The sequence below is a fragment of the Adiantum capillus-veneris genome, chromosome 18, assembly GCF_014529385.1.
Source record: "Adiantum capillus-veneris isolate H3 chromosome 18, ASM1452938v2, whole genome shotgun sequence".
Lineage (NCBI taxonomy): Eukaryota > Viridiplantae > Streptophyta > Polypodiopsida > Polypodiales > Pteridaceae > Adiantum > Adiantum capillus-veneris.
Genome location: NC_140948.1, coordinates 129,325,342 through 129,469,520, shown reverse-complemented (window position 1 = coordinate 129,469,520; position 144,179 = coordinate 129,325,342). Strand labels below are relative to the sequence as shown.

The window sequence follows — 144,179 nt, the reverse complement described above, 5'->3', positions numbered from 1 at the left end:
CCCAAATCCTTCATATTGAGTATGGAAATCAATTACATGTTCCGCCCTTAGCACTTGTTTGAAGATTGAAGCATGGGCATATGGATCTCCGGTCCATTATACTTTTTGGGAACGTATTTTCCCACCTGAGATGGTCGCATACGTCTGGCCTTTGCAACCATTCTAACAACACCTGGTCCACTTGGTGTGGCTTCTCTAGGTTCGTAATCTCCTCTTGGTACTACCAGTGGTATCCTATCCACTATATGTTTGACAAGTTGATCCCGTGTAATAGTCAGAGGGATTCTAGTGGTGCAAGTGACATCAGGAACAATACTGCCCCTTTGTGTGTTCATGGATTACCTAGACGCCGTTGATCCTAAAGGCCCTATGTTTGGGACTCGTTCATGTCCAAAAGATTCTTCCACCCTGGTTTTCAAAGGGTTCACATGTACAGTCTCAGGTCTGGTGTGAGTAGTCATGGTTTTTACCTCTTTTGGATTTACATAGTATTGGTGGAGTGGTCCTACAAAATATGTATATCTCTCTAATTCCTTAGGATCCATTGGAGAGGACTTTTGGCCATGCTTGTCTATTATGACCACCTGAATACTTCTCCCCTCCGTGTACGTGTAAACATACAAGTTTTTTTGGTCCGTCAATTCCTTGATGCGGGACTCGACACATCTGTAATAGAGTGTTTGTTCTCCGTTATTCAACTTATAAAGCCCCACATATGTGTTGTCTGTATTAAGGCACTCTGTCTCATTGGTGCGTTTGAGTACCGCGTTTTGTTTCCCCATTTTGGGTGGTTCATTGGCCAGCTCATTATCTACCTCGTCCTTGGTGCCAGTCATTCCCCATTTATCCACAATAAAAGGGTTATGAACCACCAGGTACATTATTCCCTCTCGGTCAAAATATCCATCTCCTTCATAATCGACATCTACAAGGTCTCTGAACTCGCTCAGCTTATTTTCCAACTTAACACAGTAGCGGTCCATTCCATCCTCATAGATTTTGGCTTTAAGCACGTTTTCAAATTGAAACTTCAAATACAACAATTTTACATCAGATGCAGGTTGAGAAGGACCTGCACCCATCGAAGTTGTTCCCTTAGGGTTTGACTTGTTAGAATCTTTAATCATGAGGTTATATGATCTCTCAGGAAAAGTGTCGGAGAAACTCTCCTCTAAAATGGGTTCCAAAGGCGGCAGTGGTCTCTGATTCACACTTTCTTCCGTTGAGTGATTACTCCCCTGATCAAAGATGTTGGGATTCCTATTCTGGTACAATCTTCCTAATCGCAAATTCATGAAGAATTGGTAATACGAAATCCAAACCAAGTTACCTCATTAACTAGTTTGAATCTCCCGTTTGATCTTGCTTGCTAGGTAGTGTCCTCTAGTACTTGCACTTTCTCAGAAATTTGCTTGATAGCTGTGAGCTTACAACCTTCTTGTTAGTTCTTGCTTTTAATCGACAAAATTTAGCTAGGTTTTTCAGTATCACACATTTCCTCACACAACATCAACAACTTAGGTCCATTTTCAATTTTGAAGAACCACCAGGTTACAGTGGACTAGCTCTTTGTGTGGTAAAATTCTATTTATGTTTTGACTCCGAGGTACATGGATCACGATCCATGTTGGGAATCCAAATGAACTTTTGTTGATACCATCAGGTTCAGCATGATTAATAGGTCTTATGGTATCAAAAATTCTAGAAATGAACCTCTGGATTGGAAGCTAGGTTGATTCTGCCACTTTGCCTGAGCTTTTGCCAGTTCTGCGCTTTTGGGATGGTTTTTTTACATCCAAATTCAACTTCGGAAGGACCACTACACTCTCTATGATGCCCTCTAGCTATGGTGCCAGTTTGGTGTCGAAATGTGTCAGAGGAACATGGATCGCGATCCATGTTCCTTTGTGTCTGTATGCATTGAAACTTGACCCACAGCTAGTTCTTGGCCTAGTGCTGCTGGCTATATGGTTTTTGAATGTTTTGGAGTTTTATAGGTCATACAAAAGTCAGTTTTAGGGTTTGTTTTGATGGTTTCCCCTTTGATCTGATTTTTGCCCCTTTTTGCCCTCTTTTTGAAATTTTCTGATAAGGGTCCTTTGGGAGAAGGTGTTTCAATTACTATCACCCTTCTATCTGCCCATTATCAGCTCAAAATTCCAAAAAGGTACATGGATTGCGATCCATGTTTGTCAAGATTTTGAACTAATACTTTGTGAGCTGGTCACACAAGGTAATGCTATTCCCCAAATCTTTCTGGATTTGATCAATTTTCTCCAAGTGAAAAGCAAGATTTTGTGTCTGTTTTGCGGTTTTTTGCAAACAACTTCATTTTTGGTATTTTGATCAAATTTTTTCACTTTTTGTCTATGACTCCTTTTGGAAAAGTTGTTCAACTAGTTATCAGGAGTACACTATTCAAATCTTACTGTCAGATGTCTACCTGGAACATGGATTGCGATCCATGTTGGGAAACATTTGGACATGAAATTTGGTTCTGTTGGTTCCCTGCTTTTAGTTGATCCCAATTCTCATCCCTTTTTGAATTTAGACAAGTAAAAGTTTAGTTTTTCCCTGTTTTTCCAAATTTACAAGGTTTTGCTCTGCTCACCCCAATCTTTTGATTTTAATGATCTTCTAGCACTCTACTTTTGACCAAACTCAAGGTTCTGATGCCTGAGAGCCTGTTCTAAGCAAAGGAAACATTTTTTGCACATTTTGCCAAAAAGCTATATGGATCACGATCCATGTTGGATAGGCAAAATGGAAGTTTTCTGCACAGTCTGTTTTTAGCAAGTGTTTTTATCCCCTTTTTGAAGGTTTTGTTGGGTTTGGTTCAGTTTTGAAGCTCTGACTATCAGTTCTTCAACTTTTCAGAGTTATGGTCTTCAACACCAAAATAAGGTTTTTGACAATTTTTTCCACAATCAGTTCTTCAACTTTTCAAAGTTATGGTCTTCGACACCAAAATAAGGTTTTTGACAATTTTTTCCTCGATCCTTTTGGCCCAAATGATGGTGTAATTTGTCTCCTAACCTACTCCTATAAACTGAACTGAATATGCAAACATAAATGAACTTAACAGTACAAAAATAACAGCTAAGTGTGTGGTGGAACAGTCCTTTCCAAGCATGGGAAAATCAAAGAACAAAATACTATCTTGTACTTCACTCACAGCTTTATTTGCCCTTAAGGATTAACACTCGCTAGTCTCCAACTCCAATCTCTACCAAGCACTAAACCTACGTCTAGCTGCTTCACTGTCTATGTGCAAGCGAAACGGGTATCAAAAGCTTTGAATCAAGATTTTTTTGTTTTATTTTTTACACTGAGTCACTCACCACCTAAGAATCGGTTTCTCCGACAACTGTGCCAATGTTAGCGGTTCGTCGTGACGAACGTCTGTAGCATAGCTCTTTTGTACTAAGATAATGTCAATATGCAAGGAAGCGACTCGGGATGGGGCACGGAGACTTAATGAGAGTGTCAATCTCACCAAAGTGAACTAAGAGGGCTACTCAATCTACTACAAAAGCAAATTAACCACTTTCTAGTCAGACAATCAGTATGCATTCAAATTAACCACTTTATCACGCCATTTCGGTATCCGAACGAATTCAGAATGCAACGAAACTTAAGGAGAGGTATCACAACACCTAAGGGCTCAATCCTACCAAGTTCTGTCACCATCTGGGAAGGTACATAAATCAAGATCCATCACAAAAAATGTGCAGAAAACTGAAACAAAAGTATTCGGAAAGGTCCTCCTTAAGCATAGAAACACTTATCCATAGTCAAAACATCAAAAAACAACCATTTTAACCTTCAAATCAATGCATTTAGCTCACAAACAAAGTGTCGTGAACCACAACAGAATTGAAAATGATTACACTTAGATTGTAGACCAAGAGACAAGGAACGCAGTGTGCTATTCAGAAGTGAGCTCTAATTACCAGTCCAAGAGAAAAGAGGATTACAATTTGTAGCAGTAAGAGGCTCCCACAGTGCATGTTTTTTGAATCTTCAAGCTAATGGTATCTCCTTCATTCAAACTAAGGGTTTTGACTTAAAAGTTAAGGGAGCTTTTCCACAACCATCTGGCCACTTAGAAGGGTGTAGACTCAAAGAGGTTGAGATGGTATTGTCAGATTACATCTTAATTACAAATCATCATAGGCTGAATTACATGGCTTTCTTTGAAAAATTGAGTAGTGTTTACAGGGTTTGGTGTGCATACGCTTGTATCCAACATATCCACCAAACAAAGTGCATCATATTCTGATTGCATGGTAGCCATCCAACCTTTTGAATTTTGTGCTTCATCAAAAGACAGAGGTTCCTCAACATCATGTAAGCTAGACACAGCCAAAGCATAACAATCTAATGCATAAGATGCATGGTGAGAACCTGAACGAGTACGATTAGACAAAGGTGCATCCAATTTACTGTCACGCAAATTATGCACGAGCCATTTAGGCAAACCTGTAACCTGCTCATTCTCAACCCTTTCCTCATCAAGTACATCATGTATAGCTGCATCAGTAATAGACTGATCTATAACATTTTCAGAAACCCCCATAGGCTGTACATTTGCCTCATTGGAATTTACATTCGTACTTCCACCACTAAAAAGAGGCAAGAAAGTGTCATAAATGTCTTGTGAGCTTACATTACTGTCTCTAGTACATGACACCAAGGGCTGAACAGAATCTTTCACAAACACAACATCCCGTGCAACCAAAATATGCTTTGTGGATGATACAACCTATAACCTTTGATTTCACCACCATAACCAACAAAAATACATTTGACAGCCTTATCATCCAATCTTTTGCATTGTGTTTGTGGCACCAAAGCATATGTTAAACAGTCAAAAACACGCATGTGCTCAATAGAAGGCTTTCTATCATGCCATGCTTCATATGGAGTAATAAACTCCAAAGCTTTTGTAAGATATTTTTTTAGTATATAAGTGGCACACATGATGGCCTCAAGCCAAAATGAATGTGGCAAAGCTTGACTTTTGACCATACATTGTGCCATTTCCGTAAGTGAGCAACACCATTTTGTTGAGGTGTATAAGGCACTTTACATTGGTGTTTTATCCCATGACTAGCCAAAAATGCATTAAATTCATGAGACATATAATCCCCCCCTCGATCAGAACGGAGGGTGTCCATAGTACGTTTTGAGACATTTTCAGCCATAGCCTAAAATTGTTTGAAGCACATACATACTTCGTGTTAGGCCAAGGGTAGGACCGGGCAGCAGGCCAAGGACCAGGGACTAAGTGGCTCAGTGCGTCTAGGAGCCGAGGATCAGGCATAAGTTAAGGGGTCCTACTTGCAAGGGCCAAGGGCTATAAGTAGGGAGGTTGGGAGGAGAACATTATGCCAGTCCATCCTATGGCCTTTCACTGGTATCACAGCTCAGGGGAGGGGAGAGCCATGGAGGAGGGGAAAGGACTCTCTCTCTCTCTTTAGGTCTCTCTCTGCAATTCAATATGAGGCATGGCCTCTCTCTTGCATCGGAGTCTTCTCTCTCTTCATCGTTTTCAGAAGCAGAACATGCATGGTCTTGCATGTGAGTGCAAGCCGTGGTGATCAAGGCGGCTAAGCAAGAGGTCGGGGTCGAGGCACACTAGTGTGCAGACGCTCTTGCTAGGCAAGAAGGCCGAAGACACAAGGGGAGATCATAGGCACGCGGGGAGGCCCGCTTAGCAAGAGCAGGAGCAGACAGTTGACTACGTCAGAAGTGTCAAAAGGTGGGCTCGTTAGGGTCGCGCGGGAGCAAGGAGAAACTCTTGTTTCATTTGCGCTCGAATATAACCTTTGTATCGGGAGTTGCATCACCTTATGCAGTCTGCGCAGGTTCGTTATCACCATGGCTCATTTGGAGGTATTTTCATACCTTAGGCGCCCAAGGCCAGTTGCTTTGACTCCAATTTCCTAGATTTCGTGTACGTATTGGGTGGTTCCCACCCTACCATGCAACAAGGTTGTGGGCTTCGATGTATTGCGAGCATGAGCACCAAGGGGTTCAAGCTGCATGCAAGGCATGCGGGCAGCATAGCAGCACCCATTAGTTCGGAAAAAATGATCAAATATTTGTGAGGTATGCAAGGTGCCTCATCGCAAAGTCATGTACGGACAGGGGCATCCGTAGTTACTCACAACGAGTAGCTCGAAGTACGCCAACAATTTATACCGTTATAGAATGTTCACGGTTAGGCACGATTTTTCTCATGCATGGCATGTGGATTCTCTTATGAAGAAAGGCTCTCTTTTTGAGTTCCCCAAAGGAGCACGGCTCCATACACTTACTTGGTAATCAATTTTGATTCACAAGTAAGCAGAAGGAGGACGGGGGAAGCAGAAGCAAAAGCAAAAGCAAAAGCGAAAAGCAGAAGCAACAGCAGAAACAAGGCTTCAGTTTTCTAGGGCATGTCTCCTACGTAGTTTGCCTAACATTAATGGCCTCCGGGTACATGCAAGGCATGTGGCTTGTAAAGAAACTAAGGTAGTCGGCAATGGTCATGATCCAACGGACTTGCAAGGTCTCTCTCTCATTGGTATGGTGCATAAAATTTATGGGGTCCACAAGGATCTTTTCTTCATTGCACTTCATTACGTTTTACGAAAATATGGCTCATGTGTACGACTCACTCATCAGCTTGAGAAGCCGATAGGGGTTTCTCTATGTCGTATTTTGGATTTGCATTTTTTCTAGGACATGGTTCCTAGGCAAAGTTTTACAACAGTTGCGTCACTCGTGACAAATGTACATGGTCAAGGACAACTGTAATCAAGCCAAGCATAGATCGGATTAAACCAAGCCAAGAAGGCATGTGCAGGACATACAACAGCTCTCAAATTAGTCGCATATATGGCTTCGTGTCGGATTTGAGCGCCCTACCAAAAATCTTCCCACACGTGTTAGTCAATTTTAAGTTATGATTGTTTATGTTTTACTTTTCATTTTGAGAAAAATCTCTCTGTTGTGCAAAGCGAACTGCTTGGGCAGACTCCATAAGAAGCCATTGTACAAATCACAGTGCTTTGATGGTCTTCATGTGAAGCAGGGCTTCTCTTATGTGCCCAATTGACTTTAGATCACTACTACTAGCACACATCTTTGGCACTGTATGGATATAAGCTCACAGTTTACGCAACGATGCATTGTGATGTATCCATGCCAGTGTAATCGTGCACAACACGTATACCACGGGCTCACATGGTTGAGACTATCATTAAAGCCGAGTCTTATTATTCTATTTTTGGTTTGGTATGCATGGCATACTAGTACAATTGCCGTACAATATCCATCATTGCATACGCTTCCGCTATAACTCTACATACTCTGTCAAGGACAAGGTAAGTAACTGATCCCTTCAAATATTTTTTTATGTTATTCACAGGCAACGTGTCATGTTTAAAGTTACCCTAGTATGGTCATGCTCAAATACAAGGTCAGTGGGTCACCATGTGACTTTTGATACCTCTCTCTACGCGGGCGTGGTACAAGTACACAGGTGTATGCTTATAGGATACACTACACCTCTCTCTACGAGAGCATGTAGTTGTATGCTTATAGGATAAGCTATGGCACAACCATGGTCTGCACGGGATCATATGCAAAGGGCATACAACACAATCACCTCAAGGGATTTCCTCAGCCTAGCTCTCTCTCTCTCTCTCTCTCTCTCTCTCTCTCTCTCTCTCTCTCTCTCTCTCTCTCTCTCTCTCTCTCTCTCCAACTTCTATGCGGGAAAGATGAAATTAGGCATGATTTTTCTAAAATCTTTCTATGTCGATATGGTAACAGGCGGGGCTAAGAGCCATCTGTTTTTGAAGGGCAAAGAGCCACCTATTTTGAAATGGCTAAGAGCCATCTGTTTGTAATCCATCAGTGATTGCTTTCAAGATCGAACGAATCTCTTCAATTGAGTACCCATTGATTTCAATGGACAAAAAAGCATCTTGCCATTACTAATTTTTTGGGTGTTATTTTAGCACTACACACTTTGAGGGTGAAGATCAAGTTGAGCTTTTGAAAGTCTCAAACTCAAAAATGTGTCTCTCTACCAAGGTGTATAGATGAAGCAAGCAATTCAGACAGTATGGTTGCTCACAAAACTACTCAATTATAGATTTTTATTCTAGACAAGATCCGGTTGTGAATATGATTCCAACTTGAGTGGATCTTCTATTTTATCTGCAACACTAAGAGTGTTTGTAGGACTCCAATTTTGGGGTAAGGCCCAACTCGTGATTATTAAATCACTTATTAAGTGTGATGGTCAATTATTGGAATCTTCACACCTGTACTTCCGAGGACAGAAATCCATAAGCTGCCAAGGGCTCGTGGATAATTTTAGCTTCCAGAGTTGACTTAAGATACTATCGGCGGCTACTAGTTGAGCAGTTTTCCTGCAGCGATTAACCAAGGGGTTTAACAATGCTGATTTTATCCAAGAATCTGGTTTGCAAAGGCAACACCCAGGGTTCCATGTGCAATACTACTTGCCTTTCACTAATTTTCCATTAGTGTTCCTAGGCCTTTGCCGACGGGAAATTTGGGTAGGTGTTTTTCACTCCGCTATAGGTACGCATCTGTTTTGGTTTTGTTTCTTTTGGTTTGCTTTTTCTACGTAGAATGCATATCCACTTTTTCTCTTCAAAGAGATGACAAGGTCATGTAAATGCCAACGACATTTGGGCTATAGTGTCCAAAATAAGTTTCTGCATAATGCAGTAATAAACCCACTTGTAGGGTTTATTTGGCACATGTTGTCACATGGGATACAACATGGCTTAGGAACTCAAGGAGTCTGGTTTAGCCAGTGTGGAGCAAGGCTAATGAAGTGTTCTCTTGCTGAAGGATATGCAAAGTGCGTACATTAGCACCAAGCAATCCAATTAGCAAGAATGTATCGCTCTAGTTGGTGTTGTTTACAATAAGGTAAAGCATGTCAGTTTAGTCCCTTCATGTTTAAGTCATGTTCTCAACCTTGAACACTAGTTATGGTGGGGTTGTTTACTGATGAAATTTGAAAACAAGTCAGGGACTTAACCTTTGCTGATGAGTTATGTTAGCAAGTTACTTTCATGGAAAGTGAAAAAAGGTACTCTTTCGGGTACATCTTTGTTGTGATAACTTGTTTCGCATCATTAGGAAAAGTTTGGACTCCCCATTGGCCTTGTAAGGATCCCTAATCTCAAGGGATTGAATCCTAAGCTGCTAGTACTTTAGGGGACATCCAAACCCACTAGTAGGCTATATGGTGGTTTTGGGGCTCATAAATGAGGGAATTGACTTGCCAAACTTGAGTTTAAAAATCTGAAAACTCGAACAAGAACTTTGTCTTTTGCACTTCCAAAAAAAAAACGACATCAAAATTGTGGGTTTATGGGAAATGAAAATTGAAGCATACGCTTGGCCAATGCAAGTTTTAAAGGGAATTTGTTCAATTTCTAAAGGTGGAATTGTCTTGAATGAGTCTGCAACAAAATCGGGCCCACGTCGGTACATTGAAATGGAGGATCGAAGGAGAATTTTCATATGCTGTTGTATCAACGTTGGCGGAGCATAACTGTGGGGCAATGTGCAGGTTGGGCTACACCCATTCGAGGAAAAACAAGTGCCTTGAATTTCTGGAGCAAGTGGCACATAGACCTGCCAGCATACGATGCAAGACCTACAAGCATTCGGCGCACACAGGTGCCAGCCTTTTCTGCGAGCGGATCTCCTTTTTTATTCAGATTTGAAATAGTCGAATAAGCATATGCCAAGTGGCTTTTATGCCCCCTTCTTATTAACTCAGACTTACTCGATTGTTTCAAAAACCATACCCTCTTTAAAGCTTTGATGCACCTTCACCTTTTTGTGGACCTCACTCTTGGCTCACGGCCAACAACAAGCTGTTTTGTACACACAAGAAACCATTTTAGCTTGTAAATTGGTGGGTTTGCTCTCACCAAACCACTAGACTCGGAGGGGACAGCATGACACACCTATGCATCTCTAGGCACTAGGTGATATCCCAACCCTCTCATTGGCCAGGTTTTAATCACCCCTTAATCAAAGAGGCCCATCTAGAGTCCAAACTTTTCCTAATGTACTCATGTGCATTCTAAATGGAGTCTACACACTATGATTGGATAGGACCCGGTAACAATGGATAGTTGTAAGTGGACAACAATGTGAAAAATCAAGATGTTGCTCTTGGTTTCATTGACCCTCCTACTGAACAGTGTTCCAGTCAAGCAAACAGCTAGATCCGTGAAGGACGCCACTGTGGAAAACATAAGTGTATCATCACTCTTGTTTTTGAGGACAAAAACGCTTCTCCAAGGGGGGATTAATGTCTGGCCAAGGGTAGGATTGGGCAACAGGCCAAGGGCCAGGGACTAAGTGGCTCATTGCGGCTAGGACCCGAGGGCCAGGCATAAGTTAAGTGGTCCTACTTGCAAGGGCCAAGGGCTATAAGTAGGGAGGTTGGGAGGAGAATATTATGACAGTCCATCATGTGGCCTTGCTCTGGTATCAAGCTTAGTGTGGCTAGGAGCCGAGGGCCAGGCATAAGTTAAGGGGTCCTACTTTGCAAGGGCCAAGGCTATAAGTAGGGAGACTGGGAGGAGAACATTATGCCAGTCCATCCTATGGTCTTTCACTTTGGACGCTTTAAGTGGAAATACCCATGCATGCCTGGAGTAATCATCAATGGAAGGCACGAAGTAAAGGTAATTGCCCAAGAGTTTGTATGGGCCCACAAACATCACTATGCACATGTTGCAACCTGCATGTGACCCTAACTGAACCATCCTTTGGAAACTTTGAATGTTGCATCTTACCCAAAATACAACCTTCACAAACATGTTTGATAGGTGCTTCAAGAGACGGCAAAGAAGCAACCATATCAATTTTTTGCAAACGCAGCAAACTGGCAAAATTCAGATGACCAAAACGTGCATGCCAAAGTTTTGCATCTGAAATAGCCTTTGAATCCACAACTGCATTTGCAAAATTCTACCCACACTTGTCATACAAAGTGAGCTTATATAGCCCACGGCATAAAATGCCAGATACAATAATTTCATCACCAATATTGAGATCATGTATTGTACATATGTCTTTTACTACAAGACCAAGTCTAGCAAGTGAAGATACAGACAAAAGATTCTTCTTGATCCCAGGTACATAATGTGCATCAACAAGTGTGAAAGAACTACCATTTGTAGCAGTAAGCACAATCTTTCCAACTCCCTGTAGAGGATAAAGAGGCATCGTTGCCGCAAGTAACTGCATTCTCGTGAGGGACAGACTCAAGAGGTGAGAAAATCATGATGTGAGGTAATGTGCTTTGTAGCACCACTGTCAAAATACCACACATGTGAATCTGCAACAACTGACATGCATGCATCATGGACAGCGGGATTATAGGTACACTCTGCACTAAAATCCCATTTTACATCAACATTAGCATCACAGTCTCCTTTCACAAAGACTCGACAATAGCTGCATTTGTAGTGGATCCAGCATTTGTAGTGAAACTACCCTCTTTCTTCTTAGCCTCTTTGGCCTTCAACTAAGGACACTTCTTGATCAAGTGATCTTTAGCTTTACAATAATGGCAATGCATCTTCTTTTTTTCCTTATCACCAAAATATTCAAACGAATTGCCGCCAACAAAAGCATTACTTGGACTCTGTCAGAGTCTGAGAATTAACGCTCTTTTCAAACCAAAAAACAAAGAAAAACCAATGTTGGTGGACACTTTCCACTACCTTTTTCTCATTTGATTAGGAGTAGGATAAGTAGACGTCTAGAAAGATTTTTGACCCATCTCACACCCTAAATTTTCATAAGTGAAGTGTTTTGCAAAATTTTAGAGTTTATAGGTATGAGACTCATGAGGTGAGCTCAAAAGATCAAAAACAACATTTTTGGTCATCATGGAACTTGAACAAGTTGTAGCAAGCCATTGGGAAGGCAAAAATAAGCTTTTAAACTTTGTCTAAAATATAGATTAATATCTCCTCGGTGGTTAATGCTTGTGAGTTCAAATTTTTTTGATCAAAAGTTCTTGTAATAGGATGCATAAGACTTGAATGACATCAAAAGTTCAGAAAAGTCCATTTGTAGGCCATAAGCTATTAATCACAATTAGTAGCTAGGACCTCAAAAATTGACCTTAGTTTCACCAAACCCCTACCTTTCTTGCAAGGAATATCAAGGAGTGGAATTCAATTGTGTGTGAAATTCTATATTGACAGTAGTTTTGCTTCTTCAGCAGAAAATTAGCAGGTTATAGCTTCAATTTGAATCCAAATTGGTCAAAACATTGAGACATGCTTTATAATACTATGTTTTGAATTCTATCACAAAAAGTTGGAAAACGTGTGAATTTGGTCAAAAGACTACTAATCATGATTAATACTTAATGACTTGGAAATGTAAAATTTTCACACTATGACCATACCACAAGCTAGAACATAGCACAATAAGACCTTAATTCAAGTTTGGTGTCATTTGGACCTGTAAGTTAACATTTAGGCCTAGATTTCACTGAAGCCTAGAAACAAACTCAAAACTTGGCTTGGAGACTTGAAAACTCACCCAAACCTCAAGAAACTTGACAAGTGACATGTTTAAAGGGTAAACATCTAGTACAAGTCCAAAAAGTGGGGCAAATCCTTGATTTTGACCTCAGAGTCATTAATCACAATTATTAGCTCCCACTCTAAAAATCCATTTTTTGAATTTTTTTCAGAAGGGATTGGATCTAAGGTAGTAATAAAGTGCATGTGTGAAGTTGCAATTGATTTGGAAAAGTCTTGACTTGAAAAGTCATTGAAATTGTATCAGAAATTTCCAAACACAAAAACTGCTGAGTAAATTGAGCTAAACTTGTCCAAATTTGTTAAGTACAGATTTAGAGCTCATTGAACACGCACTAGACTAGTGGGAACCATCAAAAGTTGAAAGTCTTGAATTTTTGGACCAATAGCTATTAATCGTGATTTTTATCATGGTCTTAAAACTTGAAAAATTTTCAAATATTGAGCATACCACTTGATAAACCATATGTGTATTGAGCTTATGTTTCAAATCTGGTGTCATTTGGAGCTATTAAGTGTCATTTGTGCCAAATCTCACTGAAGATCTTTAGCAGCTACAAAAACTAAGATAGAAATGAAAATTGATCCAAATCTTACGAAACCCTTCAAGTGATCTATTTATAGTGTGTACCACTAGTGTGGTTCAAGAAACTTGCAAAAAATCTTCATTTTGGGTCAAAAGCTATTAATCGCTTTTTTGTAAGCTATTAATCGCGATTTTTTTAGTGATCAAAATCTTGTGAAACTTGTCAAGTGACCTATTCATAGTGTATACAACTAGTGTATGACAAGAAAATCGGAAAAAAAGAACCTTCGTTTTGGGTCAAAAGATAATAGTTGCTATTATTATCTCCTATTCCAAAACACAAGATCTTTGAACTTTTTCTCAAGGGATCTTGATCTATGATAGTAATAGAGTGCATGTGCCAAATTTCAAGTGATTTGGATTGGGTTTGGCTGATATTGACAACTATTTTGTATCAAAGTACTGAACACTGAAACTGATAACAATTTGTGTTGAACTTGTCCAAATTTGTTGAAAATTGATTCGGAGCTTATTGGGGGGTACACACTCAACAAGGGGTAATCACCAACGTTAGCAGACCTATCACACAGATAGCCTAAAAATTTGGAGTCATTTGGACACTGTTTACTACTAGAAATTGGGTTTTTAGAAATTGAAGGTTACAGATTGGTATTTTGGCTACTTTTGCAAAAGTGATACTGGCAATTGGGAAACCTTCAAAGTTGGATTATAATCTCTTCAGCTAGCAAGAATATCCTTATTCTAGCCCCATTCGGAAGTTGTGCCACAATTTACACAAAGGACACCAGATGAGCTAAGAGTGATCACACGAGCTAAACTTTTTAAGTACAACCACTGCATGTTGGAGCTTAATGCATTGTGATTTGGATCTAGTATCTAAAGACCAAGGGCACATGTGATTGTAGATCAAGCTATTTAGAGCCCTAGTTTTTCATCATTTCCGAATTGCAGTCAATCCTAATGCATTCAAACTAGAGTTTCCCAACTCTTGTGAGTTTCGAAAGCAATCAACTACCAAAATTGCTTTGGCATAAGCAATCAACTACCAGAATTGCTTTGGCATAAGCAATCTTTTCAACCTGAAAGGGAGGAATTTTATTAGGCAACAATAGAATCTTCTAGGAGATAGTTTTACATACCAAACACAACATGGATTCAATCCAAGCAAAAATTTCATGTGTACGAGAGCCAATGAGTAGTAGTGGCACCATAAACACAAGTGCAACAGAGCAAGCTTTACAGGTCTATGGCTACAGCAAAGATAAAGTTTTGTATGCAAATTCAAAAGTCCATAGATACCTTATGAGTAACAAAAGCATCACATGAGCCAAGACCTTACTGATCAGAGTGAAGACAAATCCAAAAAACTCCCAGATGTTTACAGATTTTAGTGGATCTAGGTATTGCAAGCTGAAAGGTGAAGTACAAATAAAAGTTCAAAAAAATGATCCAAGTGTTTATCCAGAAATCTGCACAAGCTAGCAAACCATCCAATTGGTGTATATGCAAATAGGCTCATTGAACATGGATTACAGTGGTAAAATCTATAGTCAAGAGCCACAAATGGAAGATCCAATAGATCATCCAATAGAAGCAAGTCTAATCGAAGAACCAGGTCAAAGACACTATAAAGGTTAAGATGGAGTAATCTACAGCTCGATGCTCGGTGTTCTAAAAGAAGACGTCGACAACTTGGCAAACTCAAAAGCAGAGACTTCTCAGCAAGCACTTGAGATGGACGAGCCGAATGAAATACCAACAGTCATGGTATATTGCTCAAATTGTGGAAGAAAAGGTGGACATTTTCCAGAGGATTGTCCAAGAAATCCAGACAATAGGGACAAAGGAACTGCAAAGCAAAACATAGAGCAAAGTGGAAATGTGGATTGCGTTGTACGTGCATGTAAATCCTCATTTTTTATGCAACCAAATGCTCCAGCATCACCATTAGAAGCACCAGTAAAAACACAACAAAAAAATAATTTGCATGAAGATGCACAAGCACCTGAAAAGCTTTAATTGGAACCTCTAAACAACAAATTCTTGGGTGAATTTGGTTAGAGCATCAAATTATCCACCAAAGGTCAACAAGAGAGTTAGGTTTGCAAGTGATTTTGCATCCACAGCCACTAGTGCGCAATCATTCACGAGACTAAGGGACACATCAAAGCGAATGCTATTAGCATTGTATGGCACAAGGGAAATTGTACAAAATTGATCGACCAATGTCTAAAAGGCCCACATACTTGCTCATAGATTTATGCCTAGTGATAGATCAGGAAGGATGGTTCATTTCATAAGAAAGAATCTATTATAGTCCATCCTTTCTAGAGCTGACTGACATAACTCAATTAAACCCAAAAATTTATCCAAAGCCAAACTCTCACCAATCAGAAGTCAAGCTTCAGCATTATGATTTGACAAGCACATATTATGACCGAAATGGATGTAGATATAGACAAAAATATAAAATCTATAATTCCTTGGGTCTTGAAACCACAGAAGTTCATATCATAGGAGACCCACGAGATAGAAAATATTAGGGCAAAGATAATGCCATTTATAGCTTGACTTGGGGAAACCTATCTCATGTTTCACAAAGGTAAATAGGAAACTATACAAAAGCTTTGCAGATGACAAACATTGAGAGTGCTACACACAGTGTGTCTTCATAATCTCAAAAGGTGAGATCAAACCAGAGCCAAATAGTTTTGAGCCCAACTCATAGAGAAGGCTTTATTGATTGTCCTAGGAAGGGGGGAGTTTCAAATCTAGTAAGCTTAGCTCTTGTACCAACTGCAATGTCAGTTAGAAGCCCTAGAACTTCTAACCAATAGGCCCCTTCAATATAGAATCCATTGAAAGACCACATGGTTGTTGGAAGTTTCCAGCTGACCCAGATTCCATCAAAATCTGTAGACAAATGCTTCTATGAAAATCATTAAGGACCAAAGTTTTAGTTGACCTCCACAAGTCAAAGCCAAAATCCAACCAATCCCATAGTGTTCAAGCAATTGAATGTGACCCAACTCACATATGCATATCAAGATGCAAATGGAAACAAATACCAACAAATCCATGACCTTGTACAAACCCATACGGATGGTAAGATTGAATTCAAAGACTATCTCAAGGTGGTGCAAATCCTCAAGCTGCTTGAACAGGTGACAAATAGGTCAAAATCAACAAAAGCTAAAGCTCAAAAATCTACACAAAGATCACCACCAAAATCTCCTTCAAAGAGACAGATTCTGCTAGAAAGTATCTTAAGATCAAAAGTTACTCAAATACAGGCAGATAATGCTCAATAGTTGCAATCAAAAGGTGCAATATCATAGTCAAATGAGTCAACATTGACCGAAGCAAGTTGTCAAAGCAAAGAAGATGTAGAAAAAGTTCAACCCAAGGACACCACCATGGCAAAATCAACCTATTCAGAAAAAAATCATGTCAAGAAGATCAAGTGCAACATTACTAGAGAGAATGAATAAAAGTTTTCAAGTGAAGTAAAGCTTCATTTTTAGCTAAACAAGAACCTCATGTCTTTTTGCACTTGGAAAAAATGTGGCCAACAACCACAGCTGGAAGATGCTTCGGATTTGTGAGCATATCAGGAAACAAAAGACCAGAATGTTGAGCATTCATTTTCACTGCCATTCAAATAGGTATAAAGACCATCAAAGCTCAATTCCATGTGATCACAACAAAAGATATAGCGGATAACATCATATTGGGAATGCCACTAGCCCAAACGGTTCTAGAGATGCAAAATAATGTAAACAAGATGCAGTTGTCAAACACAACAAAGAACGAAGACCAGGACTGGTCACCCGTGGAAGACAGCACAAAGTCCTTGAGACTCAAATGGAGACCGATGCCAAAGCAAATCTTATTGAAGATTATTCGTGCAGGTGTAGTTCAAATACAACAAACAACAACCACAAAATCTATTGAGCAGAGAATGTCCTCAAATCTAGAAGTAAAGAAGAACGAGGTTGCAAAAAACCAGGAAGCAACAGGGAGTCCAAAGGTCAGTCAATCATTGCCGACAAAATCAAAAAATAGAAGTCCCAATGGAAAACAAAGTCTCAAGCCACCATCCATAGAGACCAAGCTAGATCTGGATGAGACTATGGCAAGAGAAGGACAAAGATCTTCAAGAGAATCACCAATGATAGTGCAAATGGATCAAGTGTCAAATGCAATGCTCTATTGGATAAAGAAGCAATATGAAATATGGTTTTAGAAAACATCTAGATAATACTCGAGATCATTCCATGCAAACAAGACAATAAAGCAATGCTAGGTAGGGCTACAAGTCAAGAAGAAATGGTTGATACCCTTAGCCAAAAGCATAAAGAGAAAGTAAGGTTTAGGTAAAGTCTTCAAAGGAAATGCTTACATATGTTGTCCTTGGACATCAGTGGTTAGACCAACGGAAGGCCTACAAAGATGACACCATGCTATTACTCTACTTTCCAAGTGTTAGCAACAACAGTTACAGGTACCATTAATGCAGCTCTTACATTCCATATGGTTCTACAAAAACTATACATCCCATTTTTATTATTGATCAAGATAACTCTCAACCAATGACACCATCAAAGCTAGCTCTAGCTTTGGTCCCCTCAAAAGCATACTCATAGTACTAGCCTACAACATGTGATTTTCTCTAATTATCTAGTATCACAATGAGTGTTTTTAAAGGATGTATCCTTCCACAACTCAACCTGGATAAAATATGGAACCATTTCTTGATCCTTCATTGAAGGGATCATGAAATATGTCGGTTGGTCCATACCCTTGGAGCGAGCAGCCACTCTAAGCTATTATTTAATAATAGAATTGTGGGTGCCTTTGAAGCAAAAAGATCAATCAAACAAGGATGTATGCTTGCCCTGTTGTTATTTGCCATCAGTTCTCATCTTTCTAGAAGTGAGTGCTCCCAAGAGGGGAGATCCAAGGGCTTTTGTCTTTATCAGGTAACAAACAACTTCTTGCTAAGCTTTTTTTTATGACTCCTTGATGTTCTTGAAAGAAGGCCCTCAGATTCTCCAAAAGGCTCTAGAAGTTGTTTAAACATTTGCCACCACCTCAGGGTGAAAGTGAAATATTGAAAAATCAAGATCAATCTTGTTCTTAAAATTGACTTCTTCAACCCATTTGAATGGTCAAGAGAGATTGTCTCAAAAGGAAAGGTTTTCTGCTACCTTAGGGCCCTGCTTGGGGTCGACATCACTTGCAAGCAAAGGTTCCTATGGATTTTGGAAATAGTGAGGAGCAAGATGTGTCAGTGGGAGTATGTGCTCCTCCCCTTCTATGACATGGTGAAGGTGATCAATTTGTTTATGATCACGTACATATCCCTCCCTTGTCATCCCCTAAAAATAGCTAGATATAACTAGAAGGAAATTTTGAAATTGGGTGAAAAAATTCCTTTGGAAGAGCAACTTCAAAGGTTTGTTTCCTTGGAAGTGGGGAAAATGGGAGTATGTTGCTAGGCCCAAGGAGCAATGCAGTATTGGGATACTCAACCCTAAAGTTCATGCAAAGGCCCAGCGTGCCAAATTTTTTGTTGCGATTGCTAAACAAGACCATGCATAGGCCATCATGACAAGGGTCATGATTGACAAGGTGAATCTCTTCTCTCGAGGCGGCCCATGGAAGGAGTTAGGGATTTAGGACAAACTGTTGGCACCTCGATGGGCAAACCTGCAATTAGGTGGCACCACGTGCGAGTTGGTTCGTAAGTGTACCCTTGGATGGGAGACGCTACTAGGCATTTCCCAAACTCCATAACACTCGTCCCTTTGGCTATCTAAGGTGGAAAGGAAATTATTGAATCCATTTGTGGAGAGTGATTTCCAAGAAGATCAATAGCAAAGGGATTTGTCATTGAGCTCAATTTTGGGATGGTAGCAACACAAGGTGAAAAGAACTAGACCAATCAAGTACACAGTTTCACCTCAAGGGAGCTGAAAGTCTACTAATCAATAGAGCTATTAAAGATCTGGGTAATGTTTTTGGTGCCTATTTGCGGGGTTGAGTTTGAGTGGAAACCTTGGTTGTGGCCATTGAACAAAAAAACCTTTAAACCACAAACCAAGGAAATCTAATACAGCTTGATGCTTGAAACAAATTGGTTCCCCCTCCCCCCTCAATGAACAGTGGCATAAGCAATGGCTAGAATCTAGGTGGAGAATGATAACCAGTAACATATGGGACCCCCTATGGAAGGTGCTATGGGGGGTTATTCCAAGCAGCACTAAGATTCTTGCTAGAGGAATTGGATCAAATAGGTGCTCATGATGCAAAGCAGCAAATGAAGATCTTCCACACTTGTTCAAAGACTACTCACCTATAGGTGGCATGTCATGCAAAATGCACAAATGGATTCAAAAGACATGGAGGATTATGTTTTACAAGAACAATCTAATCCTAGGAAAAGATTTTGAAGAACCAAGCCTTTCTACTTTGCATGAAAATTGTTTGCTTTCGCTACTTTAAACATGTTTGGAGGACTAGGAACCAACAAGTATTCAAAAATGGCATTTCAATTGCTATCTTCTACTAGGTTATCCAAGAAAGTAGGGAACTGATATTATCAATTGGAATATGGAGGAGCTCTATTGAGTGGAATCAATTCTAGATAGCCCCACGAAAGGTACTATAATGTCAAGCTACAACTCCAACCCTGCTCACGTCTGCACCCCAATTGCCCACTGCTACTACTTTAAACAAATTTTGGAGGATGAGGAACCATCGCATCTTGGAAAAAGACCTCTTGACAATTAGCTTCACAGAGATTGTGCAAGAAAGTAGGGAAGTTTTCATCTCCACTGGAAAATGCAAGAGGTCTAAAGTCTAGAACCAAGCTATCCAAGTCAACTTGGGTTCTCTTCCCTCTAACCCTCCAATGTAACTTAGTAAACCTCCTATTTTTTGTAATTAATAGCCCCTCTTTTGGAATGTTGTCCCCTCAAGGCACATGTTGTGCTTGAGAAACATGTGCCTTGAGGATCCTTGTACATCTTTTTCCATTTAATATACATCTCCACTCACAATTGTGAATATAGCTAAATAAAAGAAAAAGGATGTATCCTTATGTCTATTCATGTGTTCCATTACTAGCAACAGGGAGGGTATATGGTTGAATAGGGTACATTAAATAGTGAAGTACTTTTTTAAATGCCCCTTTGCCAACTCTTGGCATGTAATAAATTTTTATTTTGAGAGATTGGGTCCCCTAAGGATATAGTTGCTTAGTATAACGAGTGAGACTCCCTCCGCCTTCAGTGAAGTGACCACCAAGTTGGCAAAAAAAGAAGAGAATCTATTCAAATCCTATATCATCACTATGAGTAGTAGCAAAGCAAAACCTTTACCCACCACTGCACTTAAATTGCATAATAAAATCTTAAATATCCTTCAAAACAATGTTGTTGTACGATTATACTTATATAATCTCTTTGTTTTTTCTTCTTCTTCTATCTATTTATGCTTTCTTTATCTTTGCACAAATAATAAAGTTTTCAACCTCGTCATTTTAATGTATTTTTTTTTTCATTGTATTCCTTTTATATATTTATTTTTCTACTTCTATCTACTCTTCTACTCTCTTGTATATAAATTTATGTGTATACCCTTTTAATAAAAATCTAATCTCTTCATTTTATTTTTTTGTTTTATCATTTTTAGATTTTTGAATTGAGAATAAAATTTCATTCTCTCTATTTTACTATTGTTTTTAATTAATATATGCAATATATCTCATTCAATTTTTTTAATATTACTAATCTTTTCTTTTTTTCTATTTTACTCTCGTTTAAAAATTACTCTCGTCAACCTGTTGCTTAAATCTTGTAGCTACACTTGCTTAAACGCTTGGGTTGTTCACTTACATTTGACCTTTCCCATTTATATTTCAGTTCTTGACCGCTTATATTTCAGCTCTAGGTTCTCATGGCCTTGAGATTCTGACTGTTCAATTCCCTGCTCGGGCTCAAGAATGAGTAGGGTCAATTAGAGTCGTGGTGGGGGAGGATACTGCCTTGAGAATGTTTGAGAGTAGAGAAAATGCAAGCAAAGTTAGAGCACCTGATGGGAGGTTTAAGATCAAAGCATGGCTAGTTTGAGAGGGCATGGGAGGATGAATGGAGGGAGCTATATAGATAGATAGATAGATAGAGAGAGAGAGAGAGAGAGAGAGAGAAGTTCTTTTCCTAATGCATAATAGAAGATGTTGTCGATGATTACAACTTATGTCTACAACCGGCAAGGTGGTGCATGGCAATGGCCCTAGCTTTGGCAAGGTCCATGTACAATGTGCCCTTTGTAGGTTTGGAAATGTCTGGTTTATGTAGGTGGGGCAAGATATTTGCATGAGGATATTTGTCATTTCTAGGGCTAGCACTTCAATGTGTGTTTCATCACATTGCAAGGCTTGCCCCAAGCCATGATAGACCCTATTTTGCAAAGCAATATTTTCACAATTGGGTTTGGTGGTAAGGAACTAAGGGGTGCACTGCCCATGGTTGCTTGGGCTATAGAGTAGGTGGCCAAGCATGATTCAAAGGGAAAGTTGTTGATGATGCATGTTATGGTACTGGGCACATGCTTAGTTTGTACACCACCTCTTCCAAACTATCATCTTCTCTCCCATTGTTCCTCCCTCTTGTGCCTTTCTACAAGTTGAACTTAGAGATAACTAAGAATAGTGTAAGCTCAACAAAAAAAGGTAACTTAACAAACTATCCTAGCCCAATGGATAGTAAACCAGCTACAACTGCCTCAAATGCTGATAAAAGCTCAGGTTTAGAGAGCACCCTCTGAAGTAGAGGGCTTGCTAGCATTGCTGATGTGGCCCCACCCTTCATTGCCCTTGTAGCACAGAGAGAGAGAGAGAGAGAGAGAGAGAGAGAGAGAGAGAGAGAGAGAGAGAGAGAGAAGGAGATTATGTAGCCAACTAATGTGCAGCTCAAGGAGGGAGGAGGAGGAGAGAGAGAGAGAGAGAGAGAGAGAGAGAGAGAGAGAGAGAGAATTCGGCTGCTACACAACTCAAGGACAGAGAGAGAGAGAGAGAGAGAGGGGGGGGGGGGGGGGGGGGGGGGGAGGGGTCTGGACTCTACAATTATAGTCGACAGTCGTTGTAACAGCACATGATTGCTTTGAGTCACTGGTAGTGCTAGAGATAGAGCCCTCACTTATTCAAAGAGAGTCTCCCCAATTCGAGAGAGAGAGAGAGAGAGAGAGAGAGAGAGAGAGAGAGAGAGAGAGCCATGTTGGTGGCACTCAAGAGAGAAGCTCCCACACACACACACACACACACATGTTGGCAATTTTCCCACCGTGTTGGCCCTATTGAAGCTCCAAGAAGGGATGGAAAGCCATGGTTGCAAGCATTTGCACAGCCATGTGGAACCCATCCCTGTATTTTTAATATGGTTTATAGATTTTATTTTAGCAAAGTTTTTGTGTAATGCTGAGCACTTTGTTCCTCCACTTGATTCAAATATAGATCTCGTTAGTATAGTGAGTTCTTATTTCCATCGAGGCTCCACTTGTTTGTTGGTGCTAAAGCAGGCATTCTAGTTCTATGGAGACTAGTCAATGCAAATTTTGTAACTGTTTTTTAGATTTTTATGGCACATGGATATATACAAACGGTCCAAATGGCACAGACTTGTTTCATCGCAGGAATAGGGTTTCCATGTGTACTTTCTAAAGGAGTATTAAAAAAAACCATTAAAAAATATGTTGTTAAAGGCCTTGATAGTGCGTCATCCATATTTGAATAAGCTCCAACTTACTAATATTTTACATGTTTTAGTCATACGTGTGTGATGTAATGGCCTCTCAGCTTACCAACATATTAGTTCTCTAATCCCATTTACTCATGTTTTCCACGTCTTAGCTCTATAATACAATGACATGCCTCTTGATTAAATCACCTTGTCTTCTCGTCTCAAATAATTTTATGAGTGAAATGACTTGTTTTGTTTCTCTAGAGGTTAGAAAGGAGCATACTAGGATTCCATTTATGATTTTGTCGATGATAAGTTTTGATGTGAGTTTGTTTTTTTGGCATGTTAAAACATGCTTTAAAGAACAATACAAAAAGACGCACAAAATTTTCATTCCACACAAACACACAGTTTGGTTAGTATTTTTAACTTTGTTTGGTTAGTATTTTTAACTTTGAAGATAAGTTAATGATGGTTCTAATTGAGTGCCGTCACCTCATTGAACTTCTTTAACACTAAATCTTGAGATTGAGAAAACCAAGACCATTCTCTTTTCTTTTCCACTCATTTCTTGAGAGTTTTCTCTCTCTCTCTCTCTCTCTTTCTCTCACATAATAATATTCTATATTAATTAAACATGTCTTTTCTTTATTTTTAAGGCATGGCTTCTTAAATTGTTAAACATTTCTTATGTTTGTTTGGTTCCTTTTGTCAAAGAGCATACTTTCTTTTCAACTTTTACCTTAGAATATCTTACCTTTAATTTTTAAATTGGCTTCAATTAAGAGCCTCAAGAATTTCTTTTTAGCTTTTTGTTTTAAAATGCTAACATGAGCCTTGGCCCTTGCTTAACTCAAACGAATGAAAAGAGTTACTTGTTTCTTTTTTGATTGCGAAAGAATTTTTTAGATTATAATTTAATCTTCTTTTTTTGTCTATGATGTAAAATAAAAGATCTTTTTTTTTTGGCAAAATCCACATGAAAGATTGTGCTCAACAAGCCACGTGAAAGATCGTGCTCAACAAGCCACGTAAAAAACAATTACATGAAAGATCGTGTTCAACAAGCCACGTGAACATAATGTTTGGCTTTATAGGGAGCCACCCACACATACATCGGATTGAAATCATAAAGCTATCTTAAGTTATAAAGTAACTTGTTCTTCTTGTTATCTTAAATCATAAAGTTATCTTTAAATTTTAGATTAAATTGTTCTTTTTGTTATCTTAAATCATAAAGTTATCTTAAATTTTAAATTAACTTGTTTTTCTTGTTATCTTAGTAAATTTCAACTTGTGCAATTAATGAAGTTTATTAAAAAACAAAAGGAGTAAGAATTAACTTTTTACTTTTTATTAATATAATTCAAGCTTTAAATTGACTTGATGTTAGTGGACCGTCGCGATCGCAAGTCTGTAGCATAGCTGTCTGACATTAGTATATTGTCAATATTTATGAAAATAATCAATTGGGGCACGAAGACTCTTTGAGAGTGTCAATGTCAAGAAGTGAACCTATGGAACTAAGCTATCATCAGCACTAGCAAATCTATCAGTCTCTATTTTGGAAAATCTGTCTATGTCTAGTCTCACCACTCTAGGTCATCACGCCATTTTGTTGACCAAACGAACTCGAAATGCAACGAAACTTTAGGAAGAGCTAAAATAGGCCTAGGGGCACTATCCCACAAAGTCCGGAGGTCATTTGACAAGGTACCAAAATATCGATCCATCATGGTCTTGATCCTGAAAAATATAACAGAACTATCTAAAAACGTCCCCCACACTTTCACCTCTCTATGTGTGGGAGGAAGCGGGGTTTCTATAGGTGGTATTGTGGAGTCCCGTCTTGTTTGCGTCTTATTTTTTAGTGTGTGGAGGAGTGAATGAGTGTTTCTTCTCTTCAATTTTTCACGTAGGAGAGTCTATGGAAGTTATGAGTATTCCATGGAGGAAGCAGGGTTTCTATAGGTAGTCATGTGCAGTTTCGTCTTGTTCGTGTCTTATTTTTGAGTATGTGGAGGAGTGAAAGAGAGTTTCTTCTCTTCAATTTTGCATGTAGGAGAGTCTATGGAAGTTTTAAGTATTCCATGGATGTATGTGTGTGTGTGAGGAATTGAGGGAAGAAGGTGTGGCCTTTTGCAAGACTATGTGACCCTCTATTGGTGCCATTAGGGTTGAAGCTACTCCATATAGTCCAACAAAGTGGAGTTTGGAGAAGCTTTTGCAATGGTTTGAGAGAGGCATTTTGTGGTTGGAGTTTTGATTTTTTGGCAGCTTTTCTTGTATCTTTTGGTTACCATCGACTATGATTTCAAGCCTTGATCAAGTCGACTTACCTTGCAGTGTCTGCATGCAGCCAAGGGCTTATAGGTTGAGGTGTCTAGTGTTTGAATTGAGCTTGTGGGGAGGATTTTCATTGATCTCTTGAGTGGTGGTGTACAAGGTGAGTGATTTAAGTGAATTCCTTGTGTTGTGTTAACGGGTTAGGGTGTGTGAGTGTGCGCACGGTGTCTTTTGCTCCATCATCCTTGGGAAATCCCACTTGGGTGCAAAAATTTTCTAGTTATGGACCGAGGTGAAACAGTTTTGTTGTGAAGTTGGAGAATCCTTGAATAAAAGTGCTGGTGTGATTGAAGCACAAGACTTCAACTATCGTGGAGTTACTCATGCAAGGGAGAAGTGACACTGAAGGGATGGCATATAGTCGGTCAATGTTCACATGGAGGACGATATGAAGGACTGGAGTGCTAACTTTGAGTGGCATACACTTGGTATGCACATTGTAAATGATGAAGAAAAACTTCATGTATTTTTTCTTGCATTCAAAGGAGAAGCTCGTGAGTGGTTTGAAGGTTTGGAGGAAAACAAAAAGTAACATGGGAGCAAGTGAAGCGAGCAATTTTTTACAAGTTTGGGAAGAGACTGACAGCAAAAGAAGCAACAACAAAGTTGAGAGGTTTGCAACAAGATGTTCATTCTTACTTTCAAGAGTTTTTGCAACACTTCAAAGGACTTTGTATGCAATTGGAGGCGGCATCCCAAGTACCACCAGGGGAATTCTTCAAAGTATGGCAATTTATGGATTGTTTGCATCCAAGTGTAAGGGAGAAAGTCGATCAAGAGGAGTTTGCTACATTTTAAAGAGCTGTGGAAATTGCCAAGGCCAAGAGTAAAAAGATCAAACAAAGATACGAGCAAGGCATGACACATGTTGCACCAGTGGTAGTGCACCAATGGTTCCTATGGCAGCGGATGATAGAGTGGAGCGAGTGGTTCAAGGTCCTGGACCCATTACAGCAAGGGTTGTGCATGATCTTGCCAGTCAAGATTTGAGGATAAACATAATGGATAGAAATCAAAGAGAAAAGTGGCCAGATGGGAGATGTAGGGGACGAAGGCTACAAGAAAGATGCTACATTGTGGTGAAGAGGGTCACCCCTTGATTGTCCTAAACCATCAAGCGAGAGAGGAGGGATGTATCCCTTAAACAGACGCGGCTGAGGAAGAGGGGAGGAAAATCATCAAGAGCGTGCACTAGAAGCACCACAACAGCAACAATCCCCTCAAGCATTGCCTACAAATGGAGAAGGTTGGGCTATCAAAATCATTACGCCTTGAGCAGCATGATGTGTATGTGTTGGCCAATAAGAGAGTCAAGCATGATAGGGAGATGAGATAGAAGAAGAGAGGGAAACAAGAGTGATTAAGGGGAAGGCTAAAGTAGAAGATCAACCAGAGAGTGGCAGCAAGAGGCGGCGACAAAGGAGAATAAGTCCAAAAGACTATCCTCTTGGCCAAGGTATTAAAGACTATGATATTGTCGATGAGATACAAAATCAAAAGTCTATTATGTCTTTTAGTCAATTGGTTGCTTTGAACACTAAATTGAAGAGGCAATGGACAAAATGTGTGAGTTATCCTCTCAAGAAATTGAGCCAAAGAGTTCAAGGGTTTGAATGGAATGAAGATATGCAATAGGATTTTGATGGTATCAAGGAGGAATTGTTTGCTTTATCTCGACAGTGAGTCCTCCTGACTTGCAATTAATTTTCTATGTATCTATTAGTGTGGGATCGGTAGCTTTTGGGTCGGCCCTCTTGTAAAAGCAGGGTAAATATTTGAGAGCAAGATGAAGAATGTAGGTGAGTTCTCTTACACGAAAATGGAACAGCCGGTATTTGCATTGGTTCTTGCTTGTTCAAGACACATCTATTGCCACAAAATTTTTATGTGCTCACCACATCAAATGTTTTTCCGGATGTAGTACAACATTTGAAGCCTAGTAGGTGCATCTTAAAGTGGACTATGGAGCTCCAAGAGTATGAATTTGAGTTCAAAGTTGATCATTCCATTAAAGCTCACCTGGTGGACATAGTGGTACACAAGGGAGGGGTGCTACTGTCTCACCGAAGAATTGATAGGGATGATCACAACGAGGAAATAGATATTGTGGATGCATATATGATGATGTTTGATGGTGCATACAGGAAAGTTCTTCAAAAGGCAAGTGGTGGGGCGATCTTGATGAAGCTGAAAGCAACAATGAGGCCGAGTACCTCACTCTGTTCCTTGGATTGAAGCAATGTCTTGAGTTTGGATTGAGGAGAGTCATTGTGAAAGGGGATGAATTCCTAGTCATGAATCAGTTGCTTTGTTTGTGAAATGTTAAGAAAGACAATTTAAAGAAGTGGTTTTATGGCATCAAGAAGCTTTTGCATGAGTTTGAGCAGATATAGTTTCAGCATGTTCCTCATGAGTAGAATAACGAAGCTGATGAGTTGGCCAAGGACAAGTTGGATGCTTTGTTGTCTCCTTTAAAGGTCAAAGAAACCTTGTATGCAGGAAGGGAATCACTGAAAGATATAGAAGTATTTCTTGGTAGAGGCCAATGTCCGGAGGGCATGTCAAAGATTCGGCATAAGAGAATAATAGTTGCAAAAGCGAGAAACTACACATTGGTAGGTGAGGATTTCATGTTTTATGGCAGAGATAGCATAATGAGAAAAGTGCAGTATAAAGAAGAAATAGGCTTGATCTTGAAGCACTACCATGAAGAAATAGGTCATTAAGGCAAGGACCAGGTTGTATTTCGTATTCTGAGAGCGGGTTATTGTTGGTCCTCCATGATGAGGTCTGCTTACTTTTTGCGCAAGTCATGCCATGAATGCCAAGTGTTTGCAAATCAAAAGCTTTTGGCTAAGCCTCAAAAAGAAATAATGTCTTTTGATGCATTTGCAAAATGGGGAGTGGATGTTGTATGTCCTATGTGAAGGACCAATAATGGCAAAAACTTTATCCTTGTGGATGTGGACTATTTAACAAAGTGGGTGGAAGCAAGAGTGGTGAAAGATGTAACATCAGGAAGAGTGGCCTCTTTTTTGTATGAAAAAGTGTTTTGCAGGTTTGGAGCTCCTATGGTTATGATTTTTTATCATGGACCAGGGTTTAGGGGGAAACATGTTGGTGCTCTCATGGAGAAGTTGAAAATTCAGCATAGGCATTCTTCTTCTTACTACCCACAATGCAATGGGCTGGTTGAAAACTGCAATGGTCAAATTGTGAAGATGATGTCAAAGTATGCTAGATAGCATCCTAAGGAGTGGGACCTAGACTTGGAAAAGTGTTTGTGGACTTATAGAATTGCATATAGAGTGTCTACACAGTTTACCTCATATGAGCTTGTTTATGGAAAGGAAGCTCTCATGCCTATACAATTGTAGTTGGATGCATTGAAGATATTGTGTAAAATTCAAGATGAGCATAAAGAAAAGTTGCAAGAAAGAATTATTACTCTAGAGTTGTTTCAAATGGATAGAGAGTAATTAAAGAGGGAGATCTGGTGATGAAATATGATTCTCGCCTGGATTTCACTTTTTAGAAGAAGTTGAGAGACAAATGGTTGGGGCCATATAGAGTGAAGCTTGTTTTTTTGAATGGCACATATGAGTTGGAAATTGTTTTTGGTAAACATTTGTGCTATAGGATAAATGGTTATAGATTGAAGAAATATTTTGCAATGGATGTGGCTCCATATGCATATAGTCTCTTAGTTGAGCATAAATGCTTGACCTAGAGGGTGGGCAATGATGATAGACAACTTTTGTGTACATGTATAAAGTAGAATATATATATGCATGGGCATATGTACAAAAATGTGTAAATACATGCATTTGGAAGCTTCACAATGTGGTTTTGAGTTCTAAACATGAGCCAACGAGTACACATTGTAAATAGTCATGCTTGCATGCCAACATTTGTGCATATGTGCATGCCTGGACAGGGTGTCAAAGCCTTAGATGTGCTTCAGGGGGGGGGGACTTCTTTTGGATTTAGGAAATGTTTTTGAGCTTTCTAGAATGTAAATAAAGCAAGTGGGAAGTGTAAGCACTCTCATCCTGCCCCAAAGGTTTGACAGATGTGCAAACCGCCTTAGAAGTGCTCAAATGTGGCATGTGGATATGTGGAAATGCATTTTGGGTATCAAGAACCAAGCCTAATAATTTTTTTGGATTTTGGAGTCAGTTTGGTATTTTTCCCGCGAAAAATGCCTGTTAAGGGTCAAAATTGGGCCCAAAAAAGTCCAAAAAGATAAAAAATGGTGTGAAATGGAAAACTTTTTCCACATCAGTGATAGTTCCATGGGTATTCAAGTGAGGGAGACTGTTTGAAGCCATAAATCATCACTTTCACCTCTCTATGTGTGGGAGGAAGCAGGGTTTCTATATGTGGTCCTATACAACTCCGTCTTATTCACGTCATGTTTTCAAGTGTGTGAAGGAGTGAATGAGAGTCTCTTCTCTTCAATTTTTCACTAAGGAGAGTCTATGAAAGTTATGAGGTTTCCATGGATGCGTGTGTTTGTGGAATTGAGGGAAGAAGGTGTGGCTTTTTGTAAGACTATGTGACCCTGTATCAGTGCCATTAGGCCTGAGGCTACTCCAAATAGTCCAACAAAGTGGAGTTTGGGGAATATTTTGCAATGATTTGAGAGAGGAATTTTGTGGTTGGTGGTTTGAAGTTTTTGGTGGCTTTTCTTGTATCTTTTGGTTACCATCCAATGTGATTTCAATCCTTGATCAACTAGACTTACCATGTAGTGTCTGTGGGTAGTCAAGGGCTTGTAGGTCAAGGCATTTAGTGTTTGAATTGAGCTTATGGGGAGGATTTTCATTGATATTTTGAGTGGTGTTGTGCAAGGTGAGTAATTCAAGTGAATTCATTGTGGTGTTAAGGGGTCAAAGTGTGTGAGTGTGCGCATGATGCCTTTTGCTCCATCAACAGGTTCGTACAGTTCATGATTTAACTGAGCAGATTCACGAGCTTCGTTTTAGTTCTATGGATAGAGGTCAGCCAAGGGCTGGAAGAGGCAAGGCTAGGCCGCAACTTGGAAGAGGCAGGGGTAGGCCGTTGTGGCCTAGCAGATCTTATAATTATGGAGAGGAGGGTCGTTATGCTGTAGATTACCCCCATCCACCAAGAGAAAGAGGCGGCATGTACCCGTTGTTTGGTCGAGGCAAAGGGCAAGTGCAATTTAGTGGTTAGACAGATCAACATGCAATAGAGAACCAAGCACCTCCAGCTCCACCAGATAATAAAGAAGTGCCTCAAGTTGGGATGTTTTGGCAAACGAAAAGACAAGAAGCAAAAGGGAGGCTTGAAAGGGCAAAGAGAAGGTGAATGAAGGTAGAGAGCAGTCGGAGTCAAGCAAGAATGTTTCATTGTTTATACCTAGACGTGATTCATTTCCACATTCTATTATGGTCCAAATATTTTAGCAAGACTTTCAAGTAATTGCAATGGGAAGTATTTAGTTTCTTTTTATAAAGCTATTTACACATTTTATTATGTCCTCTTCCATGTGTGCTATGAGCATAACATCCACCATAAGCATTGGCAACTATAGTCATAAAAATGTAGGTTCGAATAAGTTTTTGCTAAATGCATGCACACTAGGTGTTATAGGCCCTCAAAGGCATATTTAGACCATCATGGAAATTCATGAATTTGATAGTTTTTGAAGCTTTGTATTCCACAAGTGCAATATCTCTATGGGATTTATTGTGGGTCTACCAACCACCATACAAAGTAATGGTTTGGTATGGGTGCTTGTGGATAGATTGCCTAACCTTTATAAGTTTAGTCCAATCAAGTCCACTCTTTAACCAAGTTGGTTGTTCACAATCAATATACATTATATGGATTACCTTGCAATTTTGTGAGTACTAGCGAACCCATGTTTATCAGTCATTTTTGGAAGACTATCTATAAACACAACTCAATATCAATACTGCCAATCATCTAGAGATGGATGGGCAGCTTGCAAGTGTAATCTAGTGCTAGAGGATAGGCTAAGGGCATACGTTAGTGAGAAGCCATCCAATTGGAAAGATTACTTCTCTAGTTTGGAGTTTTTTTATTATGATGCAAATCATGTTGCAATTAGGTTTAGTCCCTTCATGTTTATGTTAGGTTTTCAACCTCAATCACTACTTACGGTAGGGTTGTCTACTGATGAGAAATGGAATCGAGTGAAGGACTTAATATGTGCTAATGAGATATGTCGCATGTCACTTTCATGGAAAGTTGAGAAGAGGCATTGTTACATGTAGCACCTTCAGAAAGTCTAGAAACTACTCATTCATTTGGTTACCTCTTATTTGTGGTAACTCATTTAAAATAGTCAAGTGAGCTATAAATAGAGTCTACACACTATTTTGAATATAAGCCATACATATATTCTTACGAAGGGACAATAATGTAGAAGATCAAGATATTCTTGTTGGTTTCATTGAACCTCCTATTGAACCATGTTGAATCAAATGGATAGTTGGACCCGATGGAGGTGCCACTATGGAAAATATTAGTATTCTTAAGAAGATATCTACAATTTTGTTTTTGACGATAAAAACTCTTAATCAAGGAGGATTAATGCTAGCCCTAAGCTAGGACTAGGAGGGCAAGGCTCTAATCTACATATGTATGATCAAGGGGGCTCCTAAAATAGGCACCAAGAGTGTATATAGGGGCAAGGATGGGCATGTGGTAGTCCTTCGGTTCTCACAAAGGCCCCTATGTATGGTGTTCTAAAATGCTAGCATTTTTCCTGCCTTATGGAGTTGGCACCTCTTTGTGTCGAGTGTTCTCCTCTTGTTGGTAGGCTAGCGATGAAGGTTGGTCCCCCTCTAACAGTGTCTTGAAATGCCATTGGCGATGACTGCATCCCACCCCCCTTCCATCAAGCAACATTTCAAAATGCTTTGCCTTTTCCCTCTCTCCTTTCCAATGGTGTTCTAAAACACTCACTTTTTTTCCCTCCTCATGATTTTCTCCATGCTTATTGCCACTCATAAAGGGTTATCAGAGGAAGTCCTTTTCAATCGGCTTTGGGAATTGAAAGTCTTTTTGGAGCGGCTTGGGAATTTTGCAGCCTTTTGTTATATAAGGAGGCAATCAATTTTTCTGGATCTTGTACCTACAAGATGGACCTCCCTTGCTCAAGCGCCAATGACAAAACTAACAAATGCCAATTATCACCTATGGAAAGTGGATCGATGAGTATCCAACTAGCAACCTATGCATGGATGAAGTTCTCAAGGAATCCATCAGAATGTTTGTCTTGGAATTGTGAATCCAAAAGCAAATGTACGAGTTTGCTAGAGGACAAAGACAAAGGCAAGCTTGACAGGGACAATAGTACCAGTATTAAGTTAGCTCCCTTAGTACCCATGAGGTCCAAATTCCATTGTTATAAATGCAAAAAGAAGCTTTGTTTGGCTCAAGAATGCAAGGCCAAAGGAAAAAGCAGGAACTCATAAGAGAACAAAGGAAAATGCAACAAGCTGGACAGAGATAACAATGATAAAGATTTGGTAAAGGAGATCGGCATGGCACACGTGGTGACATCGATAGTGGCCATGATGCCAGAATTCTAGTGAAGTGGATGTCATTGTTGCCACTAGCTTTAGCTAGGGAGAGGCTTGTTAGTGGCAAAGAGGGGCAAATAGTGCTCCCTACATATAATTTGGACCCACGTGTTGGAGTTCAAGTTATCGGTGTTTGAACCCATGGATCGAAGTTCAATGCACATGCATCTAGCAAGGAACCAATGCAACATATTTAAAGCACTATAAATGAGTGCACCAATCCATTATTATTGGCTAGATTATGGACAAGATGTGTTTCAAAGATTGTTATTAAGGAAGTTTGGATGTGGTGTGTTCATAATTCACGAATGCTGACTCTTCGACGTGGTGTGGTCTACAGCTCAATTTTCTATGAGGAAACTGGTGCTCAAGATGGAACTTTTCTCTGGTGACACATTGATAATAGAAAATCCAAGGTGTATCCAGCATTACAATTGTTGCTGGAGTGTCCATGGTAGCTTCTTTATCGCTTGATCTCAGTATTTATGTCTACTATGAGCTACAAAGAAGGTCTTAAAGTTTATAGCATCTCAATTGAATAGCCCAATGTGATCCCAATATTTATTTTAAATTTAGGTATTTATTTTACTTATTTTTAAAATCTTAGGTAGGGCAATTTGCTTAGAAAGGTACTCATGATCCCCAAGGCTAGTATATAAGCAACCCTCAGCCCCCATTGTATTATCATAAATTCATTGCAAGGTTGGTTGGTTCATAAGTCTCTCTCTCTCTCTCTCTCTCTCTCTCTCTCTCTCTCTCTCTCTCTCTCTCTCTCTCTCTCTCTCTCTCTCTCTCTCCCCCCTTTGGTTCATCGCTTCCACATTGTCAACTTAGGCATGACATTGCGTAGTATAAAATCACCAACTTGATGTGTCCAACACCAACTATATCAAGCACATAAAAGTCTCGAAGCTTCATTGTGCCTTCATTCTTTGCATAAGTAGAGAGCCAATATCTATGTGGTGTAATGTGCAGCTTGCACCACAAAAAATAACCAAATTCTATGTGAAAGTGGAATCGTGTGTGACAAGAGCATCCATGCTAAGATATGCTATGAATATCAAACTATCTAAAACATTGGTCTTGGGAGATTCAACCACATTATCCTCCTCAACCTTAGCTTTTTCCTTTGTGTCATCATCAGATTTCTTCAACTTCTTCTTATCTCTCTACCATGATCTACAATCCTTCTTCATATGTACTTTCTTATGGCAATAATACCATTCTATATTGGGCAAGGAACCGTGAGATTTGATTCACATAACATTAAGGTACGAATAACGATTAAATACCTTTAATGCCATGATACTTATCAAATGCATTTATTAGATGAGGCCCTATTTGGCAATTTCACCCAAGGGACACAAATTAGATGATACATTTCCACAACTTTTGATAACCTCACCACTCATGCTACACACATGAGTGATAGCAATGAGGTTGAGAGAGTGCTTTCTTGATGTGTCTTGGATGTGGAACCAAAGAATCAACCATGGTTTAGAACTGAGTGTTGGTTGAAAAAAGGGAATGTTGCAATTTGCTTTCAAACCCAAAGTAGTTCTACATGTCCAACACAAGTGTCCAACACAAAATACACATACTACAAAGTTGAACCACTTAAACTTGCTACTACTTTGTATGAAAAACCCTCTTTCACATCAACCGGTTTGAGTCTTAAGAGTTCAATTTCTATCGTGGTGATTCATATGTGAGAGGTTTCATAGTTTCATACTATCTAGACTTCTCTACTACTAGCTTTTATTGTGGCTACATGTGCAGTACTGCAAAAAATGAAGGGGGACACATGTGGGCTGCCAAAGGAAGGTACTACATTAGAGCTAATAGATGGCATGGGGCAAATGCTTTAGCCATCTTTATCTCGTAGCAAAGTGTGGCCAAATCTAGTGGCTTCTTATACGGCTATACTTTGGAAGCAATGGTGTTAACGTTTTTTAAGATGAGGATTCAAGAGCATTTGTACAAGCTCAATTGTGAAGAAATATTTACAATAGCACATTGTAGCTAGATGACACCATATACAAATACATGGAGGATCATCCATGTCTAGTCAGTCGTGCTATAACGCAAAAGCTAGGCTAAGTCCCTTGCGTAGAATGGATTGGGCTACAAATTGACACTTCAAAACAAACTAGTACTAAGTTTGAGAGAAGCCATCTAATTTTCTTGAACACGTCATGCCCTATCAAGCACTACTCTTAGAGTAAATGGAGCCAGTAGTGACACCATTCCTATATCTCTCCACAATAACCTTCCTGCCTTTAGTTAGTCAACTAACTATGCCATCGACTCTTTCTAGTTGCATGAATTGTATCGTGCATGAATCAAGCATCCTATTGGAATGGGGAGTGACTAGGAGGTAGGAGAGATGTTCAAAAATTGTCTCCTTTTCATACGTTCATGACAAAGACTCAAGCACACTCAAAATCCTAGACCATTCTAGAATGAGCATGCCCATTTGATGAAGGGGGTGGAGAGAAGCCCAAGGGGATCGGAATAGAGGGAGATTTTATTCTTCTTCTTTTTCTTCTTCTCTCTCTCTCTCTCTCTCTCTCTCTCTCTCTATATATATATATATATATATATATATATATATATATATATGTGTGTGTGTGTGTGTGTGTGTGTGTATGTATGTATGTATGTATGTAGCTGTTTAAATCTTAACTAATAAGACATAATTTAATTTTTACATTCAAAAGATAGCTGGCCAAGGAATACTGAACTGATATGTACAAAAATAACTCACTATCAGAATTATTTAGGTACAATGATTGTAGGAAAGAGATCCTCTTTCAGTAAGGTTGGTAGTAAAAAAACTTCCCCGTTCCTCAGTGGGTATTTCATCACAGTAATGTTGCTTGCCAAAGAAAAGAAAACCCTCCAAGATAAGATAGAGTCCTCACCTGCATCCATCCAAACAAGACAACAATTCAGTTAGCCTTGGATGTGTTTTACAGGTATCAATGGACCATATCAGTTGTTATCCATGTCCATCTTACAGATTTTAATTACTTTAGACAAGCTTAGGTTATTTATATTTTTTAGCAGTCTTTACATATTCCTTCCAAAATCAGTGGTACAATCTACCTTCTAATCTGAGTGGTGAAGTCCACCAAGAATCAAGAGTTTTCTTTAGAAAATTTTTAAAGAATAGTGAGGTTTACTTGTTAAGCCATAGCTTGGTAGCTATGCTTGAGCCCATAGTAGAAACCATATACTTACTAATCAATAGAGTATCAAAAAAACTCCATTTTTACCAAGTGGAACCTCATTTCTCGGGACATATCTCGGTATTTATGCCAAGTTTGAGGGTACCAGCCATATACTTACCTTCAACCTCCCAAGATTTCTCCATAGCTCGGTAGCTATGCTTACACTAACAGTAGCAAGCATATACTTACCAATCCGAAATAGAGTAAAAAAACCCATTTTTTTCTGTGGAACTTTATGTCATGAGCCAAAGGCCAGTTTGTTATGCCAAAGCTGAGAGTAATCTCCATATACTTACCTTCAAAACTTCCAGTTTTTCATTAGTTTCTTAGCATCCAATACAGTTCGGCAGTGTTCAGCCCTGTTTTTAGCCAAGATACTTTCAAGTTTCTACCGTCATGGGTGCTAGATGGGTTAAGATAACCCCAACACCTTCTCCCCATATGAAATCATGAGGGAAGGTGTTATGCAAAAGTCCAAGAGTTGCCATATTTCATAAAACAGAAAAGCCAGATGTATCCGTGCTAGTGTCTGACATGATTTCATCACCAAAAAAACAAGCTTTCAGAAAACCCAAGGTTCCATTCTTATCCCATGCGGTCACTAGCCTCAGCTTCGGGCCAGAGCTAAAATGCATTAGCTATATACTTACCCCCCCCTTTTTGTTTAAAAACCAAGTGATTAGTCATTCATACAAAAAATTATAATGTCCGGTTATTGTTAGGCCTGCAAAAAGAAGACCAGTGTCGGCTAAAATAGAGCCCAAAGAAGACCAGTGTTGGCTAAAACAGAGCCCAAAGAAAAGCATGTATCGACTAAAATAGAGCCCTTTCTTTTTTGAAAAAACCTTAGTTAGGTCGGTAAACAGCAAGACCTGCAGCAGCTTAAGCCAAGCCGAGAGAACCAATGATACACAGTTTTTTTTCAAAAGACCAGTCGACAACAAATTCCCCCAATCCTTCTAATAAGTCCCATTAGGTGTGTTTTTAATCAATCAGAAAATGCCTTGCTACCATATCTAAGGGCTACAGCGGTTTTTTGTCAAAAAACAGTCTACGCAGAGTATTGCCAAAACAAATTAGTAAAGCAAAACCCCTAAGAAATAAAATGTTATACAGTTCATCGCGATGCTATGAGAGCTACTATAAGCGGTACCAACCAAATGTTTTACTACTAGAAGCAACAAATAACCCATGTTCAAAGATTTTTTCTTAAGCACAGGCATGGGGTAAAAAGCTAGGCCTAGAGAAAAACCTGAGTATTTTGAGCAGTGAGCTCCATAGCTCGGATGGTGAAGCAAACGGTACACCGCCTTTAGTCAGAACAACAAAAATACACACAGGCTAAGTGAGGGGCAAGGTGCACCCTCACCTTTTTTATAGGTTGGACTGCATACTCCTGAGCGTGATCGATGAGAGAGGCAAGCCTCCCTGCTGTGTAGCGTCATCAAGTGATGCACAGAAAGCCTTGCAAGGGGAGATCCATAGCCAGGATGCGCAGGCAGCCTACCATTTGTAATGAGAGCCCGGCGTTTTCTCTCACGCCCATTACTCTAGGAGAGAAAATCTTATGCAAGGGCATAGTCCCATAGGTCATAAGTGGCATGTTATGAGTCAGTATCCCATGAGTGCTTAAGGGGGGGGGTTGTGTGAAATTTTATATAGAAGGAGAAAAAAAGACCTAAAGTTTTTATAGTACCACAGTGTGTGTGTGTGTGTGTGTGTGTGTGTGTGTGTGTGTGTGTGTGTGTGTGTGTGTGTGTGTGTGTGTGTGTACCCGCCCTAACCCAGGCACCACACACAATGGGTCGGCAGTAGGCCCATTGTGTATGGGCCTACTACCTTATGAGAGAGATGAGACTCTCTTTTTGGAATAATAGTCCAGGCCAATTGTGCCAAATGAGAGCTTGAATGATGGTGTTACGGATCTGATTGCGATTAAATCCGTTAAGGCATTATTTTTTAATTAGTACAGAAATTTCTTCCCAGGCCATGGAGGGTGTAGATGAAGAGTAGCAGATTAAGTAAAGAAGGCCAATACAGGAGCAAATAGAGGCTTTGTATGGCCTATTTCTATTTCTCTTGATGAATTCCATGTGAGGCAGCTTAAGAAGATCCTTTCTCCAGATAAATCTAAGGTCGTATCCACCTGTAGATGGGGAGTGAAGGGATATTGAAAAGTTAAGAAATTGGGCTGATTTGCAAAAGTTCCCGAGAGTCGAATTTTCTGGGATGGAAGTAGGCTCAATTCTAAGGCAGTGGGGGTATATTTGATCAATCTCCGTAGAGAACAATCTGTTGTTAAGCAGGTCATCTACATATCTAAAAGTGTGATTGAATTGTGGAAGTTTTTTATGGTTAGTTTCCATGTTCTTAAGACACCATTTGTACTCAAAAAAAGCCAGGTAAATGTTACACATAAGTGGTGAGCAAGACCCACACAGCTTTGGAGCATTTGAGGCTTCTGGTGAGCACTTTCTCATGCCCACACACACACACACACACGCACGCACGCACGCACTCTTTTCAATAGCGTGGAACGTGAGGGAGATTGTGTACACACACACACACACACACACACACACAAACCCCATCCGCATCGGCTTTGTTAGTGTGCTCGCGTATGCACACACATCAATGAATTTTTGGTATCAAACTTTGGCATCGACAGCTTCTCAGCATCCAAGATTTGGCGTTGTCATCAACATACATCCAACATCTCCCAACATTACACATACAACCACACCGAGGAGTTTCTGTTGTGTCTGCACGCACGCACACACACAAGTACTCCAACTTTTGGCTTTGGTTTGGACTCCCATACTCTGTGTGTGTGTGTGTGTGTGTGTGTGTGTGTGTGAGAGAGAGAGAGAGAGAGAGAGAGAGAGAGAGAGAGAGAGAGAGAGAGAGAGGCTCGACTCTTCTCCAATGCATCTGTGACACGACGGCCACCTCCTCTACATCAAACATCTTATCGACATGGACAACAACTCCAACATCAACGTGACATTGGCATGCAGACTCACAGGTTTAAAGGGGTCATAGCCCACGCATGCCTTACTACAAATTACAGGTGTTATTACAAGTTCTCTACATTTTTTGAGAGGTGATTTCTATGGCATATGTGCATGGCATTTATGTATGACATTTATGGTCAATTTTTTGAGACTTTGAGCCTCTAATTACATGCATAGAATCTAGTTGGCTTATTAGAGCCACAAATTTACAAGTTTTTCTTGGACAAAGGTACAAGGTTTTTGCAAACACTTTTGATACTAACTTTTGCAATAGTTTCAGTGTGGGATGATTTATGCATTCAAAGATGCGTTGTCTATGAGCACATAGAAGCTAGTGAGCTCTCGTGAGAATTGTGTCCCTGCAAGGATTGTTGTTTACTGCTTTCATCTCATTTGGCACCTGTTTGAGTGCATACACCACATCTTGCAGTAGTTTTACACATTATGTACATTGAATTGTAGACACTACCTATTGTACGTTGTTGTGGCTTATCTTTTTGCAGTTATTCGATCATGTCTAAGACTCTGTCCAAAAAAGATTGTTTTTTTTAATTTGGACTACAATTTTCATGTCTGTTGAGCTTTTTGGAGGGTCGTGGATAGGTTTTCTTTGAGCTGAGGTATTCACAAATGTTGAGATACCTTTGCTGATATAGGTTTGTTAAAGCACCCCTTTTACGAGGCCTCGCCATAGGTTATGTATAGAGAGGTCTAGGTGTATCTCTAACATTGTGTTGCCTGCCTGTTTTGGGTCAGTTTTGACTTGGATGCACAATTTATCCTCTTGTCGGTTGTTTGATGGTTTTATGTGCCATTTGCGTTCAGAGGTTTGCTCCTGGTACAGAGGAGACTCTGTTGAAACCTTCCTACAAGTCTAGTTTATGTGTCTTTTGGAATTTCAAGTCTCATTTTGAGTTGAGATTTTTCTCCTATTATAAAGAAGATTCGACCAAAATTTACCCATGGATTCCCACCATAGTTTCTTAGTCTTCCTGCTATAATGTCTCTCTTGCAGATATGGCCTCTTCTACTGAGAAAGACATTTACAACATAAGGAAGTCTGATGGCACAAACTTTTGCAGACTCGGAAAGTCTTAATCCAAAAAGATAAATTAGATCCACTTTGAGTGCCCAAAGGGCAATGGCTACACATCTACACACTGGAAAATGCTCGATGCCAACGCTAGGTCCACTATTCGTCTACACCTTGTAGAGTATGTGTACTTCACTATCATTGGTGAAGCTACTTCTAAAGCCTTATGGGAAAAGTTTTGCAATAAGTGCGAGAGCAAGAGCACAAGTAACAAGCTTTACTTGATGAAGTATATGTTTAAGCTTGGCATGAAAGAACGAGACACAATTTTTGGACCCTTAAATGCATTCAATGTACTTTTCAATCAATTGACATCACAAGGATTCAATTTTGATGAAGAGGTGTGGTCTTTCTTCTTGTTGTGCTATCTACCTTTCTCATGAGACACTTCTATACATCCATAAGCAACTTTGCACCTTAGGAAAAATTAGTCTACAATGATGCGGTTGCTAGTCTGCTTAGTGAAGAAATTCATAAGAAATCTATAGAGCCTACCAAATCGGATGCATGCATATGTTGCTAGTGGCAAAGGATGGAGGGGTCACACTCAAAATCATGCTAAACGTAGGTATCGTGGGAATTCTTGTAGTAAATCTAAAGGTTCTTTACGTAAGGTTCAATGCTATCATTGCCTTAAGAAAGGACATTTAAGGAAAGACTATCATGCATGGCAAGGGGACATCAAGAAGTCAAAGGATGCGCATAAGTCTGACAATGATGGAAAGGGCAAAGATTGAGGAACTAAATATGATAGAGTCTCCTAAGACTACAAATGTGTCAAGGGTCCTACCTCCCTTAGATGTTCTAGCCTTTACAAAAAATGTTAGCCTTGATATTCTTGTTACAAAAGATGTCAGCTTTTATCATAATTGGGTCAAAGATTCTAAATCTAGCTTCCATGTAACTCCACGAGAGAGGGATTCTCTTCTTATGCACATACATGTGTCATATTGAAGCTCGATGATGCTTATAAACCTGAGATACATGGTATTGGAGACATTAAGCTAACTCTACATTATGGCATGGAGTTCATACTTAAGAATGTCATACATGTCTCCAAGCTAGCAAAGAGTTTGATATCCAATGGTTAGCTTGAAGACTTGGGTTACACAAAAATCTTTGGAAATGATTCATGAATGATCAAGAAGGGAAACCTTATTACTCTCATAGGTCAAAATCATGGAACACTCTATTCTATGTTTATCATGTGTGTAAAAGAGGATTGTATATCCATAACCAAGTTGTTGTCTATTGAGTTGTGGCATAGCTGCTAGGCCATATGAGCAAAAAAGGAATGAGAACATTGGCACATTTTGGTTACTTTCCTATGTTAAGTTTTTTGATTTTTCTACGTGTGAACACTGCATTTATGGCAAACAAATTAAGTACACTTCATCACCATTGAATAAAAAATATTGGTAGCCACTAGAATTCGATCATAGCGACGTTTGCGATCCTATGTTGACCAAGTCTCTAGAGGAAGCTAGCTATTTTGTGACCTTTATAGACAATTCCACTATAAGAAGATGTGGTTTTATCCTTTGCATCTTAAGGATAAAGTCTTCTCTACTTTCCAAACTTCTTAGCATTTGTAGAGAATCAATCTGGCACGAAGCTAAAAATCTTGAGGATTGATAATGATGGAGGGTACGTCTCCAAGGTGTTTGGGAATTTTTGTCACAAGAGAGGTAGAGGAAGCTTAATGCTCCTTACACACCTAATCAAAATGGATTTCTAGAAAGGTTGAATTGAATGATTCAAGGGCAAGTCATAGCTATGCTTTCTTTGGCAAATTTGAATTAATGTTTTTTAACAAAGGCAATATTGACAACAATGTGTATAATTAAAAGGTCACCTAGGATGCCATTGAATTACTAGATTCTAAAGGAGTTGTGGTTCTAAAAGAAGTGACACTATGATCATTTTCTTGTCTTTGGATGTGAGGCATATGCACATGTGCCAAATGAACTTCAGAAAAAACTAGACCCGAAGTCACACGTGTATTTTCCTTAGTTATGGTGCACAAGGAGAAATGGGATATCATCTCTAACACCTAGAATCTCATAAAGTCATCCGTAGTTCACATGTTATTTTCAATGAGTTGAAGATGCACAAGAAGCCTGTCAAAGAGGTTTATAGAAAGGTCACATTTGAGGACATTGCCTTAGATTCGATGAAAACTCAGAAGGCTATTGATGCACCTTCCAATACCAGTGCTCCAATTCATAGGATAGAGAATAGTCGTGCGCCATTGATATGATCTAATAGATCCTCGCAACCACATGAGTGGTTTTAGCAGGGTTGGCCTATGTTATGCTGACTGACTACGATGAGTCCTCTTGCTACAAAGAAACCATGCATATCAATGACAAGGTCAAATGGGAGTAGGCCATGCAATGAGAGTATGTCTCGAGTGTCAATAATGAGACATGGGGCTTAGCAAAATTTCCAGAAGGAAACTAGGCCTTACCTTGCAAATGAGTTTACAAGAAAGAAGTTTACAACTGAGGATCCTAAGCCTAAGGACAAGGCTAGATAGGTTGTTGAAGGATTCGAGTAACAAAAGGTATTGATTTTGATGAAATCTTTTCGTTTGTGGTAAAAAAGACTACACTCCATGCAATGCTTGGACTAGTAGCCATTGAGGACATGGAGCTTGCCCAAATGGATGTGAAGACCGTCTTTTTTCATAGGGATATTGAGGAGGATGTTTACATGAATCAACATAAAGGTTTTGAGACGCCTAGTACAGAAGAGCTTGTATGTAAAGTGAAGAAAGCACAGTAGGGGTCAAGGAAATGGTATCAAGCGTTTGATACTTTATGAGGTCCCAAGGTTCTAGAAGGAGTCAAGAGGATCACTACTTATAGACACAAAAACTCAGCTACGGGTCACTGCTCGTTCTCTTTTTATATGTAGATGACATGCTAATTATAGAAAAGTCCAATGAGAAGATTGCCAAATTGAAGCAAATGTTGAAGCAATAACTTTTCTATGAAGGATTTGGGGGAAGCGTATCGTTTTCTTGGTATGTATATGATAGGGCCTATAAGCTTTGAGTTGTTCTCATCAACTAATGTGAAGCATGTGATTCTCCCTAGATGTGGTCCTTTATGCTTGCATTTTGAAGGTACATGGCATTTTGCAAGACACTTACATGAGCAAACAAATGCATGATGATATTGTTAGTTAGTTTTTAAAAATGACATGCTCAGCTACGAGCTAGTAGCAATAATAGTGTTTGAAGAACCTTTTGAGGCTAGCAGTGACTATACATGCATCTTTAACATTGTTGCATTATGGAATTTGTTAAGTTGAGCATGATTAGCTTGTTAGGGGCTTCAAACAAAAGCTATTGTGCTAATCAATGCTTTCATGGACATGAATGCCCAAGTTCATAAGTTTGAGAGAAAAGACGAGCTTCCTTCTTGGAAATAGTCTCCTCAATTGCATTAATTGTAGGCCTAGAAGTCGTGTGCTATTTCTATCCAAGAGGTCTCCTCTCTAGCTTTGGTCCCTAAGATTTCATAATGAAGGTGTGTGGCATTATGCAAGATGTTGACATAGGCAAACAAATGCATGATGAAATTGTCAATTAGGGGGCCTTAAAAATAGATCAATGGTAGAGACATCATAGTACATCTATTAGAAAGTTTCTTTTTTATGCTTGTATTCTTCATAGAGGTAAAGGATATGGAGCTTGAATGGAAATAATGACAGGTAGACAATGACAATTGGGTGGGGGCGTGGATTTTTCCTTGTAATTAGCACTAGACAATACAGCCTTGCTATTGTTTAGAATTTTGTAATTTCCATTGTTGGTATTACATTGGATGCATACAAACTTAGGCATTGTGAATTTTTCACATGGAATGCTGCTAATAATGTCCGATCATGTTTTCTTGAAGTGAAGCGACACTAAAGTCTTGGCTTGTTTCATTTGCACTGACCACACATATTGGCACCTAGGGTAAGTAGAAAGGTTTGAATTTTTTTTGAATGGCCATGCAACAAAATGCAGTGAAACTTGCATGCTGCCATGGGAATGGCACACTCCTACATACTATGAAATTTGGGGACGATTGTGCAGACTCCCCCATGCAAGGAAACTTGCATGTTTTTTTCTTTAGAACATGACTATAGAGCAACACACATTGAATAATAATTGTATCATATATCATGAAAACTATTTTGTTATACAAATTTTAATTGTTTCTCATATGTGAATTGAAACACCATGATCACACATACTAGATGGTCACAAGTGAAAGCATGCCATGTTGCTTTGATGGAGGAAGAACAAACTCTCTCTCTCCCTCCCTCTCTCTATCTATATGAGTGCAAATTTTTTGGTGCGAAATATGAAATTGTAATGACTTATAAACCTATAATATCTTCACCCAAATTTGTTTCTTTAGGGATCCACCAGTTAAACATTGAAATATTTGATTTAGCTCACATTTTTCTAATTTTTGTCACATTCAATGCATATATAATAAACAAATCTCTCTAAATTACTTTGATAGTGTAACGTTCTCATTCAAGTTATTTTGACTTCAAAATGCCACGTGATGGTGGTTAGTCGGCTATGGGTGGAGTATGGGGCACCCACATGTATTGTTGGGCCACTGAATTTGTTAAAGACCCCTTGAATGCCAGGCCCTTTAGAAGGCATGTGGGGGAGCAAACTCTACTTTTCAAGGCTACAAAAGCAATGTAATAAAAAATGTTTACTTGATATTGTCCCTCCCCCCCCCCCCCCCCCCCCCCCCCCCCCCCCCCCCCTCATGAATTTTAAAAGTTTGAAAACGAATGTTTGTATCCACTCCTATTAATATAGCTAACGAAGCATTCTAGTTGAGACCTCTTAGGGGTATTTCTATGACCTAGACCTGCATATTTTCCTCTCTTAACCATAGTTTGGGCTCTCCATTGCGATTCTCGTCACCACAATCCTTGAGCATTAAGAATCCCTTATCAACCCATGTATCTTTGGTCCCATGGGTCATATTTGACCTCCCAAGAGGATAACAAAATCTAAGGAGAATTCCCAAAATACCCTTGAAATTTGTGGAGATTTCTAAAATACCCCTCAAAATGCCAATATACCCTTGTATTAGTTTTGGATGGATTACTTAATTTTTGCTTAAGTCTAGTCTTTTTCACAATAGAGATCTATCTTTAAGTGTCTTAGACAAAGGTATTCAACATCTTTGTCTAATAATAATGAACGATTTCAGCTTGAGAGCCCACAATACCATCTAAAATCCTAGCTCTATCATCTTCTCTGGAGGGACAACCACTCTTCCCATGAAGAAAGGCAAAAAAAAATCATCTTTGGAGGTGTTTGCGGTTAATTAGGACCATTTTGGGGATTTTGGAAAAATTGAAGGGCATTTTGGTAATTTTTGAAACTTGAGGGGTGTATGTGCCTACGATTTTGAATGTGTGTTTTTTTTTAAGGGAATCTAAGCGAGACACTTTTGGAAAAAGGAAGGGTGAGGAAAGATAAAGGATGGGGACCATCTAGCGGACGAGGCAATGAAAGGTACAAGAACCACTACAAGGCAACCCGTGCGTGCATGCATGGGGGTTGTAGGAGCACATGCAAATGGCTTTTTTTAAATAGCAAGCACGTCACTCACGGGACAATGAAGCCATCAAGGAGGATGGATAGAGTAGGAGAAGCTTGAGTGTTGCATGCTAACAACTGGGTTTGATTGAAGCCCTTGCATGGACTTTTAGTGGTTGCAAGAGTGGAAGTATTCAATCAAAGGAATCAATGAAGATTCCGAGTAATAGAAATTGGAAACGAGCTAATCCAGATTTTAAGGGTATATACTATTCTCTTGCTCCAATTTCCACTCTCACATTAGGTGAAACCTTTTCAGATTCCTTTTTGTTTTGCATTGGTGGACATCATCACATAAAAATTCAAGTCTAACATGTAGTAGCTCAAGGATTAGCCAATTGTTTTGCTTCTTTCCATTTCGTGTTGTTGCCGTCCCAAAAATGGGCCAAATGTGAAAGTTCTTTGTTATTGACCTTGTTAGCAACTTCTTGAAAATGGATTCAATAATTCACTTCGCACTTTAGAGAACCATGGGGACTAGTGTGTTATGGAGTTTTGGAAATATCTGGCTACGTCATTAGATGCTAGTGTCTCTGCTCCTCTAGTACACTTCCGTACCAGCTCGCCTGTGGTGCCATCTAGTCTCAAGTTATCAAATGTAGATTTACATGTAGAGGAGGGTGCCAATGACTAAATGTCACAACATGTGGCCCTTCTTTCTAGTGTGCCAACAATTTGTCATGAATCCCCGACTCCTTCCATGGGCCACCTTGAGAAAAGAGCTTCACCTTGCCAATCATATCCCTAGTCATAATGGCCCATGCTTGGTCTTGTTTTGCAAATTGAGACCACAAGTTTGGCACATTGGGACTTTGCATGTACTATAGGGTGATCCCAATACCACACCTTGCTCCTTGCTCTAGCAACATACTCCCATTTGGCCCACCGCCAGGGCAACGAATCTTTGGTGTTATTTTTCCACATGATTTTTTTCACCGGTTTCAAGAATTCCTCCCAACTCTAGAAGGGGAGGAGCACATACTCCCACAAACACGTCTGGCTCTTTTGTTACCATATACATGTGGTAGTGATGTGTGTGAACACACTAGGACCGCCGGGTCATTTTTTCCCTCTTTAGGAGGTTTTTCCCCCTGAGCATTGTATATACGCCCATCACTCTAGGGCTATCTATCTTTCCATTGCACACTAAGTAACACACTCTCTATTGTGTGCCTTGAGCTTCCTTCGTCTTCTCCAAGTTGTGTGCGTTTCTCTGCAACCCTAATTCCAACAACCTCACTTTATACAAGACCCACATGAACCTTTGCTTGTGAGTGATTTCGACCCCAAGTTGGCCCCCAAGGTGGCATAAGATTTTTTTTGTTGAAACACTCTCTTTCGACCATTCAGATGGGTTGAACGAGTCGTTTTCTGAGAGCAAGATCAATCTTGATTCCTCAACATGGCACTTCGACCTGGAGGTTGTGGAAAATGTTTAAACAATCTACAGAGGCTTTCTAAGAATATGAGGGCTAGCTTTCAAAAATAGCAAGGAGTTTTTTACGAATAGTTTAGCCAGGAGTTGTTTGTTTTTCATGGTAAGAACAACCCTTGGATCTCCCCTCTTGCAGCACTTGCTTCCAGCACAGTGACTATGGGATTAGAACTGATGGCGAATATTAGTGGGGCAAGAGGGCAACCCTATTTGATTGATCGTTTTACTTCAAAGGCACCCATAAATCTATTATTAACAATATCTTAGAGTGGCTACTTGCTCCAAGGGATGAACCAACCGACATAGCTATGGTCCTAAACCCAACAATTTCATGACATGAAGGATTAGGTGATTGGGTCAGATGCTTTGTCAAGGTCAAGTTGTAGAAGGATACATTCTTGATTGGTGAAGCTTGCATACTTGATGTCGACCATTGCTACCACAATGTTGTTTTAGGTGATAGCTATATCCAGGAGAAGAGATAGCCTAAGGGCGACAACTTTGGCAATTATTTCTAAGCTACCGTCATCATCGTGATGGGCCAATAGTGTTTCACTTGGGAGAAACAAACTTGCTTAGGAATAGATTTAATAAGACCCCTTTTTACGTTTTTATGAAGCACTCCTTCAATTAGCAGCTAGGTTTGCCATGTGCGTAATAGGGGCCTTCAGATCCTACTAGAACTCTATGAAGAATTAAGTCATCAAACCATCCCATCCTGGGGACTTCTCCATGCCTAATGAATGTAGCGAGCATTCATCCTTGATAAAGACCTTCTCTAGCAAGTTTTCTTTTGTTTATGAAATTGTCCTTTTGACATTAATGAGAAGTGATGCTCTAGCTTCGTACACTTCTTTGGATCGGGACTCCGGTTGACCTATGATATGACTTAAGTGATCGAGCATCAACTTAGTCTATTGTCAGGGTCTTGCACAATGTTCCCCTCATCATCCATAAATGAGTGGATGGTTCCCCAACTCCTCTTAACTTTGAGTGCCCTGAAGAAGAACACTTGATTTGCAGTCTCAGATTGCAGGTAGTTCTCTCTAGATAATAGTCTTGCCTTTCTTACCTCTTGAAGTTGCTGCTTAGTGAGGTCTGCTTTTGCTTCAATCCATCTTCTGCGTTCCGCTTCGGAGGCCATCCCTTGTTAATTTTTTGTGTTTAGTAGTTCAACTTCATCTTTTGTTTGCTTATGGTTTTCCTCACGGGTCTTCTTCATTCTTGGGCTTGTTCTTTCAATCGCCTTTGTATACTCCTAGCAAAGACATCCAAGCTCTAGGATTCTACATTTTGACATCTTTATCAAGGCCGTACATTTTTTTATTTGAAGAGGGCCTCTTTGAAAGGTGTTGCCCCGTGACTAAATTCTTCTTGGACCCTTGAGGGTAATGTCCTTCCTTCTTGGCTTTTCTGAGTTTCATGTATATAGACAGGTAATATGAAAAGCTTTGTGAAGTTACTACCTTCATTTCAACTATCGATAGAATCTCATTAGCTCGATGGGAGCAAAAACATTTGTCGAGCCGAGAAGTTGTGTGGGCATATTGGAGGCTTGTGTAAGTATAGCCCGACAAGCTATTCCACAGACTAGTCAACCATAGGTCCATCAGTGCCCATTTCTCACACAAACTCTGCCATTTCGCTTTTTCAGAGCCTCGCTAATTTTATTTTTTTGGAGAATTACCTACAACTTTGAAATCACAACATACATACCCAACCCCCGTAGGTGGAGACAACGACTCTTAAGGTGAGTCTTCCTGGCCAGATAAGGTTGGCCAAACCACATAGGAAACGCCCCTAAAGGCTAGAACATGTCTTCGAGCAATCAAGGGGTGTTGAACCCACCACCTTTGAGCTCATAGGCTATGACTCTTTCAACTAAGCCTTCCTAGACTTGAAGAGCCTGTTCTATTCTTTCTCTTCTTCACCGTATTAAAGTCTCTTATCATGAACCATTCCCCTTCAATAGGGATGTCTCTAAGATTCATCCACATCTTGGCTCTATCCTTGGCAGTGTACGAGCCATAAATGTTGATAATGGTGATTGTTTGTCCTGCCCAATTAAGGTCTCTCTCGGTTTACGTTCCACAACTAAGATACAATAGCTTCCGACAATGAGAGAGAGGTAGTATTCTCTTTCAGGTTGTCTTCCATTGGCATTTTCTCAACCTCAATATGAGAGCCTGCCAACTTTGTTTTCATGAAGTTCTCAAGACTGGTATCTCACAACACATCAAAAAAGGTATCATACAAAAAGGGGATTTAATTAGTGGGATTTTCTTTAGCTGGTAAGCCTACTACCGTTTTTTGGTTCTTTGAGTTCAAAATCGACCACTTGGCGTCATCTAGACCACTCACTTCAATAGAGATCGAAAGGGCGATGAAAAGCTTCCAGTGTTGAAAAGCACGGGCAATAAAAAGCTTCCAACACTGTGAAAAGCTCCTTTGTAGCCTAGAAGGCAGGGGTCAGTGCAATCGGGAGTAGGTATCTCTTAGCTTGCGCACAAGCACAGGAGCGGTGGCTGCTCATGGCAAAAAAGTAGTTTGAGCCCACCACAGGCCCGCTACGGCCTGCACTTAACCATCGTAATTTTCTTCGGTGCCACCGTACTAGCGTTAACGGTCACCCGGTCACCCCCGATGAGAGCCGTTTGCTCGGAGGGAGGAAGCCTCATTGGCTGCGACACGAAGACATCACGACAAAAGGAGTTGACTTTCGTTTTCAGCTCTGTGACACCGATTACAGCTGCTGCATGTGCGCTTACTACCGGTAGGTGGTGAAGGTCAAGCCTCAACCGGCCACCCATCGGGATCTATCTCTCTCTCTTTCAATTGTCTAGCTTGAAATTTGAGCAGGAGCGCGACTTATCATTTTTTAAGGCGAATCAGAGGGGGGAATTTCCAGGGTCTCTCTCTCTCGTCAAACAAGTTTACGTCGACGCACAGAGTAAAGAGTGACGAGCCTTCCTCAGATGTGGGTGACATGGCATGGAGGGGCTTCAACGTGATGGTGGACAAGCAGCGCGTGCTATTGCTGGACTGCAGGCCACCCTCCCTCTTTGCAGCCTCTCACATCCGTGGTTCCATCTGTGTGGCGCTGCAGGGACGCACCCTCATCAGCTTGGCTGGGCCGGGCCCGCCCACCTGGTCCTCCAACTGTTGGTGGGACCGCCATGTTCTCCTTATCACTGGGCCCCCCTCCCACAAGCGCAAGACCCCTGATCATGACGCTCTCACCTTCCATCCTGTCTTCACGTTCTTGCAAGAAGAAGGGCTAGTGCGATCACTTCATTTGCTTGAACCTGACCAAGGTAGGCAAGTACACACACACACACACACACACACACACACACACACACACACACACATATATATATATATATATATATATATATATATATATATATATATATATATATATATATATATATATATATATATATATATATATAGAGAGAGAGAGAGAGAGAGAGAGAGAGAGAGAGAGAGAGAGAGAGAGAGAGAGAGGAGCTACATATAGAGAGAGGTAAGAGAGAAGAAGAGAACTCTTAACTTGTTGTTTGCATGTGATCAAGGTAGGTAGGTGGATATGTAGAGAGAGAAAATGAAACCTGTCTTGTCCATTGACCAAGAGATGAAGAGATAACAGCCCACAACACACTCAAGTAGAGACGGAGGGAATGAGAGGATGATATAAAGAGAGATGGCAAGGCGGAGTTCCCTGTTACATGGATAGGCCCCTGGCTGTATGTGTTCACTGTATTAGAGTAAAAAAACTTGTACAAAGAGCTCTCTAGCTGAGAGGAATTTCCCAACATTGGTGTTGCATAGAGAGAATCGTCCACACACATCTTAATGGGGGTGTGTGTGAGAGAGAGAGAGAGAGAGAGAGAGAGAGAGAGAGAGAGAGAGACGTGTGTGTCTGGAAGAGGAAATGCCAAGAACTCAACCAATAACAAGTAAGTGGCATGAAGCCCCTTAAATATGCAATTAAGGTAACTTCTAACTGAGCCACTTGTAAAGTCTTCTAAAAACGATCGAGCCACTTGTCAGATAACTTCTAGAAGCAAGTGAGCTATGTTCAGTCGGTAGTTGCCAAGTGGAAACTTGCCATGCAATAGCTGGCCATCTGTAAACTTGCCTTCCAACCACTTCATTAGCCATGTGTAAGGTGCTGCGACATCATTAGACTGCAATGCCAACAAAAAGCTTGGCTGCCTTGTCGACAATTTAGTGAAATATCCCCCCTTAAGAGTAGAGTAATCGTCCTCGATTACTTTAGTGAAATTGAGCAATGGATGAGTAGACACAAACATCATGCAAGCATGCACATTAGCATGTCAACCAAACAATACACATTATGTAGACACATCATAAAGCATTCATCGATAGATACTTCTGCATTGTTTCACGTTGAACTTTACATGTTGGTAGAGCATTTGTGTCAGGTGTAGCGGAGACAATAAAGGAAAGAGTGAGGCAAAGAGAGAGAGAAGAGAGACGACACGGCATGTCGGGTCCCAATCACCCTCAACGGCACCTTGCTCTATTTTGCCAGAGAAAGTACTTGCTTCATTTCTTGCACAAAAAATGCCGATACAATGATGCTAAATGATGAGATGTTGAGATGCTAATGGGTACTTGATGTAGATGCTTGGTACTGTTGAGATACTGAAGGGTTTTGCGGTAGATGCTGAAGGGTACTGCGGTGGATACTTGGTACTTGAGAGGCTAAGTGATGAGTATTGCGGGTACTGGGTGCTTGGTACTGCTGTTAGGTGCAGCGGAATGATTGTTTGCGCTTTGCTCAAGATGAGTGCTTCGAACTGTGCTCAAGGTTCCTTTTGTTCTTATGGAAGGTAGAGCCTTCCGTTCTTAATGAGAGAATGATATGATCACAACAAAGTGAATGGACATTGTGCGTGCAAGTGTATGAGACTGAGAGATAGAGAGAGAAGAGAGATACGACACCAGAGACGTAAAAACCCTCCTCCGAAGGCCCCACTCTCGTCGGCGAGAGTGGTCTACTTATGATTGCACAAAGTGGTACAATGACGATGCAATGGACTGATGCAACTTGGGACTATGTCGGTGACGACGACGGGGATGATGACAACGACTCAAGGGCTGAAATCTGCGGCCTTCTATTTGTTGTCCATAAAAACACTATGGCCGAAAATCTGCAAGTCTCTAGGGCTGAATCTGCTACTGTTTTGAATGCTGAAAACGCTGCTGCAATTTCTCCACCGAAGGCTGAAAATGAAAACGTTGGCAGCTTTGGGTAGAGTTAGTAAAAACACTAGGCTTGTGGGAAATGCTGGCGATGGTAGTAAGGCTGAAAACGCCAGAGCTAGGGAGACTGTGGGTGATACCAAAAACGCTAGGCTTAGGGCTGGAAAACGCCAAGGCTTGATGGTGCTGAGGGGTTCTTGCTGAGAAGGTGCCTCTTGAGTGGGGAGCTCCTGCTGCCTCTTCTACCATTGAGTGCTAACTTGGGTTTGCTTATATACAAACTTAGCAAAATTGCCCTACCTACTTTTGTTGGAAAGTCACTTAAAAATAATAAGTGAAAAATGTCAAAAATAGGGAAAGTAGGCTAAATGCACTGGAAAAATCCCCTAACTGATTCTAATGGATTATGATGGGAATACTGATGATCATGTTGTGTGCAACCAGGGGATATGCATCTATGCTAAGTGACTGGGCATGCACGGTCTACGAATAGACTCACAAAAAGTGCAAGATCGCTTCTAATCTAGACTGATTGGACTGACTGAACCCTGATCATGCTGTAGCCTGTCCACGGACACATAGGGCTGGATGTGTCACGTGACATCCCCTCCTTTTCAAAGTGAGGTATTGGTACCGAACTGTATAGCTTCGACGGAGATCGCCAATAGCATCCGAAATCCTGGAAGGGACTCTTCGCCGGCCAATTCTGATGTGTGGGTCGTGCGGTACTTGAACTTCATAAAGGTCTGCAACGCTTGCTTCTTTGGGCCGCGCCGAAAGCGACAGTCTTGTGTGGCTCCTTCTATGCTTCAACTTCGTCTAGAGTCGTGCTTATTCCTTCTTCAAGAATCTCCATGGCTGAAAATTCTTGAAACCATTTCCAACACAAAACCATGAACATACCCATTCCATGTAAAGTGAAGGGAAAAAATTGTCTTCTCTAAAGACTGTGTATGCAATGTAGATGAACACAGAGACGGAGTGACAAACCGTTCATCAAACACATGCAAACAATGAGATCGAATCTTTCTCTTTTGATCTAGAGCAATCAACTGTGGCAAAACCCAATGGAAATGCCCGTGCTTGGTGCTTATACTTTCATGTGCTCGTTCGGAAACTGTGTCATGCCAAGGAGAGACATGGAATGTGGCTTCCTTACATACATACTTTTCAGCTTTTCATGAAAAATCCGCATAGATTCGTGCTCATCCATGAGAGAAACGTGCATACAATATGTCATGCCTAGGAAAAGGGATCACATAAAGATGATGACTAAAATATAGGAAACGATCACGAATGAAACATTCGACCAATGCGTGCGTATCAATCATGCGAACACATAATACTTCCTGTGAGGGTTCTTTGGACCTAGGCTCGAGAGCCAAGATCGATCCTTCGTGATTGATCGAATCTGCAACGAGGTTAGCTTCGCTAGAAAAAGCATCAACTAACATATCATCCTTGTGAACAATCACATCTTCTTCATGCAACTCATCATGCTTGTGAGAAATCACATCTTGATCATGCAACATCCAAATCATCATGCTGATCACAATCATGCAAATCCTGTGTGTCATGCTTTGGAGAGAAAGAGACTGAGAGAGTTTCCTTCTCCTGAATTTGTTCAATCTTGTCCTGCATATTAGCAATGAGAGATGGAGAATGAACAATGTCCTCTCCATGAATGACAATGGGAGAATCACTTTTGGCATTGAGAGTGAAAGTGTTAGCCTCCCAATCAATGAGAGGGTTAGCATCACGAAACCATTGAATGCCCAAAATCATATCACATCCTGAGAGAGGAGAGACAACAAATCTTCTAGTGAAGGCAGCTTGTTGAATTACAAACAACACATCAAGGCACTCCTCCGTGATGAGAGCGTCCATACCGGAAAGAAAGCCAGAGACCTCGATAGGAGATCTCTGAGTAACTTCGAGGCGGGCTCTCTCAACAAGACAGGGACTGATCACTTCATACATACTACCTGGGTCAAAACAATATGACAAAACGCTGCCCCGACGTACGACCATAACATTTAATGAGAGAATCATCAATGGGAGGGTCATGAGAAACTTGGGGCACACTCGTGTTATCATTAATTGCATTGACAGAGAAAGTGGGTTTTGTGGATTCTTTAGATTCATTCGATTCAAGCTTAGGACATGTTCTTTTTATGTGACCCTTAATGTGACAATGAAAACAACGACCTTTCTTAGAATAAGTGCTTTGTTCTTCCGATGTGATGTATCCTCCTACAATTCCTTGTGCTACCTTTTCATCTGGAGTAAGCTTAGGTTTAGCAATTGTGTTAGCCTTACCCTTAGATTCATTGGGAGAATTCTTTTCTGAGAGACTGTTGAAAGATTGGTTAGAAGAGTTACCATTCTTACCATTCTTACCGTTCTGAGGGTTTTGAGAAGTCTGCGAGGTACTTGTGGAAGTCTTGTTCTCCTTAGGCTTTCCCTTGTTGTGCTTCATCTCCTGCGCGAGAGCAATCGCTACCGCCTTGTTGAGATCGATTGGATCGAAGACTTCTACATCAAACTTGATATAGTCGTCTAACCCAAAAAGGAATGCCTCTTTGCGTTCATCATCCGACTTGCATAATTGGGTACCTAGCTGCAAAACACGATTAGAAAAAGACATAACCGGCATACCATTTTGCTTGAGAGCACGCCAATCGTCCTTCAATCGTGCGAGGTACTGAGGTGGCATAAACCGCGCCTTGAGCTTGTCTTGGGAATCAACCCAATTGAAGGAAAGGGGCTTAAATTCGTCGGCTTCCTCTAGGTGCGCGGCTAACTGTGCCTCTTGCTATGCGTGGTACCAATTGATGGCATCACCGGCAAGGTACATAGTTGCCGTCAAAACTTTGCTATTTCCTGTCTTCTTAGTTGCGCAAAATAAGCATTAAATTGATGCAACCAAGAATGAATAACCGTAGCATCCATCTTACCGTCATACTTATTGAAAGTCAACTTCTCTGTGACCGGGTTGTTGGAATCCGTATCGTGGCTTGCGCCACTTGATGAACTTCCATGATCCTTGGGTGGTTCGGATTTTGAGGCAAGTACCTGTCGAGTCAATTCTTGAGTTTGTAGTTCTCTTTGAGCCTCTCGCTCGATCTCCAAGGCCGCGCTTCGTGTTGCCGCTTCCTCCTTTCTTAGTTCTTTTCTTTCTTTCCGTGCGTCGCGTTCTCGTTCTAAAGCAATGCGATTGTCTTCTTCTTGTGCGGCAAGTCTTGCGTTTCTTTCCTCACGCTCACGGTCCTTAGCTGCTTGTTTTGTGGCAAGTCTTGCGTTTCTTTCGTCGCGCTCACGGTCCTTAGCTTCTTGTTGTGTGGCAATTCTTGCGTTTCTTTCGTCGCGCTCGCGGTCCTTAGCTTCTTGTTGTTCTGCTTTGCTTGTGAGTTGTGCCAACGCCACTCGATTCGTTTCTTGTTGTTGTGCATGTCCAACATCGACTTGACCATCACCTCCATAGACGTGAGTCCAACTCGTGGCGTAGATGGCAAAGGGGGAGGGTTGGAAAAATCTCCTGGTGGGGAGAATCCTTCGTCGCCTCTCTCATGCTCATCACGTGTATGCGAAGTATCCATTCCGCTTCGGGTGACGACCATGCACTATGATCTTTGGTTCTTAAGTTCACGAGGAACTTGGGTTCTTGAGGGTCTTGGGTTCTTGGGTACTTGAGGATCTTGAGGTGTTCTTTTGCTTGCAAATCGCGTTTGAGAAGGATCTTCTCTTCACCCGAGTTCTACTCTTTTCCGGGGGCGCACCCCTTTGCGGCCTTGCGCTCACACCAAGGTTGCTTTTTCCTACCTCACGTCTATTGGCCGGCCGCTAAGTGCACGGTCCGCTCTCAATGAGTGAAAAGAGACACAAGGGGAGGCTGGACAAGCCCTTCTTTCTTGGGATTCCTGTCACTCTTCAAAAAACACGATTAGGAATCGACACGCCCAAGCGAACTTGGGTTCGTGCGACCGCAACAAGCAAAAAAAATTCTTGTGATTCTTGTGGTTCTTTCCTTGAGTGATACAGAACACTGCCAAAGCTCTGATACCAATGTTAGGTGCAACGGAATGATTGTTTGCGCTTTGTTCAAGATGAGTGCTTCGAACTGTGCTCAAGGTTCCTTTTGTTCTTATGGAAGGTAGAGCATTCCGTTCTTAATGAGAGAATGCTATGATCACAAACAAAGTGAATGGACATTGTGCGTGCAAGTGTATGAGACTGAGAGATAGAGAGAGAAGAGAGATACGACACCAGAGACGTTGTAAAAACCCTCCTCCAAAGGCCCCACTCTCGTCAGCGAGAGTGGTCTACTTATGATTGCACAAAGTGGTACAATGACGATGCAATGGATTGATGCAACTTGGGACAATGTCGACGACAACGACGGGGATGACGACAATGACTGAAGGGCTGAAATCTGTGGTCTTCTATCTGCTGTCCATAAAAACGCTATGGCTGAAAATTTGGGACTGTTTCGGGTGGCTGAAAACTCTGTTTTGGCTGCGTTTTTGAAGGCTGAAAATGGCGATACTCTGCAAGTCTCTAGGGCTGAATCTTCTGTTTTGAATGCTGAAAACGCTGCTGCAATTTCTCCACCGAAGGTTGAAAATGAAAACGCTGGCAGCTTTGGGTAGCGTTAGTAAAAACGCTAGGCTTCTAGGAAATGCTGGCGATGGTAGCAAGACTGAAAACGCTAGGGCTAGGGAGACTGTGGGCGATACCAAAAACGCTAGGCTTAGGGCTGGAAAACGCCAAGGCTTGATGGTGCTGAGGGGTTCTTGTTGAGAAGGTGCCTGTTGAGCGGGGAGCTCGTGCTGCCTCTTCTGCCATTGAGTGCTAACTTGGGTTTGCTTATATACAAACTTGGCAAAATTGCCCTACCTACTTTTGTTGGAAAGTCACTTAAAAATAGTAAGTGAAAAATGTCAAAAATAGGGAAAATAGGCTAAATGCACTGGAAAAATCCCCTAACTGATTCTAATGGATTATGATGGGAATATTGATGATCATGCTGTGTGCAACCAGAGGATATGCATCTATGCTAAGTGATTGGGCATGCACGGTCTACGAATAGACTCACAGAAAGTGCCAGATCACTTCTAATCTAGACTGACTGGACTGACTGAACCCTGATCATGCTGTAGCTTGTCCACAGACACTTAGGGTTGGATGTGTCACGTGACACTGTGGGGTACTTCGGTATTGCTGGTGCTTGGGTACCGCGGGTACTGCTTGAGATGCTTAGTACTACGACGATGACGGCGACGACAAGGTGTACTTCGACGACGATACTTGGTAGAGATGCTTGTCTTGCGAGGCTATGGCTGAATTCTGAAACGCTAATGATGTCGATGGCTCGGGTCTGCAACCATGACGAGGCTATGGGCTGAAATCAGAAAACGCCAAGGGCCGAATGCTGAAAATGCTGATCTGCTGCGGCGCTAATGGGTTGATGCTGAAGATGAAAAATGCTGCAGATGCAGGGCTGAAAACGTAGTGAGAAAACGTAGGGGCTGAGGTGCTTTTGGTCCTTGGACCGTGGGTACTGCATATTGCTGGTTCTTCTGCGTCTTTTGCCTCCTCTAGCGCCCCAAGGGACTGCCTATATAATGCCAGCATGCTGGGTCGAGCAGCCTTATTTGCAACCCACGATTTCATGACAAAAAATAAGGCTAAAGTGTCACTTATTAATAAAATGATCCAAGAGGTGGTTCACATGTCTAAACACCGACTGATTTTTCTGTGCAACAGAGGGTATGCACCTATGACCTGCCTGGACATGCACGTCCTGCTAGAGGCTCACAAGGGTGCGAGGCTAGGTCCTAAGCTAAGACTGACGCTAGACTGTATTAGAAGCTTGTCGACCTGGCATGCGCTTGTAAGGTGCAGCGGAAGTGAATGTTGAACTTTGCTCAAGATGAGTGCTCCGAATTGTGCTCAAGGTTCCTTTTACTTAGGGAAGGGAGAGCCTTCCGTTCTTTAATGAGAGTGCAAGTGATCACAAACAAAGTGAATAGACACTGTGAATGAAGGTGGTGAGACTGAGAGATAGAGAGAGAAGAGAATACGACACTAGGGATGTTGTAAAACCCTCCTCCAAGGGCCCCACTCTCTATGGCGAGAGTGGTCTACTATTGATTGCACAAATCTCTACAATGTTTGGACTTGCTGACGACGATGAGGACGACTTCGAGACGGACTGAAATCTGAGAATGCTAAGGGTTGAAATCTGCAAATCTTTATCTGCTGAATTCTAACTCTATGTCGGTGACGACAATGCGACGACGACGCGCTGAAAACGCAGATGCTGAAATCTGTGTTTTCCGGGCTGAATTTGCAAACTTCGTGGGATTTGACCGTGTGGCGAGGATCTGTTGCGGGAAGGTGAGATCTGCGAGGTTGGAGGGTTCTACTGCGGGTGCTGACTGCTGAAAACTGAAAACGCTGAGTCTAGGGCTGATTCCGTCGCGAAGATCTGCACAAAACGCTTAGGTTGATCTGCAAACCAAAAACGCCAGGGCTGAATTCTATGCTTCTGCAAAAACGCTAGGCTTCTGTGTCTTGCTGTCGCCGGGTTGGTTTGCAATGCAAAACGTTGGGGCTGATCTACAATGGAGAAAAACGCTGGCTGTTGTAGCAGGCTACAATGTCACTTTCACAGGACACAGTTAGTACAGCTGGTCTAGGCTGTTTCACACTGGACGGACACTCTGGGTTGGGGAATGACACGTGGCAGGGTACCGACAGTGGTCTAGTGGACATCGTGGCCAGTCACCACATGGCTGACATTTATGAGCCGTTGGTGGCTCTTTATGGTGTGACATATGAGTAGTGGTGGTTGGTCATTGGGATCATCTTCTTCACCTTGGAGCTAGTACGTAGTCGTCTAGAGTGAGTCTATACACAGAGCACGTCTTCACCATCCCGGCACACTTGAGCCTCGACACCCCCATTGTACCTGTGAGTCCTGGGCTGGAGCTGAGTGTGCTGCCAAGTCAGAGTCTGTATCAGTCTCGGAGATAGTCGAGTCATATGTTCTGGTCTGTTGTTGTGCCTTTGTGAGCTCTCTTGATGTCTATTGTTTCCTGTCTTTTCAGTCTGTTTGAGTGAGATTGTCACGCACATTGCACTTAGGACCACCCATTGTAGAGAGCACGACACGTTATCCGCGCTACAGGTGCTCTCATTTTGGCGATCACGGTGGGACCTCAACTGAAATCTCACTCTGTGAGGTACAAATCTTGAAGCTAGTTGGGTCTATTTAGCTTCGCCTACCTTGCCTTGCACTGTTCCTCTCTCGCGTGGTCCAACAGGTCTAGTTCCTCGCACTAGTCATCTCTCGCATTGGTCTGTACCTCGTCCCTGGTCCAGCATGGTCTTGTCCCTGGTCCAACCTTGTCTAGTCACTTGCCAACCTGGTCTCGTCCCTGGTCCAGCGTGGTCTAGTCACTTGCCTGGTCTAGTAGAGTCTAGATCAGTCTTCAACCAGTTCAAAGTTTCTTGCCCAAAAGCTTGGTTGGTTTGGTGGTCGCTGCATGACCCATACAAGGAGGTCAGTCGAGCGTCAAAGCGCACTACTGAGTCCTCTGAAGTACTACAACAGAAGACGACCCTTGGAACCTGTTAGAAGCCCATCAACCTCATCAACCATACCTCCATATACGACATCACCCATTCCTCCCTCCGGTTCCATATCTTCCAGATCACCTTCTCCAGTAAAGCTCTCTCCTATTCTGCTACAGCAGGCTACTGAGCAACAGGCTCAGCAAGGGGCCATGGAGCCGTTGGCTAGCGTTTTGGCTAAGGTAAACATCAAGTTCCCTACATTCAAAGGACTCTCTTCAGAAGATGCTGACGACCATGCAAGGAGGTTTGTATCTCTCTGTAGGGGTCGTGGTCTTAACAGGGAAGATGCTTATTTGGTACTCTTTCCATCCACCTTGGATGGCTTAGCAGACAAATGGTACAGCCAGTTTGCAGAGAACCATTTTGCAACCTGGGCAGCCTTAAGGCAACAGTTCTGTGCAGCTTTTAGGCCCGGTGACTACCAGGAGAAGGTGTTGGATGAGTTAGCCAACATGGTGCAGAACTTATGACAAAAACCAAGTCTCTGGTTTCCAAGCAGAACTAATGACGAAAACCAAGTCTCTGGTTTCCAAGCTTCCCTAGCAACCAGGTGAATTTATGGTTAAGAAGTGGGTAGAGAAGGCGCTTCCCAAAAGTTCTCAGCAAAAACTACGAGAGAGTCTCCGACCCGACGCCACTTTGGAGGAGTTCATCACAGCTGCTATGAGGATAGAGGGGGCTAGGAAGCTGTTCATCAACCCCCCCTCACATAGAGACCCCCTCTGTGTTTTTGGAAAGTCCTAATTCTTTAACTTCTTTACGCAGGGAACTGGAAGCCCTAAAGTTACAGCGAGCTCTTCAAGAGGAGAGGTCCTTCTCTCTTAGACAAGAGAAGCCTCCACATCACGAGGCATTGGAACAGATTAAGTGGGAGCTAGAAGAGCTCAAGTGTCAGCAAGAGACCAAGGCTACAGTTTGGTGTAGCTCATGCCGCTCTCCAGGGCACCCTCCACAGGAATGCCCCCTTCGGGTTTACTGCCACTTCTGTGAAAAATTTGGACATGAGGACAAGGATTGTTACTACCTCAAAGGATTGCGACAAATATAGCAAGGTCTTGGTCCTTCTCTTCAACAAGGGCCAGCACCTGCATCCAACATGGTTTCTCCCTGTGGCCATCCACACCATATGCCACCTTTGCTGACAGCCCCTCCTATGCAAGGTATGCAAAGTACTTTTCCGTCTCAGAGCTTTTATCATACCCATGCTCCCTCATCCCCTCAAAACTTCTATGCCTCCACCTCCAACTCCATGCACCAGGAGCAAGGACCACCTCGTCCGTCGACTCGCCCTTTGAATCGGCCCATTTTGTGCTACAGATGCGGGGAATATGGGCATTACCGAAGCAAATGCCCCCTGTCAGAAGGGTCCCCTCCTTGCCGTCATTGCCCTGAAACGAAGGATCACTACAGTAAGGATTGCCCTAAACTTCGTGCATCCACGGCTTCGAACTCAAGTCAAAGCCAGAATGAGTTTGCCTTTCCCAAGCTCAACTTGATAGAAGTGAGCACCCTCTACCCACATGGTTACCCCTCAAAATAAGCTGTCGCAGTTGGCAGAGGAGCCATCGGGTGTCCTCACCCGGGCCCAGAGAGCCGCTCTCGATCTTAGCATTCCATCAAGTTCAACTCCCCCACACATTCTCACACCAGTGGATACCCTGTCTCCAGTTGTAAACAAGCCATCCCCCAGTGCCATGAAGGAATCCAAATCTTTGCTCTCAGATATTGATGAAGCTTTCTTGGAAGCAGTTTCCGATCTACAGAAGATCAAGGTACCAGAGGAACAACAGGTAGAAAAAGAGAAGCTTACAGCAGAGACAATCTTGAAGAACACTTTCCAACAAGTGTCCCTTTATGACATGCTGCGGCTAGATGCAAGTTTTAGAAGTGACACCCTTGCTGTTATTCAATCACTTTACCCCGGAGCAAGTCCTAGTGGCGGACACCTCCCAGTGCGACCATCAGAGTCCTATATGATATCCAATCCCGTTGCTCCACTCACTGATTATAGAAGCCCTCGCCTGACAGTGTCCGTTTTGGGTCGGCAATTCTCAGGAGTGAGTGGATGGTGGATCTGGCATCAACCTGATGCCCGAGTTCACTATGTTAGCTCTAGGTCTACAGCCTACTCGCCCTGCTCCCTTCATAGTTACATTGGCCGACCAGCGGACAGTCTACCCAGTGGGCATAGTGGACAATGTGCCTCTGTAGGTACAAGACTTTACTTTTAACTTGGATTTTGTAGTGGTTCGTCTTCCCCAGGTTGAGGGCGGATTTCCTTTGCTCATTGGAAGACCATGGCTGCGACACACTAAAGCACTTCATGATTGGGGAAACGACGCAATGTGGATACATACTTCTGGCTCCTCGATGCAACCCATTCTCTTAGAAGGAGGTATGGATCCCGTGGTGCAACAAGTTTCTTTGTCAATGGAAATCAAACTTGAACAAGAACAGCCTACTACACCTGAAGGGTCAGATGAAGATCTGCTCGAGTGGTTGGAGGCTACCAAATCTATGCCTTGTTATGGAGTCTATTCACTCTTGGCCTGAAGATACACCCTCTTTAAATGTTTCCACAGTCACTAAACCTAATGTGCCAGCTCAAGAGTTGAAGGTCACAGAAGATACTCCTGATGCGCTCTCGGTGAAAGCCCTCCTGATGAAAGCCGTTGAATTTGGAAAGCCTATGAAAAAGTATATAAGCGAGAAGAAATCTCCCCTACAAGAGTTCACCACCCCTCAAACATCAACCCCTGTGGTGTCTGCTTCTCCGACCATAACAAAGCTCTCCTCTGCGTCGAGCAAACTCCCTTCACAGAGCCCGTCCTGCAAGATGAATTCCAAGATCATGATATCTGTCTTGGTCATGATAGTTGGGTGCTTCTTATTTGCCCCTAGTCCCCCTCATCCCCTCGCCCCCTACCCCTACCCCTCGCCCTACCCTCCCCCTCTCCAACTCGCCCTCACCCTACCTACACCTCGCCCTCCCCCTACCCCTTGCCTACTCACCACTCGCCCTCGCCCTTCACCACTCGCCCTCGCCCTCGCCCCTACCCTCCCCCTCCCCCCTCGCCCCTACCCTCCCCCTTAAGCCCTCGCCCTTGCCCTCGCCCCCTCACCTTCCCCTTGCCCTTGCCCTCCCCCTCCATTCCCCTCGCCCCTACCCACCCCCTCACTCCCTCTCGCCCCTACCCTCCCCCTCCCCCTCCCCCCTCGCCCCTACCCTCCCCCCCTCACATTCCCTCGCCCCTACCCACCCCCTCTCGCCCCTACCCTTTCCCCCTACCCTCCCCCCTCGCCCCTACCCACCCTCTCCCTTCCCCTCGCCCCTACCCAACCCCTCCCTTCCCCTCGCCCCTAACCAGACCCCCTCGCCCCTACCCACCCTCTCCCTTCCCCTCGTCCCTAACCAGCCCCCCTCGTCCCTACCCATCCCCTTCCACCACTCGCCCCTATCTAGCCCTCCCCACCCCCCTCAGCCTCAGCCTCAGCAAATTCCCCCCCCCCCCACCCTGCATCATCAGCTGGCTCTCAAACATTCACTTGGTTGCTATCTTGTTGCTGTGAAGGATTTTTTGATCTGCCATCATAAAGAAGCTTAACCGTATTTGTGGTGTTACTCGGGCTTATGGTCATCCCTCCTTTCGAGAAGAGTGTTGTTGCAAAAAGTGTGGCAAGGTTATCTGCAAGCATGGACCAGGTCATTTTCCTCTCACTATGGTTATCAATAATAAAAGATGCGCTGGATCCAAACCGAGCATATCTCTTGGTAGTGGAGCCTCATTCTGTTGTGCCAATTTGGATTCATGGACTATGCAATCATACTGGGTTCCTGCCTATTCAAAGGCTTAAAACGTTTGCAAGCAGTGCAGCGCGTTTAAACTCCACTTTTGGGCCTAGAACCTGCTTCAAGAAAGATGTACAGATGCAGTACCTAATGGTTTTCTTTCACGGTTTTTTCAGTAATTCCTCTCACCGAGACGGTGAGCGGTCTTGTGGTGGGCAACCTGTAGCAGGCTACAGTGTCACTTTCACAGGACACAATTAGTACAGTTGGTCTAGGTTGTTTCTCACTGGACGGACACTCTGGGATGGGGAATGACACGTGGCAAGGTACCGACGGTGGTCTAGTGGACATCGTGGCCAGGTCACCACATGGCTGACATTTATGAGCCGTTGGTGGCTCTTTATGGTGTGACATATGAGTAGTAGCGGTTGGTCATCGGGATCATCTTCTTCACCTCGGAGCTAGTACGTAGTCGTCTAGAGTGAGTCTATACACAGCACGTCTTCACCATCCCGGCACATCTAAGCCTCGACACCCCCATTGTACCTGTGAGTCCTGGGTTGGAGCTGAGTGTGCTGCAAAGCCAGAGTCTGTATCAGTCTCGGAGATAGTCGAGTCATATGTTCTGGTCTGTTGTTGTGCCTTTGTGAGCTCTGTTGATGTCTATTGTTTCCTGTCTTTTCAGTCTGTTTGAGTGAGATTGTCACGCACATTGCACTGAGGACCACCCACTGTAGAGAGCACGACACGTTATCCGCGCTACAACTGTCCTTGGCTGAAAACTTCAAGTCTCTTGCCCGGGGGGGGGGGGGGTCTTGCTGAGAAGGTGCACTGTTGGATGTCAGGTCCCTGCTGCCTCTTATGCCAGAAAGTGCTAGCTCTAGTTTCCTTATATATTTCATTAGCAAAATTGCCCTATCTAGTTCCCAATAAAATTCACTTAAAAATATTAAGTGAAAAATATCAAAAATAGGTCTATGCACTGTAAAAATGCTCCTGATGGGTTCTGATGGTAATGCTGATGATCGTGCTGTGCAACTGGAGGATATGCATCTAATCTAAGTGTCTGGACATGCACTGTCTGCGAACATACTCACAAAGTGCCAGATCACTTCCTATTCTAGACTAACTTGACTGTAACTGAACCTTGGTCATGCTGTAGCTTGTCCACGGACACATAGGGTTGGATGTGTCACGTGAAATCCCCTCCTTTTCAAAGTGAGGTACTAGTACCGAACTGTATGGCGTCGAGGGAGATCGCCAACAGGGTTTGGAATCCTGGAAAGGACTCTTTGCCGGCCCACTCTGATGTGTGGGTCATGCGATACTTGAACTTCATAAAGCATTGCAACGCTTGCCTCTTTGGGCTGCGCCGAAAGCGACAGTCTTCGGAGGCTCCTTCAATGCTTCAACTTCGTCTATAGTTATGCGTCTACCTTCTTCAAGAATCTTCGAGGATGAAAATTCCTGAAACCACTTCCAACACAAAAACATGAACATACCCATTCCATGTAAAGTGACTGGAAAAATTCTAGTCTTCCTTAACGACTGTGCATGCAATGTAAATGAATATATAGACGGAGTGCCACACCGTTCATCAAACACACGCAAACAATGGAGTCGAAACTTGTCTTGCTGATCTAAATCAATCAACTGTGGCAAATCACAATGGAAATGCCGATGCTTGATGCTCAATCCTTCTTGTGCTCTTTCGGATACTGTGTCATGCCAAGGAAGAGATATGGAATGTAAATTCCCTGAATGCAAACGTTCCATCTTTTCATGAGAGTTCCGCATACATCCGTGCTCATTCATGAGTGAATCGTGTTCATCGTACAATATGTCATGCCTGTGAAAAGGGATCACATAAGGACGGTGACTAAAATACAGGAAAACATCACGAATGAAACACTCGAACAATGCGTACTGACTAAAACACATAATACTTCCTGTGGGGGTTCTGGACCTAGGCTCGAGAGCCAAGATCGGTTCTTTTTGAGGGGGTTTTGTAGACCTGGACTCAAGAGCCAAGATTGGTTCTTCGTGATTGATCGAATCTGCAATGAGGTTAGCTTCACTAGAAAAAGCATCAACTAACCTATCATCCTTGTGAACAATCACATCGTGATCATACAAATCATCATGCTCATGAGAAATCACATCTTGATCATGCTTATCATTATCATTGAAATCATCATGCTCATCAGTATCATTCAATTCCTCATGCTTATCATCATGCTTATCATTCAATTCCTCATGCTTATCATCATGCAAATCCTGTGTGTCATGCTTTGAAGAAGAAGAGACTGAGAGAGTCTCCTTTTCCCTAATCTCTTGCATCTGTGCCTGCACTTGAGAAAAGAGTCGCAACATCTCTTTCATGTGTTGGTCGCTCATGTCTTTTCTTTCTCTGTTCTCGCGATCAAATTCTGCTTCTCTTTCTTGGCGCTCACAATCCAATTCAGCTTGTCTTACTTTGTCTTCCAAGCATGCTTGCTCGTGCTCACGCGCTATGACTACCATTCTTTCTTCGTGTTTACGTGCTATGGCTGCCATTCTTTCTTCGTATTTACGCTCTATGGTGGCCATCCTATCGTCGCTTTCTAGCTTCCTGTCCATCATCGTCTTGTCGAAAGCCTCCATAGAAGTTGGTGCAATCCTTGGTGTAGATGGGGAAGGGGGAGGGTCGGAAAAACCTCCTGGTGGGGAAAACTCTTCTTCGCCACTCCCATGCTCACCACTTCCATGCGAAGTATCCATTCCGCTTCGAGTGATGACCATCCGCTGAAGTCTTGGGTTCTTAAGTTCACGAGGAACTTGGATTCTTGTGGTTCTTGGTTCTTGGGTTCTTGAGATTCTTGAGGGTCTTGAGGTTCTTCTTTAGCTTGCAATCTGTGTTAGAGAAGGATCTTCTCTTACCCGAGCTATACTCTTCCCTGCGGGTGCACCCCTTGGCGGCCTTGCGGTCACAACAAGGTTGCTTTTTCCCACCTCACGTTGATTGGCCGGCCGCTAAGTGCACGGTCCGCTCTCAATGAGTGAAAAGAGAAACAAGGGGAGGCTAGACAAGCCCTTCTTTCTTGGGTTTCCTGTCACTCTTTAAAACACGATTAGGAATCGACACGCCCAAGAGGACCTGGGTTACGTGCGACCGCAACAAGCAAAAAGAATTTGTGTGGTTCTTGTGGTTCTTTCCTTGAGTGATACAGAAAAATGCCAAAGCTCTGATACCAATGTAAGGTGCAGCGGAAGTGAATGTTGAACTTTGCTCAAGATGAGTTTTCCGAACTGTGCTCAAGGTTCCTTTTACTTAGGGAAGGGAGAGCCTTCCATTCTTTAATGAGAGAGTGCAAGTGATCGCAAACAAAGTGAATAGACACTGTGAATGAAGGTGCTGAGACTGAGAGATAGAGAGAGAAGAGAATATGACACCAAGGATGTTGTAAAACCCTCCTCCAAGGGCCCCACTCTCGATTGCAAGAGTGGTCTACTATTGATTGCACAAATCTCTACAATGCTTGGACTTGCTGACAATGGCGACGACGAGACGGGCTGAAATCTGAGAATGCTAAGGGTTGAAATTTGCAAATCTTTATATGCTGAATTCTGAATCTATGTCGGTGACGATGTCGATGACGATGCGACGACGCGTTGAAAACGCAAATGCTGAAATCTGTGTTTTTCGGGCTGAATCGCGGGATCTGACTGTGCGGCGAGGATTTGCTGCGGGAAGGTGAGATCTGCGAGATTGGGGGGTTCTACTGTGGATACTGACTGCTGAAAACTGAAAACGCTGAGTCTAGGGCTGATTCCGTCGCGAAGATCTGCAAAAACGCTGAGGTTGATCTGCAAACCAAAAACGTTAGGGCTAAATTCTGTGCTTTTGCAAAAACGCTAGGCTTACGTTGTGTCTTGCTGTCGCCGGGTTGGTCTGCAATGCTAAACGCTGGGGCTGATCTGCAATGGAGAAAAACGCTGGCTGTCCTTGGCTGAAAACGCTAAGTCTCCTGCCGGGGGGGGGGGGGCTCTTGCTGACAAGGTGCACTGTTGGATGTTAGGTCCCTGCTGCCTCTTCTGCCAGAAAGTGCTAGCTCTGGTTTCCTTATATATTTCATCAACAAAATTGCCCTACCTAGTTCCCAACAAAAGTCACTTAAAAATAATACATGAAAAATGTCAAAAATAGGGAAAATAAGTCTATGCACTTTAAAAATGCTCCTGATGGGTTCTGATGGTAATGCTGATGATCGTGCTGTGTGCAACCGGAGGATATGCATCTAATCTAAGTGTTTGGACATGCACGGTCTGCGAACAGACTCACAAAAGTGCCAGATCACTTCCTATTCTATACTGACTTGACTGAACTGAACCCTGGTCATGCTGTAGCTTGTCCACGGACACATAGGGTTGAATGTGTTACGTGAAAGCACTACACATGTGACAATTTGACATTGGACATTTCACATTGGATTTGACATCTTTGTCAACAATTTGCATTGAGTTTGATTCTTGTAGTCATTCAATCTCAGATGTTCCAATAGACTACTTATCTCAGAATTTAATCAAATAAGCATGTCTTCATGAACTTTTTTGAAGAGTTTTCATTGTTGCAACATCTCACATATGTAGCAATGTCGCACATATGTACATATATAGAAGTTCTGCAGATTATGTCACGATTGTGACTATGTTGCAGTATTACATCTACTCGTAGTTGTAGATACGCGAAGTGCCATGCCAAGGAGAACCCCTATGTCACGTGACACATCCCAACCCTATGTGTCCGTGGACAAGCTACACCACAACAGGGTTCAGTCAGTTCAGTCAAGTCTAGATTAGCAGTGATTTGGCACTTTTGTGAGTCTATTCGTAGACCGTGCATGCCCAGTCAGTTAGCATAGATGCATATCCTTCGGTTGCACACAACATGATCATCGGAATTCCCATCAGAATCCATTAGCATCAGTCAGAGGAATTTTCCAGTGCATTTAGCCTATTTTCCTATTTATTGGTATTTTCACTTATTATTTTTAAGCGACTTTCCAACAAAAGTAGGTAGGGCAATTTTGCTAAGTTAATATATAAGCAAACCAAAGTTAGCACTTTCTGGCAGAAGAGGTAGCAAGAGCTTCCCGCTCAACAGGCAACTTCTCAGCAGTATCCCCCCTCAGCACGTAGCCTCGCCATACCTCTCACCCCCATCATTGGCGTTTTTCCCTAGATCCAGCATCGCCATCAGGCCCTACCCCTGGCGTCTCACCCCTTGCAGATATCGCCATCTTGCTTCCCTTGCTGGCGTTTTTGCTCACCAACAGCCTGGCCTATGCAGCGTTTTTACTAACGCTAGGCCTTTGCATCAGATTAGCCAATTTCAGCCTTCCAGACCAGCGTTTTTCAGCAGGAGTTCCTCAGCTTGAGCAGCGTTTTCAGCAGGTACAATTCAGCGTAAAAACTCAGCTTAGCAGACACAACACTTCAACGTTTTTGTCTCTAGCATGACCCCCGACACAAGTAGTCATTTTCAGCCATTAAAGCAACAAGAAAAACAGTCATTTTCAGCCACCGAACAGTCCCAGAATTCAGCGATTAGAAGATCTCAGATTTCAGCCATCAAGTCGTCGTCGTCACCACCGTCGTCGTCATCGGCATAGTCCAAGTTGCATCAGTCCATTGCATACGCATTGTACACCTTTGTGCAATCAAAGTAGACCACTCTCGCCGACGAGAGTGGGGCCTTCGGAGGAGGGTTTTACAAACTCTCGGGTGTCGTATCTCTTCTCTCTCCTTCTCTCAGTCTCATTCACTTGCATGCACAGTATCCACCCACTTTGTCGTGATCACAACACTCTACAAGACGGAAGGCTCTCTCCTTCCCTAAAGAATTAAATGGAACCTTGAGCAATAAAGATCACTAATCTTGAGAAAATACAACATTCATTCCGCTGCACCTAACACCCTACGCTTGGATGGTCACACCCCTTCACCCAAAAGACGTGCCTCTTCGCCAAAAGCCACACTCCTTCGACGACTGGTCACACCCCTTCGCTCTACAGGTGCGACTCTTCGCCCAATGGTTGCAGCTCTTCGTCGAAAGGATGTGTCTTTACGTCTAAAGTCATGTCTCATCACCAGGAGACGTGTCTTTTCATTTGTGTCTCTTCGTCTTCTATATAAGGAGGCTATGTACTCAGTTTCAAGCAATCATTCAATCAATCAAACACAGAGTCTTCTGAGTCTTGTATCTGAGTTCAGTTCAAGTTTCTTAAGTCTTAATCATGAGTTTAAGTACTTAATTAAGGATTAGTACCTAGAATCCTTATAGATTATTGTATCTAGAGTTTCCATCTCATTATCACCGAAACACTTACCTTTTCTCTGATCAGCCTAGTCTCTGCTGCTCTCCTCAATGAAAATGCTGGTCCACTAAAGACCACCCCAAGGTAGGTGTAGGTATCTGTATACTCCAGTGTCTCCTGGCCGTATGTGAATGCGGGTGCTGACCCCTGATCCACTGTGGGGTGGTATTAAACACCATAATCTTGGTTTTACCAAGGTTGACAGACGAACCACTTTCATGGGCAAACCTTTGCAATGCATCCAAGTGACGTTGCATCCCCTCCAGAGAGTCGGAGATCAACACAATATCATCAGCATATAACAATAGTGGAATCCATGTCCGTGCCAGCTGTGCACCTCTATCACCATCTCTCTCAATATAGTTAGAAACCTCCACATACATACCAAATAGAGTAGGAGGGAGCGGGCAGTCCTGCTTCACCCCAATAGTGGAGTAAACCGGTGTAGATAAATCCTCTGGGGTGCGTACATGCCCCACTACTGACCTGTATAATGCCAACTTGCCCGAGACCAATTCCCTTGTTGGAACTCACTTCCATTGACATAAACCTGCCCAAAAACAGTAAATTCAGCACGCTGTATTTACTTGTTTTTGCCCTGTTTTCAATCCTAAACAATCCCTGATGTCACAAGACGGGCACCACGTGCCAATAGAAAAGAACAGACTGAACATACTTTTAGCACTTCAATAACAACTGAACTAAAAGAGAGATGACACGCGACACGGAGTGGCGGAATTCCACCTTAGAGAGTATTGGCCCCAAACCTTGGCGCCCCTTTCGGTATTTCTTTATATTGCATCAACTCAGTACAAGCCGGTGCTCTAGACTCTGTGTCACGTGACACATCCAACCCTATGTGTCCGTGGACAAGCTACAGCATGATCAGGGTTCAGTTCAGTCAAGTCTGTTTAGATTAGAAGTGATCTGGCACTTTTGTGAGTCTATTCGTAGACCGTGCATGCCCAGTCACTTAGTGTAGATGCATATCCTCTGGTTGCACACATCATGATCATCAGTATTCCCTTCAGAATCCATCAGATTCAGTCAGGGGAATTTTCGAGTGCATTTAGCCTATTTTTCCTATTTTTGACATTTTTCACTTATTATTTTTAAGTGACTTCCCAACAAAAGTAGGTAGGGCAATTTTGTTAAGTTAATATATAAGCAAACCCAAGTTAGCACTAAATGGCAGAAGAGGCAGCAGGAGCTTCCCGCTCAACGGGCGTCTTCTCAGCAGGAACCCCGCAGTACCCCCCATAAGCCTAGCGTTTTCTTCATCGCCAGACACTTTTCTCACTTGGCGTTTTCAGCCTTGCTTGATCGCCACAGACAGACAACCCTAGCGTTTTGGTCTTCACCAACACCACCCTTTGCCTGGCATTTCCAGTTTCCCATGATCGCTAGCAGTCCCCAAGAACCCAGCGTTTTTCACTAACGCTAGAAGGCAGATCAGCGTTTTTGGTTTCCAGCCCTTGATGTAGCAGATGGTCAGCGTTTTCAGCCTTCTTGGACAGCAGCAGATTTAGCCCTAGATGCATGCAGAAGACCCCCATTTTCAGCCCTCGAAAACGCAGCCAAAATAGTCATTTTCAGCCACCGAAAACAGTCCCAGATTTTCAGCCATAGCGTGTTTATGGAAGCAGTTAGAAGACCACAGATTTCAGCCCTAAAGTCGTCGTCGTCATCCCCGTCGTCGTCATCCCCGTCGTCGTCATCGGCATAGTCTCCAGTTGCATCAATCCATTGCATCGTCATTGTACCACTTTGTGCAATCAATAAGTAGACCACTCTCGCCGACGAGAGTGGGGCCTTCGGAGGAGGGTTTTACAACGTCTCTGGTGTCGTATCTCTCTTCTCTCTCTCTCTCTCTCTCTCTCTCTCTCAGTCTCATACACTTGCATGCACAGTGTCCATCACTTTGTTTGTGATCATAGCACTTTCCATTAAGAACGGAAGGCTTTACCTTCCATAAGAACAAAAGGAACCTTGAGCACAGTTCGGAGCACTCATCTTGAGCAAAGCGCAAACAATCATTCCGCTGCACCTAACATTGGTATCAGAGCTTTGGCAGTGCTTTGTGTCACTAAAGGAAAGAACCACAATAATTTTTTTTGCTTGTTGCGGTCGCACGAACCGTTCGCTTGGGCGTGTCGAGTCCTAATCGTGTTTTTGAAGAGTGACAGGAATCCCTGGAAAGAAGGGCTTGTCCAGCCTCCTCTTGTGTCTCTTTTTACTCATTGAGAGCGGACCGTGCACTTAGCGGCCGGCCAATCGACGTGAGGTGGGTAAAAGCAACCTTGGTGTGAGCGCGAGGCCGCCTAGGGGTGCGCCCGCAGAAAGGAGTAAAACTCGGGTGAAGAGAAGATCCTTCTCAAACACGGTTTGCAAGCGAAAGAAACCCTTAAGAACCTCAAGAACCCAAGAACCCAAGTTCCTCGTGAACTTAAGAACCAAAGATCATAGTGCATGGTCGTCGCCCGAAGCGGAATGGATACTTCGCATACAGGTGATGAGCATGAGAGAGGCGGCGAAGATTTTTTCCCACTAGGAGATTTTTTCGACCCTCCCCCTTTGCCATCTACGCCACAAGTTGTACTAACTCCTATGGAGATGATGGTCAAGTCAATCATGGACATGATGCTGACACAACAAGAAGCGACTCGCATTACGATGGAATGCAATGAAAGAAATGCATTACAACAACAAGAAGCGAATTGAGTTGCGTTGGCACAACAAGAAACCAATCGCCTTGCTTTCGAACGTGAGCGCGATGATAGAAATGAACGAAAAGCAGAAAGGGAGGCCGATCGTGCAGCTCAAAGAGAGCTACGCACTCAAGAATTGCTTCGACAAGTGCTAGCCGCGAAGACCGAATCACCCAAAGTCTGTGGGAGTTCTTCAAGTGGTGCAAGCCACGATGCGGATTCCAACCATCCAGTCACAGAGAAGTTGACTTTCAGCGAGTATGACGGTAAGATGGATGCTACGGTTATTCATTCTTGGTTGCATCAATTTAATGCTTATTTTGCGACAACTAAGAAGATAGGAAATAGCAAAGTTTTGACGACAGCTATTTACCTTGCCGGTGATGCCATTAATTGGTACCACGCATGGCAAGAGGCACAGTTAGCCGCGCACCTAGAGGAAGCCGACGAATTCACGCCCCTTTCCTTCAATTGGGCTGATTTCCAAGACAAGCTCAAGTCGCGGTTTATGCCACCTCAGTACCTCGCACAATTGAAGGACGATTGGCACGCTCTCAATCAAAATGGTATGCCGGTTATGTCTTTTTCTAATCGTGTTTTGTAGCTAGGTACCCAATTACGCAAGTCGGATGATGAACGCAAAGAGGCATTCCTTTTTGGATTAGACGACTATGTCAAGTTCGATGTAGAAGTCTTCGATCCAATCGATCTCAACAAGGCGGTAGAGATTGCTCTCGCACAAGAGATGAAGCACAACAAGGGAAAGCCTAAGGAGGACAAGACTTCCACAAGTACCTCGCAGACTTCTCAGAACCCTCAGAACGGTAAGAATGGTAACTCTTCTAACCAATCTTCCAATAATCTCTCAGAAAAGAATTCTTCCAATGAATCTAAGGGTAAGGCTAACACAATTGCTAAACCTAAGCTTACACCATATGAAAAGGTAGCACAAGGAATTGTAGGAGGATACATCACGTCGGAAGAGCAAAGCACTTATTCTAAGGAAGGTCGTTGTTTTTATTGTCACATTAAGGGTCACATAAAAAGAACATGTCCTAAGCTGGAATCGAATGAATCTAAAGAATCCACAGAACCCACTTCCTCTGTCAATGCAATGAATGATAATACGAGTATGCCCCACGTTTCTCGTGACCCTCCCATTGATGATTCTCTCATTAAACGTTATGGTCGTACGTCGGGGCAGCGGTTTGTCATATTGTTTGACCCAGGTAGTATGCATGATGTGATCAGTTCCTCTCTTGTTGAGAGAGCCCGCCTCGAAGTTAGTCCGAGATCTCCTATCGAGGTCTTTGGCTTTGTTCTCGGTATGGACGCTCTCCTCACGGAGGAGTGCCTTGATGTGTTTTTTGGAATTCAACAAGCTGCCTTCACTAGACGATTTGTTGTTTCTCCTCTCTCAAGATGTGATATGATTTTGGGCGTTCGATGGTTTCGTGATACTAACACTCTCATTGATTTTGAGGCTAACACTTTTAACTCTCAATGCCAAAAGTGATTCTCCTATTGTCATTCATGGAGAGGACATTGTTCATTCTCCATCTCTCGTTGCTAATATGCAGGACAAGATTGAAGGGATTGAGGAGAAGGAGACTCTCTGTCTCTTTTTCTCCACAGCATGACACACAGAATTTGCATGATTATGAGAAGCATGATGATTTGAATGATAATGATTTACATGATGGTTTAGATGACAAAGATAAGCATGACGATTTGCATGATCAAGATGTGATTTCTCACAAGCATGATGAGTTGCATGAAGAAGATGTGATTGTTCACCAGGATGATGTGTTAGTGGATGTTTTTTCTAGCGAAGCTAACCTTGTTGCAGATTCGATCAATCACGAAGGATCGATCTTGGCTCTCGAGCCTAGGTCCAAAGAATCCTTACAAGGAGTATTATGTGTTCGCATGATTGATACGCACGCATTGTTCGAATGTTTCATTCGTGATCGTTTCTTGTATTTTAATCAGCATCGTTATGTGATCCCTTTTCCTAGGCATGACATATTGTATGTTGAGCACGTTTCACTCATGAATGAGCACGAATGTATACATATTTTTCATGAAAAGTTGAAAAGTATGTATGTAAGGAAGTCACATTCCATGTCTCTTCCTTGGCTTGACACATTCGTAGAACGAGCACATGCTAGTATGAGCACCAAGCATGGGCATTTCCATTGTGATTTGCCACAGTTGATTGATTTCGATCAAACAGAAAAGATTCGATCTCATTGTTTGCATGTGTTTGATGAACGGTTTGTCACTCCGTCTCTATGTTCATCTACATTGCATACACAGTCTTTAGCGAAGACGAGATGTTTTCCACGCACTTTACATGGAATGGGTATGTTCATGGTTTTGTGTTGGAAATGGTTTCAAGAATTTTCAGCCAAGGAGATTCTTGAAGAAGAAGGCAGCATGACTCTCGACGAAGTTGAAGCATTGATGGAGCCATAGAAAACTTTGTGTCGCTTTTGGCGCGCCCAAAGAAGCAAGCGTTGCAGACCTTTATGAAGTTCAAGTACCGCACGACCCACACATCAAAGTCGGCCGGCGAAGAGTCCCTTCCAGGATTCTGGATGCTATTGGCGATCTCCCTTGACGCCATACAGTTCGGTACCAGTACCTCACTTTGAAAAGGAGGGGATGCCACGTGACACATCCAACCCTATGAGTCCGTGGACAAGCTACAGCATGATCAGGGTTTAGTTCAGTCAAGTCAGTCTAGATTAGAAGTGATCTGGCACTTTTGTGAGTCTATTCGTAGACCGTGCATGCCCAGTCACTTAGTGTAGATGCATATCCTCTGGTTGCACACATCATGATCATCAGTATTCCCTTCAGAATCCATCAGATTCAGTCAGGGGAATTTTCGAGTGCATTTAGCCTATTTTTCCTATTTTTGACATTTTTCACTTATTATTTTTAAGTGACTTCCCAACAAAAGTAGGTAGGGCAATTTTGTTAAGTTAATATATAAGCAAACCCAAGTTAGCACTAAATGGCAGAAGAGGCAGCAGGAGCTTCCCGCTCAACAAGCGTCTTCTCAGCAGGAACCCCGCAGTACCCCCCATAAGCCTAGCGTTTTCTTCATCGGCAGACACTTCCCTCACTTGTTGTTTCCAGCCTTGCTTGATCGCCACAGACAGACAGCCCTAGCGTTTTGGTCTTCACCAACACCACCCTTTTTCAGCCTTCTTGGACAGCAGCAGATTCAGCCCTAGATGCATGCAGAAGACCCCCATTTTCAGCTCTTGAAAACGCAGCCAAAACAGTCATTTTCAGCCACCGAAAACAGTCCCAGATTTTCAGCCATAGCGTGTTTATGGACAGCAGTTAGAAGACCACAGATTTCAGCCCTAAAGTCGTCGTCGTCATCGGCATAGTCCCCGGTTGCATCAGTCCATTGCATCGTCATTGTACAACTTTGTGCAATCAATAAGTAGACCACTCTCGCTGATGAGAGTGGGGCCTTCGGAGGAGGGTTTTACAACGTCTCTGGTGTCGTATCTCTCTTCTCTCTCTATCTCTCTGTCTCATACACTTGCATGCACAATGTCCATTCACTTTGTTTGTGATCATAGCACTTTCCATTAAGAATGGAAGGCTCTACCTTCCATAAGAACAAAAGGAACCTTGAGCACAGTTCGGAGCACTCATCTTGAGCAAAGCGCAAACAATCATTCCGCTGCACCTAACACTCTGCATCTTCTCCAAGAAGCATGCTAGAGAATGAGCCCATGGCCTCATATTTAAAGGCCCTAGGCCCAAAAGCAGTTTACACGAAAAGCCTTCAAACTCAAAAGCTTCTGGTCCAAAAAAGCTGCCTACGTAAATAACGGAATTCCGTACAACTGCCACGTTAGCAGTCAACGCAAAACACGGAAATCCGTACAGTGCCACATCATCATGCAAGCGGAAAATCCGGAGCGTCCGTACAATTGCCACCTCATCAGCTTTTGCGTAATTCTTAGCGTGTAGGTGTGGGTCGTGCTTTTTAATTCCTTTATGTCACTGGGGCCCCATTGGACGGGGTCCTCATAGGCCCCTCTGCAAGTTGGCTCCATTCTTCAGGGCTTTGACACATCAGCAGTTTGTGACACCTGAACTGTCCTCTAATAGTGGGGCACTTTTCCCAATGGTTCTGGCATCCGTATGGCTGAAAAACAGTCCAAATTCAGCGCATAACCCGCACTGAAAACGCACATGTACGGTGAGGTTATCACCCTCACCGGTGCTTGCTTTTGGAGCAGCAGTTAGCTACTCCTGTGTAAGGTGTAGCGGAAGTGAATGTTGAACTTTGCTCAAGATGAGTGCTCCGAACTGTGCTCAACGGTTCCTTTTACTTATGGAAGGGAGAGGCTTCCGTTCCTTTAGTGAGAGAGTACAATGGACACAAACGAAAACAGTCCAAATTCAGCGCATAACCAACGTTGAAAAGGCACATGTATGGTGAGGTTATTACTCTCACTAGTGCCTGCTTTTGGAGCAGCAGTTAGCTACTCCTATTCCTGCTCAGAGAGGCTCTTGCCTCAACAAAAACGCATATGACCACACAGCTGTACATGAGTTAGAGAGAGAGCAGTGTAAGGTGTGCAGGACATGACGTCTTGCACTACACTGTACATGAGAGGGAAAGCTTGCAGTCAATAGCTCTTAACCTGTGACCAGAGCTTGTAAATGAGCCCTCCCATCGAGAAATCAAGCGCCCCTTCTTCTGCATGAGGAAAGTGCACCAGAAGGTGCCACTTGGCACATTTACAGGCAATTTTCTGTTTTGGGCTTTCCGCTTAAAAATCTCCTGACTGGTTGCCCGAGTTCTAAAATGTTCCCCTTGTCATTCCGGAGGTAATGACGCGAACAGATTTTATGGTCCAAAATAGCAGCTCCCTAAATTTTAGGGGATGCTTCCGTTGGACTCCCACTGGTCATTTGACCATCTATCCCCAATGGTACCGCATTCAAAAATGCAATGTGGCCCAGCTGTCGGGTACTTTCCCTCGGTGACCCCACCTTTGGCACTATGCCTTTATTGAGTCACTTCCTAGTATCCACCAACTTGCTAGGTGTGACGGGGGTGATCTTGAACTGAGCCTAGACATCCTCTTACTATACGAGTTCCAGTGCCAACCAACTTCCCGTTTGCAGGTGAAACTACCATTCACATTGGCCATACAATGTCCGACCATTTGCAACTTCAAAAAGAGGGTCTCAAAAATCAAACAAAAATCATTGGAAAGAAACCAACAACTAAAGTTAGCAATTGCCACGTCCTCGTGACATAGTTAATAGTTGCCACGTCCTCGTGACAATGTCCAATCATGATAGTGCGATAATTCCCAAGCTTCATGGGGTCTCTTGACTTGAAGATAGGTACAACAATAGATAGGCTCCAAGTATCAGGCAAGCCCTCGCACATGACACGGTTGAACATAAATGCTAGAAGCTTTGCTAGTAGATCTTTGACATGCATGAAATGCTCGGCCACTAAGCCATCATGATCATATACTTTCCCAGTCCTCATCCTGTCAATGGCCTTCTTCACCATCTCAGTGGTGAAAAAAGCACATGTGTGGGCATGGATGGGGGGGGGGGGGTTGGTAAGGGGCGGCTGTCCTGGAACTGTGTACAAAGATGATGCGTACTGGCCCCAAGCCTCTGTAGAGGTAATGGCACACATAGAGAGAGAGAGAGAGAGAGAGAGAGAGAGAGAGAGAGAGAGAGAGAGAGAGAGAGAGAGAGAGAGAGAGAGAGAGAGAGAGTACAAAGATGATGCGTACTGGCCCTAGGCCTCTGTAGAGGTAATGGTGCACACACACACACACACACACACACACACACACAGAGAGAGAGAGAGAGAGAGAGAGAGAGAGAGAGAGAGAGAGAGAGAGAGAGAGAGAGAGAGAGAGAGAGAGAGAGAGAGAGAGTACAAAGATGATGCGTACTGGCCCCAAGCCTCTGTAGAGGTAATGGTGCGCACACACACACACACACACACACACACACACACACACACACACAGAGAGAGAGAGAGAGAGAGAGAGAGAGAGAGAGAGAGAGAGAGAGAGAGAGAGAGAGAGAGAGAGAGAGAGAGAGAGAGAGAGAGAGAGAGAGAGAGAGAGAGAGAGAGAGAGAGAGAAAGAAAGAAAGCTTTATTAACGTCTTCGAAAGGCCGAACTCGACCTATGAGACAATATCATATACATGTGTTGATGCTCTAGGCATCGGAAAATAAAAAAGGGTACAAACTGAAATGAGCCTATACTATGCAATAGGGAGGGTATCTAAAAACAAGCAACATATGTAGGGAAGAGAATGTGGTACATTGGTGGTGGCCTGCTCAGGTATCTTTGGAATGCTGGATCCCCTGGTGCTGGTACATGACTCTGCTCTAGATACTGATGGTGTAAGGTTAGTATCCTCGAGATCTCCCTCTGGTGACACCCATGTGTCCTGTATCTTGGGAGCCTCGGTCTCTGACGTGCCCTCTGAGACTCTGCCTGCAGAAGGGTAAGCCCTCTACTCTGTGTAGGTAGTGTGGGGGGGTCTGGCCTTGCTCGTCGGAAAAACTGTGTGATGGTAGTCTGTGTCCTGCTATCCTGACTCTGGCGTGGCTGTAACAACTGCTCTCGAACCTCTAAAGCACAACCAAGAACTGGCCAAACCTCCTCTGCTCTCGGCCTATCAGAGAGTCAGAGAGAGAGAGAGAGAGAGAGAGAGAGAGAGAGAGAGAGAGAGAGAGAGAGAGAGAGAGAGAGAGAGAGAGAGAGAGAGAGAGAGAGAGAGAGAGAGAGAGATAGATAGATAGATTTTATTATCGTCCTCGGAGGTCAAATATGACCTATGGGACCAAAGTTACATGTGATGTAGTATGTGTATGGCTGATGAGTGACTCTCGATGCTCCAAAATTGTAGTGATGAGAGTCGCAATGGAGAGCCCACACTTTGGCTGGGAGAGGAAAGTGTGTAGGTCTAAGTTATGGCTGAAAATGTGAGAGAAGCAAGTTCGGATGTGATCAAAAGCTGAGCACTCTAGTAGTGTGTGGTACTCAGACTCTCGAACTTGCAGTGAGCATAATGTGCACAATCGATTTGACTCTTCTCCATTGCCCCAACGCCCTATCTCGCATCGAAGGAAATGGGAGCTAAGCCGAATTGCTGCGATAGTGCGTATCGCGGACAAGGGAATAGGCTCAAGCATGTAAGTGTGAGTACGGTTTCCTCTCTCAGCGAAGAACATGGTTTTGTAGTTGGGGGCAATATAGGTGGTGTAATGTATGAAGCGTGACCCACCGGATTTCTCCCAAGCCGTAATACATTGGCGTTGTAGAAAAGCTTCATTCACTTGAGAGTCAATTGAAGCATCATGTAGCAAGTGTAATGCATCCCATCTCCCAAACCACTTCTTTATGTCTTGCATCCATCCCGTGCTCAAGATCTTGCTTTTATGCGTTTTTGAACTTTTTTGCTTGCTTCCCATGCAATTGTAGGAAGTCGATGTGAGGGGTTTTGACGCATCTTTATCATGTACTCCACAACCCTTTCCATGCCCATAACCTCAATTGGAAGAGATCCCGACTCAAGAAGTAGGAGCATATATGGTGTTTGTGTCTTAACTTGGAGAAAGTTTGTAAGAAAACGCTTTTGGACATTCTCAAACTCTTTCCAAGTAGACTTTGAGATGCTCCCACCCCACACTTCAACTCCATAAAGAAGAACCGGTGTCACCAATGCATCAAAAAGATACTTCTTGAGAACCCAACACTTGATGTTTCCCGCATTACACATGTTCTCAAATGCATAATATGCTCTCTTTCCCGCTTCCAAACGACGCATAGCACATTCATGCCACTTGTGATTGGATGGAACCTCAAGGCCAAGGTACTTAAAGCTCTCAACAACTTCAAGTGTCTCGTTGTTGTACACAATGCATGGCTTCTCCTTATGGTTGGTTTTCACAAGCATAACCTTTGTTTTGGATTCATTTACAATTAGCCCACTATGCAAGCAAAAGTTCTCAAGGACAACCATAAGCTTTTGTGCATCTTCTAAAGTGTGCTAGAAGCACTACATCATCCGCATACAACAAAAGCATGATTACCGCATTGCAAATAGTGACCTCTTCAATGCCTTCTTCTTGCATAAAGTCAAGTACCATTTGTTCCAATTGATCGATGCATAGACCAAAGAGAGTTGGTGACAATGGACATCCTTGTTTAACCCCAATAGTGCTTACAAAATTTTTTGAAATTTCTCTTCCCATGCGCAATTGACAAATCACCTTCTCATAGATTCGAGAAACCGCAAGCATAAACTCATTTGGCACTTGGAGTTCTTCCATCCTTCTCCACAAATTGTTACGTGGAATCATATCAAAGGCTTTCTTAAAGTCCACAAAACAACAATACAATCGCTTGCCTTTCAACCGACTTTCCTCCATGAGAACACGAAGAGTGACAAGATGATCAATGGTGCTATGGCATCGACGAAAACCCGCTTGTCCCTTTGCACGCTTGTCATTCTCTTCAGCCCAATCACTCAATTTCATCTCCATTATGCACCCAAATAACTTTGCCATAAGAGACCCAATCATTATAGTCCGGTAGTTGCTTACATTCTTTACATCCCCTCCTTTATGCAAAGGCTTAACCCAATTAGTACACCAATCATAAGGCATACCATGTTGAAGTGCAAGGTTGAACATATCACACATCCACTCATGGGTAAAATCTCCCGTCCATTTGATCATCTCCGGCTTGATACCTTGAAGATCTCCCGCTTTGCGAGTGGCCAACTTTTCAAGCCCACCGCATACATCCTCAATAGTAAAAAAAGACGGCATACATGGGAGTGAACCATAAAATGGTATTTTTTCAGTATTTTCTTGCTCATATAATTGCCTACAATGTGTGTACATATCCACTAGACTCAAGTTACCAAAATTCTCAACCTCCTTGCCTCTCAAGTTTCTCCAAAATCTTCCACATACATGTGCCTTTTCTTGGACTTGAAATTCTTGTTGCTTTACTTCCCATCTTCTTCTCTTCTTTTGAATCAATGCCTTGTATGTATGCAAATGACTTTGATAGTTGTCTTTGTCCATAGTTGCATCAAGCTTTATCAAGGACTTTCGAGCATCTTGACATTCTTTATCAAACCACCTTTTGTGTGATCTATCTTTGTTGATACCATGGAGATTCTTTATGGCAAAGCATTCTTCCGCACAAGAACAAATAGCTTTCTTGAAAGCTTCCCATTTAGTTTCCAATGGTGCATCACATTGAAGCTTTGTCATCCATAATTTTTGCTCAACCATTTCAATGTACATTAGTGCCTGTTTGAAATCCATACATAGTGATAACTTCTCTTTCCTTTGGCTGAGATTATCATGCTTAGTTGCTTCTCCACATGAAAGGTCAATACATAAGGTGCGATGGTCGGATTCCGGGGTCCATTGACCAAACATAAAACTCTTTATGCGATACATGATGGCTTCAGAGAGTAGCATATAGTCAATCACACTATCCCCATTATGTCTTCTACATGTAAATCCATTGGTTCCACTCCACAAAGATACACCATTGGCAATGAGCATACCGGTGCTATTACACATGTGTAAAAGTAACTTTCCATAGTGATCCGGCTCTTTCTCATCCATTGAAGTACGATCATACAAGTAAACTTCCTCCAACTCCCTTGAAATGTATGGCATATCAAATTGTTGAGTATCATGTTGCAATGTTTTTGTGCGAGCATTCATATCCCCAAATACAATAACATCACCTTCACCTTTGAAATAAGCAATGTCCTCTTCCAAATCAGAAAATGGTTGATCTCTATCCATGCAAGCATAAAGGGAGAACCATGATGAGGAATGTAGCAACCGGCTACAAAAATGGGTGCTCTTTTTGGTGTCATAATTTTCAGCCATACATAACGTTTGTACTTGTCATCTTTCACAATTGATACAAAATCTTCCAATCCTTTCTTAACCATACATGCTAACCCTCCTTGTCCTCTTCGTTGCTTGAGATTCTTTGACCACATCAATGAATGTACATTGTAATCCTCCAAGCCGTTAATCCTTTGTGTATCATGCTCCCAAGTTTCAACAAGAAGTACAACATCGGCTTTGCTTGTTAGTTCATCAATGCCAACCCCCGCATTCCATGGGTATCCATTACAATTCCAAAAGCATATTTTCAATTGTAACTCGGTCTCATAGGTCACGCATCCCTATTTGCTTGAGAGACTTGCCTCCTCCTTGGGCACATTTTCTTCATGAGAGATTTCCTTGTTTTTATTATTCTTTTCCTCATATGCCTTGCGACGCATATTTTGTTGCTTAATAGTGCGATCTTCACCTACAAAACATTTTGTATTCCTCAAATAGATCCAACTATTATCAAGGATAATCTTTCGCTTGGTCTCATCCGGCATGGTGCATACAATTGGCCGTTCTCCCGAGCGAGGAGCTCCTTGCTTCCCCACTCTATGTGCTCCATAGACCATAACTCCGGACATGCCAAAGTGGGTTTTGAAGAAATCTTCAATAACAATGGCAAGAGAAGGAGGTGTCTCTAACTTCTCTTCGGGAATTCCACGAATAACAATGTTCTTGGAACGTCGCTCCCGTTCCTTCAACTCCTCCACATCTACATTCTCAACATTCTTTGTTTGAACCATAGCTTGCATGAGTGAGGAATTAGAAACCACATTGCTACCACATACATCAGCCCAAGACTTGTTTGTGCATACATTTTTCATGTCGCATACATCCCGGCTCATAGTGTCAAATTTCTCCTCTTTCAATACATGGTCGTGCTCTACTTTGCTCATCCGCTCCTTCAAAGCATTCAAGTCCACAAGAGAGCGTTTACATTCCTTGACTTCCTCTTCAAGTTGCATCAAACGTGTTGTTTGCATCTCAAGTGTCCTCTTGAGATTCTCATTCTCAACCACAAGTACCCTTAGTGTGCCATTCTCCATTGCAAGTGCTCGTAAGTCTTCGCCTTGTTTGTTTACGGTCTCTTGCAATGATACCAAGTACGCCATGATCATGGTTTCCTATGTCGTTGGTTGGGTGGTTGTGTTGCTATCTCCACACTTAGGAGATTTTGGATCATTTTCCACAATGGTTGTGGACCTTGTTGAAGAAGAAGAACCCTTGCGAGTGCCGGAAGACATTGTATGTAAAATAGGAGATGAGAATCAATTTTGTTGAATCTGTTCACTTCGGAAATGCTGCTACAGAAACGCCTTCCATAACGCTGAAAATTTCTGTCTTTACATCAATGCGTAGAGGACTTCGTGCTCTTCGATTGAGGCTATAGATCACCCAAATCGGAGTTCGGATGAAGAAGTTATGATCAAAAGAGTGGACTGCTGTCTACTAGGTCAAAAAACGGCTGCACTGTGTGTGTGTGTGTGTGAGAGAGAGAGAGAGAGAGAGAGAGAGAGAGAGATGAAATGAAATGAAATGTTGTATTAACGTCTTCAAAAGGCCAGAGTGACCTATGAGACCAAACTGATACAAAAGTGGTGAATCTGTTACAATGTCTGAAGAGAGAGAGAGAGAGAGAGAGAGAGAGAGAGAGAGAGAGAGAGAGAGAGAGAGAGAGAGAGAGAGGAATGAAATGTTATATTAACGTCTTCAAAAGGCCAAAGTGACCTATGAGACCAGAAAGTTAGAATGGGGTGGATCTGATAGAAAGTTTGAGTAACAAAATAAAGATACTATACAATCCCAAGCTGTTAGATGTGAGCTAAGGAGCTAGCTGGGCTTGTGTAGGATATGGGTAGGGGGTGAAGTGAGTGGGGGGCTAAGGCAACACAGTGTGAGTGTATCCTTAGAGAGAGAGAAATGAAATGAAATGAAATGTTATATTAACGTCTTCAAAAGGCCAAAATGACCTATGAGACCAATCAGTTACAAAATAGTGAATCTAATACCATGTCTGGGTACAAAAGAACTAGAAAAGAACTAGAAGTGGAACAAAATACTACTACTACTACTACAATCTAAAACTACGTGGGTGTAGCAGCTGATACAATAGGTACCCGGTAAACTGGATGTAACAGTGTGTGAAAGAAAGATGGAAGAAATGGTGAGGATCCATCCTCATCTGCACTCTGGATGTCGAGAGAGTATGGCTCGAATCTTCTGTTGTAGTCTCCGTCGATGCTGTGTAGCTCCTCTCCTCAGTCGCGGTCGTCTGTATCTCTGTAGCTCCAATGCTCGGTCGATGAGAGTGCCAGTAGTGGTCGAATGAGTGTGGGACGAGCTCTGCAGTGGTGGCTGCTCCTCTGGCTGTCCCATATCTAGTGAAAAGAAATCTGTAATGTGTCTCTGGGACTGCCTCTCTCTAGCTCTCCCCAGTAAAGTGTCTCTATACCTGTGTAACTCAAGTAGATATAGTCCAAGACATCTCTGATCCTCATAACTCATGACCCTAGATAGAGGACCAAAACCCTCTCTGAATAAGCAGTGGAAACGCCCCCGTATCTCATAGAACACTGTGCAATGACATATGTAGTGCAACTCTGTCTCTGGCTCTCTTTGGCATAATCGGCATATCCTGCTGTCTGCTGGTATCCCTCTGAATCTACCGGTCTCAATCTCGAGCTGATGTGAGGATGTGCGTATCTGACCAATGGCACAACGCAAACCATGAGACATATGTGTGTCCATGTAGCTGGGTCGAATCACAAACCCATCTCCTGTGAGGTGGAGAAGATGCTCTCTATAGAAAGCCATCTTCGTGCTCAACTCCTGAGGCGGCTCTATCCATGTCCTCCTGGTGTCGAGCTGGATCAGGTCCTGACGAATGAGTCTAGTGATCTCCACCCGTGTAAGAGACAGCGAGGGTGCCTGAAGAGAATACTGGAAAGGGGGCAACCTGTCCATGGTGAAGCCATGTGTCTGAAACCATGAAGTCATCTGTGCATACCAGCATGAAGTGTCCCCCTGTAGAGCTAACTGTCTGGAAGACTCAAGGGCCAATCTAGCATATCTGTCTCTAGTAGTATCCCATAGGCTGTGCACAAAGGACACTGATCTGGTAAGCGCCTCAATCTCCATGGGGGGGGCAGCTAGCTCTGCTCGAATGATCGCGTGAGGTACGGAGGCCTTGGCTCTAATCAATCGGGAGATCATAGATACCAAGGGCCTCTCCATACTTCTCCAACCATCCTGGCCTACAGAAGGTCCCCATACCTGTACCCCATACATCATAGCTGAGGCTACTAAAGTATCAAAGAGCCATAACTTTGTCCGAGGTTCCTGGAACTGAACCTGCGAACACATCCTCTCCAAGCCTCCCAAGGCCGCATAAGCTCTGGTCAGTCTAGTCTTTGCTGCTCTCCCCAAAGAAAACCTCGGCCCAGTGAAGACTATCCCAAGGTAAGTGTATGCATCTGTATACTCCACAATCTCTTGACCATACGTGAAGGTCGGTGCCGATCTCCTGATCCACTGCGGTGTGGTGTTAAACACCATGACCTTGGTTTTACCAAGGTTTACAGACAATCCACTATCCTCTGCAAAACTGTGTAATGCATCCAACTGTCGCTGCATACCCTCTGGTGAGTCAGAGATCAAGACAATATCATCAGCATATAACAACAATGGGATCCACGTCCCTGCCAGCTGGGCACCTCTATCACCCTCTCTGTCAATGTAATCAGACACCTCATCAACATACATACCAAATAGAGTAGGAGACAATGGGCAACCCTGTTTCACCCCGATAGTGGAGTGAACTAAGTCAGATATCCCCTCTGGGGTGCGTACATGTCCCATCACTGATCTGTATAAAGCCATAATCCCCCAAATCAACACTGTGGGCACCCCCATCTCCTGCAGTCTGCGCATCAGTCGAGCTCTCGGTACCATGTGAGAGAGAGAGAGAGAGAGAGAGAGAGAGAGAGAGAGAGAGAGAGAGAGAGAGAGAGAGAGAGAGAGAGAGAGATGTGAATCTGGCAACTCAATAACTCTACAGGTAGTATGATACAAGATGATTAGAGAGTGGACATTGGCAGCACTGATATAGTGTGTCAACGTCTGGGTCATGCAAAACCTCTAAAAATACCCAACATATAAAATCCGCAAAACAAAAATGGTCAAAATGTCTAGTGCAAACCCTCCTACATGTGCCTAGAAACCAACCACGAGGGTGAAAGAGTGTCCAAGCCACAACGAAGGGCGTGAGTGCATGTGAGAAACGCCGTAGGTAGGTGTGAAAGCATTTGGAAGGCGAACGTAAAGCTCCAACAAGATGTTCGTGATGTAGGCCAAGGGAACAGACTGAAATAAGAGAGTTCGCCTCCTTGGTAGGAGCATCAACAGTCGGATCGAATCCCATGTTGCCAGCATTGAATGTGTGATTGAGCGGCACAATGAAGAAGAGGCGGCCGCAAACTCAATTTGATAGTAACCGTGTCCAAGGTTGTGCACATCAATGATCTTAACCAGCTTGGCAAAGAAGGTGAGCCTGCCGCAAATCTCGAGCTTCCCCTCGACAAGGATGAGGGCTCGTAATTTTGGAGCTAATGGAGGTGGCCTGGGGCAGATCAACCTCAACTGCTAAGCTCGCTTTCTCCTCCAAAGATTGAGAAGGCCGAATGGTGGAATCTGCGGGGTTGGTCGAGGGGGCTTCGCTAGAGTTCCTTTGAGAAGGGCGTTGCTGAGTCCTCCATCCGTGCTTGCTGTTGCAAATGAAAACTTGAGAGATGGAGAGAGGGCATAGGTGAGCAAGCGAACGAGCAAGAGGCAAAAGCATCAATGCGCACATGTGAGCGTGGTGTGCATGTGTGACCGAGTGTTGAAGAGGCAAAAACACAGACGCAATGTAGATAGAGGGGCAATGCTTGAGGAGACAGGCCGACCATATGAAGCAGCTTGATACGTTTCTTGAGACATCTCTTAACAAGATGTGAACAGATGCTCATGACAACATTGTGCATTTTGGCATTAAATAAGCTGATATCTGCAATGAAATTTAAAGCTTGTTGATTGGATCTTGCTTACATGAACAATGTTGATGTTTGGCACCCACATGATGGGTGCAATTGCATGTATGTTTCACAGGTGAGGAGGATGCCTTTACTTCTTTCGCAAGTTCATACCCTTTTTTGGTCACGAGGTCAACTAAATCAGTTGGAATTGGTAGCTATCCAACGGAGGTCATTTGCTGTTCCTTGTTTGAAAGTTATCTTTCTTCTGATTTCTGGGAAGGTTTTCTCATCATGTTTATCAACAAACCATTGTTGTACAGATTATCCCCAGATTGCTGTTTCTGGGTGATATGTCCCATGCAGCATCTCAAAGTCGTTTGAAGGAGCTTCAAATTTGTCACGTTGTGACTATACATACAGAGCCACTCAAGCTTCCCAAGTCATTTGTGCATGCCTTCTTTGAATTAGAAGGTATATTCACATTTGGTATTGTTTTGGATATGAGTATCTGGTGCTTGAATGCATGTGAGGCACTATATGCTTGCTTACGGTGCCGATTGTGATTGAAAACTGACTTATTTCTGCATGCTTGGTTGTGAAGCATTGGCTGGTTGCTTGTTATACTATCTTTCTATGCTTGAATTAGTGTTGGATCGTTATCATGCTGTTTGGTGGTGTTGATGCACATCTCTCTTTTACATCTGTGAGGTGCTAAAAACTGACTGTAATGACATCAAATGTCAGATGCTCCGTTTGCCAACATTGCACAATACTTTGATCCAGTATACGAGTTTGTAGAAAGGGCTAAAAGCGCACAGAAAAGGGTTCTGATTCACTGTGGGGCTGGAGCCAGCAGATCTGCAACGCTGTGTGCAGCCTATTTGATGCGGGCCAAGCATTGGGGGGTTGAGGATGCATTGAAGTAAGTAGTTATAAACAACAATGCCAACAATTTCACGCGTCAATATGGTCGTTTCAAAAGCTTAGAAAGTTATTTTCTGTCATGATTAAGACTGGTGATAACCAAGGAAGCATAGGCCTCTCATTGCAGAGCGTGAAGGGCCGTTTGAAAGGTCAAGAAAATAAAAATCTTTAAGCAAGATGTCATTGAACAATGATGATGTCTGGAAGCAGGTAAGTTTGAGGGCACGAGGATTAAATGGAGAGAGTCTAACAAACATTATAAGGATAGCTGGGTAACAGAGAAATTTAAGTTCGAGTCACAGTGTTGTCCTTGTGTTGGTAAGGCGCTTGTAAGGCATGAGGGAACAAGGCAGCACTGTTATTTATTAGTCCTCACTTTGAACTGGCCAAAAGAAACTCTGAAGAACTGCTTAGTCGCATGCTTTTGCTAGCATCAAGAGGTGAGGGTTTAAGGACCGTTAAAATGTTACGAGTGTCTTGTCTGTTGATCTGAACCTCTGGCACAGAGCTTCTTGGACTCTATCACGATTTTGTCCAAGATTTTAAACATCAAATTGTCCTGAATTTATTCATGCCCACAAGAACAAGGCACAATAAGTTCATAGGAATTTTTTTGAAAATATGAAACATATCTGGCCTTTTAATTGCAGCCCTCACGCTCTAGCTTATGTGCACTTTCGCGTAACCCACTGCACTCATATGTTATGGGAAAAAATTGGGCATAGCTATTTATGTGCCTGTGCAATAATATAAGAGTCCTTGTTGTTTAAAAAATGTTGGAAATTCTCAGGTTTGAAAACCAATTAGATGAAGTCTCCACTGCAGTTTATGACCATTTTGTTGGTAAGATTAAGTGCTCTATTCTGAGCTCTGATCATATTTGTGCTTCATGTAAATCAATACTAACTTTCGAGTTGAGTGTTCACGTGATTTTAAATTAAGAAAGCTTTTCTTCGATATGTATAGTTTTTTGATGAGCTAGAAGGCTTGATTTCGGTCTCTTACTGATACGTGATTCTATTTTGTTATTTACGGTGTGGTTTCATTTTCTTTGTTTATCCACAAAAAATATTCAGATCCTGTCAATAGTTTTCCCTAGTCAAAGCTTTTGCAATTATTGTGTTTCTTTGAACCTTCTCACAATTTGTGGGTTGAGATTTCGTATGTTTCTGGACGAGAGTCCACATCTCAAATTACATCTAGACAACTGCGTAGAATAGCTCTAAACTAATTAGAGATGATCAAATGCTTGAAAAATGTCATGCACATGTATGGCCAGCCAAGGGCTAGCCATATAGAATGGCAGAATGAAGTGGCAAAAGATGGCTATAATACTACAATATCCTTACAAGATACAAACTGCTTAGCCTAGGAGGAGATCTCACATGGTATGGTGGTGACTATGCGAGATTGTTCACATGTCGAGTCTTTGTTATCCTTTTGCATAGAAGCAAGAAAAAGGTAGGGGCTGTATTTGGCCTGTTTGCTGGAAGAAATGAACTTTGGCCTGCTGTTTTGTTGAATCTAAATGTCACCACCGAGAAAAGCAACCTGCTAATGCCTTCTCCCCTTTGTACTTCAATAACTTTCAAAACTACCATGGATTAGGTTAATAGCATGATTTTGTGATGTTTAATGTTGTACCAATTGTTGTTGCCCTGTCCATCGGCCAGATAATCTTCGCATTGCTTGCCAGGGAGTTTAAAAATTAAGATTGCCTGCTGCCTGCAGTTTCTTGAAGTTAGGATGTCAGAAGACTTTCAGCTTGCATTGACTTTTTCCTGGATTAGAATTTGAGTGCTTGTATTCGTTTGAATAGAATTAGCCACATGCATGATGCATCTTGCTTCTGTCATCCTTTTTTTGTGGATTCGGCAGTCAAATGGGAAGTGGTTATTGTGGGAATGATGAACTGGAATCTTGCTTAGAAAGAAAGATATATATATATATATATATATATTATATTAACACCTCTAAAAAGCCAAAGTGGCCAACCAAGTTAAAACTTGTGATGTTAACTCTTACTGACAAGTATCACAAAAGTGAAGCATCATCCTAACTGAGTCCCTAGCTGAGAATCAAAGAGAAAGCTCCTGAATGACTCTAGAGCTATAGGCTACTCTATGAAGAGGAATGTACAACTGGCATGTCGTAGGAGTGATCTGTGCTTAGTAGTATGTTCTTCAATGAGTGCCTTGAGTGAGAAACTGTTGCAACAGTGGTGGTACATTTGGTTGTCCATCCTCCACGCATCACCCAATTGCAAGTTCTGGTATCTTCATTTTGGGAGAATTTTTCTCTGCCTATCTAATAACTGGCACGTGTCCTGTGCAAGCAGAGGGTGGCATTCATCACCTCCACTGTATTATTTATCACCCCTTTATGCTGCTTCATCCCCTCAATTCATTTTGTGTTCTCTTCAACGTTTGCCTTGGTTTGTTTGGCTAAGTCTTAATCTCTCTTTCTCTACATGTGACTTCCGTTGTCATTTCATTTTGGAATTTGCTGTGCCTTGCACTTTATTAACGTGTCTCTGTAGCAAGAAATCTCTGTCGTGCTCTCTACTGTGGGTGCTCCTGAGTGCAATATGCAAGAAATCTCACTGCAAACATAGAACAAGACCGCAAAGCAATGCAACAAAGCAAAAATCAAAATGACACCGCAACAGACTTCAAATGCAATGGAAGCTGAACTTTACTCATAGAGCAATATAGACTCTGGCTGGCAGCACACTCAGCTCCAAGCCCAAGACTCACAGGTACAATGGGAGACAATGGGGGTGTCGAGGCTCCAAATGTGCAGGGAGAGTGCATGCGTGCAAGTGACAGACTGAAAACAAGACTCTAGACTCAATGATTCATATGAGGAATACGATCCATAAATATCCCAAAACGAACTTGGTATATATACAAACATAAAGGTAGCCAATGGCTACCACAAATATATTTGATAGTCAAGCTATGCCCATCTCCGAATTGTGGTGGCAGTGAACTGGCATGGTGTTCTCTAGACCACCACTCCCTTTGTCTACCATGTGTCACTGCCCAGGCGAGAGTCCACCCAATGTGAACCCAAGGCCAATTGTAACTGCCTGTCCAAAGCAAGTGACACTGTAACCTTGCTATATAGGTTGCCCTCACTGTCCGGGAGGGTGGTGGTAGAGCTAATTGCACAACTGAAGAGCACTAAGATGATTGTAAGCTGGCACTTGGTGAGGAATACCATAGTAGCATACATTCAGATCCAGTTTTGAACCCTGCCTGGTTCAACGTCTACCACAAAGCTTAACCACAACATAAGAGAGACATCGCAAATCCCAAAATGTATGCTTATAGTTCGGCTGTCAAACCTGTGTTTGCCTTTCTTCTGTTGTTTTGTGATTCTACTTTCTTGTGTTGTTTTGTGATTCTATGCGCGGCATCCGTGACCAATGCAAATAGGGAAGCTAAAGATGAAAAAAACGTTGAGAGAAGGACGCTTGGAACCAACTAAGCCTGCTCCATACTCTTCTGATGCTGCCTTGTCTCCTCTAGGACTCTTTTTTGTCAAAAGGGAATTGCCAGCGCGCATATTTCCTTCACCGCTCAGCTCACCCTCGCCATCTCTCTCCACGTCCGCCTTGACTGCTCGCTAGCATTCGCCTTGACCAACTCTGGTCACCTCGCGCACGTCACTACACGTTTAAAGAAAGTCCAGCGTGGAAAATCAATCCAGCCTGGATCTATGGTGATCAAGGACGAGCAGAGGCGAGAGAAGACTAAGGCGAGGGGTCGAGCACGACAAGAGAGGGGCGAGAGACCAGGGGGAGGCCAAGTGAGTAGACAGGGGCAAGAGGGTGAGGGTGTGAGGGGGTGAGAGAGGGGAAGGCGAGGGCGCAAGGGAGTAGATAGGGCGAGAGGGTGCTGAGGAGAGGCAAGGGGGCAAGGGATGAGAGAGGGGTGACCGAGTGGTAGAGTGGGTGAGACAAGAGAGCACAATGGTGTTGAAGACAGTGAGAGTGATGCACAACAAGAGAGTATTGGTAGAGTATATCGAGAAAAAGCTGTAGTATTTGCAGAGAAAACATGGGCAAGATGATGCCAAACACGCGTAAACATAGAAGTGCAGAGAATTCGCTTGTAAAACACAATAGTGCAGGAAATTCAGAGAAATAGCATTAGAGAATTTGATAAGAACTAATTTATCTCATGACGCAATGAGTTACAGAGATCATTGGAAGAGTGATACCAAATACAAGGACTCAAGGTGAGAGGGTCACAAAGGAAGAATTACGTGAGCACATACGGGAGTGGGAATAGATGGAATAACGGCTTATGGAATTTGTTGACTTAGAAATAACATGGAATTTGGCTGATTACAAATCCATGTAATTTAGCTAACTTAGAGATAACAATTTAAAATTTGGAGATGATCAGTGAGCTATTATCATATATGTGGTAGTGATGTGTGTAAACACACTTAGGACTGCCAGAGCACTTTTTCCCTCACTAGGAGGTTTCTTACCTTGTGCATTATATATACATCCATCACTCTAGGGCAAACTTATCTTTCTATTTGCGCACTAAGCAACACTCTCAATTGTGTGCCTTGAGCTTCTTCATCTTCTCGAAGTTGTGTGTGCATTCCTGCAACCCTAATTTCAACAATTGGCATCACAGCAGGTTACATCCTCCCGGGCATAGTCCCCAGCATTGCTAGCATCCCTTGCTCACTTTCTTCAAATTGGGTGAGCTTTGGTGAGCGTCAGCAGGTCGAGTAATAGAGCTCGTTGAGCATGGTGTGCTCATAAATTTGATTTAGGCTCATTTTGGCCTTCATTTCTACTACAAGCAGTACTCCGCCAGCAATTTCGTTCTTTTCTGCATAATTTTTTTCAGTGCGATTTTCTGCAACACGTCGCTTACAATCCTCTTCAGGTTGCGCTACATAACACGCGTTATCCTACTTCATTTTTCCTCTTTCGGAGCAGTTTTCACATCATGTGCAATCACTCGCTATGACTGACAACAACACAAATGTTTTCAAGATGTTTGCTGCTGAGGATGAATTATATTGGGATAACTACCCAATGTGGGCTTACATGATGACATGTTCTTGTGTCAAAGGGCGTCTGGAATGTTATACAGGGCAGTGATGGACAGAGGCTGTATTGAGTATGTTGTAGGGTTTAGCAGATATGTTGCTGCTAGAGTTGTTGGTCTACAACTTAGCAATCTTGTTGGGATGTAAGAGATGCGCAGGCTTATACATTGATTACACTTATCTGTGAAGCGTACTATTACTCCTCATATTCGCTCAACAAAATCAACAAAAATAGGCTTGGGATACTTTGGTTGTTCTTTATGCAAGTTGCAATGAGGCTAAAATTGCATTGCTACGTACAGAATTAGAGTCGAAGATTATGCAAGAGGAAGATGATATGGACTCTTTTTTTGTTGTTATCAAGGATATCAATGAGCAATTTATTCTTGCAGGTGAACTTGTGCAGACTCTTCTCAATGCGTTGCTAGACTTTTACCAGACTTTTGCTAGTACTTGGAGACTTATGTAATATGACCCAAGAAAACCCTCAAGTTTTAAGTTTGATGCATTATGTAGATTGCTGTTATAGGAGTCACTTTCAAGAAAGAACAAGGCTAAACAACATGCAATTGAACATGCTTTCGTTGTTGCTCACAGAGGTGGTAATATCACTGTGGTCATTTCGCGTGGTTCTTTTGTGAGTAGCAGATCATTTGTGTCTAGTGCTTCTGTTGGCAGCAACGCGTTTGGGAATTCTGGCGAAAAAGGCAAGAAGAAGATGCGTTGACATTATTGCAAGGTTAATGATCACTTGATAAAGCAATGCCTTATGTTGAAGGCAAAAGAAGGCAAGAAGAAAGAGGCAGGATCTACTACTAGTGTTGCCATTGTAGAATCTTGTGGATATGGAGATTGTGATGTTGATGTAGATGCAGAGTGGGCATTCAGTGCAGAGTGTACTTATGACCTTCTGTATGTATGTCAGTCGTTGCAGAGTCATATGTTTGGTACTTTGATTGTGGTGCTACAAAGCACTTCGCATTGTGATTTGTTTGCCTCTCTCAGGCTGTCCCTCACGAGAATACGGTCACTTGTGTTAACCATGCCTCTTATCCGGTCGAGGGAGTTAGAAAGATCGTGCTAATTGCTGCGAATGGCAGTTCTTTGATACTTGTTAATGCACTTGATGTACCCGGGATCAAAAAGAACTAATTGCTAATTGCTAATACTTGAGCGTGCTAATTGCTGCGAATGGCAGTTCTTTGATACTTGTTAATGCACTTTATGTACCAGGGATCAAAAAGAACCTTTTTGTTTGCATCTTCACACTTGCAAGACTTCATTTTGTTGTCAAATTTGTGGATGGCAGAAGTACTATTCATGATCTTAGTTTTGGTAATCAAATTGTTGCATCTAGCATTTTGTGTTGTGGGTTGTGTATAAGCTCACTTTGTAGGGTAAGTGTGAGCAAAATTTTTCAAATACAGTTGTGGATTCAAAGGCTGTTTCAGATGCCAAATTTGGGAATCTAAATTTTGCCAATTTGTTGCGTTTGCAGAAATCTGATATCGTTGCTTCTTTTCCGCCTCTTGAAAGTATGTTTGTGAAGGCTGTATTTTGGGTAAGATGCAACATTCAAAGTTTCCAAAGAATGGTTCAATAAGGGCCACATGCAAGTTACAACTTGTACATAGTAATGTTTGTGGGCCTATACAAACTCCATCCTTGGGTAATTACTTGTACTTCGTGACTTTCATTGATGATTACTCCAAGCATGCATGGATGTATCCGCTTAAAGCTAAGTCCAAAGTGTTTACGTGTTTGAAGCAATTTGTGGTTATGGCTGAAAATGTCTCTAAATGTACTGTGGGCACCCTTCGTTCAAATCCAGGAGGGAGTATATGTCTCTCATGAATCTAATGCATTTCTGGCTAGTCATGGGATAAAATACCAATGTATAGACTACAGTTTGTATGCACCTCAACAAAATGGTGTTACTGAAAGAAAAAACAGGTCACTTACGGAGATGGCATGATGTATGGTCAAGAGTTCAGCTTTTCCACATTCGTTTTGGCTTGAGGTTGTCTTGTGTGCTACTTATGTACTTAAGAGGTGTCCTACCAAAGCCTTGCAGTCTATGACTCCTTCTGAAGCATAGCATGATAAGAAGCCATCTATTGGTCACATGCACGTTTTTGGTTGTTTAGATTATGCTTTGTGCCACAAATGCAATGCAAAAAATTGCATGGTAAGGCTATCAAATACATTTTTGTTGGTTATAGTCTCGAAAGCAAAGGTCACAGGTTATACCAAGCGCAAACAAAACGTATCTTGGTGTTGTATTTGTGGAAGATTTTGTTCAGGCTTTTCTGTCATGTACAAGAGAGAGGAATGTAAGCTCACAGGACATTTATGATACTTAGTTGCTTGTTTTTAGTGGTGGAAACTTGAATGTAAGTTCCAATGAGGCAAATGTACAACCAATGGAGGTTTCCAAAAATGTTATAGATCAGCCTATTGTCGATGCAAATGTACATGATGTATTTGAAAAGATGTTATGACACATGGGTGTCTGCAAGTGGTTTCTGGTTCATGCTTGGTAGTTCATGCATATCATGGTTGAGCAAGTAGCAACCTACTGTGGCCACTTTTTGTTGTGAAGCTGAGTACATGGAAGTCTTCACAGCTACGGTTGAGTGTGTATGGCTCCGACGTTGCATGGTTGATTTGGATGTTGGATAAGACACTACCAACATAATCTACACTGACAGCCAGAGCGCATTGGCAGTTGCGAAAAACCCAGTTTTTCATGCTTGCATAAAGTACATTGAGGTGCATTATCACTATCTCAGGGCGAGACTCTTAACAGGAGAGATCAACTTGGCTTATGTGCCGACATAGGATGACCTTGTAGATGTGTTCACAAAGGCATTGCCTCGTGAGAAAAAGGAGGAAAAACAAAGTAGGACTAATACGTGCTGTGTAGTGCAACCGAAAGAGAACTGTGAGGGACGTGTTCTGCAAAAAATTGCATTGACAGAAATTTTGCACAAAAAGAACGAAATTGCTTGCGCTGTACTGCTTGTAGTGGAAACAAAGGCCGAACTGAGCTTGAACTAAGTAGTTGCGAGGAACTTAGCTCTTCGTGCTCGCACAAAGAACATTAAGGTGCATTATCAGGGAAAGACTCTCAATAGGAGAGATCAACTTGGCTTATGTGCTGACACAGGACAACCTTGCAGATGTGTTCACAAAGGCATTGCCTCGTGAGAAGCTCGAAGCTCTCCGCAAAGCTTTGGGCTTGCTTCTCTTTGTGGATTGATCATGTGCTTAGGGCATGGCAGTTCCCTAAACACTATGTGTCAGCTCTCGATCACCACATCACTCCCAAGGGGGATTTGTTACCGTATATGTGGTAGTGATGTGTGTCAATACACTTAGGATCCCTAGAGCACTTTTTCTCTCACTAGGAGGTTGTTTTTCCCGTGCATTGTATATACGCCCATCACTCTAGGGCTAACTTATCTTTCTATTTGCGCAGTAAGAAACACTCTCTGTTGAGATGAAGATGCCACTAGGAGGGACAAAGCGGTCTTGATATGGTCATCATGATAGATCCTTAATTGATTATAGCCAATGAAACCATCCATGAAATTGTAGAGTATATGCCCAACCACATCTTCTAGGACTCTTCTGGTGAAAGGGGTCGGAAAGCCGTTTGGGATTGTCACCTTGTTGAGAGCACGGTAGTGGACACACACACATTTTATTGGATTGCTTCTTTGGAGCTATGACCATCGGTAACAGCCACTTGGAGTGCTCCATGGGCACGATGATACCTGCTTCATGCATCTTCTCTGCCTCTAGTTTGATAGCTTCTGCATACTTGGGATTGAGCTTGTAAGCTCAACCTCTAACTGGTTTAGCCCCACTCACTAGAGGGATAATATGGACTCTTGATCCCTTCTAAATCTTGGTAAGACCATCAAAAGCATCCATGAGCGACTGTATAAAAGAAATTACCGGATCTAGTAGCACACGGTGATCCCATAGCCATGGAGCCAGAAGTATGAGCTAGGGGTTATGAGAGTCGCCCAAGTTGACCTCTTTTGTTGGGTTTGGAGAGGGCAGATGTCTCTGTAGGTGAACAGGTTGTCGCTTCGTGGAGCAGCTGGTGTTTGGTCAATATGAAATCGGTATATGCCTCCTTGGGGAAGCTCGTTGAAGGGTAATTCATTAGACATGGAGGTGAGTGTCATATGTAGCGGAAGTGTTTTAAGGATTCAGCTCGGATCTAGTACTCTGCACAAACATAAGGTTACTTAACTTCACTCAAAAAGAGAAGGTGAAGTGAACACAATGAAGAAGAGAGAGACAAAGAGAGAAAGAAAAGAGAGACGACACTGCATGTCGGGTCCTAACCACCCTGAAGGGCCCCCTTGCTCTGTTGCCTGAGCTAGTACTTGCTTTATTTACTTGCACAAATGCTAATACAATAGTCTTAAATATTGTGATATTGATGGGTACTTGGTGTAGATACTTAGTACTGCAAGGCTAAGGACTGAATGTTGAAAACGCTACTGATTCTTTGACAAAGATTTGCCTCTTGATGGCGATAAGGCTGAAAACTGATGGCTGAAAGTGCTGATGTCTCGGGCTAATTTCGATGATTCTGATGCTGGAAAAAAGCTGGCTGAATTGTGCTGATGCTGATGCTTCAAAATGCTGATCTGCTATGGCAAAAAAAAGCTGGTCTGAAGTGGGTGGAAAACGTTGGCAAGCATGCTTCAAAACGCTGAGCTGCTGAAGGTACTGGTGCTGTGTGTACTAACTTCTGCTTCCACTTCAGACCAACTTTTTTTAGCCATAGCAGATCAGCGTTTTGAAGCATCAACATCAACACAATTCAGCGAACGTTTTCCGGTATCAGCATTGTCAAAATCAGCCCGCTAGATCACACTTCAGCCAGCAGTTTTCAAACCTAATCGCCATCAAGTAGCAGATCTCAGTCAGAGCGTTTTCAGCATTCGGTCCTTAGCCTTGCAGTACTAAGTATCTACACCAAGTACCCATCAGCATGTCGGCATTTAGGACCATTGTATCAGCATTTGTGCAAGTAAATAAAGCAAGTACTTGCTCTAGCAACAGAGCAAGGGGGCGCTTGAGGGTGGTTGGGACCTGACATGCAATGTCGTCTCTCTCTCTCTCTCTCTCTCTCTCTCTCTCTCTCTCTCTCTCTCTCGCACACCTTCGTTGTGTTCAGTTCAGCCTCTCTTTTCAAGTGAAGAGTAACCTTATGTTTGTGTGGAGTACTAGATCCGAGCTAAATCCTTAAACACTTCCGCTGCACATGACATTGGTATCAGAGCTCTGTGCGTGCTTTGGTTTCGTGAACTCAAGGGAAGAATCAAGAACCCAAGCAGAACCAAGAACCAAGAACCAAGGAACCTCTCTCAGATTTTTTTCTCGAAGAAGCTTCGCGTCCTTGCCCCATACTTATTAGCAAATCCACCCTTAGTCCATTGCGCATCGGGTACGCTCTTGTCTTCATCGCTATGTCTTTGGACGAAGATCGACATCGGATACACAAAAATCCAGATCTTGAGTACCAGGATCTGCTTGCCTCGTATGTGGATATAGGAGTTGGTGCAAGGATACCCTCTTCTGCATTTGCATTCGCATGTAGCGTGCATTCACGTTCGTCGACAAGCAACCCTTGGAAATACCTCCGAGCACCCTTACCTTTCAGCTTCACCCACAATGTTTTCACAACAAGACTATTCGACAGGTAGTACTTGCTCGCAAGGTAGAGTCAACATCAAGGTTGGTATTATGCGACAGTAGTAAGGCTACCTAGTAACTTCTATGGTCGGTGGTTACATTGCAGCAGTACCTACATCCGCAGTATCCACAAGTTTGAAGGAGTTTTCATCGCCTTATGCATCCACAAGCATCAGAAGCAGTCAGCATCATAAGTACAAAAAGTATCCACAGGTAGAAGTTTTGATATTGTGTCTTTTCTTTAACGAGGGGATGTCACGTGCGCACTGCAATTGCGCCATGTGGACAAGCTTTGCTACAGTCTAGCATCAATCTTAGTTTAGCTTAGGATCTAGCCTAGCACTTTGTGAGCCTCTAGGCTCTAGCAGGACGTGCATGTGCAGGCAGGTCATAGTTGCATACCCTCTCTTGCACAATACAGTCAACTTGACATATAGGCATAGGAACAATCTCTTAAGTCACAAAGGAATAGTCCCTCAAGGCACTTATTAATAAGTGACATTTTAAGCATAAATTGTCAAAGTCGTGGGGGCTCAGTGGAGGACTAACTGGACCCAACCAAACTTTACTACTACACTCTCTTACAGTACATTCTTTATTGACAAAGGTGAATGATCCCCATTCAATAGTTCCTGAGAAGTAACTCCCCAGGTCGCTTATATAGGAATTCCTTGCTGGGTCGAGCAGTTCTCCACTGAGCCCCCACGACTTTGACCATTTATGCTTAAAATGTCACTTATTATTAAGTATCTAAAGAGACTATGTCTATAAGACTTAAGAGACTGTCCCTATGCCTATATGCCAAGCTGACTGTAGTGTGCAAGAGAGGGTTGTTAGATTTTTGGCATCTCAAGTGAACTGCCCAATGTGATCCCATTATTTCTTTTGGCTTTTAGGTATTTAGTTTACTTATTTGTCAAAGTCTGGGTAAGGCAATTTGGTGATGTTGCTATATAAGCAACCCCTTGCCTCCATTGTATACACATTCAATTATTCATTGCCAAGGTTGATTGATGAGGTAGTAGTATCTTTGTTCTAGTTCTTTTGTACCCAGACATGGTATTAGATTCACCATTTTGTAACAAATTGGTCTCATAGGTCATTTTGGCCTTTTGAAGACGTTAATATAACATTTTATTTTATTTCTCTCTCTCTCTCTCTCTCTCTCTACACGCTTTCGCATCGTCGACTTTGACATGGTATCAGAGCCACTTGGTGTAGCTCGGTGATTCAAGAACCTTGGTGTGGAGGAGCAACTTTGAAAAGAAGACCAAAATTTGGTGTCGCCCTACTGTTGTCGCTGTCCATACTCAGCAAGCCGCTAGCATTTCGAAACGCTAGTCGGCAGTGCCTCTTCGTAGCCCACGATGCCCTCCCCCCCCTGTGTTTAAAAACGCGTAGCTAGCAGCTTCCTTGACTGGGCGACGCTGTTGCCCCTTTTTTTGCTATGGGCGTGTTGAAACGCAAGCGACGGCATTGTGCACAACCCTTGGTGCACCTGCATTTTGAAACACTTGTCGGCAGCCTTTGGTGATGGCACCGCAACCCCACTCCATTCTCTTGCTGCGTTCTGAAATGCCTAGCCGGGGACGCCATTCCCAACAGCGTGTTAAAACGCTGTCTTGACTCCCCCCCACCCCCTCCCCCCTTCCTGCTTAAAGCTACTAGCGTTTTGCAACGCTGGAACGTGCCGTGCATCGGGAAGCTTTGGAGGTTGCCCAAGGGGCACCCAAAAGGGCAGAGCCAAATGGAGATGAAGGGAATCAACGATCAAGGAGCCCAAGATTTTTGGTGGTGGCTTGGGAAGTGAGGAAGAAATCTTTGGCCTCGGAAAAGACGAGCAGAGAGGAGCAATCGAAGGGGGGAGATTGGAGTTAAAGAGAGGGATTGCAAAGGGCAGTAGGACAACAAGAGCGGTTTGGGAGACGAAGAGGCATTCAAATTGTGGAGCTCTAGAGAAGGAGAGCAAGAGCAGCTTGGAGATTTTGAGACTTGGTGCGTGCAACCAGTTTTGGAGTGCGTGAAGGTACAAGATTTCTAGATTTTGCAACTTCAACATGGCCCCCCCTTGCTCGAGCGCCCGCGACGACAACGACCAAGACCAACAGCGGATTTACCATCCAGTTAGGCACCTATGCACCGGCACAATTCTCAAGGAACCTGGCAAATTGTTTGGCTCGAGATTGTGAAGTCGAAGGCAAATGAATGGAGGAGTTCGCTAGAGGACTCAGGACATCGGCAAAGGCAAGCTTGACAAGGATGGAAGTACCAGTACTCAGTTAGTTGCCTTGGTATCCACGAGGTACGACCACATGTGTTATGAATGTGACTCGACGCTTTGCTTGACTTGGGAGTTTGAAGCCAAAGGCAAAAGCAAGGACTCACAGGAAGACAAAGACAAAGGAAAACTGGACAGAGATTACGGTAATAAAGATTTGACAGAGGAGATCGGCATGGCACACGTGGCGGCGGCCACAGTGGCCTCGACGTCAGATTTCTAGTCAAAGTGCAAGTGTCACACTAGCTTTAGCCAGAGAGAGGCTTGTGAGTGGCAGAGAGGGGCAAAAAATACTCCGTATAAATAATTTGGACCCTTGTGTTGGAGTTCAAGTTATTGGTGTTCGAATCTGTAGGTCGGAGTTCAAGGCACATGCATCTGGCAGGGTACCAATCAGACGTCTAAAACACTACGGATGAGTGCACCAATCCATTGTTGTTGGCCCGATCATGGAGAGGATGTGTTCCACAGTTTATTATCTTGAAGTTTTATATTTTGGACGTGATGTGTTCAGAGTTCACGAATGGGTATTATTGGACGTAGTGTGGTCTACAGTTCAAATTTTCTACAAAGGAAATCGATGCTCAAGATGACATTATTTTCAGGTACAAAGTTGTTGACTTTGACAAGGGTATGCAACTATGACCTGCGTGAACATGCACGTCCTGCTAGAGGCTCACAAAGTGCCAGGCTAGATCCTAAGCTAAACTAAGACTGACGCTAGACTGTAGCAGAAGCTTGTCCATGTGGCGCAACTGCAGTGTGCATGTGAGAGTGAGTTTGTCCTTGGTCGGAGAGTTAGACACAAAGGGGGTTGGGGTTTGGGCGAACTCATGTAGAGAAGATTTCTTTCCTCTTCTATGGTCCTTTTTAGGCTCACCACGCCCAAGGGCTTCCACTGTAGGAGCATCTGAGTCATCAGTCTCTATGACCTCGACACGTGCTTCTGGGCTAGGCGGCACAGTAAGGCCAGCTATTGTAAGGACATGGAAGATGGGGTATCCTTAGGCTAAGATTGAATAGAGACCACATAACAAGGCATAGACTCAGTAGCTTCCAACCACTCAAGTAGGTCTTCCACTGGCCCGTCAGGTGGAGGATGTTCCAGTTCGGGGTTGGACTCCACTGACAAAGGTCTATGATACACCATTGGATCCATCCCCCCTTCAAAGCGAATGGGTTTTGTTGGGGATCAAGGAGTATGAATCCACATTGCTTTAGTGTGCCGTAGCCATGGTCTGACAAACGAGCAAGGGGAAGCTGCCCTCGACTTGGGGAAGGTGAACCACGATAAAATCCAAGCTGAAGGTGCAGTTGTGTACTTGGAGAGAGACCTTATCCACTATGCCCAAGGCGTAGACTATCCTCTGGTTGGCCAAAGTAACTATGAATGGGGCAGGTTGGGTAGGTTGGAGACCTAATGCCAACATAGTGAACTTAGGCATCAGGTTGATGGCAAATCCACCATCAACTATCACCCTGGAGATCTGGCGCCCGAGAAACAGTGAGACGAGGGTTCGTGTAATGAGTGAGAGAGGTAGTAGGATAGGAGATCATGTAAGACTTTGATGGATGCATAGGGAGGTTCGCACTTGCGTACAAAGATTAGATAAGTGCAAGGGTGTCACCTCGAAAAGCCGCATCCAGCCGAAGCATGTCATAGAACGATACTTGCTGGAAGGTGTTCTTCAGGATATCCTCTGCTGTACACTTCTCTTTGTATCATCGCCTTCTCTGGTACCTTGATTTGCTGTAGGTCGGTTGCTGCTTTCAAGAAGGCCCCATTGATATCGGAGAGTAGAGAAGTTTTTTTGTCCTTGGCACTAGTGAATGGCTTGTTAGCTACTGGAGGAGGTGTATTCATCGGTGAGACAGGTGATAAAAGAGTGGAACTTGCTGGAAGACCGAGGCTGAGGTCTGCCCTCTATGCCCGAGTGAGGACACCAGCGGGCCCCTCTACTTGCTGCAAAACTTGTCTTCTCAAGGGGCAACCACATGGGCAGAAGGTGGCGGCTGAGGGATGGTGCTAATTGCGATCATATTGATCTTTGGAAACGTGAATTCTGGTGGGCTTGGACTTGGGCTCGAAGATGTGGAAGCTTGCTGCTTTGGACAGTCCTTACTGTTGTGATCCTTGGCATTTGAGCAATGTTGGCAAGGAGGAGACACTTTGGAAAGGGTACATTTAATCTGGTAGTGCCCACATTCTCCGCATCTATAGCACAAAATGGGTCGATTGGATGGGCGAGACGGGGGGCAAGGTGGTCTCAGGGTCTGGTCCTGCTGCATGGAGGTGGATGATGACATGTAGAAGCTTTGAGGGGCTAATGGAGTGTTAGCATGATAAAAGAGGTGAGATGGAAAAGTACCTTGCATAGGAGGGATAGTCAGCAAAGGGGCATGTGATTTGGATGGCCATAGGGAGAAACCATGTTGCAGACAGGCGCCAACCCTCGTTGAAGAGGTGCCAATCCTTGTTGAAGAGTAGGAGCGAGGCTCTATTGTAATTGCCGCAATCCCTTTAGGTAGTAACAATCTTTGTCTTCATCTCTGGGATTTTCACAGAAGTGGCAACAAGTCCTAAGCAGTCATTCTTGTGGAGGATGCTCTTGAGAGCGACATGAGCTACGCCAGACACGGGCTTAGACTCTCCCAGCTACTTCAAGTCGGAGAGTCTCTCCCAGATTCTATCGAGAAGTCTTGGGGAGAGCCTTCTCCACCCATTGCTCGACTATGAATTCTCTTGGTTGTTGGGGAAACTTGGCAACGAAAGACTTCTTGCTATGAGTTCTACAAAAGTCTCATCGGGTTGGAGCACCAAGCTCTCCAACTCATCCATGACTTGCTCTTGAAAATCCCCGGTCTGAAGGCTTCACAAAACCGTTGTCTCAGTATCACCCAATTCGTAAATTTGTTCTCAGCAAACTAATTGTACCGTTTGTTTACTAAGCCATCCAAGGTTGACGAGAAGAGCAGTAGGTAGGCATCTTCTCAGTTGAGGCCACGACCTTTGCAGAGAGTTACAAAACTCCTCCCGTGGTCGTCTCCATCCTTTGTGGAGAGTCCCTTGAAAGTCGAAAACTTTATGTTCACCTTGTCCAAAATGCTTGTCAGCTCCTCTACTGCGGCCTGCTCAACAACCGCTTGTAACACAGTTGGTTGGAATTGTACTTGGAGAGGTGACAGGGGTGGTGAGGAGCTAGCTGGTTGAGGTAGATGCTAGAGAGGGTAGTGGCAGAGGGGGGCGGACTTCTACTGAGAAAGGCTGATGCTTTCTATGATAGTACTATAGAAGACTCCATAGGGGGACTTGGTCGATCGTTAGACTGCCTTGTATGTGTCATGCAGTAGCAATAGACTCACCCAACCTTCGGGCAAGAAGACCCTTGAACTTGCTGGACAGTCTAGACCCATTGGACCAAACCCAACTCGACCAGGCTAGACTCGACTCGACTCGACTCGACTATACCCCAGTTGACGGGGGCGAGAGTGGACTAGACCAATCTAGACGAAGTTGAACGAAGACCAAAGTAGACTCGACCAGGCTAGACCAAACCAGTGTAGACCAAGGCGAGAGTCTAGACCAAGCTGGACGAAGGCGAAGACCAGCTAGTGTAACAAACTTGGACACCCCAAGTCAAGATTCTACCGCGACACAGCAGAGATTCACTTAAAAACAGTTCACAGAAGACGACACGGCCTGACGTAGTTCCATGGCCAAAGGTATTGGCCCCAATGATTGGCGCCCCTTTCGGTATTTCTTTTTATTTTAATGTGTGTGCAAAGTACAAAGAGAGCCCACTGGTGCTCACTCTTAGACTCTGCGTCCAGATGCTCTGAAGAGTGAGTCCCTGTGGACTTGATTATTCTTACAAGGGATGCCCAAAAGCAGAGCCCCAAATTCTTTTAAACTCAAAAGCAAAGTTCCCAAAAGCAATTGGTCTTTCAAAAGCTGCTAAAAAAAGCCAGCGCAATTTATGCACAGCGTATGGACTGGTACGCCATCAACGTAATTTCCGGAAAAACTATACAGACAGTCCATCGCAAATTCAGGCGGGATTTCCGGGCCTGCTGTCATGTCAGCATTCAGCCGCCGGCGCATTTTAGGGGCCTTCGTCCTCTGGCCATAAGAAGGGTGCCACGTCACCAGTTTGTGACATACCCCCCTCTTGAAAGAATTGTAATCGACCTTGATTACGCGTGCAAAGCAGACAGAGGCCATAAACTGTCTTAGTAGACACTGACTGTTAGTACCGACGCACTAGACACAACACATCTAGCACTTGTACAAATCGATAGTCACATCACCGGACCTCACAGATGCCCAATTAACTAATCCTTATTGCAATCATGTCTATAAAGATTTATGAGACTGAAATGTTGTAGTCATTTCGTCTTTCAGTTCCTGCACTCAAACAAGTCAAGTACAAATCAATAATTTTCATTTTCATTTTCGGGAATTCCGGTTCATAAAGTCATTCAGCAGAATAATGTCAGCCCATCAGTATCCTTAACCCAAAGGGACATCAGTGACTCTAATCAAAATAGGGGTAATCCGTTGACAAAGGAGCGGAGTGACTCCCCTCTTGTACAAACCCGTTGCACTAGATTCACCTATGGTGAAATTGGGGTTCTATCGGAGTAGATTATGCTAAACCGAATGCTTCAAGGTAAAGTTCCAAAATCTGAGGAGTATCTTCTAGGTCCTCCTCCTCCATCCACTTCGCATCCAATGGAGGATAGTTCTTGAATTTAACCAAGAACTGCCTAATCACTTTACCTTTTATCTTTCTTTTCTTGTGTGTCAAAATCTGTTCTGGAACGAGTATCTCCTCGTTTTCCTCCACTTCGGGTTGCTCATCAGGCTCCCCATCATCGGGCACATGCGCCTTTAAAAGGCTTTATAGACTCACATGAAATGCATTGTGAATCTTCCAAGTATCGGGCAGCTTCAGTCTAAAGGAGACATCATTTATCTTTTCGTTTATCTGGAAAGGGCCATAATACCTCATGCCAAGCTTTGGAAAAAGCCGCTCCTTTCCTTTTCATTTTCTTAGGCGTGCCTTCTCAAAACATAAGAGCGCCCAATCGTCCTCCTTTAATTCCAAATCGTGGCGATGTCGATTTGCTGCCTTCTTATGTCTTTCTTGAGATTTCTCTAAAGCCTCCCTGACCTTGGCAAAAGCAGTGTCCAAGTCCCTCGTGTACTAATTATCCTGGGTTTGGGGAATGTTTTGATCTACTAGTTGATTCCCTTTTCCCCTTATTTTCTTGTGCCCTGGGACCTGTGGGTAGCGTCTTTCGCTTTCCTTGTCCATTGGCACGTGAGAGTCAATCCTTAGAATCCTAAGATGCACTATCATCTTATTCTTCCTTCTCTGGAATCCTTTGATGAACTTGCATCTGATTTCCTTAATTCGTCGGAACCCTTTGATTCTCCAGAATCCCGTGATGAGCCATCATTTGGTTTTCTTGATTCATTCTCTTCATTGGCAGACTCCTGCCTTTTTGAGGTGGATACTATCTTGCCCGTCGCATAAGTCAATGAGTCGGCATGCATTCCAAATGGTTGCTTAGTCATGTCCCATAAGTCTCTGAATGGAGTCAGACTTCTGTTTTAAAGCATAGTCTTGAATCTCTGTAGCAAATCATAGCAAAACCGCTCAATCTGGTCTTTCAAAAGAACCTTAGACAAGTATCCCAAAACCTCTAGGCAGTAGTCATCCAATGTATCTTTCTCTATCATTTTCAAGCGATGCCAAGGCACAATAACATCTCTTGCATATTCATCGTTCTTTTCACGTAAAATGCCGCCTTTTCTCCCTGGAATGTTCTGAGAACCACGCTCCAGAGAAGGTGACATCAAACTGTTGTTCAACTCAAGGGCTCGATGGGTGTCCTGGCCTGACTCCCTTCGTTGAACTCCTTTGTTTTCTTGTTGATCTGATCATTGTCAAAAGAGGACGACCTCTCCTCCTTTAAACGGCTAGATGCCATGCCTTCTAGACTTTATTTCAAAAATCTTCTTCAAAAGAATCTTGTCTTAGGTGCTTAGAAATTTAAGAAGCTTCTTGGCACCCTCGAACACTTCAAATGGCGTCTATCCGGTGTGTCGTTGTAGGCAAACTCCACCAAGGGCAAATAGTTTTCCTATCTAGTCTTTTGATCCAAAGAAGAAGACTTCAACAAATTCAAAACCATTGAATCGGCTATTTCCAAATTGCCCATCTGTTTGCGGGTGGAACGAGGACGATAATTGCAACCACGTGCTAATGTTCTCCCAGATTGCCGTTCAAAACAACTAGTAAATCGGGGATCTTTGTCCGAAACAATGGACTCATTCATGCCATATATTCAAATAGTTTTGCCAAAGGATCGGGCTTAATTGTCTTCTTTACTGCAGAGTAGTGACCCTGCTTACTGAATCTGTTGATGACTGTCAAAAGGCCATCATGCCCATTCTGTGTCTTCGGGAGATCAAAATGAAATCCATTGCAATACTTTGCGAGGGGCGGGTGGGAATGGTTAAAGGTTGGAGTAATCCCCGTGTCTTATGCCCGCCAAACTTGACCTTCTGGCATACTAAATAATTGCTAATAAAGTCGTTCACACCCTTCTTGAGTCTCGGCCAAAAGAAATAAGCTCCACACCTTTCAAGGTGGTGTCGATGCTGCGGTGACCCGTAAAAGATGGACAATGGCACTCAGTCAAAAGACTTTCCCTCAACGGCTGTGTAACGCACAACATCGTTTTCTCAAGTAGCCATCCCGTATGGAATATCTCACTACTACCTCCCCATTCTGTATTCGAGTGAATACATCCAAAAAAAATCCGGATCTGTGGCGTACTGATCAACCATGTCCTCCAAGCTTCTATGATGAATCGCGGAAATAGCCAAGACTAACGGCTTCCGAGACAAAGCACCTGCCTCTTCTGTCCTTGAACATGGACAATCTGGAAACGAAAATGTGACAAGATGTTAGCCCACCGCATCTGCTTTTCCGAAAGTTGCTTCTGTAATAAGAAGTAGCGTAAACTCTGATGATCAGTGAAGACCGTAAAATCGACTCCGAGTAGGTAATGTTGCCACTGAGTAAGAGCATGGATAACTGCCAAAAGCTCTTTCTCATAAATCTGTGCTGTCAATTTTGGCCTTGAAAACAGGCGGCTTTCATAGGCAATCACATGGCCTTCTTGCATTAAGACCGTTCCCAGACTATGACCATAGGCATTACAATATACTTCGAATGTCTTTTGCAAGTCTGGCAAAACCAACATTGGTCGAATAGTCAATTTCTCTTTAGAGGCCTGAAAGGCAGTCACCTTTGTGGGTCCCCCCGAGGAAGGGACTCCTTTCTGTGTCAGAATGTGCAAAGGGGAAGCTACCTCTGCAAACTTTCGAATGAACCGCCGGTAGTAAGAACATAAGCCGAGGAAGCTTCTAACTTCATGAACTTTCTTCAAATCGGGCCAATCGCGGATAGTTTCAATCTTGGCCGGGTCCATCTGTACTCTTGCTGTTGAGACGATGTGTCCCAGAAAGTGTATCTTCGGCAAGAAAAAAAAATCACTCTTTTTCATATTTATAAGCAAAGTATGCTTCCTCAGTGTCTGGAAAACCCACCAATGATCGATACTCTCTAAAAAACCAAAAAGTTGTTCTTAAAGCTGTCTTGTAGGCGTCTCCAGGAGCAATACAGATCTGATGATATTCACTCTTCATATCAATTCGGCAAGTAGAATTCTGAAGTCCGTCGAGTATATCGATCAAATTTGTTCTGGTTCATTGGTTCTTTATTTTGGCCTCGGCTACTCTGTAAGGTGGCCGGTTCGGTGGTGTACGAATCAATCATTTGATCTTCACAATGTAAAGGAGGTAACTCGCTTTGTATGCCTTTAGAGAAACAGTCAGCCCCTAATGCAAAAAATATTGTTGTTCTTTTTTCGAGGTCAAAACATATTCGACCTTCAAACATCATTCAGTTCTCTCAAGAAAATCGAGTCAAGAAACCGAATTTCATCAAGTACAATCTCTTTGCCCTTCATTTGTCAAAGTCTCTTTCTTAGCTCGATAGTCAACCACGGGATTGTTCTTGTGGTACCAAGGGATTTGGAGGAGGACGTCACAACCTTCCTAAGGGCATTACGTAGAAGTCCTCTTGCCCTAAATACCCCTGACATTGCAAACGAAGTTTGCCAATGATCGGTGTAATGGCAACATCCCGTCCGAGTGCCGCTAGAACTGCCTCCGCCTGTGGCCTCAGCCTGTCGGGCGTAATTCCAAGTCGAGCCGCCAATTCAAGAAGTTGGCCCCAGCTCCTCCATCAAAGAAAAATGAGGGCTTCCTGATCTTTCACTCTGTCCCAAGGGCGGCAAAGTTTTGTACTTTCGTTCATTTGATTTGGTTCGGGCCCCACTCAATGTGGTACTAGTTCTGCTTTCATCTTTCCTTCTCTTCCGCACTCGGCTACTGTTCTGTAACTCTCAAGTTTATCTTCTGGTGGTCCTTTGAGTTCTGGTCCATCTCTTTTTGCGTATACAGGTTTCGCTTTTCCGCACTTGTTCTATCCTTTCGGCTTTCCTCCCTACCCGAGAGAAGAAGCAATGGCTACATGCCATCTCAAGTAAATCTTATCAATCGGGTAATTCTTCAGGTGTCTCGCCAATCTCGGGTCCCTAGAGTACTTAATCAATTTGTTCACGCATATGCCAACCTGCAGTTGAAGTTTGTACTCCGTTCTGGCAAACTTGTCCGGATTTTTTTTTGCTTAAATCTTCATTCTTTTCTTCAGTTCCAATGCCGGATTTTCAACTTTTCTTTGCCTTCTCACTGAGAGGTGTCATCTCTTGTCAGGTTCTTCACAAGAACCCATGTGTAATTTGGGATTCTTTATGGCTGTATGCTTTGTAAGACAGAGTGATGAAGACTGGAGCGCGCCCGATGCGTGATGTATGAAGGGTGGGAGTGCCTAATAAGTCCGGGGTCGGGACACGAAGATTCTTTCACAAAAACAGTGCGTGTTGTAAAAAAAAGGATCGGATCCTCCGTAGAAGAAGAATCTTTCCTTGCTCTGATACCACTGTAACAAACTTGGACACCCCAAGTCAAGATTCTAGCGCGACACAGCAGAGATTCACTTTAAAACAGTTCACAAAAGACGACACGGCCCGATGTAGTTCGTTGCCCAGAGGTATTGGCCCCAAAGATTGGCGCCCCTTTCGATATTTCTTTTGATATTAATCTGTGTGCAGAGTACAAAGAGAGCCCACGGGTGCTCACTCTCAGACTCTGCGTCCAGATGCTCTGAAGAGTGAGTCCCTGTGGACTTATTTATTCTTACAAGGGATGCCCAAAAGCAGAGCCCCAAAATCTTTTTAAACTCAAAAGCAAAGTTCCCAAAAGCAATTGATCTTTCAAAAGCAGCTAAAAACAGCCAACGCAATTTACGCAAAGCGTACATGCTGCTACGTCATTGGCGTAATTTCGAGAAAAAATGTACGGACAGTCCAGCGCAAATTTCGGCCCGGAAATCCGGGCCTGCTGCCACGTTAGCATTCAGCCTGCTGGCTCATTTCAGGGGCCCCTCGTCCTCTGGCCATTAGAAGGGTGCCACATCACCTGTTTGTGACAGCTAGACCAAGCTGGAGGAAGGCGAAGGTGGACTAGACTAGGGTAGACCGGACCAGTCTATAGACTAGGGTAGACCGGACCAGTCTAGACTGGCAGACTAGACCAGGTGAGAGACTAAACCAGCTAGCTCCTCGACCATGTATGATGTATGATAAAAGGAGTGAGAATTCAGTTGTGGTCACATTGGGCGTGCCAAAAATGAGCGCACCCGTAGCAAGAAATCTATGTTGTGCTCTTTATTGTGGGTGATCCTCAATGCAATATGCAAGAATCTCACTCTAAACATAAAGCAACACTGTAGAGCAATGGAACAAAGCAAGACTCAACAACAAAATCCAAACCCAATGGAAGCTTGACTATACTCATAGACCAATAGTAACTCTGGCTGGCAGCACACTCAGAGGGTGTCGACGCTCCAACTGTACAGGGAGAGTGTAGGCGTGCAAGTGATTGACTGAAAACAAGACTCTAGACTTAATGACTCATACAACGCATACGACCCATAGATATCCCAAAACGAATTGGGCATATATACAAACATAGAGGCAGCCAACGGCTAATACAAGTATCTTTGACAGTTCAGCTATGCCCATCTCCGAACTGTGGTGGCAGTGAACTCGCCACGGTGTCCTCTAGACCACCACTCCCTCTGTCTGCCACGTGTCACCGCCCAGGCGAGAGTCCACCTAGTGTGAACCCAAGGGCAACTGTAACTTCTTGTGGAGTGCAAGTGACACTGTAGCCCTGCTACGGTCTCCACTTTTTGTATGTAGGCTGCTAATTCCTTTTGCAGTTTCGAATCATCATGTCCTCAATTCTATTTGCATTTTCTTACTTTCGTAGTGTGCTTTAGAGCCTTAGCAACCTTCAATTCAACCGGTTATTGGGCTTGTACCTCTTCTTTCAAATTTGCATACACTTCGTCCATCAACAAGTCACACGGTACATTCTTTTGGGCTTGGAGTCTATCAATCCATTCCTTCTTGTCACATGACGTGTATCTCTCTCCAGATGTGCATTTTGTATGCCTCCATCATCTTGTTGAGCTATCGTTGCAAGCCTTTTAGAGCACGGTGACCTGGTCCCCTCCCTCTTCGTTGACGATAGGAATTGGTCGTTTTAGTGTGAGGTTGCTTTATCATTTTCCTCCCTCAACAAATGGAGGTCAGTTTCCATGGAGTTCCATAGTCCAGGCTCTATTTAGAAAGTGGCTTCTGTTAACTAAGTGGACCTCTGATGTATGTGCTTCAGCTGGTGGAATGTTTCAGCTGGGGGTGTGCTTAAGCTATGGCTCTGCTTCTGCTGGCTGTAATTAATTAAAGCAAACCATAGTTCCAATGGCCAGGGATGGATTAAGTTGATGTTAACCAATGTTGGCAGCAAAGCAAAGGCCAAGGGTCCCATAGGGATATTCTGAAATGATTGTGATAGGCAGAAACCTGTAAGAGAATAGACTGTTTGAAATTCATGCTCCATTCGTTCGTAACGAGAATCAGCTTATCCATAGTCTTGGGTTGTTAATGACTTGCGCATAATAGTATCCAGTGTGGAAAATGTAATGGTGCGGTTATCACTTTTTATTGTTTTCTTTATTGTAGGTTTCTGAAAGAACATAGAAGCAAGGTGAATCCCAACCCTGGATTTTTATCGGCTTTGCATGAATATTCCTGTTTCTTGGATGAAAATAGGCTGGATGTTCCAACAAAAGCAAGCTCAGCTGGTATACCATGGCACTTGGATATATTAAAGGTGATGTTCTTTTCAACCATTATCTTGTATTACATAAAAGAAAGTAACAATTTCAGCTTTTTGGCAGAAAGAAGACTCCATTGGAAGTGTGTTATTGGATAAAGATGTCATTTCTTTTGGCCGTGGTGCAGATTGCTATATGATTCTAGATCACACATCAATATCTCGACAGGTGTGCTTCTTGGTTTCCTTGGTTGATGCTGTTGTTTTGAACAACTATTTCACTGTGGCATCACAACTTTTAACCAGGATGATGTTCGCTGAGACATTTCTTAATAAAGCTGCTTTTGACACTTCGATAATTTGATTGCAAATTGTGTTGCTTAGCACCAAATCACTCAGCATCAGAAGAAAGTGTAGCAAGTTGACAACTACAATAATTAAAACAACCAAGAAAGCAAACAAACAGAGAAAACAGATGAGTGAACACATCAAACTTTCAGTTCAGGGGTGCCTAATGGTGACACATCTCATGGTTTAATATCAAGGAGAGAATTAGTATTTTGCAGACTTTTCAGAGAAACAAATATAGGTACTATAAGTTAGAGCCCGGGAATGTGTAAAACGCGGCAGGATTTGCGAATCATGGAACTGTTGATGTGGTCATCTGTGCGGCATGTTGATGAGGCACTGCGGACGTTGATGATGTGGCAGTTGGGGACGAGTAGTTGATGCATTGTCCTAGCAATCATTTGTTTTTTGAGGGTGCCATGGAACCGGTTTTTATGCTGTCAGCCAAAAACCTGCCCGTAGGGCTGTAGACTTTAGCTTTCACCTGATCTTTACTTGGAACTTTACGACAGTGGAACTTCACTAATAAACCTGTGAATGGAATTCAACATTTAAAACAAAAACACGGCTTGGCAGTCAGAGTGCTTCCAAGTGGACAATGACACCTTGTTGGCTCCATAGGCTGGCACCCCTTTCGATATTTCTTTATTCTTATTACACTTGAGAAAAACCTGTAAACTTCTACAAGCTGTCCTACTTTTATCGGGCTGAAATTCCCCTACTCTAACCCGATTTTGGTAGCATAACCATAGTAGAAGTCTCCACAGACAAAATCCCAAGTAAACAATGACTTTCCACGCGCTTTAGAGCACTTTACAAAACCTGGCGAGAATTACAACATGCTGAATTCTCTGTTTTTGGCCCCCAATTTGCACCAAAACACCTGTTCAGTGATTCCCTAGCTTCTCGAAAGCTCTTGGAACATGTAGGCATCGAAATTGGCCAAAACCCTAAACCTGCAAAGAATTACAGCAAGCTGTAATTCGCTGTTTTGCGCTCCGATTCGTGTGCCGATCACTCCTGCGGGTAGCCCTCGAGCTTCCGCACTTGTAGGTCACTTGCCCTTTGAATTAAACAAGATTCTTCGCATGAAATCTCTCTAAATTGTGCTGTACAAGCACCCAAGGCTTTCCCGAGGTCCCTGGCAATATATTCCTTGCAGTTTAGGTGTGAAACCCTAAACCTGCAAAAAAACAAAGCAGGCTGTAATTCCCTGTTTCACATCATTTTGAGCAAAGCAAACACGTCTACGCGTGTCTCAGAAGCTCCCACACGCAATGGGACAATTCCCTTTCGAATCGGACAAGTTTTCATGCGAGAAAACTCTCCGTTTTTGCAATCCTTTGCGATGGAAGTGTTCGTATGTGAAGGGAATTAGCAATTGGCTAATCCAATTCTTGTACAAAAGGCTCTTGCCTTGGCAAACGCGCATAAAACCCCTAGAACTATACATGGTCATATGAGAAGCCCAACTAGAGGGGCTTTACATATATGCAAAGGGGAGAGAGATGCGTGAGAGCAAATCATCGCGCTGCAAGAGACAAGGGAGAAGGCAAGCTTTCCATTAAAGCTGTGATCACTTGCACCCACTACTCAACACACACTACTCATACACACAATGTAGCACAATAACTCAAAATTAGCCTCTAGCCTAAAAAATGGGCGCCCCCTCTCGGGATGAGCTTCTGGAGAATAAGAGTTGACTTGCAAGTTTCTCTCCTACTATCAGGTGTCTCGTTTGCCCCTTTTGGTTTAATTCCTAGTACCCACCAACTTATAAAGTCCTGCCGCGGGCCCTCAATGACTTTAACTGAGCCTAGACACTACTTTACTAGTCGGATTCCAATGCCAATCGGGCCAACCATCTCGTGCTGCTTGTCTTGACTCCTGCAGGTGAAACTCTCGGTCAATGGCCGTTTCACACTAGCCATGCAATGTCCAGGCATTTGTGATCTTAACAAGAGGGTCCCAAAATTAAATAAAAATCAAGGGAAAGAAACCAACAAATATATATAGTGGTTGTCACAGTCTTGTGACATAGCCTATGGGTATCTCATCAGTACCTTGAGTATGATACCTAGAGGGGATGCGCAACATGATGCTCCTTGGTCTCGAGATGAGATGTTCTGCATACTAGTTATCATTACATTGTGGAACGTTTGGCAAGTGCGTTGCCGTCACGTTCTCAGTGCTGCACCATCCTCTATTGTGGACATCCTTGCAGACATTTGGATGGATATTATCCACACTCTATGTAGCCAGTGGAATTTAGCAATGGGTTCCTCGAGGGCAACCGAGGAGTGCAGGTTTTGTTTTCTCAGATGATGGGCTCACTTCCACATGTTTTTGATTTTTTTCAGAGGCCACATGCAGTGACATACTCTCCACCACAGTGGTTCATCCTGCACTGCTCCCATACCCCACCTTGAGCAGTTGCATTTGGTGGATTCTTCCATATCTAGCTTTGGTATTTCTCAGCTCTAGACATCATGCGAGATAGGCTATTTCTAGCGTCTGAGGATTCTTTTGTACTCAGATTTATAGAGATGATCTTTCACAAGAGAACGAGAGAGAGAGAGAGAGAGAGAGAGAGAGAGAGAGAGAGAGAGAGAGAGATGAAATGAAATGAAATGTTATATTAACGTCTTCAAAAGGCCAGAATGACCTATGAGACCAAACTGATACAAAAGTGGTGAATCTGTTACAACGTCTGGGTATATTAGTACTAAAGTACTAAGTGTGAAAATAAATGTAAATAAATGTGAAAAACTAAATACAAAGTATTAAATAAACTTCTTAGGAGCATTCTGGGTGTCTGGTTAGAATGCTTCTAATCCTTTGTTGTAGTCTCCTCCGGTGAAGTGTGCTTCTACATCTCGGTCGTGGTCGTCTCGATTTCCTAAGCTCAATCGCCCTGTCAATGAGGGTGCCTTTGGTATGAATGTGGGTACTCCTTTGTGCTGGCTGCTGGCCTCCTGCTTCTCCTTCCACTCCTGCTTCTCTCGATCCAAAGAAATCTGTGATCTGCCTCTGAGGTTGTAGTGCTCTTTGTCTTCTCATTAGATTATCTCTGTGTCGATGTAGTTCCAGTAAGTACAAGCCTAAGCATCTTTGATCTTGGTATCGCATGACTCTATCTAGAGGTCCAAAGCCTTCTTTAAATAGGCAGTGGAAACGCCCACGTATCTCACAGTATACGGTGCAATGGCATATGTAGTGTAATTCTGTCTCCGGCTCCATTCCGTATAACTTGCAAATTCTGCTCTCAGGTGGGATTCCCCTGAATCTGCCAAATTCAATTTCCAGCTGATGTGAGGATGTACGAATCTGACCAATAGCACATCTCAAACCATGAGACGGGTGGGTATCCATGTAGCTCGGGCGAATCACAAATCCATCTTCAGATAGCTGTAGGAAGTTTTCTTTGTAGTCGGCCATCTTCGTGCCCAATTCTTGTGTAGGGTCTACCCATGTCCTCTTAGTATCCAACTGTATAAGATCCTGAAGGATGATTTTACGCCAGGCCTCATGAGTCCTGACTCAAGAAGAGATGATATAAATCCTTCTCCAGTTTGGCTAAAAATGCCCTTTTCTTACGATGTACTATACGCTGAAGAGCAATTCGAGACTGCTTATTGTGCGCTCCTTGCCGCACTGTCGAAGCAAGGGACTTGCCAATACACCGTGTGCGAGCCACAAACGGCTCCAAGCACACAACAAGCCTAAACTAGCAAGCTCAAGAAAACAAAGGGTGTGTCACTCACCGCTCTACGCTCGCCTTCGTGGTGGATTCCTCGCCGCGATGAAGAAGAAGCTGCAGTCGTGCCGCGCTCAACCGCTTCGCCGCCGTCGTGCCTTCGTAATGCTCGATCGCACACACACTCTCCCTCTCTCTCTCTCTCACACACACACACACACACACAAGGAGGTGAAGAAGAAGAAGATGGAGATGGAGATGGAGCAAGAGCACTCTTCTATTGCACAAATGAGAGAATGAGTAAAAATTAGGTTTAGTTGGCTTTTATAGGAGCTCACCCCATTCACACTTGGGCGCCCATGCTTAGCCAACTAACCCTAGCATGTTCGTGTTAGAGTGCGCCTCTCATCGGCGATCACTCCTACCCTTTTCCTATTGGTCCGACAAGCCCGGTACCTGACTCTAAATAATACAACGTTTATAGATCATAGGGTGTCCGTGTGCCGTGAGGGTTAACACTTATATGTGATGATCCCAAGTGCCAGCTCTTTCTGGACCTGGGTTCTCGTCTCTCTGCATTCCTCGTCATACTAACTGTTTTGAGGCATGTTCCCATATCCTCTCTTCTGATCAGGTTGAGTATGTGGGTATGCCTCTTGTGCTGCTCCATGTAGTATCTGTGTTAACTGAGAAGTAATCTCCTCTACAGTATATACTGGCTCGGCTGCCCACATCCTATCATAGATCTTTTCCACATAGACTGAATCAGTCGCTGGCGTGAAAGTATATCTTGTGTGTGTCTTCTTCCTTTGTACTTGAGAGGCATTGTATTGGAAGGAGATTGATAAGGTCAAGAGAGCATGATCCACTGCAATCCCAACCGGTCTGGGTCCCACCTTAAAGTCCTCGATACTAGAAATAAAGCTTGGTGAAGTCATGACATAATCCACTGTACTGGCCCCATGCCTGTGCGGGAAGCATGTGAATCCCCCAGATAAAGGGAAATTCTTTAGACCATTAAGTATGGCCAAACCATGTATAGTTGCCATCTCCATGAGATGTCTCCCATATTCAGTGTGTTCTTTATCCTGTGAGGTTCTAGTAAGCCCCCTCTGTGATAAATCCACTTCTCTGAGCATTTCCTCAGAAGTATCATAGAATATTGCTTGAGAGTTGGCCGTTCTGGCATTAAAGTCTCCTAAGAGAACAATGTCTCCATCTCTAGAGAACTCCCATATGTCATTATTCAATATGGAGAAAGGGGACTGTCCTTTAGGTGAGGAGTAGACTGATGTACTTGGAGGGAAGTAGCATATAGCGATATATAGAAATCTACCTGTCTCGGCTCTCACCCTCACCCACATATACCTTGCTTGCTCATCTTTCCTGATAATCTGTAGTAGTGGTTTCAGCTCCTCTTTAAATAAGACTGCTACTCCTCCTGAACCCCGGCTACCCCGTAGAGATCTCTTTTCTGGTCGACCAGCTGTTTCCCATAAATAACCCTTCACATGTGGCAGAAGCTGTCCCGGTATCTGGTGTGTCTCTGAGTAGAAAACTATGTCTCTGTCCCTAAAGGTATGTTCAAAGGCACCTACATCTAGCCTATATGATCCATTACAATTCCACGCCGCTATCCGGAGCGTCGCCCCATAGGTCTCGCACCGTCATGATGAGCGCTTTTCCAGAACCACTACTTTCCCTCCTCTATAAAAGGCGATTTTCCCCTTTTCTCTTGCTGCCCTGATCTCTGGCATCAACTCTTGCATGTGTGCCACTTGTGCCAATGTAAGGTCATCTCCCAGGAAAATACCAGTTTTCTTAAGAGTTGGCCTCTTCTTTAGAAATTCTTTCCTTATTTCTATATTCGGGAAGCGGAGAATAAGTGCCCTATCCTTTACGTTTCCCTTCTCATCGATTCCTTTCTTGCCCACTCTCCATGCACTTGTGTGAGTGGGCTCTGTGATGCCCATGCGTTGTAGGAGTTCCTTCACTTCTTCATCTACATTCTCTTTGTCTTTGACTCCTGTGACCCGCACATGCAGAGCCCGATTCTTCCTTTTTTGCTCTTCCTCAATGCTATGTTAAACGTCTTCAAAAGGCCAAAATGACCTATGAGACCAAACTGATACAATCTTGGTGGATCTAATACAATGTCTGGGTACAAAAATAAAATGAAGTAAAGCGAAAAACTAAAATCTTTATTGCTAGATGTGAACTAAGCAGCTAGCTGGAACTGTGTAGGATCTGAGTAGGGGGGGTGAAAGTAGTGATTGGGGGCTACTACAACACAATGTGGGTGTGCGTGTGGGAATATAATGGGTAAGAGCTGATACAAAGGCTGATACAAGATGAGCAGGATGCACAATCCTCAAAAGAGCTAAATCATAGGAGATCCATCATCGATCGTTGGTGGATCTCATCAATCTCCTCCATGGTCAATAGTCTGACCGGGCGTCGTGCATGTTGAGCCAAAGTGATCCGAATCCTCTGATGCAGCCTTCGTCGATGCTGTGTAGTCCTGTGCGCACTTCACTTGCGCTACGTGGACACACTTCTTCCATAGTCTAGCATGAGTCTAGCTTAGGACTGAGCACCTAACATTGGTATCAAAGCTTTGGCAGTGTTCTGTATCACTCAAGGAAAGAACCACAAGAACCACAAGAAATTTTTTTTTACTTGTTGAGGTCGCACGAACCCAAGTTTGCTTGGGTGTGTTGATTCCTAATCGTGTTTTGTTGAAGAGTGACAGGAATCCCAAGAAAGAAGGGCTTGTCCAGCCTCCCCTTGTGTCTCTTTTCACTCATTGAGAGCGGACCGTGCACCTAGCAACCGGCCAATCGATGTGAGGTGGGAAAAAGTAACCTTGGTGTGAGCGCAAGGCCGCCAAGGGTTGCGCTTGCGGAAAAGAGTAGAACTTGGGTGAAGAGAAGATCCTTCTCAAACGCGGTTTGCAAGCGAAAGAAAACCCTAAAGAACCTCAAGACCCCCAAGACCCCCAAGAACCCAAGTTCCTTGTGAACTTAAGAACCCAAGACCACAAGAACCCATGACTTCAGAATGATCATCACTCGAAGCGGAATGGATACTTCGCTTGGAGGTGATGAGCATGAGAGAGGCAAAGAAGAATTTTCCCCACCGGGAGGTTTTTCCGACCCTTCCCCATCTACGACACCGATTGCACTAACTCCAATGGAGGAGTTGGCGCTGTTGTTTATGGAACAGAATTTACAACGCGAAGCAAGAAATGCTGCAAGAATAGCAGCCATAGAGCGCAAATACCAAGAAAGAATGGCAGCCATAGCGCGTGAGAGCGAGCAAGCACGCTTGGAAGCCAAAGAACGACAAGCCAAATTGGATCGTAAATACAAAGAAAGAAAAGTAGAAATGGAACGCAGACACGCAGAAGACGAAGCAGCGAACAAAGCAAGACAAGCAGAATTTGATCGCGAGATCAAAGCAAGAAGGGAAGAGTTCTTGCGACTCTTTTCTCAAGCTCAGGCACAGATGCAAGAGAATCAAAAAGGAGACTCTCTCAGTCTCTTCTTCTCTAAAGCATGACACACAAGATTTGCATGATTGTGTGAAGCATGATGATGATTTGATTGACAATGACTTGCATGATGTTTTGATTGACAATGATAAGCACAATGATTTGCATGATGATAAGCATGATGATTTGAATGACAAGCATGATGATTTGCATGATCAAGATGTGATTTCTCACAAGCATGATGAGTTGCATGAAGAAGATGTGATTGTTCACATGGATGATGTGTTAGTGGATGCTTTTTGTAGCAAAGCTAACCTTGTTGTAGATTCGATCAATCACGAAGAACAGATCTTGGCTTTCGAGTCGAGGTCCAAAGAACCCCCACAAGACGATTCGATCCCTCGGGAAGAACCGATCTTGGCTCTCGAGCATAGTTCCAAAGAACCCTCACAGGAAGTATTATGTGTTCGCATGATTGATACGCACACATTGTTCGAATGTTTCATTCGTGACCGTTTCCTGTATTTTAGTCAGCATCGTTATGTGATTCCTTTTCTTAGGCATGACAAATTGTATGTTGGGCACGTTTCTCTCATGGAGGAGCACGAATGTATGCGGATTTTTCATGAAAAGCTGAAAGGTATGTATGTTAGGGAGTCACATTCCATGACTCTTCCTTGGCATGACACAGTTTCCGAAAGAGCACATGAAAGTATAAGCATCAAGCATGGGCATTTCCGTTGTGAATTGCCACAGATGATTGCTCTAGATCATAAGAGAAGGATTCGATCTCATTGTTTGCGTGTGTGTGATGAACGGTTTGGCACTCCGTCTATTGGTTCATCGACATTGCATGCACAGTCTTTGAGGAAGACAAGATTTTTTCCATTCACTTTACATAAAATAGGTATGTTCATGTTTTTGTGTTGGAAATGGTTTCAGGAATTTTCAGCCATGGAGATTCTTGAAGATGGAAGAAGCACGACTCTCGACGAAGCTGAAGCATCGAAGGAAATTTGTGTCGCTTTCGGCGCGGCCCAAAGAAGCAAGCATTGCAGATCTTTATGAAGTTCAAGTACCGCTCAACCCACACCTCAGAGTGGGACGGCGAAGGGTCCCTTCCAGGATTCCGGATGCTATTGGCGATCTCCCTCGACGCCATACAATTTGATACCAATATCTCACTTTGAAAAGGAGGGGATGTCACGTGACACATCCAACCCTATGTGTCCGTGGACAAGCTACAGCATGATCAGGGTTCAGTCAGTCCAGTCAAGTCTAGATTAGAAGTGATCTGGCACTTTTGTGAGTCTATTCGTAGACCGTGCATGCCCAGTCACTTAGCATAGATGCATATCCTCTGGTTGCATACAACATGATCATCAGAATTCCCTTCAGAATCCATCAGATTCAGTCAGGGGAATTTTTGAGTGCATTTAGCCTATTTTCCCTATTTTTGGTATTTTTCACTTATTATTTTTAAGTGACTTCCCAACAAAAGTAGGTAGGGCAATTTTGGTAAGTAAATATATAAGCAAACCCAAGTTAGCACTTTCTGGCAGAAGAGGCAGCAGGAGCTTCCCGCTCAACAGGCATCTTCTCAGCAAGAACCCCTCAAGACCACAAGCACCTGGCGTTTGCAACTTGCCTCATCGCCAACCCCTTCAAGCTAGCGTTTTTTATCATCATCAGCACCAGATCCCTGGTGATTTCAGCCTTCCATGATCGCTAGCTCTCCCAGATAGCCACCGTTTTTCACTAACACTAGAAGAACAGCCAGCGTTTTTGGTTTTCATCCCTTACCGCATCACATGGTCAGCGTTTTCAGCCCTATTGGACAGCAGCAGATTCAGCCCTAGTTGGTTGCAGAAGATAGCCATTTTCAGCCGTCGAAAACGCAACCAAAACAGTCATTTTCAGCCACCGAAACAATCCCAAAATTCAGCAGATAGAAGATCACAGATTTCAGCCCTAAAGTCATCGTCGTCATCACCGTCGTCCTCATCGACATAGTCCCAGATTGCATCAATCCATTGCATCGTCATTGTACCACTTTGTGCAATCAATAAGTAGACCACTCTCGCCGACGAGAGTGGGGCCTTCGGAGGAGGGTTTTACAACGTCTCTGGTGTCGTATCTCTCTTCTCTCTCTATCTCTCAGTCTCATACACTTGCACTCACAGTGTCCATTCACTTTGTTGTGATCATAGCACTTTCCATTAAGAACGGAAGGCTCTCCCTTCCATAAGAACTAAAAGGAACCTTGAGCACAGTTCGTAGCACTCATCTTGAGCAAAGCACAAACAATCATTCCGTTGCACCTGACATTGGTATTAGAGCTCTGTGCGTGCTTCGGCTTCGCGAACTCAAGGGAAGAACCATCAAGAACCCAAAGAAGAACCATCAAGAACCTAAAGAAGAACCTCAAGAACCAAGAACCCCAAGGAACCCAAGAAGAACCATCGAGTCCAAGAACCCAACGAAACTCTCCCAAATTATTTTCCCTGAAGAATCTTTGAGTCCTGACCATGGATTTACGAGATTCGATCTTCATTGCCATGTCTTTGAAAGAAGATCGACATCGGATACACGAGAACCCAGATCTTGAGTACCAAGATCTCCTAGCTTTGTATGCGGATATGGAAGGAGTTGGAGACAAGATCCCTAACCTCTTTTGCATTCGCATTCGCATGTAGCGTGCGTCCATTTCCCTCGTCATTGAACCTTTGGAAAGGACTCCGGAACCACACCTCAGTCCATCAGCACTGGTAATGTTTTCACCACAGTCAGTGTTCGGGGAACAGCTCTTGCTACAGCAGGCAGAGTTAGCACTATCTGGTATAGAGCCCAGGCTGATATTCGGCAATCGTAGTAAGGTTGGACAGTGACCCTTACATGGTGTTTGCATCGCCAACAGTACCCACAACACCCAGAGCAACCGCAGTACAATCAGGCCCTGGTTTCGGAGGAATCTGCATTGGTTTTTGCATCCACGGCATCAGAAGCATTCATCAGTCAGTATTAGAAGTACAGAAAGAAGTTCGATAGCTGTGCCTCACTTTTAACAGGGGGAGATGTCACGTGTGCACTTCAATTGCGCCACGTGGACACGCTTCTGCCATAGTGTAGCATGAGTCTTAGCTTAGGACTGAGCCTTGCACCTTTGTGAGCCTCTGGTAGAACGTGCATGTCCAGGCTAGTCACACTTGCATACCCTCTCTTGCACAAGAACAGTCATTTCATCATGCAGGCATTTTACCGCGCGAACCACCTCTTATAAGTCATTTTATTAAAAGTAACTTTTGGAATTCTTTTTGTAAGTTTGTTGGAAAAGTAGGTAGGGCAAATTGCTAAAGATCTATAAAAGAAACCCATTGGGCACTCAATAGAAGCAGAAGAAGCAGGGACATAAGGAGGCAGGCACCCAGCAGTCAGGAAGCACCTCAGCAGAAGCCCTAGCGTTTTCTCAAGAAGAAGGCCCAGATCAGCCCAGCGTTTTCAGTTTTTAGCCTTGACGCCGTCATCATCGACACCATTGTCGTCATCAACTTCGTCATCGTCATCGCAGTCCCGGACGTGACGACGATGGTGTCGTCGTCATCGTCACAGTCACCATCGTCGTCGTCCTCAACATCATCGTCGTCAACATAGACCATCAGTACCCGTCGTCGACATATCGTCTTCGATATAGACCCCATCGTCGACATCACCGTCTTTGACACAGAACCGTCGTCGACTTCACTGTCTTCGACACAGCACCGTTGTCGACTTCATCGTCATCGACAAAGACCCTTAGTACCTCGTCGTCGACTTCATCATCTTCGACATAGACCTCCTCGTCGACCTCCCGCCTTTGACATAGAACCCGCAGTACCCGTCGTTGGCATCATCGTCTTCGACATAGAACCTCAGTATCCTTGCAGTACCTCAGTACCCAGTACCACAACATCAGTACCCCTTAGCATCAGCATCTCAGCATCCAGTCATTGTAGTAGCATTTGTGCAAGAATAAAGAAAGTACTTGCTCTGGCAATAGAGCAAGGGGGCCCTTGAGGGTTGGGACCCGACATCCTTGTGTCGTCTCTTTTCTCTCTCATCATCTCTCTTTCGTTCAATTCAGTTCAGTTCTTTCAAGTGAAGTGAAGTGTCCCTTGTGTTTGTTTGCGGAGTACTAGATCCGAGCAAAATCCTTATTCTCTTCCGCTGCACCTGACATCTGCAAATCTTTATCTGCTGAATTTTGACTCTATGTTGGTGACGATGTCGATGGCGACGATGCGACGACAACGTGTTGAAAACGCAGATGCCGAAATCTGCGTTTTCCGGGCTGAAACTACAAACTTGGCTGGATCTAACCGTGCAGCGAGGATCTGCTGCGGGAAGGTGAGATCTGCGAGGTTCTGGACTTCTACTGCGATGTCTGACTCCTGAAAACTGAAAACGCTGGTGCTTCTTGATGTCATGTCGCGATGAATCTGCAAAACGCTAGGGCTGATCTGTTGTCTTATGCCAAAACGCTAGGAAGTCTGTTGTCCTGCTGTCACCAGGTGGTATCTGCAATGCAAAATGTTGGAATGTCTGCAAGGCTGAAAACGCTAGGCTTGGTGATGTAGAAAACGCTAGGTTTGTTGCTCCAAAAAATGCTAGGTGTGGGGGTCTTGCTGAGAAGGTGCCTTGTTGAACACTTTGGTTCCTGCTGCCTCTTCTGCCAGAAAGTGCTAGCGCTAGGGTTTCTTATATACTTCCTTGCAAAATTGCCCTACCTGGTTGCCAACAAAAGTCACTTAAAAATAATAAGTGAAAAATGTCAAAAATAGGGAAAATAGGTCTATGCATTGTAAAAATGCTCTTGATGGGTTCTGATGGAAATCTGATGGTCATGCTGTGTGCAACCAGAGGATATGCATCTAATCTATGTGCCTGGGCATGCAAGGTCTACGAACAGACTCACAAAAGTGCCAGATCACTTCCTAAGCTACTTGAATTGAACCCATGTCATGAAGTAGCTTGTCCACGTACACATAGGGTTAGATTTGCACGTGACATCGCCTCCTTTTCAAAGTGAGGTACTGGTACAGAACTGTATGGCGTCGAGGGAGATCGCCAACAGTGTCTGGAATGTTGGAAAGGACTCTTTGCCGATCCACTCTGAAATCTGATGGTCATGATGTGTGCAACCAGAGGAAGGTGGAGGGTCGGAAAAACCTCCTGGTGGGGAAAACTCTTCTTCGCCACTCCCATGCTCACCACCTCCATGCGAAGTATCCATTCCGCTTCGGGTGATGACCATCCACTGAAGTCTTGGGTTCTTAAGTTCACGAGGAACTTGGGTTCTTGTGGGTCTTGGTGCTTGGGTTCTTGAGGTTCTTGAGTTCTTGAGGGTCTTGAGGTTCTTGTGTAGCTTGCAATCTGTGTTAGAGAAGGATCTTCTCTTCACCTGAGCTCTTCTCTTTTCCGCGGACGCACCTCTTTGCGGCCTTGCGCTCACATCAAGGTTGCTTTTTCCCACCTCACATCGATTGGCCGGCGGCTAAGTGCACGGTCCGCTCCCAATGAGTGAAAAGAGGCCCAAGGTGAGGCTGAACAAGCCCTTCTTTCTTGGGTTTCCTGTTACTCTTCAAAAACACGATTTGGAATCGACACGCCCAAGAGGACTTGGGTTACGTGTGACCGCAACAAGCAAAAAAATTTCTATGGTTCTTGTGGTTCTTTCCTTGAGTGATACAGAACACTGCCAAAACTCTGGTACCAACGTAAGGTGCAGCGAAAGTGAAAGTTGAACTTTGCTCAAGATGAATGCTCCGAACTGTGCTCAAGGGTTCCTTTTACTTACGGAAGGGAGAGCCTTCCGTTCCTTTAGTGAGAGAGTGCAATGGACACAAACAAAGTGGATAAACACTGTGAATGAAGGTGCTGAGACTGAGAGATAGAGAGAGACGAATACGACACCAGACAAGTTGTCAAATCCTTCTCCAAGGGCCCCACTCTCTATGGCGAGAGTGGTCTACTATTGATTGCACAAATCTCTACAATGCTTTGGACTTACCGACGATGTCGACGACGAGACGGGCTGAAATCTGAAAATGCTAATGGCTGAAATCTTCAAATCTTTATCTGCTGAATTCTGACTCTATGTCGGCGACGATGTGACGACGACGCTTTGAAAACGTAGATGCTGAAATCTGCGTTTTCCAAGCTGAAACTGCAAACTGCGTTGGATTTGACCGTGCGGCGAGGATCTGCTGCGGGAAGGTGAGATCTGCGAGGTTCGGGACTTCTATTGTGATGTCTGACTGCTGAAAACTTAAAACGCTATGTCTTGTCGCGATGAATCTGCAAAACGCTAGGGGCTTATCTGCAAACCAAAAACGCTAGTGCTGATTTCTGTCATGTTGTGGAATTCTGCTAACGCTAGGGCTGATCTGCTATCTTATGCCAAAACGCTAGGGAGTCTGATGTCCTGCTGTCGCTAGGTGGTATCTGCCATGCAAAACGCTGGAAGGTCTGCAAGGCTGAAAACGCTAGGCTTGGTGATGCAGAAAACACTAGGTTTGCTGCTCCGAAAAACGCTAGGTGTGGGGGTCTTGCTGAGAAGGTGCATGTTGAACAATTTGGTTCCTGCTGCCTCTTCTGTTAGAAAGTGCTAGCGCTAGGGTTTCTTATATACTTCCTTGCAAAATTGCCCTACCTAGTTCCCAACAAAAGTCACTTAAAAATAATAAATGAAAAATGTCAAAAATAGGGAAAATAGGTCTATGCACTGTAAAAATACTCCTGATGGGTTCTGATGGAAATCTGATGGTCATGCTGTGTGCAACCAAAGGATATGCATCTAATTTAAGTGCCTGGACATGCACGGTGCCAGATCACTTCCTAAGCTAACTAACTTGAACCCATGTCATGAAGTAGCTTGTCCACGTACACATAGGGTTAGGTGTGCACGTGACAAGTGTCTAGAATCCTAGGAGGATTAGTACCGGCGATTTTGTGAGCCAGCTCGCAAGATGTGCATGTTTGGACGAGTCCATTAGATTAGGTTTTCCAATTTTGGATCCTTCTTGTAGAAATGGTTTGTACAAGCATTTTGACAGATGTTATTATACTTTGGTGGGCATCTGACATGACGAGCATGTAGATCTTGGTCAGAGGAATGTGTCGGTTAGTCAAATGGTTCACATAATTGTGAGGTATCTTCCTTGTGCGCACATTTGCACATTTTTCCTACCTGGCACAAATTTCCCAATTTGACCTAAAAATCCACTATAAAGGGAACCCATTGCCCAATATTTCTCATAAGTTTTGCAAGCGCTATTCAGCCCAGCGTTTTGCATTGCATGTGCAAGCTTGGCGTTTTACACCCGGATCCCAGATTTCAGCAGATCAGCCCATCCTTTTCAGGTTTCAGCCCTTTTCTTGGCCGGAACCGGCCCGGATCTGCTAACGCTAGCCTCTCCGTTGCAGCCCGGCACTCCGACAGCCATTGAGCCTCTTCTCGGCCATTCCCTCGCCGCATCAAGTCCTCCCATTGCTGTCTATCATCGGCATCGTCAAGATATGCGTTTTTAGCCTTGCTTTATGCGACGAATTGGTTGCGTTTTTGCAGCCAGGTCTGCGTTTTTGGAACCAGATTTCAGCCCTTCATTCCTGTCACATCGGGAGCGCAAATCAGCCCCACATCGACCCCTTGGTGGCCATCAACAGCCCTTCATCGAGATGGATCCAAAGGTGCATCAAATCAGCCCCGGAGGTGGCTTTATCTTCCCCACTGGAGTTAGTAGAATCTGCACTTAAGGTATTGCATGTGTATACATTGCATTTATGCAATCAAAAGCACTTACCATATCGGCAATGGTGTGGGAAGCCCTTTAGAGGGTTGGTTGGGACCCCATCGGGTCTCTCTCTCTCTCTCTCTCTCTCTCTCTTAGACACACATTCCCTCTCTTCAAGGAAGTAAAAGGAACCATCTCTCATGCTGAGTAGCACACATTAACGCAAGGAAAGAAGTAAAGATTTGTGGAAGTGTAAAGTTTTGATCTTGTCACCATTCAATTCTGCTGCACCTGACAACTATGACTCACCTACCTTGGAGAGTCTAAGAGATGCTCTCACTACCGTTTGCTTGCTCTCATCAATTGGCACTAGTCTTTCGGTTTTCTTGTAGGAGCGAATGAGGAGTGCTAGTGGGGTGTGCAAAATAATTTCGCTTGGCTATCTAGAGGCAAACTTGTAGATATTTGGGTTTCCATGTTGGCATTTATGTGTCAGTTCAACAGCAGTTTGTGCCCGCACTACACCATAGGAAAGAAATTTTTCTGCCTTTGGCTGGCAGAGCCCTTGTGGTGAATCGGGTTCTTCTTGCGAGGGCTTGGTTCACCACATCTTGCATGACTCTTTACTCTGGCATCATGGCACGTTTGAGGCGTCTTTTACGCAACTTTCTGAGGGGCGGCCTAGATGATTGTATTGACACTCGACCACGAGTCCATTGGGACATAATCATTTTCCTTAGAGAGAAGGGAGGCTTGGGGATTATTGATCCAGAGCTAGAGAGCAAGGAATTGCTTGCCAAGCTCATAGTATGGAGATTGTTTCTAGGGGCTGACCCTTGGAAACTATTTCTGCACCATGCTTTGTCACTCTGAGTTACCCGGAACGCGGAACGGGAAGGGCGACGGGATTCCTGCGGAATGCGTGAACGCTAGAGCTTGTGGCAACCTTATGCATTGTCACTTGTGAAGGTAAGGGGTAGGGGGGGGGGGAGGGTTGCATTTCTTAAGGGGGAGCTGAAATTTCTGCCCCCAAATTTTGCCCATTTATGACTTTCCCTTCCAACCTTTCTGACCCCAGTCCGGCCGTTCAGGGCTGTTCCGGTTTGGCCATGCTGTCTGGAATGGCTAGCCGTTCCAGACGATCCCCCTTCCCCGGAACGCTGTTCTGGCGTTCCATCCCCCTAAAAACCCCTTCCCCGGTAATCTGTTGTCACATATCTCTCCTTGTTTTGGTTCTGTGGATACTTCTGGTGTTTGGCACCTGGCCATCTCATCTTCACATATGGACCTTTGGATACATCTCATTTGTCACCATTTATGTGCTGCTTGTTGCGGATTTGGAAGGAATAACGTTTTGCTTTGATTCGACACCCACCTTGTGTCGAGGAGGTAGCGAGGCAGCCACTTGTGTGGGAATGCGTGTGTGACAGATTCAAAAGGGCGTGAGCTAGGCGGGAGGACTCACATTGATTGGGCTCGATGGGATGACAGGCAGAAGGCTCTTTACACCGTTGGTCAAATGCTTTCCTTGGTTGGTGCATAGGTTATTGGTGCTACCTATGGGATCCATAGAGGGGGGTTTGTCCATATGAGAGATTGATGAGGCTATTCCACCTGATTGGCATGGCAACATCGAGTGCTAGACTCTTTTACCTTCTCGTCAAGGTTGGTGGGTGTACTTCAATCCTCGCTCTCTCGCCCCGATTGTCACTAAGCACTGGATTCTAGTCTTTAGCATTGCTGAGATTGGCCATCATGGATGTCACATCAGACTCGAGTTTTAGGGTGATGCTCCACGTGATCAGCGGTTGACTGCCCATTGGCAGCCTCTTAGAGTGGCAAGCTCTTGTGTTGACCGTGTTTTCACTACTGAGGAGGCACCACTTTGGAGATTGTGGATTTGGTAGGGAAACTTGAAAGCCTTTTGTTGAGTTGGACTGGATCCCGTTGAGTGGCAGTGGCCTTCGTTGTGAGATGATGGAGTCCCTCTATCCTTTTTTGAGTACACTGTCTCCCTTGGGAGGAGGCTTCTTTTGCAAACCTGGCACCCACCTCACCGTCCATGCCAGTTAGAGGTATGGCACGATCAATGCATCCTCTTGGTTTTCCAGTGATAGTTTTGGTCATGCATCGAGACCTTTCAGGATCAGTTGCAAGATATGTCGTTTCATGTGGAGGATAGCACACGTAGGATTGCGTGTGTCACTCTTAGGCTGCAGTCACTAGTTGTCAGACATGTACTCTAGAGCCTAAGTCCTTGAGGCACTGTTTTTGGGTTTGCTCATATGCGCAGCCAGTGTGGATGCCAGATTGTTGCTTGTTGATTAGAGTGGGCATCTGTTTGCTTGTTAATTAGACTGGGCATCCATGATGGATTCGTGACGTGGGGGGCAATTGCATGGCTTTTGCAATTTCCAGGGTCACACATCTTTTTTCAGGGCCTGTCGACAGATCCGATCCTCATGCTTCCTTAAGATATAGACTGGGCACTCTTCGGATGATCCAGATGCAGGTCATCAGTTGGATTTCTGCCAACGGGATACAGTTTTCACTGCGATATGCAGCAACACGCTTTGGACCATGTGGAAGGTTCGATGTGCCCACATTCTGGGCTCACAGTCTTCCCCTACATCCACCATTTTGACAGCCATCTGGACTTGGCTACTGCATACTCTTCACAGTCAGTGGGATTCTTCAGCCGGCTCCTCCAGGGCAATGGAGCAGCGTCAAGTGTCGTTCTTTACAGATGGGCGAGATTGTCAATTCTTTTTAGTCGGGATTATGCCCACATCACATGGCACTATGCAAACATCCCCCCCCCAAACCGGTTCATTTTACACTCATCGTATAGATCACCTCGATGTTTACATAGCCTACACATTGTTACCTCGCTTTTGTACTTCCTCTGGGTGATAGGCCATTGAGAATCTCTAGAAGTCTCTGGTGTACACACAATACAGCCCCTTTGAGAGAGAGAGAGAGAGAGAGAGAGAGAGAGAGAGAGAGAGAGAGAGATGAAGTGAAATGAACTGCTATATTAACGTCTTCTAAAGGCCAGAGAATTACAACATGGTGAATCTGATACAAGATCTGGATTCAAAGAAAGAAATTAATTAAAACTAAACAGAAACACCAATAGATCTCTAAAACTTGGGTATCAAGAGCCTGAGAGAGAGAGATTTTATCATCGTCCTCGGAGGTCAAATACGACCTATGGGACCAAAGATACATGTGATGTACTACGGGTGGGGCTGGTAAATGGTTCTCTATGCTCAACGATCGTGGTGATGAGGATCACAATGGAAAGCCCACATTGTGGCTGGGAAAGGAAAGTGTGTAGGTCAAGTTATGGCTGAAAACATGAGGGAAGCAAGTTCACATGTGAGCAAAAGCTGAGCATTCTAGGAGTGTGTGGTCCGCAAACTCTCAAACTTGCAGTGAGCATAATGTGCATAGTGGATGGCATTCTTCTCCATTGGCCCAACGCCCCATCTTACATTGAAGGCAATGGGAGCTAAGCCGAATGGCTGTGATAGTGCATAGTGCCGACAAGGGGATAGGCTCAAGCATAAAAGGGTGAGTATGATTTCCTTGTTTGGTGAACATGGTTTTGTAGTTGGGGGCAATATGGGTGTTGTGTGTGTGTGTGTGTGTGTGTGTGTGTGTGTGTGAGAGAGAGAGAGAGAGAGAGAGAGAGAGAGAGAGAGAGAGAGATGAAATGAAATGAAACGTTATATTCACGTCTTCAAAAGGCCAAAGTGACCTATGAGACCAGAAAGTTACAATGTGGTGGATTTGATACAAAGTCAGAGTAACAAGATGACAAAACGATGGAATTCTAAACTGCTAGGTGTGGACTAAGCAGCTAAACAGCTAGCTGGGATAGCTAGATCACAGGCAATCCAGCATCGGTCGCTAGCGGATCTCATCAATCTCCTCCATGGTCAATAGTCTGACCGGGCGTCGTGCATGTCTAGCCAAAGTGACCCGAATCCTCTGATGCAGCCTCCGTCAATGCTGTGTAGTCCTCCGCAGTCGTGGGCGTCTGGATCTCCCCAGCTCAGTCACTCGATCGATCAGTATGCCTCTGTTGTAAAGCAACGAGCGTTGCTGTTGTAGTAACTCCTTCGGGTGTCCAATGGCAGCTCTAAAGAAGTTTTGTGATCTGTCTCTGAGACTGGTTAGCCTCTTCTCTCATCAGGCTCTCTCTGTGTCTGCGCAGCTCGAGCAAAAACAAACCCAAGCATCTTTGATCCTCGTACCGCATGACTCTAGAGAATGGTCCAAAGCCCTCTCTGAACAAGCAATGGAAGCGGCCTCGTATCTCGTAGTAGACGGGGCAGTGGCATGTGTAGTGCGACTCTGTCTCAGGCTCGATGTCACACAGGGGGCATGTCCTAGCCTTTGCTGGTACTCCGCTGTATCTCCCAGTCTCGATCCGTAGCTGGTGTGAAGATGTGTGTATCTGGCCAATAGCACATCGTATCCCATGAGACAAGTGGGTGTCCATGTATCTGGGCCTCGTCACAAAACCATCCTCCGTAAGTTGGAGGAGATGCTCTCTGTAGAAAGCCATCTTCGTGCCCAGCTCCTGTGCTAGTTGTATCCATGTCCTCTTGGTGTCTAGCTGAGTCAAGTCCTGGCGAATGAGCTTGGTGATCTCGGACTGTGTAAGAGTCAGAGAGGGTGCATCCAGTGAGTACTGGAAGGGAGGCAATCTGTCTATACTGAACCCATGCGCCTGAAACCATTATGTCATCTCCCCATACCAGCATGCTGTATCTCCTTGCATGGCTAACTGTCAAGAGGACTCAAGTGCAAGGCGTGCATATCTGTCTCTGCGAAGTTCCCACATGCTGTGTATGAAGGAGACAGATCTAGTGAGTGCCTCAACCACCAGTGGGGGGGCAGCTAGCTCTGCTCGTACAATAGCACGTGGTACTTAAGCCTTGGCTCTAATGAGCCGCGATATCATAGAGACTAGAGGCTTCTCCATGTCCCCCCATCCATCACTGCGGCCTATCCTCCCGTGATGATCCAGTGAAGGTCCCCAAATCTCAGCTCCATAAAGCAATGCAGAAGCCACCAAAGTGTCAAAGAGCCAGAGCTTCGTCCGAGGCTCCTGAAACTGAACCTGTGAACACATCCTTTCCAATCTACGCAATGCTGCATGGGCTCTGGTCAATCTAGTCTCTGCTGCCCTCCTCAATGAAAATGCTGGCCCACTAAAAACCACTCCATGGTAAGTGTAAGCATCTGTATACTCCACCTTCTCCTGGCCGTATGTGAAGGCGGGCGCTGACCTCCTGATCCACTGTGGGGTGGTATTAAATACCATGACCTTGGTTTTACCAAGGTTGACGGACAAACCACTTTCCCTGGCAAATTTATGCAAAGCATCCAAGTGACGTTGCATCCCCTCCGGAGAGTCGGAGATCAACACTATCATCAGCATATAACAATAGTGGAATCCATGTCCCTGCCAGCTGTGCACCTCTATCACCATCTCTCTCAATGTAGTCAGAAACCTCATCTACATACATACCAAATAGAGTAGGAGAGAGCGGGCAGCCCTGCGTCACCCCAATAGTGGAGTAAACCGGTGTGGATAGGCCCTCTAGGGTGCGTACATGCCCCACTACTAACCTGTATAATGCCATGACCCCCCAAATGAGCTCTGTGGGTACTCCCATCTGCTGTAATCTGCGCATCAATCTAGCTCTGGGCACTGTGTCAAATGGTTTGCGGAAATCCACAAAGCTACAATAGATCCGTCTCTCACGCGATCTGCCCTCCTCAATGATGGCTCTTAGTGTCAAGATATGGTCAAGAGTAGGAAAACCCCTCCTAAAACCTGCGTGTCCGGCTGTGCGTATCCCCTCCCTCTCTGCCCATCTACTCAGCTCTGCTGCTCAAGAATAGATGCGTACAACCGTGCCAATGTGTGTCCAATCATGATAGTGCGATAGTTCCCAGGCTCCATAGGGTCTCCCGTCTTGAAGATAGGTACAATAGTAGATAGGCTCCAAGTATCAAGCAAGCCCTCACACATGGCACGGTTAAACATAACTGCTAGAAGCTCTGCTATTAAATCTCTGGCATGCGTGAAATGCTCGGCCACTAAGCCATCATGATCATATGCTCTCCCAGTCCTCATCCTGTCAATGGCCTTCCTCACCATCTCAGCGGTGAAAAAAGCACATGTGTGTGGGCATGGATCGGGGGGGTCAAGAAGGGGGGGCTGCTCATGAACTGTGTACAGAGATGATGCATACTGGCCCCAGGCCTCTGTAGTGCTCATGAGAGAGAGAGAGAGAGAGAGAGAGAGAGAGAGAGAGAGAGAGAGAGAGAGAGATATGAAATGAAATGTAATATTAACGTCTTCAAAACGCCAAAATGACCTATGAGACCAAAAGGTTACATGTGGTGAATCTAATACCAGGTCTGGGTACAAAAAGTACAAAAAACTGAAAACAAAATAGTGGGTAGGGGTGGGGTGAAAGCTGATACAAAGGGAATACAAAGGGTGAGCCGATACAATGGAGCTCTCTGACAGTCTGAGGCATCATATGCATAAGAGAGAGAGAGAGAGAGAGAGAGAGAGAGAGAGAGAGAGAGAGAGAGAGAGAGAGAGAGAGAGAGAGAAAATAAATTGCGACAGCATGCCGTTCTAACCCGAGGAGAAAATGGAGAGTTCAAGCTTGTAGACAATCATTCCACCCATGGCACGTTTGTAAACGGCAACGTGTTATCAAGGGGAGCTGCCGTTGTTCTGAAACAGGGTGACATCTTACGGTTTGGAGCGAGCACCCGGACGTATGTTTTATGTGAGAAACCTTTCTGCTTAAACAATACTTGAGCTAGCAAGCTGTGATTATCTTTAACACAACGAAGGGTTACTTCTAGCCATGTACCGAGTCGATGGCGTTGTTTGCAATGTGTGTTTTGAAGGTGTATTGCATTAGCTTCTTAGTTCACTTGACTACACAACTCTCTTTCATAAGATGAAGTGAACTTGCATCTATTACTAAGACTTAGTGCTACCTTCCTCCTATAGACCTCATATTGAAGGAAGTTGCATTCACATGAATCATTATTAACACCTAGTTTTATGATTCAACTTACATATTTTCTCTCTTTTCAGCTGAACATATTGTTTTTTTTTCATGATTTCCACTTGCTCCATCTTGTCTTTGTAACTAAGAAAAGCAAGTCAATATCCTGAAATTTTCGCTATGTTGCCTGATTTAAGGGTTGAAATTTGGTGGGGCTTTTTTTGCTCTTTTTTTTTTGGGCTGGCTTTTCAGGGCCTTTCATTTGGTTGTTTTTGCTAGAAAACATATCCGAACAGCTTCAGTAAATTATTTAAATAAATTGCTCCTATTCTTTTGACACCCCATTCAAGGTCTTTTGCTTTTGTAAAGGAATTTCCTTCTCATGTGCTTATTACACGGACTCAACTTTATGCAGTGAAAGCTGGTACGACTTCTCTCAAGTTTTTGATGTTATTGTAAGAAAATTCTAAATGGAGAGAGAGAGAGAGAGAGAGAGAGCGAGAGAGAGAGCAATGGACATATCAAGGCATTTCTGGTGCCTCGATATGTCCATTGCTCTCTCTCTCTCTCTCTCTCTCTCTCTCTCTCTCTCTCTCTCTCGCACACACCCACACACACATGCACGTTCACATGCGCTGCCCCTCACACACATACACCCACATTAGGACATAATGATGTACAACCTAAGCATATACCCACAAGCATCCTAAAGGAAGACCAAAAAGTAGGACAAAATTTTGAGAATTCGAAAGGCATTGTATATGAATGATGAATGATTTTGGGCCTCAAACTGCAGTTTTGTGGACATTTACTAATTGAAGAAAATTGGTTTAATGATATCTTAGTCCCCAACAATTGGTGGTGTAGCGCAGGGTGTACCTTGAGCTATTGCATGCACTATTTGGTAATGTCAGCCACCAACTTGGGTCTGATTGAACAGTATGAGTCCACCAATGGGAGTGTAATTCCTTTTCCTATGTTGTAGGAGAAGACATAGGGTTCCGTTGACCTAAGATCTAATCCGGAGTTTAAAAGCTTAATTGCTACCTAAATGCATTGGATAGCTAGCAATCTTCCAGAGAGAAGTCGTAATGGTTTAGCACAGAGATGCCTTGTCAATTGTGAGATTAGAAAGTATTGTATGAATGCTTGTATTGTTTTGATATCAATTGTTGGAGAATATGGTAGGATTGCATTTGGACACGTTGATTGAAGTGTCGAGGACATTGAGCTATATATATGTTGAGAGATGTATGTGGTTGGGAACATTACGTGCATGAGAGCTAGCGTTTTGTAAGTCTTCCATGTGTAGTTGACTTGTGTGAGGTCTGAGGCTTCAGGTAGTAGGGCAATGTATGTGTGCACATGTGGGTGTGGTTGCCTATGTTGATATGTAAGATTTGCTATTGCATAAGTTGTATAGATTTCTAGGTTGTGGACAAAAATCTCACATTGTGTGGCCCATTCTCTATGTAGTGCATCTTGTTCAAACCACAATATAGCGTATGGGTGTTTGTTAGTCACAAGCTTGCACCTAGCTTCTTGACACCTAGATTGTAGTCTTGCATAGCTTGAGATTATCATCTTGAGACTTGTCACGAGACAAAATAGGGGCAACCGAAAGTTTGTATATGTGCATCTCTATCAAAAACATATAGACTCATCAAACACTTATTATGCTACAAAAACTATGTGCTTGAAGTACTATGCGGAAAGTGCATTTAAAATGCACAAAGCAAAGTAGAATATTGACCTCGTAATTGGTTAGTTGTCTCGTTCTAGTATGTGGCACAATGAACCATGTTTTGACAAACTGCGAGGAATACGATGGGACTAAGTAAACTTTTGAGCATGACATGAGGTAATGACATAATCTACATACTATATAGTGCAGGGATATAGACGTGCCATGTAGAAATATAATGGAGAATTGGCAATGTGACTCTTAAAAGACGTGCCTTGCCTCGTAGTCTATTGTGCAATCCAACCAAATGCACATGCATGGAAATTTGGAAGCAAATAACATGCCTTGATGTCTTGTCGATGTGTGGTTGCACTTGGTGATTGAGAAAAGATTGCCAACTAGATTGTCGATGTGGTTATTTATGGGTGTTGTGGCACATAAGAGACGAGTTAGAACAAACAGGAAGAAGTTAAAATACATTGGATTCTTTAACCACACAATTGTACTCTTAGTAGTGTACGAACTATGAAAATAGACCATGAGAAAACCTTTCCAATAAGATCGATCTAGGAAGTGACAAATTTTAAGAAATGAGTTGTGTTTGTAAACCAAGCCGTATGTTTGTATTCTCCACTAGCTTGACTATCTTGTCATGAGTGGAATGGTTGCTTTGAACACTGGTATTGTTAAGTGTTTTGATTTGTATGTGAGTTTCTTCCCTTTAGGGCATATGTGAAACAATATGTTATTTTTCTTGTATGATGAGAAAAATATTCATGTTCACAGTTTGGTTCAAAAAACCTGATAGAATTTTAAAATTTCTGCTTTTTCTATCCGAGAAAAAGGAGAGTTTTTTTCCTGAAAAAAATTTCCTCACTTCTGCATGTTCCAAAACATTGTTAAGTTTATAAGATTTCAAAAATTCTCTCTTATTTTTTTGCAATATGTCTTGCTGAGGCCATCATTTACAAGTAGATTGGGGCTTTTCTCTTTTCGACTTTTCTTCCATGAAGGATAAGTATAAGGTTTATAGTCGGGCACACTATATCACATCTCCCAACCCAGGATTGTCATAGGAATTGGTACGTTGGGTTCCTCTAACCTAAATCTACATTCTCGTAATGCCACATGCCCACCGAAGTGTGATAACATCTATCAAAACCTGTGTATAAACCTTTTATCAAGAGGGTTACAAAATTTAGAAAGACTACTAAATCCCTTAGACTCTATATGCAAACCTTGGCTCCGAAGACGTAGTAGCAAGATACCCATGTGGCATATAGAGACATGTGCACGTGACAAAAGACCACCATTCAAACAAGCTACATGAGCCTCTAGGCTCTGATTAAGAGACATGTCAAACCTCCCCCTAAGAAGCCAATCTCATGTGATAGACATGATAGCCAACCTCAACAACATTGTCAAACACCTTGTGTCCCAAATTACATAACAATTGAGTGTCCCAATTCGGGGTCAGAAAGCGCCCACCAGCTTTGATGGGAGGGCTAAAAAGCATGTCCCCCAAGGCGAGCATGCCAGTTAGCAGAAGTAATTGCATCTATCTCTTGCATACGTGCAACAACCCTTTTGTGAATCCCATAGGTAACACCAATGACCTCTGCAATTAGGGAAGCCTTCCACCAATAATTTTAAGATGCTGCCAGACCAAACCTCCCATCTAGCCCAATCAAGGTGCGTCCTCTCTCCTAGTTGTGGCCCATGCAAAACTATCACATGCGCATTCCAAATAAGTGGCCGCCTCTCTACCTCCTCCAAACAACGAGGCGCTTGTTGAATTAAAGCACGACACATATGCATCCAAATCGTGAGCGAGCAGTGCATAAAGGGTGACAAATGAGACATATCCAAGGGTGCATCTGTAAAAATGAATCAAATGGTAGTGCCAAGTACCATCACTATCCATAGACCCAAAACGAGGAGAGGCACATGACAAAGCATGGTATAAAAATTGCTTCCAACGCTCAGCCCCAAGAAACAATCCACATGTTATGAGCTTGGTAAGCAATGCCTTACTTTGCATTGGATCAACAATCTCCAAACCTCCCTCCTCTGTAGGCAAGATAATTGTGTCCCAATGAACTCATAGTCGTGTGTCAGTAGACCCATCTGAACCACAGAAAATTGTGTACTAGGCGGCGCAAACGTGCCATGACTCCAGAGTGAAGAGCCATGCAAGATAATATAAACGAAGCCGTCGCAAGAAGAACATGATTTACCACAAGAGCTCTGTTAGCCAAAGACAAAAGCAAGGAAGACCAATGGAAAAGCTTTCTCTTGTTAGACTAAAAAATTGGCTCAAACTATTGCTCATAAGTCAAATCAATGTCAACATGAAAATATAGGAATTTGCAAGTTTGTCCCCTGAGCAACCATATGAAATTGTCATCTACACCCCAGTAACAATCCTCATTGACTCCTACAAAAAAATCAAAAGATTTATGCTAGTTGGTAAGAGCACCGTTGGCCAATAAAAAGATAGTGAGGCCATCTTGTAAATTGTCCAAAGTGCGTGTGTCACACTGTGCAAAGAACAAAGTGTTTTCTTCATACTTCTGATCCAATAAATAATGGTGAGCCATCCAAAGACATAGCAAGACCGCGCAACTGTGGAGTCCCGACTCGTAGGAAGAGTGATATGGCTTCAACCGAAGACAAAAAAACAAGGTGCCAATGGGCATCCCTTCTGGCATTGCAAAACGGATGAAATCTCCTCCCAATGTGTCCTCTAATCCTGACAACATTGGGAGCAATACAACAACACAACAAGTGTTGAAATCCAGTACAAGGGAAAACCCATCCTTTGCATAGTGCCCTCTAGAAAACCCCAATCCACTCAATCATCTGCCTTCTCAAAATCAAGAAGCATCATAGGTACTAGCTATCCTGACTACCGCGTCCACTCAACTTCGCATGAAAGTGAAAAGGTTGTCCAAAATGCATTGATCCTACATGTCTCTACGCTTCTACATTTGGTGGCAGCATTTTGTTCATCGACTGAATTCCACATTTTTTATAACACTGCCTTATCACAATTTTTTGAAAAGTGGTGCCCAACGTTTAATAACCACAAATCTCTCTCGCAATTCACACTTTGCAAACTCCTTGTGAAATGTGGTCAAAGCTTGGAGATACGTTTGATCAAGACGTTACAATGCGAGCAACCACACTTCTTGGACAATTATTTACCATCAAGTTGGAAGCTTGGACTCAGTTGGATGAGGACAACAGTGACAGTGAATCTACTGAGGACTACACCAAGTTTGCTGATGTGGCACAAAGTACATTGGCAAGAATTCAAGCCTTCTAGTTCATTGGTGGGAGCCCCAACATACTTCATCCATAGAGAGGCATGTGAACAACAGAGAGGGGCAAGTGGAGCTGCCAATATGTGATTTGGACCCATGTGTTGGAGTTGAAGTCATTAGTGTTTAAACCTGTGTTCACATTGCATCTAGCAAGGGACCGACGTGACACATACAAAACACTATGGATGTGCACACAATCCATTGATGTTGGTGTGACTATGAACATGGTTTGCTCCAAAATTCATTGTCTTGAAATTTTTGCACGTGATGTGTTCACAGTTCAGGAATGGAGATTCTTGGACATAGACTTTAGTGTGGTCTACAATTCAACTTTCTATGAGGCAACCGTTGCTCAAGATGGCATTCATTTTGGTGGCAAGTTCGTGGTTGTATATACAAGGTGTGCCAGATACGTACTACTTTGGTGCCCATGGTAGATTCTTCGTTGATTTGGTCTTCCTATATATGTCCACTATAAGCTACAAAGTGTTCGTTTTAGTTATGCATCCCAAGTGAATGCCCAATGTGACCCTATTTGTCATTGTCATTACTTATTTTACTTTTTTGACATGAGTCTACGTTGAGCAATTCTTGTGAGGGGTATTTAAGTCGTCCATGAGACTATATAAGAAGCTCTCTGTCCCTACTGTAAGAATCATTCAATTCATTGCCTCATTAGTTGGTTCGAGCAATCTCTCTCTCTCTCTCGTGCATTGTCTCTCTCTATCTCTACACTTGTGCATTGACACTATTATTGGCTATGTATGCTATATCTATGTTTTATAGTAATCATTCTCTAGTCTTATTGTGTAAAGGAGCTAGATACCACCAAAGCTTGTAGTCCTTTGAAAAAGCCTCCCTTGGCTCACCATTGGCCTCTCGCAAACATGGAGAAGGTTTTAATGGCTAAGGCTTCCACACATGGCAAGTCACATTCGGTGAGTATCTAATGAAGAAGGGTCTTTGGGTCTTTGGGGACTTAATGAGTTTGGACCCCAAGTAGGAGGTAACCCTATAACTAAAGCAACTCTACATCCTTGATACTTTCTTGATGAAACTATGTGCACTTTCTTTATGAGGCCTCTTCAGCATATATGTATGGACCATGCTAGAGAAGACTTTGGAGCTAAAGGCCAACACTCAAAGGCGTCTCTAAACTCTACAAAATCAGCATGGAGAAAGGAGAATAACCCCCAAGCCTTATTAAGAGGCTTGAGAGCTTATGTACTAAACTTTTCTCCAACCAAGGTAAGTGGATATTGAACGACAAAGTTGATGTTTTTCTTAGTGCCTTGATTGAGGAGTAAAGATTGTCACCGTGGTCAAGGAGAAAGATCCATACCCAAGCTTGGAAGAAGTCAAACCATTCTCTTGTAGTGAGTGTAGCTTTCAAAAGTGTAAGGTAGATTTAGAAAATTGTTAATGTGGTATTAAGGATCCTGATGATATTGCAATGGATGCTAGCAATAAAGAGATTGGTGCACTTCGACTTAAGATGGTAGATGTGACTTTTTGAGAGTGAGCAATTAGATAGAGCATAACAAATGGAGGCTTGTTGATGACCGTCCAAAGGCCATCATGCCCACTCTGTGTCAACATTATACACACTTTCAGAATATGATTATGGGCTACAATCCCGAGGGATTCACTAACAATAACCATATGATAACATGAGTGTAAGAAAGGGGAAGGGTGTATACAAGGGAAGAGAGGTGCATGGTCTTGCATATAGAGGTGGAAAAGGAGCATTTGATGAAAGTAGGTGATGTCCCCTTATTATTATTAGTGAATCCCCTAGGGCTACAATATTGTAAGAGACAATACAACGCGGTAGATGTTCTAAGTCAGATGCTAGAGATTTGGTTCAAGAGATTTAAACAACACCTGTGAGCATAACTTGTTCTAGCCTAGGGTGTGGGGTCTAGTTAAAATGTTTGAAAGATCTCTATAAGCTTAGCTTTTTAAATGCCCAACTTCAATTTGCCTTTGTGCAAGACTTGCTAATTCGAAACATTTGATTAGTGCTATGTTTGTTAGATCCCACGATGGTTTGAAAAGTACACATACTCTTGATATGGAAAGAACGCTTTTGTGGGGGGGAAAAACAAGGCGCGAGATGCAAGAAGAGAGCATGAGAAAATACTAGCTTTTGGACAATGTGACTCGTGTTAAGTTCATTAAGAAGATTGTGTTATCAGCATAAACATGTAACAAATCAATTGAACACACACAAATGGTGCCAAAAATGGGTATGTTTTATTAAAAGAAAAATTTACAAATATGTTTACAAATCATCCATGATAAGTTTGCAAAGTGAAGATTAATTAGATCAACTTACCTAGAAAGAAAGCCTTCTTCGAAAGAGGCTTTAAGAGAGTAAACTGACCACTACAAGCCATGAAAGAATATAGTTATAGAAAAAAAATCAAGGAAGAATTGAATAATACAGGTTGATGCGATTCAATCGAGGTAATTGTAGAATGAATCCTGGGAAATAGATGCCTCAATACAAAGGCAATGTACCTAATAAGGATTTGCACACAACTTCTTATCTAGACAAGTTAAGGCGCTTGTTTGCAAGGCGGAATTGGAGATCTTCTTGCATGACGCCTTGAAGAACACGATTAGTCGGTGGATTCGTTGGAGGGGAGGTGGTACAAGAATCCAGATCAGCTCTGGAAACAAGCCAAGGGTGAACTGACTCAAGCTTCATGGAGTGGGTCGTGGATGAGGTGGATGAAGAGGGCGAGAAGCAGGATTGGTCAAAAACAAAGCTCGATGCAACAGGCGTGTCGTGCGACAAAGACATCACCTCATGCACCACTTCTTGTGCCACGGCCCCATCCATCATCCTGGGCGCACATGACGCGCTCTTCTTCACACCTCCCTTGCCTACAGGGAACAAATCACCATATCCATTGTCATACATGTACTCATACTCATACATATGGCTGTCTGCATTCATGTTACCAGCATCATCAAGATTGGCATGGCTTTGAGTCGATATATGTGTGCCCAATGTCCATCGTTCATCAAACACAAATTCACGGTCTCCTATACTACTCCCCGTGCCTGCCTCCCTACTCCCTTTACAAAGCACTTTCTTCACAAGGCTCCTTAATGCACCTGCTCCATCGCCATGGGCCCGAGCCCTGCACCGTGAGTCACAATCCTCATTACTAGAGCTCAGCTCATCCGTGTTGTTCAATAGCTCTAATGTGCTGCCCATGCAACTCTGAGAGGAGATTTTCTTCGTGTTGCACGGGAACAAGCAACAAGTGAGGACTTGAAGCTTGTTATGATGCTCACTTTGTAACCTATGGTGACTTTGAGCATTTTTACCACTTCTTTCTTCTGCATGCAGCTGGGAGAAGCTCTTTAAAATGGTGCTCCTGCCCTCATCTTTTGTGGAAGAGGGGTTGTCCTCGATTTTTGCGGTGGCCTCCTCATTTTCGTCGTCGGAGAGGGAGATCATGGAAAGCAAGCAATTGGCGAGAAGGGCAGGTGCGGAAAGCCGGCCATGGCTGGAA

At 43.3% G+C, this 144,179-nt stretch overlaps 2 protein-coding genes across 5 annotated transcripts in view; one reads left to right on the top strand and one right to left on the bottom strand.

Moving 5' to 3' along the window:
• The first annotated feature begins 50,023 nt into the window (after positions 1-50,023).
• On the top strand, positions 50,024-135,717 carry LOC147436397 (uncharacterized). Of its 4 annotated transcripts, none has more exons than XM_086489315.1 (7): positions 50,024-50,557; positions 88,083-88,177; positions 88,270-88,420; positions 88,694-88,871; positions 113,274-113,334; positions 113,466-113,506; positions 135,246-135,380. In XM_086489315.1, the coding sequence occupies exons 1-6, from the start codon at positions 50,230-50,232 to the stop codon at positions 113,475-113,477; spliced, it is 825 nt and encodes a 274-aa protein (XP_086345441.1). In that variant the 5' UTR covers positions 50,024-50,229; the 3' UTR covers positions 113,478-113,506; positions 135,246-135,380. The 4 variants fall into 4 exon arrangements, with proteins under 4 accessions (XP_086345441.1, XP_086345440.1, XP_086345439.1 ...); XM_086489314.1 differs by having other exon boundaries at positions 50,026-50,557; positions 113,184-113,334; XM_086489313.1 differs by having other exon boundaries at positions 50,027-50,557; positions 113,402-113,506; positions 135,246-135,717.
• A 7,233-nt stretch (positions 135,718-142,950) lies between these two features.
• LOC147436396 (uncharacterized) overlaps positions 142,951-144,179 on the bottom strand; it is a 1,763-nt gene continuing 534 nt past the window's right edge. Inside the window, exon 1 of the mRNA XM_086488158.1 lies at positions 142,951-144,179. This exon is cut by the window's right edge and continues 534 nt beyond it. Within this exon, the coding sequence (XP_086344284.1) occupies positions 143,198-144,179 (982 nt within the window). The 3' untranslated portion in view covers positions 142,951-143,197.

Excerpts from the sequence above, each read along its gene's own strand:
- LOC147436397 (XM_086489311.1), top strand. The coding sequence starts at position 50,230 with ATGGCATGGAGGGGCTTCAACGTGATGGTGGACAAGCAGCGCGTGCTA. Across the intron at positions 88,178-88,269 it reads TTGGTAGCTATCCAACGGAG|ATTATCCCCAGATTGCTGTT; the intron begins GTCATTTGCTGT and ends ATTGTTGTACAG. Across the intron at positions 113,507-135,245 it reads ACACATCAATATCTCGACAG|CATGCCGTTCTAACCCGAGG; the intron begins GTGTGCTTCTTG and ends AAATTGCGACAG.